The sequence below is a fragment of the Glycine max genome, chromosome 3 (genome assembly GCF_000004515.6).
Source record: "Glycine max cultivar Williams 82 chromosome 3, Glycine_max_v4.0, whole genome shotgun sequence".
Taxonomy (NCBI): Eukaryota; Viridiplantae; Streptophyta; class Magnoliopsida; order Fabales; family Fabaceae; genus Glycine; species Glycine max.
This window is the reverse complement of record NC_016090.4, coordinates 36,655,308-36,797,505: the sequence shown is the minus strand read 5'-3', so window position 1 is coordinate 36,797,505 and position 142,198 is coordinate 36,655,308. Positions and strand designations below refer to the sequence as shown.

At 31.2% G+C, this 142,198-nt stretch overlaps 12 protein-coding genes and 1 long non-coding RNA gene across 27 annotated transcripts; 7 read left to right on the top strand and 6 right to left on the bottom strand.

Annotated features, from left to right (window-relative positions):
* Nucleotides 1–6,073: 6,073 nt before the first annotated feature.
* On the bottom strand, nucleotides 6,074–9,102 carry LOC100813583 (zinc finger protein WIP2). The gene is made up of 2 exons (XM_003521144.5): nucleotides 8,285–9,102; nucleotides 6,074–6,781 (listed from the first exon to the last, which is right to left on the bottom strand). Exons 1-2 carry the CDS (start codon nucleotides 8,918–8,920, stop codon nucleotides 6,341–6,343), a joined length of 1,077 nt encoding a protein of 358 aa, XP_003521192.1. The 5' UTR covers nucleotides 8,921–9,102; the 3' UTR covers nucleotides 6,074–6,340.
* A 19,902-nt stretch (nucleotides 9,103–29,004) lies between these two features.
* Nucleotides 29,005–36,090, bottom strand: LOC100812696 (1-acyl-sn-glycerol-3-phosphate acyltransferase 2). Its single transcript, XM_003521142.5, has 11 exons — nucleotides 35,816–36,090; nucleotides 35,330–35,452; nucleotides 33,571–33,610; nucleotides 33,333–33,406; nucleotides 32,963–33,022; nucleotides 32,425–32,502; nucleotides 32,062–32,220; nucleotides 31,109–31,234; nucleotides 29,922–30,014; nucleotides 29,594–29,680; nucleotides 29,005–29,437 (listed from the first exon to the last, which is right to left on the bottom strand). Exons 1-11 carry the CDS (start codon nucleotides 35,894–35,896, stop codon nucleotides 29,225–29,227), a joined length of 1,134 nt encoding a protein of 377 aa, XP_003521190.1. The 5' UTR covers nucleotides 35,897–36,090; the 3' UTR covers nucleotides 29,005–29,224.
* Nucleotides 36,091–37,967: 1,877 nt separating this feature from the next.
* LOC113001242 (heat shock 22 kDa protein, mitochondrial) lies at nucleotides 37,968–38,953 on the top strand. The gene is made up of 3 exons (XM_026128050.2): nucleotides 37,968–38,205; nucleotides 38,534–38,627; nucleotides 38,660–38,953. Exons 1-3 carry the CDS (start codon nucleotides 37,995–37,997, stop codon nucleotides 38,775–38,777), a joined length of 423 nt encoding a protein of 140 aa, XP_025983835.1. The 5' UTR covers nucleotides 37,968–37,994; the 3' UTR covers nucleotides 38,778–38,953.
* Nucleotides 38,954–39,322: 369 nt separating this feature from the next.
* On the top strand, nucleotides 39,323–41,078 carry LOC100812148 (uncharacterized). Its single transcript, XM_003521141.5, has 4 exons — nucleotides 39,323–39,783; nucleotides 39,868–39,929; nucleotides 40,046–40,107; nucleotides 40,431–41,078. Exons 1-4 carry the CDS (start codon nucleotides 39,636–39,638, stop codon nucleotides 40,894–40,896), a joined length of 738 nt encoding a protein of 245 aa, XP_003521189.1. The 5' UTR covers nucleotides 39,323–39,635; the 3' UTR covers nucleotides 40,897–41,078.
* Nucleotides 41,079–49,528: 8,450 nt separating this feature from the next.
* Nucleotides 49,529–60,970, top strand: LOC100775594 (uncharacterized). 4 transcript variants are annotated; one of them, XM_041014046.1, is made up of 15 exons: nucleotides 49,529–49,836; nucleotides 53,253–53,630; nucleotides 53,985–54,078; nucleotides 56,086–56,272; nucleotides 56,380–56,635; nucleotides 56,853–57,068; nucleotides 57,178–57,264; nucleotides 57,361–57,498; nucleotides 58,178–58,291; nucleotides 58,414–58,661; nucleotides 58,750–58,827; nucleotides 59,566–59,797; nucleotides 59,912–60,010; nucleotides 60,331–60,536; nucleotides 60,643–60,970. In XM_041014046.1, exons 2-14 carry the CDS (start codon nucleotides 53,313–53,315, stop codon nucleotides 60,496–60,498), a joined length of 2,235 nt encoding a protein of 744 aa, XP_040869980.1. In that variant the 5' UTR covers nucleotides 49,529–49,836; nucleotides 53,253–53,312; the 3' UTR covers nucleotides 60,499–60,536; nucleotides 60,643–60,970. The 4 variants fall into 4 exon arrangements, with proteins under 4 accessions (XP_040869980.1, XP_040869979.1, XP_040869978.1 ...); XM_041014045.1 differs by having other exon boundaries at nucleotides 49,531–49,836; nucleotides 53,293–53,630; nucleotides 60,351–60,536; XM_041014044.1 differs by having other exon boundaries at nucleotides 49,531–49,836; nucleotides 60,351–60,536.
* On the bottom strand, nucleotides 49,831–52,172 carry LOC121174598 (uncharacterized). Of its 2 annotated transcripts, none has more exons than XR_005890753.1 (3): nucleotides 51,572–52,172; nucleotides 50,037–50,137; nucleotides 49,831–49,966 (listed from the first exon to the last, which is right to left on the bottom strand). It is a non-coding gene; the product is annotated as an uncharacterized lncRNA (long non-coding RNA). The 2 variants fall into 2 exon arrangements; XR_005890754.1 differs by having other exon boundaries at nucleotides 51,609–52,172.
* Nucleotides 60,971–69,996: 9,026 nt separating the features above from the next.
* LOC100811618 (adenylosuccinate synthetase 2, chloroplastic) lies at nucleotides 69,997–74,749 on the top strand. Its single transcript, XM_003521140.5, has 4 exons — nucleotides 69,997–70,427; nucleotides 71,182–71,874; nucleotides 73,703–74,014; nucleotides 74,218–74,749. Exons 1-4 carry the CDS (start codon nucleotides 70,143–70,145, stop codon nucleotides 74,386–74,388), a joined length of 1,461 nt encoding a protein of 486 aa, XP_003521188.1. The 5' UTR covers nucleotides 69,997–70,142; the 3' UTR covers nucleotides 74,389–74,749.
* Nucleotides 74,750–75,915: 1,166 nt separating this feature from the next.
* Nucleotides 75,916–80,338, top strand: LOC100820498 (oligopeptide transporter 5). Its single transcript, XM_003520477.5, has 2 exons — nucleotides 75,916–77,228; nucleotides 77,574–80,338. Exons 1-2 carry the CDS (start codon nucleotides 77,139–77,141, stop codon nucleotides 79,818–79,820), a joined length of 2,337 nt encoding a protein of 778 aa, XP_003520525.1. The 5' UTR covers nucleotides 75,916–77,138; the 3' UTR covers nucleotides 79,821–80,338.
* Nucleotides 80,339–82,154: 1,816 nt separating this feature from the next.
* Nucleotides 82,155–88,925, top strand: LOC100810545 (DNA-binding protein SMUBP-2). 2 transcript variants are annotated; one of them, XM_014773766.3, is made up of 16 exons: nucleotides 82,155–82,172; nucleotides 82,335–82,509; nucleotides 82,639–82,743; nucleotides 83,060–83,128; nucleotides 83,396–83,485; nucleotides 83,604–83,687; nucleotides 84,089–84,253; nucleotides 85,102–85,289; nucleotides 85,620–85,749; nucleotides 85,985–86,038; nucleotides 86,247–86,504; nucleotides 87,156–87,362; nucleotides 87,530–87,633; nucleotides 87,982–88,126; nucleotides 88,239–88,373; nucleotides 88,465–88,925. In XM_014773766.3, the coding sequence occupies exons 2-16, from the start codon at nucleotides 82,417–82,419 to the stop codon at nucleotides 88,639–88,641; spliced, it is 2,004 nt and encodes a 667-aa protein (XP_014629252.1). In that variant the 5' UTR covers nucleotides 82,155–82,172; nucleotides 82,335–82,416; the 3' UTR covers nucleotides 88,642–88,925. The 2 variants fall into 2 exon arrangements, with proteins under 2 accessions (XP_014629252.1, XP_006576834.1); XM_006576771.4 differs by lacking the exon at nucleotides 82,155–82,172 and having other exon boundaries at nucleotides 82,307–82,509; nucleotides 85,677–85,749.
* Nucleotides 88,926–89,887: 962 nt separating this feature from the next.
* Nucleotides 89,888–99,224, bottom strand: LOC113001170 (dehydration-responsive element-binding protein 2F). 2 transcript variants are annotated; one of them, XM_041014043.1, is made up of 3 exons: nucleotides 98,910–99,224; nucleotides 96,885–98,135; nucleotides 89,888–92,936 (listed from the first exon to the last, which is right to left on the bottom strand). In XM_041014043.1, exon 3 carries the CDS (start codon nucleotides 91,139–91,141, stop codon nucleotides 90,287–90,289), a length of 855 nt encoding a protein of 284 aa, XP_040869977.1. In that variant the 5' UTR covers nucleotides 91,142–92,936; nucleotides 96,885–98,135; nucleotides 98,910–99,224; the 3' UTR covers nucleotides 89,888–90,286. The 2 variants fall into 2 exon arrangements, 1 of the variants encoding a protein (XP_040869977.1); XR_005890752.1 differs by lacking the exon at nucleotides 89,888–92,936 and adding an exon at nucleotides 93,578–94,492.
* A 1,667-nt stretch (nucleotides 99,225–100,891) lies between these two features.
* On the bottom strand, nucleotides 100,892–103,963 carry LOC100810012 (zinc finger CCCH domain-containing protein 30). Of its 5 annotated transcripts, none has more exons than XM_006576770.4 (2): nucleotides 103,944–103,963; nucleotides 100,892–103,561 (listed from the first exon to the last, which is right to left on the bottom strand). In XM_006576770.4, exon 2 carries the CDS (start codon nucleotides 103,535–103,537, stop codon nucleotides 101,495–101,497), a length of 2,043 nt encoding a protein of 680 aa, XP_006576833.1. In that variant the 5' UTR covers nucleotides 103,538–103,561; nucleotides 103,944–103,963; the 3' UTR covers nucleotides 100,892–101,494. The 5 variants fall into 5 exon arrangements, with proteins under 5 accessions (XP_006576833.1, XP_006576830.1, XP_006576831.1 ...); XM_006576767.4 differs by lacking the exon at nucleotides 103,944–103,963 and adding an exon at nucleotides 103,773–103,916 and having other exon boundaries at nucleotides 100,892–103,564; XM_006576768.4 differs by lacking the exon at nucleotides 103,944–103,963 and adding an exon at nucleotides 103,773–103,916.
* A 16,075-nt stretch (nucleotides 103,964–120,038) lies between these two features.
* On the top strand, nucleotides 120,039–123,748 carry LOC100809478 (G-type lectin S-receptor-like serine/threonine-protein kinase SD3-1). 2 transcript variants are annotated; one of them, XM_014773765.3, is made up of 3 exons: nucleotides 120,039–120,433; nucleotides 120,895–121,033; nucleotides 121,214–123,748. In XM_014773765.3, the coding sequence occupies exon 3, from the start codon at nucleotides 121,320–121,322 to the stop codon at nucleotides 123,591–123,593; it is 2,274 nt and encodes a 757-aa protein (XP_014629251.1). In that variant the 5' UTR covers nucleotides 120,039–120,433; nucleotides 120,895–121,033; nucleotides 121,214–121,319; the 3' UTR covers nucleotides 123,594–123,748. The 2 variants fall into 2 exon arrangements, with proteins under 2 accessions (XP_014629251.1, XP_040869976.1); XM_041014042.1 differs by having other exon boundaries at nucleotides 120,039–121,033.
* A 12,661-nt stretch (nucleotides 123,749–136,409) lies between these two features.
* LOC100808931 (guanylate kinase 1) lies at nucleotides 136,410–140,156 on the bottom strand. 4 transcript variants are annotated; one of them, XM_041014041.1, is made up of 11 exons: nucleotides 140,134–140,156; nucleotides 139,302–139,343; nucleotides 139,076–139,183; nucleotides 138,877–138,950; nucleotides 138,676–138,802; nucleotides 138,163–138,525; nucleotides 137,877–137,998; nucleotides 137,657–137,792; nucleotides 137,522–137,567; nucleotides 137,325–137,427; nucleotides 136,410–137,228 (listed from the first exon to the last, which is right to left on the bottom strand). In XM_041014041.1, exons 2-11 carry the CDS (start codon nucleotides 139,302–139,304, stop codon nucleotides 137,111–137,113), a joined length of 1,200 nt encoding a protein of 399 aa, XP_040869975.1. In that variant the 5' UTR covers nucleotides 139,305–139,343; nucleotides 140,134–140,156; the 3' UTR covers nucleotides 136,410–137,110. The 4 variants fall into 4 exon arrangements, with proteins under 4 accessions (XP_040869975.1, XP_006576829.1, XP_003521183.1 ...); XM_006576766.3 differs by having other exon boundaries at nucleotides 139,884–140,151; XM_003521135.4 differs by having other exon boundaries at nucleotides 139,921–140,135.
* Nucleotides 140,157–142,198: the final 2,042 nt, after the last annotated feature.

Genomic DNA, 142,198 nt, shown 5'->3' with positions numbered 1-142,198 from the left:
CCTTTTCCCTTTCCCTTTATGATGGGCCTCACTACAAAGTGTCTCATCTACTTGAGGAGGATTAAAAGTACCTCAAATAGCCTTCTTAGAGTGGTCCATTTATTTAAAGGATCATATATTTTGTTCCTACCCGAAGGCATGGTAATCATTTCATTTTAAAACAAATATAATTCACAAAACATGCAGATATAATTTTTGTGGATTATGACGTCCATGCATTGCCTTTTGATCTCATTCTAATTGGTTGCATATCTAAAGGAATCAATAAGGTAAAGTTACTTAAATAGTCTTTTTTTAAATAAAAAAAGAAGAAGAAGAGTTCATTGATGTACGTAATACGCATTTTGCAGTAAGTTAACCCGGAGTTTTTCCATCCTATTGTCATATCTAATTTAGGAAGCGTTTCTAATAGTTTTTTTTACAAGTGATTTTGAAATTATTTTAATAAATAAATTTATTGATAAAATTCATTATACAAATTCTCGTATAGTAAATATTTAGTTAAACTTTTTATCCCATCCGCCTTTATACGCGTCATTGATATTTTTTTATGAGCAAAATTTTATCATTAATAAGTAGTACAAGGAATATATACTCTAACTCTTCTACATACCACTAACAAGAGCCATCATTAAGAACAATGTTGTATATAAATAAGAAGATTGATCAATTCATCATTATGAAAAAGAAAGCTAATTCCTTTAATCCCTTCTATCTCTCTAGCTAGAAAACTAACTGCATGCCAAATAATATATAGAACCCGCGATATTTCTGACCCAAAATCAAGCTCCCATCTTAAAAATAATGATCACTAGTTCACAACCATAAACTGGAAGAACTGTAGAAGTTCTAAACCTAACATCTCTCTCTCCCTCTCTCTTAATATGTATAAAGAGATTTATTAATTGTCTATAACATTCTTGAACTTATGAAAACATTCATTAAATATGTTTGTTCTAACATGTTGATTGGAGCGGAAAAATTCAAACTCCTCAAGTAGGAACGGACCTACAGAAGTAGAGTTTTATTGTCTACACTATTCAAACAAAATTACCTCTTGTGAAAGTATACCAGCAGTATTAAAAAAGGTCAAAGATACTTGCTAGTTATATATGCACGATAAAGTTCATTTGTTGTTTTGATTCCTTCTTTTGGATCTGTATGTTTCCTATCCTGAAATTATGTTTAGATTTTTTGAGGGGAATTTAAATTATGATTAGATTCATAAAAAAAAAAGAGCGGAAGGAATGAAATAGAAATATACCAAGATCAATTATTTAAGTAGTTTTAAAACATATAAAAGGGTGCAGTACCCAATGAAATACATTTTATTTCATTTTATCTAATCATCTTTTTTCCCCTTCCCTTCCAACGTGGAACGGAGTATTTAAATATTAGCGTAGTATTGTTCCTTTCCATTTTACTCTCAAGCATTTTGTTCCATCGCATTCTATTTTATTGACCTTAGTATTATATTATTGCATATGAAAATATTATTGCAAAGGTATCAGCTTTAATTGACACCTAACCATATTGTGAGATATTAATATCATCTTTATCAGCTGAAAAGATTGTGAGAAGCTAAAAAAAAATGTGAGCAGCAAATACTTTGTTTTTCCTTGGATGCAAAATCTATCTAATTCGACAAACTAGGGTTCCGTATGTATATACATGCACCTAAAAATCTGAAAACACTGTCCTTCAAGAATAAAAGGCGGTATATAGTTATCTTTTAATTTTTTCATTAATTGGGACGTGATATATATATATATATATATATATAATAATAATAATAATAATAATAATAATAATAATAATAATAATAATAATAATAATAATAATAGATCGTTCATTTAGAAAATATTTTCTTTCTAGTGTAAGTGCAGAATCCAAAAGGAATGATGTTAATTAATAAAACCTCATTGTTAGATTTACTATTTTATTTTTTTCAGCGCCAAATGCTTCTTTCTAAGCTTTAATTACTCACTTATATGCATACAATGCATATATACAAGAACCAACTGTCGCTCTTCTAAGAGGGGGATTTTTTTTATGCTCTTATGAAAAGGAAAATTCCGCGTCTCCATTATAATTTGAGCAACTAAATAATAATAATAATAATAATAATAATAATAATAATAATAATAAAAGAGCTAGTTATTCGAGCCAAGGGAGACAAAGATGTCCCTACTGTATTGGAATATGAATGCAAATGGAGAATACACCATATAACATATTCTTGCGTGTTGGGTTGTTTGGTCTCCTTTACATGGTCATGGCATGGTATATCATGGAGCTGCGAAACTAGCTCCCAACACTGTTCATATTAAATCAATTTTTTATTTTAATATTTTACTGTTAGAAGAGTTGTGATGAACAATTTGAATATTTTCATACTTTTTTCTCATTCTTTTTTCATTTTTATTAATCTTTCGTCCCCTCTTTATCTTTCCTATCAGTTTATCATATATATATATATATATAATCACTCTTGGCTTTTATTAATTACTTCTCTTTATTCCCTTCCGCTATATATCCCTCTTATTCAACTAGGTGTATAATATATACCTCAAATTGGTGTAAGAAAATCATTTTCCCTAATTATTTCATATTTTTATTGTTTATGCTAATATGCACGCCAGTTAAAAGTATTTAATCAATGTAAAATATTATCACCATTTAACTAAAATGTCCTTATTAATGAATTAATTAGTGGTAGTAAAGAGAAAAATATTAATAAAATAAATCATAACTGAAAAAGAGAGGTGATCCGAGACACATAATCATTGAAAATATGGTTTGCATGATTTTTTATACTAAATTTTAATTTTCTAAAAGTAGAAGTTTTTGTTTTAAAAAATAAATAAAAGAAAGTCTGAAGGAACACTGATTTTGAATAGAAAGAGTAACAAAAGAAAAAGTATTATAGATATATAGGTACAGTACTAGTGCATGTAAATTGATGACATATTAATAAGGTCCAATAGTTGTTGATTGCTTTTATCTAAAATATTAAATGATGCATGTACATGCATGGATTTGTACATACGTTACGTACTACTTATTATCTATTTCAGCTCTTTAGTGTTAACATTTTATTCTACGTTCTTTTAAAAAATAAATAGAAGTCATGATTATTGTCGATCGCTCGTTTGTGACCTTGTTTCGTAATCACACTGCTGGGCATATTGGGGGTATGGGTGGTTTTAGGATAGGGACTTCCCATAAAAGCACAAATGCCACACAAAAAAGATGATGGTGAGAGACACACACCACACTCTAGAGAGAGAGATATATCATCTGATGGAGCTAGGAGAGTCTCAACAGGTCAATATAGTGGTAGGGTTGGTCTCCACAACAAAAGGGTAGGAAATTGATGGTCAATAAATGCTTTAATTACAGTTTGCTATTGAGTTCATCTTTTGCCTGCATTTCTTACCCCCTCACAAAAGAGTTAGTAACACCACATGCTTGTCGTCTAACATGGGATAGTGGGTTAGTTTTGAGAAATAATTCTTCAATATTATACTCAAAATATATATTATTCACACACAAAAAAAAAAATCTAGTCTAATATAGATGTTAATCTCATAAATATATACGTCAATTTATAATTACAATAAATGAAATAAATTAATATATATTAGACAAACTTTAGTTCAATAACATTTTTACTCGTATTAAAACAACATTTAATCTCAATAATTGCTACTGCATGTACAGACTTTATTTACAAAACAGATTATATATTTTGATTAAGACAAGTTAATTTTGTCCTACTTAAGAATCGAAACATGTTTATATTTTTAATAAAAAAAATGAGGAATGCCTTGCATAAAAGTACATTTCGGATAGTACAGTAAATAGTTTTATACCACCAAATGTAAGAATTAACTATCATGAAATTATTTCATAGAGAGAATACATGTGTCCTCTTAAAAAATAAATAATTTTGTTAGAAAGAGAAAGCCAAAACAATTAATATCATCTTAATTAACCGTACGACCTAATAATTATATATACTTTTCTTCTCTAACATAACCGTGTTCTGTTTCTCAAGCAAAGAGAGGAGCAGCATCGAACGAAATTAATTAAGGCCGTTCGTTGCTGTGAAGACAGAAGGTATATACATAATTCGATCAATCAGGTAATGAAAGAAGCAACCATGCAGCGCAGAAGAGATGTTTCATTTCATTTCACATTGCTGCTGTGAATGAATTGTACATCACGGTATACATACATGTACGTAGCATATGGATTGAAGACTGCACCTCAGTTAGAGCAGAGAAAAAAGAAGTCAAAAATTGCTGAAAGGTCGTTTCAGTGCACAGTTTGTTAATTTATCCATCAGATGGAAGAGAGGTGTGTGTCTATGCACTGTAGGGGGCATCACTGCATCAGTATATGTTGCCATTCAGCCCAACCAACACAACTTGGGCTCACACCATTGCAGTTTTTATCTCTCTTTTTTGCTTCGAGTAATAACACCGTGTTATTTTAAACATTTCATTTGATATTTTTTTTATCTCTCTTCTTATTATATAAAAAATCTTAATTGTTTTACACTTATAAATATAAAACACTTAATTGATATTTTTATTATTCTATTTTTTTCTACTTATAAAAAAATATCATCTATTATTCTATTGATGGAGTGTTAAAAAATCTTTTTTCTACATAATTTTTTTTATCATACATATATTTTTTATTCTCTTTTCTAAGTGTTGTATAGAGGTTTGGAGTATCATTAAACTTTTTTCTTCTCTCTCTGACCAAAGCTGCAAGTGAGATCCACTTCATTTCATAGCTGTACTATTACCCTCATACTACTACCTTGCAAACTTCACACTGGGACCATTATGATATCACCGATCCTACCTATATATCTTTTGATATCCTCCCTTTATAATATATAAGTATTTCCTCAAAAAAAGCTAATCATTTGCTTTGAATTTTCCAAGCAAGCTAGCTAGGGTGAATCTGAAATGGTATATCAGTATATGTTCTATCTATCAACAAACATGTACACATATATCTTCTCCACTACCTAAAGCAAAAAAAAAAAAAGAAAAAAAAATCATATTATTATGCACCACCCCAACAAAAAGCTGACGTATATTTAAGTTTCACAGCGTGAAAAGGCTATCTAATCGCCTAATACAACTAACCATAAATATATTCTCTCCCATCGCTTCCTCTCGTGACAAATAGAGCTTAAACCCTCACCCTTTTATTTACTTTCCACTCATAAGCTACCTTCACTTTATCTCTCTTTTTCCCGCAGACAAATTTTGGAGTAATTAACTAATTATGTTTGTGAATAAGTACCAAGACTATCTTGAGAGAAGAAAGCAAAGACTATCTTGAGAGAAGAAAGCAAGTTATCGATGCCATAATATCTGTGAAATGCCCCACAGGTATATTTTGTTCATGCACATGCATCATGTCCCCCAAAGTTTAATTTGAAGGGGCTTATATATAGTTTTGTATTTGAGAAAGAGAGCGAAAAAGGGAAGGCTTTTCTTCATCTTGACCACTTTCCCAATGGATTACGGTTATGGTCATGGTTGGATTATGATTACTATAAATGCAAAAAAAATAAAATTGCAAGTAAATATTACCAATGCAGCCGCAATTATAATTGTGATATGATTTTAGAGATTCAGAAAACTGTAAATAGATCATAATTTTAAACAATAGATGAATAATAAATTGATAGAAAAATATAGTGTACAAAAGTGCACCTTGCATACCTACAGAATATATAAAACAATATATACGACTACGATATAAATTTGAAGCATGGTTACATTACATATATGATAAAATACACATAAATATCTGGTGACTCTAGCTGTTGATAGCTCGGCAAAATGAACCCACACTGTATTTATAAAGAAAAACATGGAATAAATTAATTTAAACAGAGCTTTAGAGGCGCTACTTTATCATTAGGCACTAATCAATTATGAGCTTAGGCTATGCTTTTGCTAAAGATAGAAATCAAATAAGAATATTACTAAGCATCTTAATTACCAAGAGAAGAGAAAGATGTCTTATACACGAGAACAAATTCAAAGAAGTTGGATATATATATCTAGCTTTACCAGCTATGTGTTCAGTATCCAGTCTCTCCTAGTCCTAGCTAACATTGCCAACAGAAGAAAGATAATTTTTTTTTTAAAAAAAAAGATTGGCTTTCCATTTAAACTTGGTGCTTATATATAGTGCTGAAATAGCTAGGAAGCCAAATTAAGCTTTATATATATTCATCCCCAATCATTTCACAAAATAACTAGGATAATTCACATATATTAACCCATGCATTAATTCTCATTAATCACTGGGTGGAATCATCATTATCTTGCTCTACTTCAGATGCAGGCTCATCTTCTTCTTCGAATCCATCGATGCCATAAGCTGCATGGCCACTCCCGAATGCTTTAATATGGTCTTTAAGGGACCTCTTGTGCTTGAAATCGGAGCCACAAATACAGTACCAAAGCTTGCCACAGTTCTTCTCATGAGTTCTCCAATCTCCCCTCACAGCAAAAGCCTTGCCACATTTCCTGCACATGAAGGGCTTGATCCCATGCTTCCTCTTGTAATGCGTTTGGAGTGTTCTAAAGTCTTTGAGAGGCTTCGCTCTTGGGTGGTCAATGTTGTTTCTGCACCCTGGGGCACAACAATAGCAAGGAAGCCTCAACATTCCTGTTGGTTGGGTTCCCCTCAGAGATTCAGGTCCTTTTCTGTACTGTGATCCATGCCCCCACATGTGCATCTGAAACCCCCAACCCAAAAAAAATTAAATAAAATTATGGACACCCCAAAAAATTAAAGGTTACATTAAGCAAACAAATTAAGCTATCATACACGGAGATTAATAAGATTAGTTTGATGATAAAAGAATAAAAAATCACACGAGATTGTGGGTTTAAACTTTAAATCTTCTCCCTAACAAAAAAATTAATAAACTGAATACTAAAATTTGCATATAAATAAAATATTAAACACAAACTTGAAAAAGATATCAGTTAGCTTCACTTAATTAATTTCAAGGACTTGTATCATACTGATCAATTTGTAGCCTAATTAATAATAAGATATAACATTAAGGTGCTAAGCTTTAATTTGGAGAATAGGATTTTATTTTTCAAATTAAAGAAGACTACATATTTATGAATCATGAAGAATTATTTATACTGGAGCGGGCATTTATATACTTAGATAGCACGACCTTCTAAGGAACACAAAAAGGCTATCTTCGTAAAGAGCAAATTTAATAAAATTTAGAGGAGTAGGGGTTGTTTTATAGTTTTGTTTGCAATGGAAAAATAAGGAGGACAAACGAAAAAGGGAGAAAGAGAAGGGTACAAGTAGGTTAGCTATGTCCCATATTGGGGCTTAATTTCAGGACCAAAGAAAGGACCACAAAGAGAAAACGAAATTGGTGTAATTATCTGAGCGATCTGGAAGAAACACTGCAAGATTTTCAGTTTCTACCAAAATATATAAGGAGCACAGACTTCAATGTACTGAAGACACAAGGAACATAGCTTGAGTTGTTTAATCAACGAAAAGGAAAGGTGGTAAGGTACTGATCCCAGTCTCAGTCTGAATCAGGAAACCAGTTGTTCATTATTTAACCAAAATTATATGTATCAACCCTCCTCACCATGCAAAAAACAACCCCAAATTAAACACACTTTCAAAAATTCAAATAAAATTGTAGCTGGAGGAGGAGAATATCGTAGTTTATAACCCTTGGAAAAAGGGGGGTAAAATAAATTATAAATAGAAAAAAAAAAACACAAAAGAAAGAAAAGGAAAGGAAAAGAAAAGCATATATAAGACCAGAAGTAGCATAGATTATTACTAGCCAAGCTTTTCCTCTTTCCATCGAAGCATCAAGGAACCGTTAGCGGTTCAAATCAAGGAAAGAAAGTTATAGACAGAAAGGGAGAAGCAGAAGCAAAGGAAAAATTCTTTTATTTTTTCCTTTTGGGACCTTGAATTAGAAAGGAAGTAGTGGAAGAAGAGCGTATGAAGAAAAAAGTAGTGGAAAAAGAAAAGGATACAAGAATTATTAAGGGTGGTGATGGTGTGTCAAGATTTTAAAAAAAAAGTCTCCATTCGCAATTTCAACCGCAACATCAAAAATTTTCGGTGATCATAACTAAGGTTGCATCAGTCGTATCTGTCTGCAACTTCTCGTAATATAAAAAAAATGTGACAAAACTGTAGCTGCCGCAATTTAAAACTTTTGTGTGATGTATATATATACCTGCATGTTGTTGTATCTGTTGAAAGTTTTGCAGCAAACAGGGCAAGAGAACTGGGTAGGGCCAATGAGAATCTGGGAAGGGGTAGGGATCCAGTACTGGCCCTTGTTGAGTCTGAAGCCAGCAGAAGAAGAATCCTCAGCAGCACCATGATCTCCATGTTGGTCTTTGTCAGTGATCTCATGAGAGGAAGAAGAGAGGACAGAAGCCATCTCAGCAGCACTAGGGCTTGGCAACCCTATGTGGAGTGCAACAGTGACACTAGTACTTCCATCTTCATCATCTTCTAATTCCTCTTTAAGGTGGATCCTCTCTTCCACGTCCATGGCTCCACCAGTGCAATTAGACACCAAGTCCTCTACTTCCTCCTCATCTTGCTTTGTTGGACTCAGCTTCAAGAGGGGTAGTTCTTCTCTCAAAGGAGGTGAGGGTGGAAAAGAAGAAAAAGCAGTAGTAGTTTGGTGTTGGTGGTAGTGGAAAAAGGCGGTGGTGGTGGTGGTGTCGTTGGTTTTTGTGTGGTTGATGAAGTTGTGGTTGTGGTGTTGTGGAGAAGGGTTTGAAGAAGGGAAATATTGGTTGTGGTTGAAACGGAACAAGGGTGAAGAGGAAGAGAAGAAATTGGAGTAGGGGTCAGCCATGGGTGGAAAGGAAAAAGAAAGGTGTTGAGGAGAGAGTGGGAACAGTTTATGGCTAGTTGCGTTTGCTTTTATAGAGAGATAGAGAGAGTACAAGATGGCTGAAGGGAGTGGACGGTGGAGAGAGAGAGAGAGAGAATGCGAAAGAGATTGCGGTATCAGACATGAGGAAAGTGGGAGGGAGAGCAAAATAAATGATAGTAATAGTTTATGAAAGAAAAAGAACACTGTGTCGCTTTTAATTAAACTTTGAATTTCATAGAATAAAAAAAGGATTTAATCAGGTAAAAGTATGCATGTAGAAATCTAATGGCATTTTCACAAAAAAATAAAAAAAAATACAGAATACGTAAATTTCTGTAGAACGCGGTTTACGGTTAAAGGCTAACATACTAATACTATATGTTAGTATCCAATTAAAATTTGCATTAATTCGTTTCATTGCTAGAAGTCAGCGATCTCCCTCACGACTGGCCATTCACTTCGAATTACGTATCCAATAAAAATAGAAGTGCTTATTAGTAGGGTTTTTGTAGATGCTTAGAGTCTGTCTAACAAATATTTTAAGAAGTTTCATAAAAAAAAATTATTAGCCGAAAAGCTTTGAGACTAATATTTTTTAGAACGTTAATTTTTAGTGTTTGTTTTTTATATTTACTGTTTTTTTTCCTTGAATATTTATTAATTTGTTAGATTTTTTTAATCTTTTCTATTTAAGATAAAAACATTACATAAATATGTTTATTTATGTAATTTTTTTTATTTTTCATTCATTTTAATAAATAATTTTACCAAATACTTATTATTTAATAATATATTTTCTAGTTTTTGTTAAACATAGATTTATTTCTGGGTTAAAAATTAGTTTTTTTTATATATATTTTGTTAAAATTATTCTAAGTTGCCTTTTTCTTCTTTTTTTAACAATATATCTCACCAAATAAGTAAAGGAATTAATCTTTTGGAATAACATTAAAGCACGCCAAAATAATTTTTTTAATAATATTTTTTATACACATCAATTTTGAAATGAAATTTAGGATTATATATACATCCGACCATAAAACAACAACGGTACTGTAGATAAAAGTTGAAATTATAAAAAGAATCTAAATCTATAGAAGTGGTACTTAATTAGTCGTAAAAAAAATTAAATGACAAAATATATGTTTTAAACAACTTTAACTTTGAGTAAGGAAATTAAAAAATTAAAGTTGGATATTAAGTTAAATGATTGAATTTGTCTACTTAATACAAAAAGTTTAGCCCATTATTATATACAGCTTCACGAGCTAGCCAAATATATGACTTTTGTCTAGCCACTACTTTTTTTTCGGCCATCGCATAGTTCAATGAAAATACAGTATATACACACTTATATAGCTCAAAGCATTAATTCAATCAAAGCACTTGTTTCATTCAATAGTGATTAATTGTAGAGAAAGTAAATTATAACTTCAAAACGATTTTATCTATAAATTTAAGTATTTGCATTTAGGACCCGAACTTTAACGAGAATTATATCTATCAATCTGTGTCGCTCTTACATTAAGAATTAATTATTATTCACAACTTAATTTTAAAAAAATCAATTTTTTATATTAAAATTTCTTTTTACCCCTAAAATCTCATTTTTAATTAATTTTAATTTCTTTTATGCATTAAGTTTTTCTTCTTCTGCCAAATTTTAGTTACTCATTATGAAGTTTTTTTTTCATTTTTAACTTTATATTCTCCTAAATTTAAACTATTTATATTTTTACTTATATATAAATAAAATAAGCATATATTAAATACACCTTTTTGGTATACAAGCAATATTAATCAAATCCTTTAAGTTAATTATCCTTAATTGTATAATCTTATATATTCACAATTTCTATATCCTTCTCTTTTTCGATATATATTTATTTCATTCATATTTTTCTCGTGTTAAAAGTCTAACAAAAATCACTTGTTAATTCTCATTTTTTTACTGACATATCACATTTTGAATCATTGATCTTTGAGAATATATACTTGAGTAATGTGAAAAATAAAAATTAATTATAAATATAAAATATTAAATCATATTTAAATGATTAAAATAAAAAAAATACAATTTTTTTAAATAGTCACATGACTCCAACAACAAGAGATAAAGAAAGTTGTCTTGACACAATATAAATGTGTGAGCATGGCTTATTAATTATTATTATAGAATCTCAATATATTTATTTCAAACCAGAACTGAAATGAGATATGATATTCAACAAGGATTTATCCAGTAATGAAATGCACATCCTCTTCATAAGAAAAGCAGTTTGTTTCATAATCAATTACACCGCTCCAAACAGGTTGTTTGATTTAAACAGATGAAACACAAGTGGGACACGATATAGCTAGCTTAATAATAATACTAATAATAATGAGTAATGACAAGATTGCTATAACCATAGAAAATTGACACGATTGTTTACCTAATGTCCACACTTCGGAACATAAATGCTTCTTGTTCTAACTCAATTTTACATCTTCACTCTCCTCCCCATGCGGCAGAAAAAGTACAAACAAAAGAAATTACAGATTATTCATTCTCTGCTCCAATATATTAGGTTTTTATTTTTTTTCTCTTTCAACTTTCATCATAATTATGCATTTATGGATTGAGAGATAGCTGCAACAAATAACAATGTTATATCTCTCCTGGCCCTCAACCTTTCCTTTTCCCTCTGATGCAATTTGTTACTGGCAATAGTATTTCTCGTTCTCGTTCAATTATGAATGTTAACTTCACCTATTGGCCCACTCCTAAATGCAGTAGTTGGAGATTTAAAGCACTCTACTTAGTTATAATTTGGAACCGAAAATTAATAATAGGCCAATGCAAGAGTTTTCTTTTCACTTGCCTCATTTTTTTGGGTATTCAAGGATATTTTTCAATTAAGAGCCAAAAATTAATCTCTCAAAGTATGGAAATCTATTTAAAAGGCTGATCACATGATTAAGAAGTATGATCATGGACCAGCATTCCCTCCAGTTAAAAAGCAATGGGTCCTACATTTATCATCCAAAGATATAGAATTTTTTAGTTATATACTTGTATTATTCTTATTCTTCTTCTTCTTCTTATTATTATTATTATTAATGGGTAGAATTTCATGCAGACCTTCTATGACTTGATCTATACTCCATGCAACCATACTACAACACCATGTTAAATTTTTCCCATGCCTATTGCAGCTACATTAATATGTCTTTTGTCCTTGAGAATAGAATATTGCCACGCAAGTTCTATGATAAAAATATTCTGTACATAGCACAGTGTTTAATGAAAATACCTTTCTTGCACTCATTTGGCCACCACAAGAATTGGAATTTTATTAAAGGTTGTCACCAACCAAACGTAGCATGTAAAATAATAGTAGCAGACTAGCTCGATCTTATATATATGTACTCAAGTGGATCTTTATTATAGCTATTATATATATATATATACTTGAGGTCTCGTACGTCATGTGAAGCATGGTGGATTTGAGATTAATGAAATTGAATTTTATCTTTAAAGAAAAAAACGTGGTTTGGTCATTAGTTATTGATTAATTTAAAGAGATTGCACGCATCCCATTCAAACCCAACACCAGAGCATAAAACTAGAATCGGTTTCTAAAGAGATGACAGAAACCAGAGCACATGATACAATCGTGTGAATTTGTAAGGACAAGAAACAAACCAGTTCCAATATGCGCCCAACATTTCCATTGGTGTGCGCACACTGGTCGGCTAAGATACCTGTAAATTCATATCCCTGGCCTAATTATAATAATATTATGAATTTTTTAATGGACTAATAAGTAGTGTTGTTAGTGCATTGTTTAAAAAAATTAAAATAAGAAAATATTTAATGTAAAAATTATAGAAAATCATAAAAAATATTATAGACAACATAATTTTACTTATTCTAATAAAAATATTTATTATTTTAGTTTCTTTATAAATATCACACTTGTTAACATTTGTCATAAATAATTTAAGAAGAGAAATTAAGAAACTAAAGTTAAAAAATAAATAAATTATTCAATTCATTAAAAATTTAAAATATTTTGTTTTTATTTAATATTGTTTATTTTTTAACATTATTATTCCTAGGATAGTCAATAAATTTATAATAAAATAATGCAAACCCCTCTAGTAAATTGGTTTTTAAAGTAAAGGTATATTTATTCTTAAATTTTAATGGGTTAAGATCTCCACATATTTTAAATTAAATCAAATGTAAATATCCTTTTACTTAGTCGCTTTAAAAGAGTTTTATTTAATAGTAAATTTTAATTTTAAATGAAACTAAAGAATAAAATTATTTAATTGTTCGTGTGTATATTTGTGTGTGAGCCAGCTCGTGTAATAACAGAATAATAAATTGAAAAGATAAATATGAACAAGTATTTAAAGGCATTTGGATTACATATTGTTAATTTAGTGAGGGGTTGGGGGGGGTGGAATTTCATCTGATTGTAAATAAATTGACATGAATTTAATAAGAGCGGGGATATACACACACGTACACTAAACCTTTTGTACGTGTATAACTAAGTTATTGAATGTTGTCATCACAGTTTAATAGTCTCATAGCTAGATGTTTGCTGTAAACATGTGTGGAAGAGTAAAAGCATATCTGCTTGTGAAAGAGAATGGTTATTATTTGATTGCAGCTAAGGATATATTGTGTGACATTATATATTGGTACGCTTCTGAGTCTTAGCTGGGTCTATATATATTGACATGGAGTGGTTGGAACTTGGAAAGGAAGGGTAAGAAGGCATGCATATAAGAAGGGGTTAGGGTGTAACGTTTATCTTAATGGTACTTTTTTTTAAAGGCATCAATGGTACTTTTTCATATAATTTTCTTTGCAATATTTTTACATTACATCTTTGAGGAATGTGTATATTTCTCAATACATTTCACTCTAATTAATTACTTGGTGATCTGAATATAGCATGGGGACTAGTTGGTTACAATATTACTCCAAAAATCTAGGCTTTAATTTACTCATATTCATCTCCCTGTTCACATCCTATGCAACATTGGATATCAGGACCACAATTGATCTTCTTCCTCTTTCTATTTTTTTGTTTTCATCTTTCTTTCAAAATTTATCTTCGTAACTATGTGCACAATTTAAAGATGTTTAATTAAGTCACACACACACACACATACCTTATCACTAGGCCAATCCTAATAAAGATGCTTAAGCTGGGATTATATTATGTTTTCTTCTATTCAACACTTCCAAAATATCAATTAATAATACTTAACAAAATATAACAATTCGACAAAAAAAGACTTAATTGTATTTTTTGTCACTCATTTTTTATATTTTTGTAATTTTCACTACTAAACCATGGAATTTTCATATTTTATATTTTTGTAATTTTCACTACTAAACTATGAAATTTGCATATTATCACCCAAATTAATTTTTAAATTTTTCATATTTTGTCATCAAACATTTTTTTCCACATTTTGTCACATAATTTTTAAAACAAAAATGCTTAACTATAAAATATGGGGGCAAAATGTGTAAAATTTAAAAAAAAAATGATGACAAAATGTGCAAAAATTTAGAAGTTAAGTGATTAAATATGTAAAATTATAATTTGGTGGTAAAAATCACAAAAACATAAAAGATGAGTGTTAACTCATTGGTAAGTACATCAAATTGTCTCAAGTGGTAAAGTAAAACGAAAGTCTGAATGTCGAATCACATGAACTTTGTTTGTATTTCGATTGGTGTATATATAATTTTTAAGCAATTAGTGAATTGATTTAAAGATTTGTGAAAATGACAGTAAAATAAATTGATATAAATTAAACTAATTATTTAAGGTATGCAAGGGAAGAAAAACAAACTCTTGAACCATAGTTTGATTCAGAATATGGATATGTTGGGGGCCTAGCTTACTAAAACTATTTTCGATGTAATGTTAATGATTTCTCTCTATTTAATATTATTCCAATTATCACCTACATCTACTCATATACTCTAACCATGATCCCTTAAGTGAAAGAGTTTAATTTACCTAATCCTTCTCCTAACCCCTTAAGAGAATAAACTAGTTAAATTGCATTATAAATAGAGATGTATCAGATAGGCTAAACAATATCATTCTATCCCTAGATATGAATTATTTAGATGCCCTTTCACATTTCTTAGAAGATAAACATTTTTCAATGCTTAAATCCTAAAACACATACATGAATATGGGTGATCAGACCATAATAGGTGAAATTAAGAACAAAAAAGAGACAATAAAAATTAAAATAACATTAAATAGATAGTAGGAAAGAAATTACACCATGAGTGTTTGGTTGTTATGCTCCCAATAATGGGGGATTTAGTCTCTCATTGTCATGAGAGGTTTTACAATTGCAAGGGATTGATGAGGAGAGAAGATGAATGGAGATAGGGGGAGGAATGACTCTTAATGGTTTATTCCCCTTATTCCTACACAAATTCTAGCATTTGCTCTCTATGGGAAGCTCTAATCTCGTGGTTATTCTTTGTGTAATTGTGTGTCTTTTTCCTTTGCTTTCTCCTCTTTTTACAGGTGAAGTCTGCTTAAAATTTATGCAACTTCATGCTAAGTGCGACTGTCGTGCTTAGCGAGTTAGTCAGTGGTCATGTGCTTAGTACACGACTCGCGTTAAGCGCGCCTTCATGTGATATTTGGCATCTCCATGTGGTTTCTTTGCGCTGGGTGAGAGTCTTCAGATCTTCAACATCTCTTTCAAGCTTTACTTTGTGTTTTTGCAGCCCATATAACATCAAAGCACTATAATTTCATCAATTTAAACATCTGTTGGATAAAGATTTAAATGATATTAAAATTCTAATTATTCTCATAAAGAGAAGCAATACAAGCGGGGAAATTCAACAATTTTTATATGACTTAGTCACAAATTATACTTATACACAACAGTTATCAATGAGCGATAAAAAGTGCAACAAAGAAAAAAAATTACCACAACAAAATTATTTCTTTCATTATGACACTATAACTGAATTATATGTAGTACACACTTATGTTGTAGGAAAGGATAAAATTATCTTATATATCTTTAAGTTTGCCCAACAATAAAAGATTATAGTTAATGACATGTGTATGTTTTTAACATTAACTTGTGACACTCCAAACCTACGTTTGAATTTATATATAGCCATGCCAAGCGTACGTCCACAGCATATAAAAATGATTTTTTCCGGAAAAAAAAATATATTCAATTATTTTCAATCAAAAATGATTTCTAGATCTAAAATTAAATTTCTAAAAACATGTTTGACTAAGACAAAGAGTGCTAAAATATTATTGCTCATTAATTATGTGGCAGCTAGCTGTACTAATATATAGCAACAGTCCACCATTAATAACTCTCATGGGTACTAGCTAGTAATCTTTGTACGTGCATGCATGTAGTAATATACTTATTCTTACCAAACAAAAATACATAATCAACTACAATCAATTCATTGACATACAACACCGGAGTATAATTGTACAATCTCCAGAGAAAGCTCTGTAGCATCTACGGTGCCTATGGTTCTACGTAGTTACCAAATATGCTATCTTCACATTTTCTATTCCTAAATATTATATATATATATATATATATATATATATATATATATATATATATATATATATATATATATATATATATATATATAAAACATTGATGTAATTTGATAATTATTACATCATTTTTATAACTTGAAATAAAATGTGATTTTTATTGATCTAATCCAAAAAAATTGAATATCTATGTCTTACCAAGATCGAAAGTTAGTCAAATAACAATATTTAGTTAGTTACCTATTAAGGGAGTTAGTTGAGTTAGTTACTCCTAACCAATGTATGTTACATGCTATATGCAAGGTTCATAATATTGTATACATAGAATTATGAAGTTTGCTATCAAATATAGTTTTTCATTCATTTAATTGTGTGTTTTACTTTTGAATGCATTTGAGTGAGTTTAACAAGGTATTAGAGCTGTGAGATCCTACACCTATGAGGAATGTTAGTCAGAGAGCCTTGATTGTTTTTAACAAAGTGTGTCTTCTTCCTGAGAGATTTTTTCTATTTTCTTGCAAGTTTTGTGTATTAAGTCTTCTTCTCCACCATTTTTTTCGTGAAGTGCGATGGTTGAGTAAGAGTTCTTGGTTAGAAGAACAATTGAGGAAGAACCAATTGTGTACTTGCATTGTAATTGAAGAAAGGAGCAGGGTGTAGACATGGCTAGCCCCAATAGTATTGTTCAAGGGTCTCTTCCGGTCTTTGATGGCAAGTTATTTGATAACCGGCGGATCAAAATGTTTGCGATTTTTGGCTTCCAAGATGTGGCAGAAGTAGTGACAATTGGTTTTACATAACCAAACAAGAACGCCATTGAGGAGCAAAAATTGACCTTCAAACAACATCATAAACTTGATAGCAAGGCACGTTTTCTCATCTATCAATGTGTGAATTCAAAGATATTCAATAAAATCTCTAAAGCCACCACGTCAAAGGAAGCATGGGATATTCTAGAGAAAACATATGAAGATGGAGAACAGAATAAGAAGATTAAGCTACAGACACTAAGAAGGAAATATGAACTTCTCACCATGGAGGACAAAGAATCCGTAGCAGATTACTTTGACAGAATTCAAGAATTGGTCAACGCAATGAGGGCCTGCAAGGAGATAATCTCATATCAACAAGTGGTAGACAAAATATTGAGAACTTTTCCACCACGATTTCATCATGTAGTTGTTGCAATTGAGGAATCAAAGGACTTAGACATAATGCAGATTGAAGAATTGCAACACTCTCTTGAGGCGCATAAGATGAGGATTGATAACTGCGAAATCTAAGTTAATTTGATAGTCAATTTTGGCTAATAATGATTGCAATTTCTTCACTTTACTATTTTTTTAATGAAATAATGAAGAGATTAACATCTTTGTAATTTTTTATTAGCAGAAGTCAAAAGAAGAAGAATTGAAGTGCTTTAGAGGGAAATTGATGCAAAAACTGGAAGAAAAAAAAAACCTTGAAGAAAAGTTGAAAGAATTAGACAGCTTGCTTAGCGCATAATCCAAGTTTAGCGCAAAAGCCCGCACTAAGCGCGAAGTCAACGTGAAAAGTAAGCTACCTTAGGTCTATAAAAGGAGTAGGAAGCAGAAGGGAAAGACACATCGAGTCTCAGAGCTCTCTAGTGAATAAATCCAAAACATGAGCACTTCTAATAAGGGAAATCCTACTTCTTAGCCATTCCCCCCTTTCTTTCTTCTAGTCATCTAGCCTCTTTCTTCCATCCATATTAGCTCCTGAAGTGTAAAGTCTCTCATGGCTATGAAAGGATAAACCCCCATTGTTAGGAGCCTGGCAGACCAAACTCTTGTTATGTAACTCTTTTCCATTATCTATTTAATGCAATTCTCTTCTATTATTCTTCTTTGTACTTTTATGTTATTATGACATGATTATTCATATAATGTTTAGAGGGTAATGCATTGAAAAATAGTTATTTTCTAAAGAACTAGGGAAGGATATTTAAATAAATTCATTGTTAGAAATAGATTGATATTTGTTTTGCCCAATTTTTGCATCTCTAATCTTAATGTGGTTTATTATTTTTATCTTTGCAAAGAAATTTGGAAGAAAAGAATAAATAAATTAGGCTCTTCGTGCGAGAAACCAAAGATAAAGTATCTTAGTAGAAGTGGGTGAAAATAGGGATTTCATTAGATAGAAAAAATTATTAACATTGCATTACAAGTAGTTTTGACATGCTAGGTCCCAACATTATCACATTCTGATTTCATCTTTCTGCATTTTAATCATTGTTTATTTTTATTGTTGTCTCTTTCTTTTTCCTTTACTCAAATTTTCACACTTACAATTCTCTATCTTTTCTTTCTCTCTTAATTGCTTAATAATTAGGTTTGCATCACTTAAGTACAACCAAAGTCCATGTGGATTCGACACTCAGACTTCTGAGTTTTATACTACTTAAAACGAATTGGTACACTTGCCAATGAGTTAACAAGGATCAATGAGTGTAGATCCCATCAAGAACAGACACTTCATGCACGATCCAATTACAAAGGGAAAGGGAAAGGACCATGGAAGGGATACAAGTCAAACACCACCACCAAGAACCGGGAATAAGTGACAGCTTAAGGCAATGAATCCTCCAAAGGAAAAACAACATGTCAAACTTCTCAGAAATCAAACTCCAACAACAAAAAGGTGTGGAAGTTCAACAAAAGAAAGGTGAAATGCTACAACTGTCAGAAACTTGGTCATTATAATGCAAAAGAATGTTGGCAAGGAAAAGGTGCCAAGAACAAACCAAGTAATCATGTAAATCTGGTTCAAGATGAAGGCTCAGATTTTGAACCTGTATTGCTTATGGCTACCACTAGCAGTGAATCATCAAGTGACTCCTCATGGTACTTAGATTTTGGTTGCTACACCCATATGACAGAGAAGAGGGATTAATTCATCAATCTAAATGAATCATCCAAGAGCAAAGTTCGCTTTGCAGATGATAGTACATTGACTGTTGAAGATATTGGAAGAGTAGCATTCAAGGGGAAGGATGGAAAAGACGTTGTCATTGAGGAGGTGTTGTTTTGTACCTGGCATGTAGACTAATATATTAAGCTTAGGCCAACTACTTGAAAAGGGTTTTGTCATGAGGATTGAGGATAATTGCCTCAAAGTGTTTGATAAAGATCATAAACTTGTGATTAAGGCAAACCTGTCTCAAAAAAAGACCTTTAGAATTAGGATGAATATTCTGAAGCATGAGTATCTTGCAACCTCAGAAAACAAGATGGAGTGGGTATGGCATCATAGATTTGGTCATCTCAACTTCAAGGACCCACACCTTCTTACCAGACACAATGGTTGAAGGACTACCTCAGGTCTCTGTCCCAAAAGAGGTGTGCAAGAAGTGCATTGAATGCAAGCAAGCCAAAAGCAGCTTCAACAAGTATCTTCCTACAAAAGCAATTGAGAAACTTGGCATCATACACTATGATGTTTGTGGCCCTATGCAAGTGGAGACTCTTGGAGGCAATAGGTACTTTATCTCTTTCATTTATGATTTAACTAGGAAAGTTTGAATCTACCTAGTTAAGAGGAAACATGAAGTACTAGAAGTCTTTAGAAGATTTAAATGTCTAGTAGAGAAGCAAACTGGAAAAGTAATCAAGATCCTAAGGACAGATGGTGAGGGCGAATATGTGTCAAATTATTTCAAAATAGTTCTGTGAAAGTGAAAGGCTAATTCATGAAGTAACACCACCTTACACACCTAAACACAATGGTACAGCTGAGAGAAAGAACAGAACAATAATGAATATAGTGAGGTGTATGCTAAAAAGTAAAAACCTACCAAGCTACTTATGGGGAGAAGCTGTATCAACAACAACTTATATTCTAAATCGATCTCCTACTAAGAGACTTGAAGGTATGACACCAGAAGAAGCTCGGACTGGATTAAAACCAGATGTGGCACACTTAAGGGTATTTGGTTCAATTTGCTACAAACATGCTCCTGATCAACTAAGAAGAAAGCTAGATGACAAAGGAACTCAACACATTTTGTTAGGCTATCACTCAATTGGTGGCTACAAATTGTATAATCCAAAGAATGGTCAAGTTACTATAAGCAGGTCTTAACTCGTTGGCAAGTGTATCAATTTGTCTCAAGTAGTAAAGTACTCGGAAGTCCGAGTATCGAATTCACAGAGACTTTGTTTGTATTTAGATTAATGCAAACTCGATTTACAAGCAAAAGATAAGTAAAAGAGATAAGAAATTTAAATGTAAAATTTAAAGAAGGTAAGAGATAAGAAGGATAAGAAATTAAAATAGAAGATTAGGAGATAATATATAAATTCAAAGAGATAAGAGATAAAACGTAGGAGATAAAAGATTTTAAAGTAAAAGATAAGAAATGTAGAAGATAAAGATAATGATGCTCAAAGATAAATTTAGAATATGATAATATTGGGACCTAGCATGCCTTATTTGCTTAAGATATATTATTTTAGATTTTTCTCTATCAATTAGGTTATTTTTTCCTACCCACATCTATTAGAATACTTGCCCCTGATGTCTCACGATGACAAGTCTATCTTACCTATCTATCTCCCAAATGTCTTTGCAAAGACTCAATAGATAAAATGCATGAAGTTCTAATTCTAGATGTTTGTTTTGATGCATGAGCATAATGCAATCACTCTATGTCTAGAAATGGTTTTATAAAGATACTCCTTCCTTTGAGTTCTATTAAAAATTACCCTCTGTCAAGCGACTAATCTCTAAAACTGATGCATATAAGACCTTGCTTTTATTTCTACTAAGGATTATCCTTTGTCGAGCACCTAACTCCTAAAGATAATGCAAAGATGAATGATGCATGAAGTTAAAATAAGAAAGGATAATAGGAAAGAAAACAATTGTTTGCATTGATAGATATGAAGCACACAATACATCTTTTGGCTTTTTAGGCTTGTCAAGCCCTAACTAAAGGGGTTTAGCCTATCATTGTCATGAGAGACTTTACACTTTAGGGACTGATATGGATAGAAGAAGAGGGATGGATAGAGGAGGAAAAGGGGATAATGGACATAGAAAGAGGATTTCCCCTATTAGAGATACTCAGGCTTAAGATGTATTCATTACAGAGCTCTGAGTCTCCGGGGTGGTGTCTTTTCCTTCTGCTTCCTACTCCCTTTATAGGCCTAAGGTAGCTTACTTTTCACGCTGATTTCGTGCAGAGCGCGAGCTTTCGCGCTAAGTGTGCCTTTGGACTTCCTCGTGGGCCTTCTTCACGCTAAGCCTGAGTTTTCCAGCTTAGCGAGGATGGGCGCTAAAAGCCTAAATTGCACGTTAAGCGAGCTGTCCAATTCTTCCAATTTTTCTTTAATGTTTTTCCTTCCAAGTTTTGCATCAATTTTCCTCCAAAGCACTTGAAATCTTTTTCTTTGAACTTTTGCTAATAAAAAACTATGATGATATTAATTCCTTTATTATTTCCTTAAAAACAACAGTAAAGTAAAGAAATTGCAATCATTCTTAGCCAAAATTGACTATCAAATTAACTCAAATTTCGCAATTATCAATAAGGATGTGATATGTGATGAGAGTAGAAGCTGGAATTGGGAAACAACATCTAAAGAGACTCAGTCCAGGATACTTCTAGAAGAAGAAACCAATTGTCAGTGGAGATCAAACTATGAGAAGATTAGCAAGGATAAGTTAATTTGCCATCTCATTTGAGAGACTATGAGTTGTTTCAAGACTTAGTAGTCAACTCAGAAGGTGAACTAGTGCACTTTTCATTTATAGCAGAAGTTGAACCTGTTGAATTTGAAAAGGCAATGACAAATGAAAAATGGTTAAAAGCTACGAAAAAGGAGATCAACACTATTGAGAGGAATCAAACCTAGGAATTGGTAGATCCTCCTAAGCACAAGAAGCCTATAGCACTAAAATGGGTATACAAGGTGAAGGTTAATCCTAAGGGAGAAGTGGTGAAGTATAAGGCCAGATTGGTAGCAAAGGGTTTCTTGTGGAAGGCAGGAGTTGATTATGGTGAAGTCTATGCACTATTGGGGCAAGGATTGAAACTGTTAGATTGGTAGTAGCCACTGTAACCAATGCTAATTGGTCCATGCATCAACTTGATGTGAAGTATGCTTTCTTGAATGGTCCCTTAGAAGTAGTTTATGTGCATCAACCACAGGGATTTGAGGTCAGAGGTAAAGAAAGCAAGTTGTACAGGCTCAAGAAAGCATTTGATGGGCTTAAACAAGCTCCAAGAGCTTGGAACAGGAGAATTGATGGCTTCTTGTCTCAAATTGGTTTTGAGAAATACACCTTAGAACATGGAGTTTATGTGAAATGCTGGAAAAGCAGTGAGAAAGCAAAGAAATTGATAGTGTGTCTATATGTTGATGATCTCCTAATTACTGGCAACAGTGAGAATGCAATTAACATGTTCAAAGGTTAGATGATGAATGAATTTGAGATGAGTGACCTTGGACTCCTCACTTATTTTCTAGGAATTGAGTTCAAAGTGACTCAATATGGTACAATGATGCATCAATCTAAATATGCAAAAGGTCTATTGAAAAGGTTCAACATGCAGCAAATCAATCCAGCAGGAGCACCAGCTAAAGTTGGACTTGTCTTAAAGAATGATACATATGAAGATCTAGTTGATCCTACTTATTACAGAAAGATAGTTGGATGCTTGAGATATTTGTGCAATACAAGGCCCAATCTAAGCTTCAGTGTTGGGTTAAGCAGTAGATTCATGCAAGAGTCAAAGTAGTCTCACTTGTTAGCTGCAAAGAAGATACTAATATGTGCAAGGGACAGTGGACTTTGGAATTCTATTTCCAAAGGGAGAGGCTGATGTAGAACTAGAATTGGTTGGATATTCTGATTTGGATTGGTGTGGAGACAAGTGTGACAGGAAAAACACAATAGGTTATATCTTCTTCTTTGGAGGAGCACCAATCTCTTGGTCCTCCACAAAGGAACCTATTGTAGCACTTTCTTCTTGTGAAGCAGAGTATATTGCAGCCTCAGAAACTGCATGTCAAGCAATATGGCTAGATGTCTTGATGAAAGAATTGCAAGTGAAGAGTAAAAGCAAGGTAATGTTGTTGGTGGACAACAAATCTGCCATTGATTTGGCAAGGCATCGAGCATTTCATGGAAGAAGCAAGCATGTATAAATAAGGTTTCATTTTTTAAGAGACCAAGTCAGCAATGAGAAGCTTAAACTAGAGCACTACAAAACTGAAATTTAGTTGGCAGATATTTTTAGTAAAGCTTTGAAGTTAGAAAGGTTTAGAGAGTTAAAGGCTTCGATTGGAATTGTATGTGTAAATGCAACTTTGAATTAAGGAGGAGTGTTAGGAATAATGCAGAGATTGAAAGTTAGTTAAATAACAATATTCGATTGGTTACCTATTAAGGGAGTTAGTTGAATTAGTTACTCCTAACCAATGTTTGTTATCTGCTATATAAGCAAGGTTCATAATATTGTATATGTAGAATTCTAAAGTTTGTTATCAAATATAGTTTTTCATTCATTTAATTGTGTGTTTTACTTTTGAATGCATTCGAGTGAGTTTAACAAAATTTTGTTAAAATTGAATAACAAGAAAAAGATAATTAAATGATCCATATTTTAGTATATTTTAAAATATTTTTATTATGTTGATTTTAAGATAACAAATGATTTTAAATATATATATATATATATATGGGTAAATAGCCACTTTTGTCCCTGAATGTGTAATTCACTAACAAATGCATTCTTGCAAAATGAAAATACAAAATTTAGTCCCTGAAAGTGTAAAAAGTGTGACAAATATATTCAGCTGTTAACTTCAATCTGTCACCGTTAATAAAATAGCATACGTGACACAAATGGATGAATTTGTCACTTAAATGATTGTCAATGTGGTCATCTCTAATTGCTAACATATTTGTCATAATATTTTCTTGACTTGTCGTCTTCTCATTCTCTGAAAATATGAATGGGTAAATAACCCTTTTTTTCCTAAATTGTAATTCGCTGACAAATGTATCCCTGAAAGATAAAAATATAAAATTTAGTCCCCGAAAGTGTAAAAAGTGCGATAAATATATCCGACCATTAACTTCCGTCCGTCACCGTTAATAAAATGGTCAAGATTTGAAAAAGTGAAATATGAGATATATTTATCTTTTAGGGTAATTTGGAAAATTTTGTAATGATTGATACAGTGTTACAATGTTTTATTTTGACAAACTGGTACAATGTTTATTTTAAATAATTTCTATTGTGACAGACAAATTATGGTTGACAATCAATATTATCGTTGTTATTATGTTTGTTTTAAAATGTATTTGTCAATATATTTTTTAAAGTGATTATTGCAATGTTATGCTTGTAACGATAAAAAATGGCGAAAATTTATCCTAAAATTATATTTTATTCTTAAATGAAACGAAATTTTGGATTCAACAAATTAGTCCAATAAAAACATATTGATATTTAGGTCTAATAAAAAAATTAGTGACATTTTCTTTCAATAATGATAACTTAATAATATTTTTGGTCCAATGGAACATACTGACATTTAAGTCTAAAAAAATTACTAGCATTTTCCTCCAATTAAAAAATATTGGCATTTTCGTTCAATAAAAAATTACTGATATTTTTGTCCAATATAGTTAGCATGGTCATGTTCACAATCATTTCAGTGACAAATTCATCCTTTTATGTTATTTTTTACACTTTTGAGAACTAAATTTTATATTTTCATCTTTCATATATACATTTGTCAGTGAATTACACATTTAACGATAAAAGTTATTATTTACCCCATATATATATATCTTCACGACACTCAACGTTCGCCCCTTGAAAATCTTTTCCAAATGTGAAATTAAACATGTACTAGCATTTTTTGAGCAAATACATCATGTGAACACAAATTCGTTTGGTTGAGAACATATATAGAGTGGGGGAAGCACTATATGCATAGGATTGTCATTCCAGCAAAAAGACAATGCAAATATTCTTAATATTGTTTGGAATATGGTTGAAGAGATTTAATGATTTATGGACTCTAGCATGGTTTTGATACATTTAACAAAAAGATAGAGGTAAAATTTGTGTGGGTAAAAAGGGAACACAATGCAAACAATTTTTGCATAAAAAGAGTATGTGTTGACCTGATCGAGATCCCATGCTTATTTCCATCCTTTATATTTCCAAGACAGCTCGAGTGAGTTTGCATTGTAAAATGAGTATAAGCAATTAACTAAACATCATTCTCTGTTTCCATGCCATGTCTTCTGAAAACTTCCAATATCTATACCCTAGCCTGCAATTCTCAATCCCTATAATCACCAAGAAGAATAAATAACTAGTACTAGTACTTCATATTTTAAAAGCTTCGTTTGAAAAAAAAATACTATTGTTAATTAATTATATATAAAAGACACACATTATTTTTACTTTGCATTTGATTTTTAAATGTTTATATAATCTGCTTTTACTATTTAATGTACTTTTTTTTAAAAAAAAAAGTATATAAATTATTAATATCATATTTTTTGTATTTATTAATAAATTAAAAAAACTCTCAAACATATCATATTATTGCATATATTAACCACAGTGACTACATAATTAATTAAAAACTTAAGATAATATTTTAATAACTTTAACATTGACTTCACCGCAGATTTTAACATTGAGGGTCGAATCGGTTATAACACTCTGTCTATGCAAAACTTTGCAAAAAATACTTACGAAACTTCCTTAAAATTAAATACTTTTACACTAATTATACTAATAATTAATATTAGCTTCACGGTTAGAGATTAATTTATCCAATGTGATTTGACTCCAATTCAAAGTATAAACTGTATTCTCCGACAAACTTCAATCGTATCTTGGATAAAGCTTAGACAAACTCCATTTATCGTGTCAATGATTCAAATTCTTGAGTTATTACTCTTGGGAGGACTTTACTTAACCACTGGTACCATGGGCTCAGTTAAGTGTTAATTTCAATGTAATGCATGTGAAGAGATACTCAGTGAAAAATAGAGATTAATTAGAATTGATATGTCCCAGTCAAATTCAATGATAATTTCTTAATATACAAAATACCAAGTTCTCAGTTGAAAAAATAATATAGATGTTGGAATTTTTACAAACCAAAAGCACGGAATATGTATTAATAACCAGAAAAGCATCAGTAATAAGATATTATAGCTCTTTAATGATTTCATTTGGATAAAATGCTCTATTTTAATTTCAAAACAAAGTCTTTTTCTTGCAATGATAGTCACTTGATCACTTCCCTTGATGTCCAATAATTTTCTATAATATATTCATCTGACTCTATGTAGTATTAATGATTAGTTTGACATAAACTATACAATATATTATGAAATGAAAGAATAAATAAAGTGAAGAATGGAACTACTCAACACTAATGTACTGGAGAGAGTCTGAAATTAGGACAGTTGGTGGCACTCTTAATCTTGGAAGAGAGACGGCAGTTAAATATATTGCAAGCATATATGATGCATGATTGAGAGTCACTGTTCGTACAAAGTTGTGACATCATTTTCTCTCTCTTTAAGTTTAATTGAGTTCACTGTACATGATGGTGAAAGATAAATCCATCAGGCATGCATCACACAACTAAATACACAGGGCCTGTTTGAAGATTGAACATCAAGCTCTGAGTTTCAGCACACAACATTATTACTTTTTTGTCCATTCATAGATGAACGGATTAACACTGAATTGATGTTTGGTCAAGTTGACAATAAAATCCAGATTAGTAGTCTCTATTAATAATGATTTCCATTCCTCCCCACAATAATAAGTCTTTATAAAAATGAATTGAAATGTACGTAAAATTCAAATTTCCAATCATAGTTATCTTTTGAAGGATTTTTTTTCTTCAGTATATCAAATTTCCAATCATAAATTCGCATATTCTGTTTTGAAGCTGAATATAGTTTACTAGTACTTAAAAAACTCGATAAAAAAAAAAAAAGTTTATGGGGGGAGGGGGAAGGAGATAACAGCAATATTCAGTCATCAATGACCCTCCGGAAAGTCCAAAAATGATGTCACTTTCATCAGTTACTTTGAGCTTTTGACAGAGACCACAAAGTATTAAGCATTCTGAGATCATAATTGAGATATTGTCACTTTGTGTTGTTGTTGTGTCCTTTAAATATATTGGCAGCTACAACATGCACATAAAGCTGAATTTAAATGTATTCACTTTCCTATGCTGCTTTGGAGATTGATAAGAATGAGTTGGATAAGGACTAAGTTGCTGGGCAGTGGGCCTATGGTCCAATAATCTTTATATGGGTTTTTCAACAAACTTTCGGAATCATCTCTTTACGGCGCAAAACAATAAGAAAGAAGCAAGAGAAGACACTGGGCAAATGCATATTCTAGTGTCTTAAGTAGTAAGTACCCATGATTAGTAGAAAATCTCTGTAAATTTTCCCATAGTCGTCACAGTATTGATTTCACTTACTTGGTTCCTTCAAAAAATTGAGCTATGTAATCATTAACGCACTATATTAATTTAACAATAAGATGATAATAACATTACATCCTTTACTCACTGCAGAATGTTGATTTTGAATAAGATTGTAAGCTGGTTGTTGATAGGTTCAATGAAGTCATTATTGGATGTTCTCAAAACTCAGAATTTGATGCCATTATTCAACAAAGCAAAGTGAAGCTCAATCTTATCCAAAACTATTAAGTTAGTTTCATTCGAAAGCAAACCAACCAAGTCGCTCATTGTTTAACAAGGAAGTCTAGATTTTGTTAGTCATGATTTTTTTTTTTATTTCAGTCGAAGTTGTATTCACACTATTATTCATTATGAAATGATTAGTTTCTTTCCTTAAAAAAAATCGAGATGGTTGTCCATTTTACATAAACAATCAGAATATATTGTACAGTCAAGACTAATTGTCATTTCTCATTTTATACATCCATGTGAGTGGGCGTGTCTTAATAGCATTGAATATTTTCTTTATTTTTGAAGACGCTACATATGCTTTTCAAGCAGTAAATTATTATTATCCATTCCTTAATCTTAAGGTGCATTTTAACAAACTCATACAACAGAAATAATACATATTACAATGATAGTTACACACTAGGGTGTCAAATTGTCATTTAACATCAGAAACCGTTGTGGTCTAGAGGCTAGCTGAGGAAAATAATGATAAGGCCACATTTCCAGCTTATGCCTTAAATTAAGGGACCATGTTACCCTCCTCAATCGAAAAACTAGACAGTTCATGTTTATTGGATAATATATAACAACCTGTGTAGGGTTTTTTTTAGTGTGTATAATGGAAACAACAAAATTAGAACCTAAGACTTAGTCAAAACACCCAAACCTCCTATCATTAAGATGACCCCTAGTGGGTATCCGTGTAGGTTATCCAGTAATAAACCTCAAGGGCATGAATGGCCAAGAGTAAAATAAAATAGGTGGTTGAATTTTTCTAGGCCATCCCCTAGACTGTCAATACAAAAGGATATCCTAATTAAATTAAAAACAATGAATCGATAAGCATTCATAATAGTACATATATAGAATAGAAGCATACTATGATAAGATGTTGAAAGCAAAATAATGAGTATTACATGAGTCACTCATCACACATAAATGCAACTTTAAGTTCGCCAAATAAATCAAGACCCCTTGTTTTTTGACTTTGCAGGCACGATCTTGGCCGGGTTTGAACGCTCTGACTGTGAGAATTGAATCAGAATTTGCATAAGTGCAGTAACAACTGCCAAACCAAAAGCTGAAAATGCAACACCCTTCCAGGAAGAGAGTAACGAAGACCATTGCAGGAACTTTACAGACCCCGCAACAACCAGACACGCCCAAGATATAACTACCTGCTCCCAACATGAAATTCATGGTTCTTTAGGAAAACATCCATGGCTTGACCGAAAAGAATAAAAAAAAATCTATACGCAAATGGGATACAAAAGAAAAGAAGATCTGATTAATAAGAATATTAAAGAATTAGACATTTTGAGAAAGTATCTCACCAGAAGAGACTTTATTGGTCGACCAGTATCCTGCAGCTCTTGATCACTAAAAGTACCCTCAGCCATATGTTTGTCTAACAAAGCATCCTAGTTTGCCAACAGGTAAAAAAAGAAAATAAAATGAGTGATATTGTTAAACAAAGCACAATGGGATATAGTGAAAATCAACTCTGCAAGTAGAACATTGTGCGCAATTTTTCAAAATCTACCATTAATCATAGTTCTACATAGAAAAAACAAACAATTATATTTATACCACATTTACCAATATGTGGACAGTGAGGGGAAAAAAACAATAGAACGGTAAAAAAGTTCTTTCAACATGCACCTTGGCCACAAATATATCTCGACACCATTGAGCAACAGCCTCATCTGTATCTGGCAGTTCCTTCATCAAATGCCTCTTGATATGAACATGCACCTGTGGAAAGAATATCACAGATCCTCTTCATGAAGTCAACAAAATTAAATCATAAAGTAAACATAATAGAGCTTGGTGGTGAAGGGAGAAGGGAGGGGGGGGAGAGGTCGTCTTGGGTTTGAATCCTCTCCACTAACAAACTAACAACTAACATTTGTCAATAAAAAAATTAAATCATTATGTTTCATTTTGTTATCTGAAGAAAGTTATCTCCTTTTTTTTTCTTTTTTCTGTCTATATTTTTTAGCATGCTTCTACTGAACTAATGAGAAAAAAAATATCATTATTCTCCCCACTTTCTATTTGGTAGCAGAGCTCTGGGGCATACCAGAGCCATGGGGGAAACAGGTGTGACAGGAGCCAATCATGGCTCAAATTCTTCTGGAGAGCCAGGGTACATCATTTCTACCACTACTCCAGCAGCTGGAGATGATGTCCTGTCATCAACAGGATCTGGTTCCATTCAATTCAGTATTCATAAATTGAATGGCAAAAATTATCTAGTAAGCACAAACTGTGAAGCTGGTAGTGGAAGAAAAAGGAAAGCTTGGGCATCTTGCTGGAGAAGTAAAAAACCCATAAAATTCTACAGCCATAAGTGAAGTCCAAGGCCAGCAATCTTCTCCTGGAGACCTTTCATTCACAAAGGAACAAATAGACACACTAGTGAAACTTCTACAGTCCTCAAATCCATCTGTAAACCTCCCTTCTTGCTCTTTAGCCCAATCAGGTAACGATCTACATGCTGCCCTTGTTAGAATCAATTTCCTGGATCTGCAAATCTGTTTGTTTTATCATTATGTTTCTGCTGTTTATCCTTAGGATCAGGATAAGATTGTATTTATCTATCATTATGTTCCAGTTTTGTTATATGATAAGTTGAGATAAGTTTGAGGAAACTTTATCACTTTTTTTTCCTCTCTCCTCTCCATCTATATTTCGTAATGTTTCTGATGAACTAATGAGAAAAAATATCATTATTCTCCCTACTTTCTATTATAATATTCAATGACACTCAAATAATATAGGCAGAGAAAAAATTGATGGAGACTTAAGATAGAGTTATTTCTAAATCTTGATTTTGATTGCTTTACCACTGAAGGTTGTCCCTTGAAGAGTCTTAGCATTGTAGGAGCAGGGGAACTCTTAGGGATGGCTACTGTTACATCATAAATGGCAGGAACAAATGAGCGCATATGACTTACTGCAGAAACAAAACCCTGAAAGAAACACAACAGTAAATATTACATGATAAATATTAGAGTAAAAATAGAATTACTTTCCTAATTCTTGTAGCATGTAGCATAAGTTAATAAATGAGAGCTAACACACAGTTTTACATATGTAGAAGACTTTGTTCTGGGGTAAGTAACAATGTGGGCCTTTTAAAAGAAGAATTTAATATTGTCACATCTATGGGTGACAATATATCCTTATATTCATTCCTTATCTGTATGGATCGAAATTCTGAAACTGTTCTCATGCCAACAGTTGTAATGCTTTCTGTTAGAAACAGTGTAAATAGGGTAGTTACGGTATGATTTTATGTTGTATATTATTATCTAATTACAGTAATTAGGGTAATTGTACAGTAAACCCTTGTATTACTATTACCACTACTATTTATTACTTAGTATAATATAAATAATATCCACCAGTCAGTAATTGACATACAAATTCCATCAGATCTCCTGGGTTCTTTTTCCCTCTCAACATTTCCTTTTTGATAGATTATAAGATAAATGAGAAATTACACTGCTCTTGTTTGTGTGAAGCAAACAAACCCTAGATGTAATTCCTAGGTCACTTCTCTAGTTCTGTTTGATTTTCTACACCACCCTAACAAGTTTTCCTCTAAACATTTTCCTTTTGACAGAATATTAAAAGATAAATGAAATTGCAAGTACTGCTAAGATTTACAAGTCTATAATAGCTCTGCTAACACATAATAATTAAGACTAATACCTAGACCAGATTAATACAGTGTAGCTTCCAATCCATGGAACGAAAAGCAAGGGAAAGAAGGCAAAAAAAAATTATATTTCACCTTAGTTCTTGGAATCAAAACATTTCTAGGAACAGGCAATCCAGTGGAAGTGGCATATTCCTGAGCAGCTAATAGTTTGGCCTGTGTAAAACGCGTTCCTTCTACAAAGAGAGCTAGCCAAAAGGGAAGAGGGAAATCACTCAGTCGCTGGATGCCTGACTGCAGATATGATAACAAAACATTCAAATGAGATTCCCAAATGAAATCAAACATCTAATACACCGAGAGAGAAAATTTATAGTCATTGAATGTATTGCTGCATAAGTAAGAAATAAGAAGACATCGATTTGACAAACATAAGCATGTATCCCTTATCTTATGAGCATAAAACATATAAATTAATTATATTTTAGCATGTCATACCTTTAATGTGCTTTCATCCTTGGCCCAACTTCTCTCCAGAAAAAGATACTCAGAAAACCACATTGACCAGCCAATGACCTGCAAATGTAGAACTTAGCCTCTATCCCAATTTGAAGGTAACTAGTTGGGATCATAAGTAGAAAAATCATGCTTGTAATGTTCTACTCAGGATAAGACATTCAAAAAAAGAACTGAATATCTTTCTGTTTTAGGGTTTAGGCAGCGGCCATGACGGACTTAGCCTCTATCCAATACTAACAAATATCCGGCAAGATTTTATTCTACTTACAAGAATAACTGAATAAGTATAAGCCAAAATTATTCCTAAGAGGGAGATTAAAAAAACGAGTATGAATTTATACTAGAAAGTTTACAATTGATGTTATGAAAACATGAGAGAAAGTGGAATATATAAAAGAGAATTAGGTGTTACTGTTTCCCCAAATTAAGATCCTCTACAGTGCAGGGAGCACTTTAGGTGATTTATTCATAATGACTGAATAAATTCATTTTGAAACTACAAGTCAGAAGCATATACCGGCAGAAACTTTGAAGATTTCTTCATCACAGCTAGAGTGCTGCCAAGACAACCTGAACGCTGTTGAATGAAATTGAATAACCAATCAGCAGTTCAAGCAGAAACCAAACAAATATGTCACAAAAATAGAAGATAGCAAATCAAAGAGTAGCATATTTTATTATATAATAATAAAACATGCATAAGTAACCCTCAAATGTGTCGTTTTGTCCTTAAATTTTTTTTTTGATCGGCCTTTCTGTCCTTACATAATATCAAACATTCCAAACTTATGAATAAAATAAATTACTTGTATTAATACACAGTTGAATCTGTATTAATTTGCTTTCATTGAACATGTGGAAAAGATCAGATCAAATAAGACAATCACCTGAGCTGAAACCCATCCAACAAGCCAATCAATATCACTTCTGTGATTGCTTATCACAAGTGCATGCTCTTTACCTGATAATACAAAACAGAATCAAATTATTATATGGAAGCAAATGTTGTCCCAAGAACCTCCCCCTTTTCCTTTCTAGAAGATAAGAATGCATACACAACACATGGAGAAAGAATGGAGGGAGTAAATTGCTTAGTGCTAAATCATAGGCTAACAAAAGGCTTACCCATTAAACGAAAGGTTTCATGATCTGTGAATATTTGGACCTAGAGCCAGAAAGTTCCAAATGTAAGAATAAATTATACAAAAATGCAACAGAACAAACTATTAAATTGCAGTTCATAAATTATGATTTTCAAATAACCAATTTTCTTTCTTTGATAACATCATGCTTCTGAAACTACGAGACAACTGACCTCAAGAGAATATATTTCTCATATTCCATGTGTCGTGGTAGCAATTAACCAACCACCTAACTCATTAGCATCCTTTTAAAAGGAACTGATTTCAAAAGGAGCTCTTTGAGCTCAGGCCAGACTAGGCTGTTTTAGAAAATAAACCAGGCCAAGGCTTTTATCAAAGCCTATCTAGTTAAAAAGGTCAGGCTCTAGGCTATTTAAAAAGCCTTTTAAATGTAACAGGTCAACCTATTTAAATAGACAAATAAATATTTGTTGGTATTATTATTATTATTATTATTATTATTATTATTATTATTATTATATTAAATATTAAAAAATTTATACTGTATTAAAATCTTACATTTAATTATCCTTTTAAATGTTAAGCATGTTGACTTACATAAATAATCAAACTTAATCTTATAAGTTTATTGAAAGATAAATTTATGTCTTATTTAGAGGTCTTACTGCAAAATATGTTTTCAAATCATGAACAGGGGAAGGGGGGAGGGGGTGGGGGGATATAGGAATCGTAATAAGGACTATAATAAATCCTCCAAGTCCTCACCAATCGTATTGATTATAGAGCTATATAGTACCATGTCACCATAGGATCTTCCCTCTACTTTTACAGCCAAAATTTTAAAGATCCTAGAGTTTCAATTCACAGAACCACTGATGATTAAATGAACTTAGCATCCTATACCAATCATTCCAAGCCCAAGAGAAACCTAAGAATTAACCAAATAGGCAATTATATAAAAAAAACTCCAAAATTTCTAGCTTTGTCTGCTGCTGCTGAAAGAATCAATGGAAAGTGGCAATTCCCTTTGCTTAATTATATTGCTTGTAAAAATAAAAAACCTGCTAGAGTAGCTTGATTGAGTTGGAAGTCTACTCAAGTCAAACATTTTTTGTTTAAGCTTGACTCTAAGATATGCTTTTTTTAGAACCTTTCCCTTCAGAAGCTACTATTTTCAGCTTTGGCTTTTAGGCTTTTAGTACTGCAAAGTAAAAACAATGAATGCAGTTTTATTTCCCACTGAAATATTTGGGACTAATTATGCAACATTGTAAAGCCCATAACATATCGTTCCTTGTAAGTCACACATACACAAGGTAGCCAGATTGCCTTGGTTTGATTTTACAACACCACCCATCCAAGGAGAGGGAAGAAATGATTACACCAAACAGCTATTTAATCCTTACAGGTTTGTAGGGGAAAAAATGCAGTATGAGAATAATGTAAAAACCCAATTTCATATCTTCAAGAATACCACCACATAGAGCAAGCACTGTTGGATGACTAACTAAATTTGAAGACAACAATAGTGCCCAAAAAAATTAATCTTCTCAATAAGCACTTATACGAAGAAAAAAAAATAATAAGGTAAAATGAATTAAACCTCTCCCATAAGTAGAAATTAGCCTACACAGACGTTAAAATCAATTAAGTAGAAGATAAAGTAGATTAGGTTATGCATAAGGTAATTTTAACTTACGTTAAAATCAATTAAGTAGAAGTTTATCCAAACAGAACCAAAAAGAAAATTATTAGAGAAAAGTTGGATCCGAGTGAAGCACCTTAACTCCTGCCCACCAATCAATAAGCCATACAAGCTCCAGCCACAAGAGCTCTGCTACTACCCGGTTGATCCTTCTGTACAAACTTTTCGACACCGGCCTTACGACGACATAGCATATTGCCTGAGACGACAAATCAAGAGATTAACTTGTTTGGATACAAGCCATAAGTGCTTTTGAGAGCTTCTCTACTGAAAATATAGTTCTGAAAAGAACTTCTAGCTTAGTATCCAAACAGATTCTAAATGCTTAGTAATGAAAGCTAGCTACTCAAGATCTTTCTTAGTTTCTTTTATCATTTTGCAGTCATGATTTGGAAATACTTGTTCAGTGCATCAGTAGGAAACTGAAGTCTAGTTGTTATATGATGAGTAAGTGAACGCAGAATGAAGAAAGAGTTCCCATTTGCATGTTGTCATGTTGATGTGAAGTTATAAATGATTGTCCATGCATCTGAGAGAGAAAGGAGAAAGGGAAGGAAGAAACCTGAATGAGATTAACAAGGAGGCCGGAGGCGAAGAAGAGCAGGCCCAATGGTACCACCACGGCCGCTGCTGCAATAGCCATGCCCAGCCCAGCCCAGCCCAGCCCAGCCCAGGCCCAAAGGAGCAGAGCAGAGCACAACGCAACGAAACACCGTGAGTTTCCCTCTTTGGATTTCCGAGGTCAGGTCAGCAAACGGAACCACACACTCTGGCTTTCCGGTTGCCACTTGCCACCAATTTATTACACCTCTGCACTGCTTCTCTTTTTCTTTTTCCTCTATAAATAAATACCTTCCTAAACAAAGTAATACTGATATAATTTCCCTTTGTACCACAGAAAAATTATAAAAAAAAACTACTTATCTACCAGTGTCGAACTTAAAATAACGTTGGTTTATTTTATATTGAAAATACTAATGATTAAAAAAAAGAAAAAGAATAAATTTACAAACAATTACTAAAAAAAGATATAAGTATTAGTGATAAAAAAAATTTAAAAAAATTATAAATTTAAAACAAATTTATTACTAATCACTTTCATTAATCGTTGCTAATTGAATCTTATAAACACAAAAATAGGATGTAATAATTATGATGGTTTTAATTAGTGTGTTAAACTTATTAGTTAAAAAATTAATAAATATACATTTTTATTAGATAGGATAAAGATGTGTTGAAAATATAATGAAAAAAATAGTATGCAATAATGTAAAAGACGTGTATATTTTCATCCGATTATAAATTATAAATTATTTAGATAAGTTGATTGATTTTTATTATAATTATTTTAAATATAATATCTATCATAATTTTTATCGGTTAAAAATTATAAAAAAACCTATTAAATTAAAATATAATACAGTTGTATTTTTCATAAAAAAATGTTTATTTTAATTTCTTAATGAATCAGTTCTATTCGAATTTCTTATGAGTAACAAATTTATTGTCTTGATTTAATCCATTGGATAGGTCAAATTTATCCTTTATTAATATAATATATCAATTTTAATATTTTATATAGTTAAATTATACATAAGTGTATGTGAATGTGAGATAAAGAGACCTAAATGAATATATATTTTACTATATATATGCATTTTAAAATAGAAATACAATATCCTGTTAAAACAAAAGATAAAAAGAAATAGCATAGTGTCAATTTTTGTTTTTGTGTGTAGACAATGAAACATATTTACAAATTACAAGTAATTATACAAAATTAAATAACTTTTTAAAATTCTATTTCCAAACTAAACCAAACACACTAGTAGGTAATTATAGGTAGCATATAGTGTCATTTTAAATGCTCTTGCATAAATGAAAAGGGAGTATTCAATTTGGTTGGCCAACTAATTGTTTTTTGTTTTAAAAAATTACTTGCTGGTGAGCGTTCGGAAAGTCTGTCAATCAAGCATATCAAGTAAATGCCAACACCCACCGACCCTTTCATTTATGCATTGATGGATGGAACGAACCTCCATAGACTTACGAATTTTCTTTGACCAGAAACAATAATGGTGCTATTTGGGATGAAGCTCCTTAACACTGATGCCAATCCTAGTTAATTATTGATATTGCCGCACAAGAGTCCAAAAAGAAAACAAAAAATGTTCTTCGTTGTTTTCTACGTATTACAAGATAATAATCACATTCTAGTAAAGGCGTTCCATTATAATGTTTTTCATCTAAAACAAATATTATTTTAATCTTTATAATTTAAGTTTTTTGTTTTTTTTTAATTCTTGTAAAATCATTTTGATTATTTTAATTTTATTATTTTTATCTTTATCCCGTCATTAAAGGTATTCCATTAAAAGATGGTGTAATAAACAAAATTATACATTATCATCATCATATCATGTATCGCTCTCACACATAGATGTGTTATGTCATCGCGTCATATGTTGTCTAGTAGTATGTATTGAATTTAACATGACAAAAAATAATTTTATGGTATTGAAAACAAAATATCTAATTCTAAGAAGGTAAAATTGTAAATTTGGTTTCCAATTGTTAGTCTCTCGTGCTACAATTAGACGTTGACCGTTAGCAAGTAGTATTGACTGACACATGTCAACGTCTGAGAGACACGTCAAACGGTTCACGATTTTTAACCCACTATGATAAAAAAAAAATTATAGTGAAAGAAGAACCAACCTACCTTTTGCAATCTCAATTCAATGGCGTCCTCTCTCATTGCGAAGCGCTTCCTCTCCTCTTCCCTCCTCTCCAGGTCCCTCCTTCGCCTCGCTGCTTTCGCTTCCCACTGCTCTTTCAACACCAACACCATGCGCCAGTATGACAACCACACCGATGACCACAGCATCGACATCGGTTGTCGCTCCGAACGCTCTTTCCCTAGCACTGCGCGTCGTGACGATATCTTCTCAGGTAGTTGTAGCCGCTCTCTCCCTAACCTCGCACTAATCGATTCTCTTAATTCTTCTATTATTTACGTAGTTTAGTTTATTCAATCTTGGTTTTAAATTGCATTGTCGCAATTGTCCAAATCTATAAAGATTTTTTGGCTCACCAAAAGTGCAATCGCAATTTAACACCATGAATTCAATAAATATCATTACTTAAACGTTTTGTTTTATTTGATTTTAGCTAACCTTGCACTAAACGGATCTCTTCAATTATTTCTTTTCATGGTTTTGGTGATTCTGTTAAATCTCGTTACTGAACTTTATGTTTTGTTCGATTCTTGCTATTCGCAGATGTGTTGATCCATTTTTTTCAACTCGAAGTTTGAGTCAGGTTCTGAACATGATGAACCAGGTCATTAACAATCTGTTCCTCTTTGTGTCGCGCGAGATCGAAGCTAGCGCTGGAGTGCATTGCACGGGATCGAAGCTAGCACTGGAGTGCGTCGCGGATGGGACGCGAGGGAGACAGAGGATGCTCTGCTTCATTCCACGAAATCCCTGACCTCAAAAAACCTCATTCCACGTAATCCCTAACCCTTTTAGGGTTAGGGTAAAAACCTCAATGGGTTAAAAATTGTGAACTGTTTGGTGTGCCTCTCAAACATTGACACGTGTCAATCAACGTCACTTGCTAACGGTCAATGTCCAATTATCGCCTGAGGGACCAACATTGCATAATTTGAGTAAATACAAGAATAAAATTTGTGAATTAATTTACCGAGGGACAAAATTCAAAATTAGAGACAAAATGAAAGATCAAATTTATAATTTTGCCTTCTAAGAATTAAAATGACCAAAATAATTTTATGGGAACTAAAACAATCAAATACTTAAATCAAGAAAAAAAATTATAGAAACTAAAATGTTCAAAATGTTTATTTTTTATGGAGAATAGGACAAAAAAATATTTTTTAAAATTTAAGTATTAAAAAATAAATGTAAATTTAAAATAGAATTCAAAATTTAAATATGAAAAACATATTTAATGTTATTAATTTATAATAAAATTATTATTATTATCATACACGCGATTTATTTGAGAGAGAGAGTAAAGAAGAAGAAGAAAAAGATGTCAAAGTGCCCAACGGTCGAAAATGTTTAAAACATCCTATTCCAACACAAACGTAAATGTGATGCTCCAAATTCCAAACGTTACAGAATCCTCACTCCTAGTTAACTAGTACACTATACCACTATACCTATACAAGGCCACACCTTCTTTTTGCTTATTCCAACTCTTCTTCTAAGCTTTTCCTTCCTTCAAATTCCTCCTGCGACCTCCACATTTGCAACAATTTCCCACCCTCTTTTCTCTTTTTTATTTTTGCAATTCCAATTCATCTCTCCAACTCTTCATTTTGGCTTTTAAATTTTGCAGATTCTTCGCCGGAGATGGAACCCGACAACATTGACTGGGACAACATCGATTCTACGTTCTCTCAAGATGACACCTACGAGAACTTCGGCGCGCCTATGTGGGTTGATCTCTCTGCTTTTGATGAGTCTCTTGTTGATGATGAAGCCTGGTTTTGCACTCACGGTGAGAATCTCTACAATGGTATATATGAAATTTCCTTTCTTGCTTTTTTATTGTTGCTGAGGTTCTCTGTTTTTCCTCTCGCAGATTGCAAGCATCCAAAAACTGCTGAAGATTTTCTTAAACCCACCACCACTCGCAAATCCAAGGTTGCACCCTCAATTCTTATCTCTTGCATTCTCATAAATAGTTAATTTCTTACTTTGTAGATTTTTTCCAAAAAAATTATTAAATTGTTTTTTTTTCATCTTGTTTTGTCATGCAGGCGAAGCTGTTAAGATTTGCAACCATTTCTGAAATTCTCCCCTTTAGGGACCGAGATCTAAGGTACCAAATCCTATGAAAAAACAAAAGAAAAAGAGTAAAATGTATTTTAATTTTCTTTCATTGTTTTAAAAATGACATTTTTGGTACTTGTATATTTTGAATTGTGCTGGATTTGGTTTCTGATCAAAAGTCATAATTAAGAATAGGATGATAAACCAAATCTCCATCGTAAGAGGACCAAAATTACTGTTTTTAAAATGCAGAAATTAAAATCAAATTTGATCAAATCTTTAGGACTTAAAACATATTTTATCCAACAAAGAAAAATAAAAAAAGGGAAATTTATGGTTAGCCTGATTTTTGTTTTAATGTTTGTGTGTCAGGGAAAATTCTTCAATTTTGGAAAGTTCTTATGCCAAGTCTAGCGAGAGATCCAGAAGACCCAGTTGTTCAGGAAGCTTTTATGAAGATAGTGAGAATAGAAATCCGAACTTTTCAGCTCCACTTCCCAATGGTAGGACCAACAAGCTGAAGAAGCCACTGATAAAGACAAACAAGGCCAATTCAAAACAGATGAATAATGGTCCAGTGGAGTGTCCCGTGAAAAGCAGCAATAAAAAACCTCAGCTGAAGAGTACTTTCTCCGCACAAAATTTGTTGGGTGGCAGAGAGATTCTGAGTCAGATCAGCGGGTTCTGCTCTGAATTGAAGAGGCTAGCAACAAGAGGGAGGAAAGGGACAAGTCTTCAAAGTGGGGTGTCAGAAGAGGTGAAGGAATGTGTGGTACACAGGGAAAGGGTACCTCTTCTTGTGGTCAAGGATTCAAGGAAGGGACAAACTCTTGAATGATGGAAGGGACACACTCTTTAATAATGGAACATGATCAAGTAATTGAGTGTATTTGAATTTTGATTTTCCGTTATACAGGATTTTGACAGTGAAATGGTGCTATAATCATGCATTTCAAATTGGATTTTCAGAGTTAGTGTAATAAAAAAATGTTCTGGCTCGGTCCAGAAGAGTTTGGACTAGTCTTTCTTCTTGTTGGGGGCTGAAGGAAAGTAAAAGTTCATGATTAATCATAAGAAAATATAATTTGTTCATTTTTATCCTCTAACTTGTGCTCCCTGGTTTGGTTTGTGAGGGATTTTGTCGGAGGATTGTGTTTGATACTCCCATTTTCAACTATTTGAATGGATGGTTCTTCTCAGGTTTTCAATTAGTATATATTTCTTTGGAATAGGTACAATTGGGCATTAAAGCCCTCATTGATAGGTGGGAAATAGAATGAATAAAAATAAGAAAAATAAATAGAAACTAATTAGTGGCTCTCACATTTTTTTAAATAGTAATTTTTGTTCTTAAATGTGTAATTCGCTGATAATTGTGTTCATGAAAGATGAAAATACAAAATTTAATCTCTATAATGTAAAAGGTGTGGCTCCTAAATATAGCACATTCCATTGGACCAAAAAATTTAGTCCAATAAAAAATTACTAACATTTTCGTCCAATAATGATAATTTATTAATATTTTTGGTTCAGTGGAACATTTAAGTAAGAAAATTACTCATACTTTCTTCCAATAAAAAAAATATTGACATTTTCATCCAATAAAAAATTACTGACATTTACATTTAAAAATAATATCTTATTAACATTTTTGTCCAATATAATCAACATGGTCACGTTGTCAATTATTTTGGTGACAAATTTGTCTTACCGTGTCATGTAAGCTATTTTATTAATGGTAATGGATAAAAGTTAACGGATATATATATTTGTCGCACTTTTTACAACTTCAGAAACTTTTTTATTGACTTAATTATCAATTTGATCCTCAAATTATTTTAAATTGTTCAATATCATCATCAAATTTTTAAAAGATTCAATTAAGTCCTCAAATTCTTAAAAATTAATTAATTTGTTCTTCATATTTTTAAGAATTCCAGGATCAAATTGATCTACTTTTTAAAATTTGAGGACCAAATTGATTTATTTTTAAAAACTTAAAGACCAACTTGAACTTTTTAAAAATTTAGAAACCAAATTTAACAATTTAAAATAATTTGGAGTCCAAATTGATAATTAAGCTTTTTTATTTATCTTTTTTCTTATTTTTTTTTCTCTACAAAATACACTCACATATTTTTATTCTTCTTCTTTTTGTGTCTCATTTCTCCTTCACCTCAAAAAAGCTAAACATGGACATCTACCACTATGAATTCAAACCTTGATTTTGTAATGTTGTAAAAGATTAATCTTTTCTATTAGAACAAACCCATATTAGAACTTTGACGTATATAGACCTACAAAGTTTTTTTTTAAATAAGTGTTAGTGAAAATTATTAAAATTAACATAATATAAGTTTTTCACAATTGGACTTAATAATTAACAAGGTTTTTATTCAGAATTTATCTAAATATTATTTTGGCACATTTAGTTTTTATATTTTTCTGATTTCGTTCTTTATGTCTTAAAACCCTCAAATTAGTTATTTATGTTAATGAACCTAAAAAGTGTCTAAGTGTTAATTAGGAATCAAATCTTAAATTATTGGTTAAAAATTATAAATCATTATCACTTATATCAATATTATTATTATTGTTGATGTACATATGCTTATATAATTATATGCATATGTGAGTACATAAATAAATTAAAGAATCTAAACTGATTTTTAAAGTAAAAATATAAATATATTTTTTTTATTTAAAATCTATTGTGATGTAAACTTATTAAAACTTGAAGATAAATATTTATTTGTTTGTTGTCGGTTGATTTATCGTTCCTATAATCTCAAATTAGTCTTTAGGCAAAAATTTATTTCTCGTTTTTTAAATTATAATTTTAAATGAGAAATCAAGTTTGAAATTATTTAATATAGCTTATCAAATGAAAATATTTTTAAATTTAGAGCATGAACTTGTGTTGTTATGAATTTTATTTGCTATATTGGTATTAAGTATTTTATCATGGCAATATGGTTTAAAATTTAGAGTATAGATTGATCAAAATTATGTTTGCTAACGCATATTTTATTTTTAACTTGCATTTCGAACCGTTAATACAATTCACGCTCTTCAATAGAAAGCTGGACAAAATAAATGTCTCTGGTCAGGTGACAACCCTACCTTCAATTTAGTCATCAAAATCTACACACACAAAAAAAACAATAAGCAAGCAATATCATATAAAAAAATCTACAACAAAATATAAAAAAATAACATTTAAATACGATTAGTTACTAACATTAAAATAAAGTACCAAAATTTAAATTCAATTTTTTTGTGCATATAGTTAATACGATTTCGTCGTGTTTGTATATTGATATCACGAACAAATATGATCGATGCGATTTCAATTACCATTGCAAACAGTTAAGAAAAATCTTCAAATTAAAAAAAAAAAATCTTAATGTTAATTGGGTCGCACACAGTTTTTTAAAACCATAAGGTCTAATTATTTATATTGTGTTTGTTTCACTTCAGTTGGGGACATGAACGAGTTGATCTCTTGGACAATGAGAGGGATTACTTGTTCTCTTGGTTTCTCTGGTCAACCTAACTCTGACCCGAGGATATTGGCCACCAATGTCGTCGCTTTCTATCGTATGCACTTCGGTAAATCCTAAACAAATTGTCAATTTTTAAATACATCTTTAAACTATACTTCTCTTTAATTAGATCCCAAAATTAAAAAAGTAATCTCTTGAGGTTACCTTTCCAACCAAAAAAGAATCACACTTTTTTTCCAGTTGTTGAAACAACCAACAACCATCGCAAAATTAGTAACTTAAATCTCTTGAGGAAGACATAATTACGTGATTCGGTAATATGTCTATATTCACCAGAAAGTGTAGCTTCTTATCATTATATTGATTATGAAATTATAAGTTTAATATAAGTAACAGTAAGTAACTTTGATCTCTCAAAATTACCTAGCTCACTACCTCCTTAATGAACTCTCTGAAACCTCCAAAAACTCTCTTTGCTTTATATGATTAAAAGTATATATACATTTTAAAAACTAATCCTAAAAACAAAGGCTATATTTTAGTGCCAAAATCAATTCAGTTATAATGATTAAAAACAGTTATGATAACACCACTTTCAAACCTTCTCACTTGTGTTATTTATGATTCTGAGTCACAGGCCACTTCTCATCCTCCTGCAAAACTTCATCATTCACGAAGCTACATACTTTACAATCTTCAACCATAGAAAACCATAGAAATGAGAGATTATTTATTCTTCGATATTTACTTTCAATTGTACTGTTCCAAAACAGTTGGATTTTCATGAAGAAATTTGATAAGCCATGTGTGAGAGCAACAATTACTGCTTCTTTAAAGCCATTTTGCTAGATGAAAATAACATGTATAATAGAGATATAAAAAAAACCAAGAAACATTCTTTTACTTTTAAAAAAGGAGAGATATTCAATAAATAAATTAGTTACATTTAACTTTAACAGCAACTCAGAGTTTTATAACAAATTAGCACATTACTTTTACTTGACCAAGCTTTGCAACTTCTTCTACTACTATTTCACCAGCTGTCATATTTGTTCATGAACAGTTCTGATAACAGTCTCAGGATAAAGCACAATGTTAATTTGTGTCGAACACAACTCTAATGAGGATTCTAAATTATTCTAAAAATTTAAATTGCAAAAGTTGATTCAAAAGACAAACTGGAATCAAGGGATGAAACAGCTATCATTATTGTATCATGAATCTCCTATTGCATTTTAAAAAGTCTATCCAAAACGTAAATTTACATTCTCCAATATATTTTCTGTTACAATGAGAGATACAAGATATAATAGTGGGAGACCACAAAATAAATGTCAAACATTAAACATGGAAGACCAAGGGGAACGCACTACATCCACGTTCATTTAAACTAAGATTATGCCTGAGAATAATTTCAATTAATTTTTAATTTTTTTATTAGTAGAAATATTTTTTTAACAAATAAATTTAAACAAAAAAATCTCATTAATATATATTTGGCCCAACTTTTACTTATATGAAAAATTAATACTTACTATGTTTATTATATATTTACATATTTACGTCTCAATTTTTTTTTGATAACGGTCTTAATTTCTACACTTATGAATTTGACTATATATTATATTTAATAATATAGTATTCAATGTTACTAAACAGTTAATTTTATTTATAGTATATTAATTATAATATTTAGTAAATATCATGTATTTATTAAATGAAAATTTCTTTTAATGTATTAAACCGTTATTATTTTGCTATTTTTAAATTAACTAGGTGATAAAAAAATGATGTAAAATATAATATATATATATATATATATATATATATATATATATATATATATATATATATATGTTAAAGTAATATTAACCATTTTATAAATATATGCACGTACTATTTTACTTCTTAATTTTATACTTAATAATTTGACTACATATTATATTGATAAATATAGTATTTAATGCTATTAGGCCATCAATTTTACTATAATATATTAAAAAGGTATATACTAAACATAGTATATTTAATAAATTTAAATAAAAATATTATTAAAAACTAATACCTATATATATATATATATATATATATATATATATATATACACACACACAAATTTATTGGAATATACATTAAAAATTTATAGGGAACATTTATTTCACGAATTATTTAGTTATTCTTGAAAATACTAAGATCGGAAAAATGTATCTCATGTTTGTTATTAGGTCATAAAAAATAATCAATAGATATATTTTATTCCTACGAAAGACATAATCGCATGTTCTATTAATATTTAGTTCCAATAGAAGAGATTGGGAAAATTATTCCCATCGGACATGAATACATCTTCACTAGTAAAAGTTTATATATATCCTCTTACTAACCACTCATCCACTACTCTCTCATTATTCCTTCATGATACCTGCTTAAATTTTTTTCAATCTCGCAAATTTCATGCCTTCCCAATTAATGTTCTCATAATTTCCCTATTAGTTTTTCATTCCTAAATTTTATGATATTTTTTCTTTTTCCTCCAATGTTCCTTTCTAATAGGTAATTCTTGTTTCTCTTTCAATTATCATAATCATCAAACATATGTTCTAATCATTCATATGAATATAAAAAGTAATCTCAACCAATTTTACCAGTTGACCAAATACATTTTTTAATAATATTCGGGAATAACATTCTCATATTATATTCCCAGGAAAAAATATTTTTGAAAATTATCCGTGAAACAAGTACTTCTTAGAAAATTTTCAAAATTATCTTTTGTTGATGAACATTAAATATAGAGAAAACAAATACTATTAACTTTAAATTTAACATTAAATATTTAAAAACAAATATATTTGCAGGATAGCGAATTAAAAAAATTAGAATATATTTTTTGAATTCTTAAAATCTTTTATTTAAATAATTAATAAAAAAATTAAAATAGTGAAGTAGTCTATAGCAAATTGCACTGGTACAAATTAAAGATAAAGGGATAATTTAGTTTTTAGGTAAATAATACAATTAATTGCAATTAATAAATTTAATGAAATAAACTTAGCTCTTAATTACTAATTTTTTATGGTAGTTCTTGATTATTGATTAAGTGGAAATTACTTGTTAGTTCTAATATGTAATTTACTAAATTATTATCACAGTGAATTTTTTAATAATGTATATTAATGAAATTAAATTATGAATTTACAAGTATGAAAAAGTATATATTTAAAAAGTATTTGAAAATTAAGTGATTTAATTTGTGTGTGTTTTTATTTTCTAATCAGATTAACTTTGGTAACTTTTTTTATTAAGTAATTGTTGAATGATTTTGTTTTTAAAGCATGTATGTGATATCTATGAGTATTTATAAATTAATAATGAATAATTAAATATAAATTAATATATAAAATATCCCATCATTCAAAACTTTTATCCTCCAAAATTTTAAAAATCATCATAACTAATTAAATAATTAATATATTTTATTTGAATAATTATTCATTTAAAAATTAAAATAAAAGAAAGATAGTCTGCAACAAACTTTGTAAATCCAATTAGAGGTAATCCAACTATTTCACTCCTTAGAAATTAAGTGTATAATTAATCAGTTTAATTAAACAAAAATACTTCCTAATTTGTATTTGAATCGTCATTAATTTCTATATTTGATTTATAATTTTCCAATTAACTATTCTGATTATCAATATGAATAATAATGTTTAATAATATATATTAGTAAAAAAATATTTTTTTTATTCACAGAAAGTAAACAACAAGAAATCTAGCAATACTTACATACTAATCAACCAATTGAACTAAATTCCTTTAGTTAGTAAATAAATTATGTTTACAAGTATTTGCAAATACATATCAAATGTGAGAAAAATATGTATATATTTTTTTTGTACATGAGAATTAGAAAGAAAACAAAACAGACAAACAAATAAAACTAAACTCTAATATGAACAACTCTCATTTTAGAATCATTCTTGTTAAGCCAATTTGCGCTTATGTATATTTGATAGGATTTTCAACTAATGTTTCTGTTATTGTACTGGCAATTAGTTGTGCTGATTATGCTAACAATGTAAAAGTTATTTTCATATCAAAATTAAAAATAAGAAACTTAAATTAACGAATAAATTTATTTCATAATTTTACAATTTATTTAATTCAGTAGATGTAGTAATGAAGTTTTAAACCTTATTGATATAATTTTAAATCTTAGAATATGAAATAAAACTCTTAAAATTAATATATCTATGAAATTATTGAAAGGATTTCTATATTTCATAATTTTTTTCTAAAATTCTATTTAAGATTTTAATTTTCTATATACATTATCCGTATATATTAATTTATGAAATTAATTATTTAAATTTCTAGAGTAGCTTTATTTTTGCTATACCATTTATTAGTGTTTAATCATTACTATAAATAAATTTGTGAATCCAATATCAAATGAAATAACTAATTTTTATAATCCAAATATTACATTATTTCTTCCTTATTTTTTTTATAAATTAATAGTAAAAAAATAATAAATAGAAACAAATTTTTCTCATAATAATAATAATTAAGTGCCGAATTAATTTTTTTAATAATAATAAATGATAAACATATTATTGCTATAAATATTAAATAATTTCCAAATACATTTTTTTTTATTTTCCTCAAGACTATAATGCTTTAGAATCTCATTCCCAGTAAATTAGTTTAATTGAGAATGAAACATATTCAAGCATTGAACGTCATTTTTTATACATAATTTTTTTATGAGTACGATTTTTATGCTTAATTAGGGATTCGTGAAATGTTTTAATTCTTTATGGAAAAAATGAACAGTTTCAATTTTTGTTTTTTTCATTTAAAAATAATTGTCATAAATAATTGATGTATATTTTCATCCGGCCACTTGAACTCACATCGCCTTATTATCATCCCTAATAGCAATTTAATATAAATAATATCAAATCATATTTATAAAAATCATTAATATTTTATACAATATACACATTTAAAATTATCATATGATATATATATATATATATATATATATATATATATATATATATATATATATATATATATATATATCTCTACAATATGAAAAATCAAATTTTTTAAAAAAGTCATACTTAATGTTACCAATATTATTAAAATTTTTAATCCTTTTATTATAATAAATATTAAAATAAATACATTAAAAATTTACACATTAATAAAACATATATTTTCTTAAAAAATTAATATTACATATCAATTAAAATAATAATATATTTATACTACTTTCTAGTGCATTGCACATTTGCACTTATCTACGTACTAATAAGTTCAAAAAATAAATTAATTTCGTATTCCACTTGGACCTCATTCACTCACCGCAACAAAATAAATCTAATCAATTTTGTTTTAAAATTTAAATTTACATATTGTAGATTTTAAATTTATATTTTATATTTCAAAAAATTTATGTATATTAAATGTATAATTTAATTTTTGAAATTAATTTAAATCTCGTGCATTTTTTTTCTTGACAGTGAGATTCAAATCAATCATGTTATTATTTTGTTTTGATTTCTAATTAATGTCGGTTACAGAACACTCAGGGTCAAATCAATCATGAAACTAGGGTAAATACATATAATTTAATGCATATATATTTGTGATTGACAATGCTGATAGTGGCTTTGATTGGGGAATGGGGAGATGGGTAGGAGAAGATTAAGAAATTAAAGTAAAAATACATTGATCTTTCATGATAATAAATGCCCAAATTACCTGTTACACGGCTGGCATAGTCATTTACAAAATGGGGAAAAAGGATGAAATTAACATCCAATGGGAAAAAAAAAAAAAAAAAGAGGACTAACTTTTAGAAGGATTTTCATGGGCATGGCAAAGGATTAGCCAATATATAATAATTACGATCCGTTAAGTTAAGACTACATTATTATATTATAATTAACCTTTTGAGGATGGCAGCAGTTACTCTGCAATCTTCATACCACAAGTAAAAGCAAGGAGTTTTAAGGTTGGAGTCATTTTCTTTAGTTTTCCTTCCTCAAATTAATCGCCACATTCAAATAACAAATGAGCTGAAATGTAGTGATTGGTTTCTTATTTCATTATAGTATAATAGACACACACAAAAACTAACTTCCTCAACGAAATTAAGCACTTTGACTTTGATCAGAAGGATCTTATTATGCCAAATACCAAGACTGATTCAACCATCACGATGAATCGAACAACTTCTAAGCATTCTTCATAGTCAGGTGACGATTGAATCTTTATTCTTCACTATGTTTATGGGGTATCAGTTTAGCCTTTTTTCTTTATTTGTCCTCAATTTCTATAAGCTCACTTTCCTCTATATAATTTGAATCTTCTTCCTCTTATTGCAGCCTGAAAAAATAGACCAGCACAAATAAAATTACATTTCATAATTGTGATTTCAAAGTCCATTAAAGTTTACCTTAATAATCTTCTTTTCTTTTTGGGTAAATTTGTTGCTTTGTTAGTTGGAGATCCCGTCCTAGAAGTTTTAACATTCTCTGAATTTTCTTCTTCTTTGACCTGTAATTTATTAAATTATACAAATAAGTATGTGTTAGCAACTTTATTATTTTTTAATAATATAAATTGTTTTCAAAGTCACTACGTTAACCACGGTCTTTACAATTTTATTTTGCTTGTGAAACTTTGTCTTCCACTACTTTCAAAGTAAGTTCTCATTTTTACTTAAAAGATATGAGTAGATCCTATGATTTTTGAAAGTTGTGGAGGTAGAGTGCAATCATCTTTATTTTCCTATATATATAAAAAATCAATTAAAACTATATATATGTATATATATATATATATATATATATATATATATATATATATATATATATATATATATATATATATATATATTTTGAGAAATCTCACATTTTTTACTTAGTTTACGGAATCGTCTCAAAAGTATTTTTCTATCATAAAAGTGATTATAATATTGTAACTTATGTTATCTCATTCAATGGTTATAAGAAATGATAACACTAAATACTTTTCTTTCAATAAAGTGATTTTGTTTCACAATCTATATTCTCACACACTCTCTTCATGTGTGTTTTCTCCATTAATTTTCTTTCCTACCTATTTATAGGAAATAAGTTTTATCGAATAAAATACAATCTTTCACTTTACATTTAAATCACCTAAACCTCACTAATATGTATTTGTTTAGAAAATAAGGTAAGTTCACTCATATTTACTTGTGCTAATTGTTCAACAACATCAAACAAAACAAATATGGTTGATTAATTTGTAGAATCTCTTACAGCAACTTCAGAAAGTTTTTTAATTTCCTTTAAAAATATGCAATTTTGTTTAATTAAAATAACTCACCAACCCAATTATTTTCATAAAAAAAGAAAAAGATGAATAAGAAAACACAGAAAACGAAAAAGGAAAACAAACAGTAAAAAGAACTCATCACAATTCTCTCAAACTATCAAAGTCACTCATAATCACAATCACCATTTTTGCTCCATATACACCCATGATATAAAGGCTACAACCTTTGAAAAAATATCACCAACAATAAAAGAGATCGAAGAGGTCAATTTTAAAATTATTGAATTTATTTTTTGATAATGCTGTTATCTTATTAGAAAAACTTTTTATTTTATATGATAAAATAAATAATTAGAGAAAAATGATTGATCATAATGGTAACTATTAGATAAAAATATATAAATTTCATTCAAAGAAATTTGAAAAAAAAAAAACTAAATTTTATCTTAGAGAGTGAATGAAAAAATTGGTAAATTTGTGTTTTTGACTTGTATTTATTCCCTCGTAGAATCTGAATAAATAAAATAAAATACCCGTGTGAGCAATTCATTGTATTAGAAGAAAAAAACGAAAAAAAAAAACATGTATATATATATATATATATATATATATATATATATATATATATATGTAACATTGAAAATAAATTAAAAAGAAAAAAAAATGTACCTTACAATAAAAATATCAATGAATTTGTGTTTCTTACTTATTTATCCATCCATAGAAACTGATTAAATAGGATAAAAGAAAAGGTTATTCTCTCCTCAAGATGGAAAAAGAAGTATGAAATATTGCCATATGGTTGGCAATGAGGACGAAGAAGAGAAGGAAGAAGCTTAAAAAGGGAAGAGAGAGAAAGATAGAGTATGGTGTAAAATTTCATTTGAAATCTGAATGTATAGAAATAATGAAAAAAGAGTACAGAAGAACTAATTGAAAAGTACATAAAAATTGATTACCTCAAAATTGTAAAAATCTTAATTGAATAAGTTTTGTGATATTGAATTAACACTTTTAATTTTTTTTTTAAAAAGTAGAATAAAATATAATGATATTCAATTATGTTTTTTTATAATTTAAAAAATTCTTTTGACATTAAAAAATATATGAATGTTGATGAATTTTGATAGATTTCAACTTTTTAGTATAAAATATCTATCAAATAATTTAATTCAAAAAAGAGTTTTTTTAAACTCTTTTTTTTAATATTGATTATCATATTTTTTTCTCCATCACACATACCATCTTCTTTATTCAATACCCAACACAAACATGAAATCTACTTAATTGAAAGAAATATTGAACAACTGCAAAAAAAATAATATTTTTTAAGATGTGTATGTTATATATGTTTCTCTTATTCTTTTGGAACAAAAAATGTTAAATATATTCATCCTCTTTATATGTTTCTGTTTGTTTTTTAAATCAAATTAATGTTTATCTCATGTGCCAAGGCTAATCATGTTTTTCTTTTTAGTGACCATGCTTATCACTTTCTTGATGTAATATTTTTGTGATTGTCACTCTTAATTTTGTCATTCCCATAATTCGATAACTCTCCTATAAATTTTTCACCCTCATCACTCCCTTCTAGTAAATGCTTATTATTGAATCTCATTTAAACATGTTTTTAGATTTATCATGAAATAATTATAGTGATTAAAAAAAATCAAATAACCAATATATAATTTTAAATTTGTTGTTCATATCCAAAAATGAGAATGAAAATATGCAATTTCAAGAAGAATTAGTATAGAAGGGCCTAAAGCTAAAATCAAAATTAATTGTTAGATCAAAATTAAGTGTCACAAAATTTATTATCTAAATTTACATGAGCATTAAATATACATTAAAAATTTTATTGTTATATATAGCAACATAAATTACTTTATAACATAATTGACCTATTAGTTTATTTGGTTAGAGGATCATTCTAAGTCTTTGATTCATGCATCGGCTAGTAATTTTAAATATTAATTCATGAAACATATTTTTGAATTCTTTTTTTTAAAATCATTTGGGTCTGTGGCCAATTTCGTAAGCTTAATATGAATTGACCAATCCATATTAACTTTACTAAAGGATAAAAATATAATTTTGTTATTTTGTGTGAGCCGTCATATTTATCTTAGAATTCATACAAAAATATATTTGAAATCAGCCACCGAAAAATCAAACATGCTCTAACTTGGGCCTTTTGATAAAAAAATACAATCCTTTAAGAAAAACACAACCTTCCATATTTTTCATAAATTATATATATATATATATATATATATATATATATATATATATATATACACTTCATTTATTAAGTTTGGAAATCTCTCACATTTTTTTATTATTTCAGGCTAAGACGGACTGGTGAATAAAAAAAGCTTGTTTTGTAGTATTGCAGTTTATAACTAACATGGGAAGAAACTTGTTGGATTTGTTGTCCATCAAAAAATGGAGGTGCTCTTGGCATCTGGCGCCAACAATGGCTTCTGTTCTGGCATTAATTTTGATTGTGAATCTATTCTTCACATCTTTCATTTATTTTAATCATCTAGCTCAGAAATCTTGCGACCGTGTCATTGGAGAACCCACAATTGATTCGAAGCATCAGTTTTCACCTGACTTGCATTTGCATGGGGTCGTTGTTCATCGTGGTGCACCATGGAAAGCAGAGATTGGTCAATGGCTTGCGAGTTGTGATGTTGTTACCAAGGAAGTCAACATTACTGAGGTGGCAAACCATACCTTTTCCTTTATATATATATATATATATATATATATATATATATATATATATATATATTCTTGTTGTCTGTTTGAGTTGTTGATTTTAATTAATGCTTATTTCTTTTTTTTTTTTGAACTTGTTGGTTTTGCACCAGATATTTGTTTGACATTGACTAATGTGAGCAACTCATTGATCTTAATCATTGATGAGAAAATCAATAACTCTCAATAACAAATTATGAATAGGCTGAAATATCAAAAATATTTTTTTTTTCGTCAACTATCTAAATTATTTACTTCATTTTTACTCACTTTAGAAAGGCTAAATCCTAATTTATATGGCATATCTTATAAACAGATATTAGGTGGCAATAGCTGCAAAAATGAGTGCAGTGGCCAGGGCGTTTGCAATCGAGAATTGGGACAGTGTCGCTGTTTCCATGGCTATGCTGGTCAGTTTAGTTGCTCTTCTTTTATTCCGTGCGGATTATGGATCAATTTTTTTAAACAGTCCATAATTAGGTCATATTTTTGGGCCCGCTTCGCCTAACTTGCATTCTATGCGGGTTTGGCCAGCGGGTTGCTAATTAGGTTTGATTTTCTCTTTTTTTACTTTAAACTTTTCTTTCAAAATAACAGATAAAGAAATATATTAGATAAGATAAAGATTTAAAGATAAAAATAAAATATTTAAATTAAAAGATGATAAAGATAAAAAAAGATAAGATAAGATAAATAAAAGATAATAGAAATAAAAGATTAAGATAAAAAAGATAAGTGATAACATGCTAAAAAAATTTCTTTTGATATTTTTTCGATCTTTTTCTCTTTTAATCTATCATTTACATATGTCATAAATAACAAAAATATCAATTCTTATCCTTTATGCCAAAAATAATTGTTAAATAAATATTTTTAAAGATATTTTAATATATTTTTATTATAGAAAATAACTCATATGGAGAAGGCTCAAGCTACTTCAAATATGAAATCATTTGTTGTTGGAGATGTTTAAATTTCATATTTTAGATTTATTGCTTGAATTTTCTTTTATTAAGACATTATTTATTTTATTGATGTAATTGACTAATTATTGAGATTTTATTTACATTTGTATTGAACTTAATTTCATTGTATTGTATGTTTATTAAAATTGAAATTCTTTTAAAATTAGATCCGCGGACCAGTCCGTTTGACCCGTGGGGTCCGGGGGGCGGGGACCGACCAATTTATTTGGTCCGTGTAAGAAGCGGGGCGGACTGACCCGGTCCGTTGCTAATGCGGGCTTATGCGAGCGGACCTTACGCGGGGTGGGCCGGCCCGCTTACCCACGTTGTAGTTGAACTACTACAAAATTCTTAATGCTTAGTTAAAGTAGAATATAAATTTTTAACGGTTATAGCTTTCTCACATTCCTAATTAACTTTCTTAATATATATATAGTGATTGTTGTTATTCTTGAGCTTACTGTCTTTCTTAATTTGGTGACTGGTAAATCTAACAAAATCAGCAGCTGAAGGATCAAGTCATTGTTCTTAAATGGTGTAGAATTGTTGATTGTCAGATTCAAAGTTTTTACAAACTGTTTTGGAAGCTGAACACTTAAGTCAAATATATGTCCCTCCAGCAATGATTCTACCCCCGAATGGCTGAGACATCTACTTACTCCATGAAAGATTTTTTTTTTTTTTTAACTTGTTCCACTTAGTAAGTTTTTATAGACATATTGAATTTCATTAATCTAACAGTAATCATTTGATATTTTATCGATCAATTTTATTTTAAGGTATAATATACACTTTTCAAAATAAAATTAAATGTTGACTATAAAATTATAAAGTTACATTTTATCTAAAATTATATGTGTATTATCATTCACAATTACATTTGTGAATTTTGATCACCGAATACGTGGATTAGCAGGCGCGGGTTGTTACCGTTTAAAGGGAAGGTTTTGTTGCCTATATGAGTATTTCTACCCTACGATGGTTCTACTTAACTTGAGTATGATTGGTTATAGTAGAGATAACTGTGTTCTATAAGAAAAATAAAAGATATATGAATTTTGTATTTTATAAAAACTAATGAAGGGAGTAAGTTTCTAAAACTTACATTACATTGGAAGTGTCTGTCTTCAACCTGGTGTAATGGATTGCTTATTACAATACCATTTAATGGTCTCAGGTTTGAGACAAGATAGTCTCTTCACAACCAAAACATTAATTGGAAGTTATTGTTCATTTAAATAATTTCACTGCTCAAATGTCAAGTTTATCTCAGTTCTCCACAATCTTATTGAAGACTTAAGAAAATCATCCAACATATTAACTCTTATTTTTGCCAGTCAGTGTCTTCCTCATTTTGATGATTGCACCAAAGAATATTTATTTTATTATCTGGAATGCAAAAGCATAATAATAATAATAATAATTTTGGGGAAATAATTACTGATGTAACAGGAGATGGATGCACTGAGCAATTACAATTGGAATGCAACTATCAAGGTTCCCCAGAAGCTCCATTTGGGAAATGGGTTCCCTCCATATGCCCTGCCACTTGTGACAAAACAAGAGCCATGTGCTTCTGTGGAGAAGGCACAAAATATCCAAATCGACCATTGCCAATGTCATGTGGCTTTCAACTTAAGTAAGTAGGATTCAAACTCCTACCATTGACTTTAATTTACAAATCTTCTCTCTATGTACCAATACCCTTTATGTCATATAATTCTTTGCAATGCTCATCTGTTTCAGTGCATCTTCTGAGCCTGATGGTCCCATGGAGGTGGATTGGACAAAATTAGACCAAGATGTGTTCACAACCAATGGTAACAAATCAGGTTGGTGCAATGTGGACCCTGATGAAGCATATACTGGCAAGGTGCAATTCAAAGGCGTATGTGAATGCCAGTATGATGGTCTAGGGGGTTGGTTTTGTGAAGTGTCTGTGCAATCTACTTGCATTAATCAGTGCTCTGGACATGGCCATTGTCGTGGTGGATTTTGTCAGGTGATTCTTTTGTTTATTAAATTATTTACACGGCAGCTACCTTTGGTGTCTACATTTTCACTTTGTCAACCACTTATTATTTTCAAGTTTCTCATCATTAACAGAGAGTATTATAAATGAGATCACTCTCATTGTCTCACATTTTGTGCCATATACATTCTATTTGCTTACATCCAATTTAAGTAAATAAACAAACTGAATCTGATGTCTTTTTCAGTGTGACAATGGCTGGTATGGAGTAGATTGTAGCACTCCTTCTGTCATGTCTTCTGTATGGGAATGGCCTAATTGGCTTCGCCCTGCTCAGATTGATGTTGCTGACAATCAGCATTTTGATGAAAAAGTTATTAATGCTAAGGCTGTGGTGGCTAAGAAAAGGCCTCTTATATATGTTTATGATTTGCCTCCAGTGTTTAACAGCCTGCTCCTTGAGGTAAGGATGATCATGATATGAAAGTCACTCTTGGTTATATCCTAAAAGCAATCTGGAGATTTTTTTTCCGTTTTAATTCTCTTTTTCCTTTTCTTTTTGGCTGTTATAGGGGCGCCATTTTAAGCAAAACTGTGTAAATAGATTATATGATGTCTATAATGCAACAATATGGACAGATGAACTTTATGGTGCCCAGGTACTTCGTGAATTTGAGATAAAAACATAATATTTCAGTTGATCAAATTTAAAATGGTTGGCGATGATATATTTGTCCTCCGGTGTTGCTTGTCAGCAGATAGCACTTTATGAGAGTATCTTAGCTAGTCCTCATCGAACTCTGAATGGTGACGAGGCAGATTTTTTCTTTGTTCCAGTTCTTGATTCATGTCTCATAGATCGTGCTGATCATGCTCCTCATTTGAGTACGCAGGTATATTTTCATCAACTGTCACTTCTGTTTACCAGAATCTATAGGTTATATATTACTACATCGGATTTGGATCCTGCATCCTGTAGGTTGTAAAGTACATAATGGTAATCCTAGATGAGAAATCTACCATTTGTTATAGAGGTGCTTGAATATTATACAAATTGAAACTATTAATTTTTTTCATTTATTGTTTTCAATTTCACAATTTACTTTGTAAACATTTCAGTCTACACTTTAAAGAATAATAATCCTACTGAATGTGGCATGTATGTATAAGCCAAACTGCATAAGTGTTCATTCATGGCTATGCAAGTTTTCATGTTGGTCGGGCTTTTAGAGCTTTCAAAATCTGAGCATCTGTGCTTATTTGGATCATAGTATAGTCTCTATTCCATCATCAATGTTAAGATGTGGATGAATTTGGTTCAGACTGATGTACAAGATTAGTAATACTAAAATGAAATATACATGTATGTAATCTTTGTTTTCCTCTATTAGGAGCTTCATCTTATACTCTAAAGGATGGAAGAAAAATAAAAGTACCTTCAGTTATGGTTCACTAATTCTTACTATCAGCAATGCTTAATTATACTTTGTTATGGGTTGATATATTTGTTATGCTTATAATTTCCATTATTTACCACTACTTTTTTTTATATTTTCTTGCGTTAACATTCAGAACCATGAGGGTTTGAGGAGCTTTTTGACTCTGGACTTTTATAAGAATGCTTATAATCACATCGTTGAGCAATATCCTTATTGGAACTGCTCATCAGGAAGGGACCACATCTGGGTATGTGTAACAGTTTGTTTTCCCCAAATTGCATTTAGTTTAAGGAAGTAAAGCTAAACAGTATTTAGTGGTGAGAAGCATGTGCTAATGATGTGACTTTTGTATGTGAATTGTGAAGGCAGTTTTTTTCATGGGATGAAGGTGCTTGCTATGCCCCTAAGGAGATATGGAGCAGCATGATGTTAGTTCACTGGGGAAACACAAACACAAAGCATTACCATTCAACTACAGCCTATTGTCCTGACAACTGGGATGGTATTCCTTCTGATAGAAGAGGTTTTCATCCATGTTTTGACCCTGAAAAAGATCTTGTGATTCCTGCTTGGAAAGTGACTCATGTTCATGTGTTATCGTCAAAACTTTGGGCTTGGTAAAATTTGCTAAGAAAAAAAAGAAGACTTATTACTAGTTAAGTTTATGAAATTAAACAATGCAAACATGTTATTATTTGTTGTCAGGCCCCTTGAGAAGCGGAAGACGCTGTTCTACTTCAATGGGAATTTAGGACCAGCTTACCCTTATGGAAGAAATGAATGGTAAGTGTACAATTCAACTGTTTTAGGATTTTTTAGAAGATAGCTAAGCTATTTAGTAAACGAACTAATTTAGACCTTGAAATTGTTTTGGTATCACTTTAGGGAGTGTTTAAATATGCGTTGTATGCAGTTGGTACACGTTCCAAAGCATTGTTTTGTGAGAAACAAGAATTTCTTGCTTTTGGTTGAACGTTGGTTTGAGGAGTCCAGAATGGAAAAACAAACATGCTATTAGCCCTTAGATTTAACAAAATTAAAAACAAAATCCTGAAACTGTAATCCATTCATCTAGTTCCTTAAATTTAGTCACTTACTATCATTTTGATCCTTGAATATTTGTTAATATTATTACTTAAGTCACACGTTGTACGTGACTTTGAACTAAAATAAGTGATAGATAACAGTTTTGGGGGCTTTTTTGAATTTTGTTGATTCTAGGGACTGACTAAAGTCATAGCAATAGTAACAATTTCGGGTACTAAATTGAACATTTACTCGGTAGCTATTAGTATTGTATGGTGCAAATTGTGTGATCACAGCATGTTCATGTTGCCTATACTTGGTAAACTTGACATCTTGTTGTTTTGTCTGAAATTTAATTTCTCATCTCACTTTTGATTTTAACAAACATGGTTAAATAGATTGTTTTTGTTGGTAAGCATTACCTGCTTCTAGCTAGGACCTATTTGTAATTTTGTGGAAGACCAAGTTTGAAGATATTGGAAATGATGCATGCAGGTATAGCATGGGTATCAGACAGAAGCTTGCAGAAGAGTTTGGATCAAAGCCAAACAAGGAAGGAAAACTTGGGAAACAGCGTGCCAAAGACGTCGTTGTGACCGCAGAGCGTTCTGAAAACTATGAAGTGGAACTAGCAAGTTCTGTTTTCTGCGGAGTTTTGCCTGGAGATGGTTGGAGTGGACGCATGGAAGACAGTGTTTTGCAAGGATGCATTCCTGTGATCATTCAGGTAGTAAATTAATTATGATCTTCTATTTTCAAATGAATCACTTAAAAATTAATCATGTCAAGCTTGTCATTAATTTCAACTTGCTTTTCTCCATTTTATTTTCGTGTTTTGTAGGATGGGATTTTCCTACCATACGAAAATGTACTCAACTATGACAGCTTTGCTGTTAGAATACCTGAAGATGAAATTCCAAACTTGATAAAGATTCTTCGGGTACTTGTTTTCTACATAACGTTTTTTTGGTATATGTTAGTGTCAATAGTTATTTGGAAATTTTCAAGTAGGTTTTTAAACTTTTTTTTTGTCCTTAATCATGCAATTTTTTATTGAGTCCCTAAGATTTTTAAAATCACCATAAATTGTCATTTTTTAGCATTTTTAAGCCAGACTTACTTTTTTAGTTTAGGAGCCAGCTGCTTGAAAATTCTAAAATAGTTTAGGGACCATCTGATTAATTTAATCTTAATACAAATTAAATTAAGATATTTCACATGTAATTGTTATCCTAGACAAGATTGGTTGAGTGTGGTTAGTGGTTTGCTGCTTCCTTTAGGGAATCAATGATACAGAAATCAAATTCAAGCTCGCAAATGTTCAGAAAATCTGGCAAAGATTTTTGTATCGTGATTCAGTTTTGCTTGAAGCTGAAAGACAAAAAACTGCTTTTGGACATGTTAACGATTGGGCTGTTGAATTCTTAAAATTGATTGAGGATGATGTCTTCACCACTTTTATACAGGTTCTTTTACTTTCTTTGTCACAACTATAATATATTTAGCGCAATATATTGTTGTATATTAATATGTGTTTTACCTTTTGATCCTTTTATTATTTCATTAAATAAGGTTTTGCATTACAAGTTGCATAATGACCCTTGGAGGAGGCACCAAGTTGGCCTTAAGAAAAAGTTTGGATTACCTGATCAGTGTCTGCTAAGTAGTTCCAAATGATGAGCTTGATTACTGTGAAGATTATTGTTTGGAGGAAAACATGGCCAGAAGCTCCCCTTTCTTTCATGTGTAGAACTTGGTGCACAAATGATTCTTTATTCAATATATATATATATATATATATATGCATACGAAGTGCGTTAACAAACAAATTATTAAGCGATTTAGGATTATTATGATCCTTACTTACGTTTACATGATATATATAATTAAATATTATTAATATTTTCTCATAAATTGTTAGATTTAAATGTGTTATATAAATATTAGTTGCGACCATGAATAGATGGTAATCCAAATGTTAAAAGAAATTTAGTTCATTTGATTGAACAAAATGTATAAATTATTATTTGTAAACTTTCTCATCTTTGATTTCAGGAATAAAAAAATAATAGTTGAAAACTATCTAATCGCTTCCAATATTTTCCAGGCTATTGTACCAAAGAAATTAAAAGATTTAGTTTGTTTTATTTTAATAGAGAAAATCATAAACTTCTTTTCCCTTGTTCACCTTTTTGTTTCCTTGATACCATTGGAATTCTGGATATTTGATAGAAAATTAATATAGATTATAAATTCATAGTCATTTAATGAATAATTATCATATATGATAAATTATATTAAAAAAATAATTGATAGTGTATATAATTATTAAATTTTTTAATTTTTAATGCGAAAGTAAAGAGGAAAATTTGTAACCTGTCAAAATTTCAAATTATGTTATATTTGATAGATTTAGCTGAAAAATTAATTGGAAGTTGAAAAGTTAGAAAAAAATTAGTTGATAACTAATAGATAAAAGTTTTATGTTAACTTATTAAATCATAAGTATTCGATAAAATTAGTTGTTAAAATAATTAAAAAATATAAAATAACATAAATGACATATTTAAAAAGGATAACAAGAAAATTGAATAAATATTTTAAGAATAAAAAAAGAATAATATATATAAAAAAAATTAAAAATTAAAAATTAGTGATTTAAAAAACACCACTTAAAGTAACCTTTTAAAAGAAGGTTAGAAGTTAAAAAGCTTATTTATTGAATAATTAAATAAACTTTTCCACCAGTAAAAAAGTTAACAACTAGTTAAGATGACTTGTCAAAGATAACCTTAGATGGATATATAATGACTTTTTTTTCTTATAATGCAAAACATTCAATAAAATCTTGTGTAATTTCTCGCAACCTGACTTGTCAAAAAGATAACCTTAGATGAATATATAATGACTTGTGTAATTTCTCGCAACCTGACTTGTCAAAAAGATAACCTTAGATGAATATATAATGACTTTTTTCTTATAATGCAAAACATTCAATAAAATCTTGTGTAATTTCTCGCAACCTAATGCATGAGTGTTAATACATATTGGTGTTCCCCTTTTATCATCTAGATTAAATGTATGTCATTATGCTCCTTTGCTTTCTAAGATTACTGGCCTGATTCAGGGATGAAGCAAGAAGTCTTTATCTTATGCAGGTAAGTTAGAGTTGATCAGAGCAGTTATTCAAGGAATTGTGAATTTTTGGATGGAGATTTTTCCTTTGCCGCAATTTGTTCTGGACCAGATCAACGCTTCGTGCCGTAATTTTTTGTGGGGCAAAGCGAATATTGGCAAAAACAAGCCCTTGGTTGCTTGATCAGTAGTTTGTTCTCCGAAAAAAGAAGGGGGTTTATGCATTTTTAATCTCAAGGACTGGAACCTTGCACTTCTTTCCCGTATCTTGTGAGACTTTCATTGTAAGAAAGATTCTCTATGGGTTCGGTGTGTTCACCATTACTATTTCAGAGGGAGGGATGTGTGGAATTACAATATTTCTTCATCAGATTCAGTTTTGATAAAGAAAATTATTCAAATAAGGGACTTTATTATCTCCAAAGAGCTAAGTACAGAAGAGGCCAAAAAGAGGATTCAATCTTGGAGCACCAATGAACAATTGCTTGTTGGCAAAGTCTATGAATACATTAGAGGTGTCAAGCCTACTCTTAGTTGGTGTTCTATTATATGGAACCCAGCAATCTTCCCTAAGATGTCTTTCATTTTGTGGCATGCTAAAAGGAACCGACTGCTTACTCTTGACAAAGTTAATTTTTTGAACAAGGGTTCTCTCTGTCCTTTGTGTTCAAAAGAGGCTGAGTCAAATGCTCATTTATTCTTTTATTTCAGGAAATCTTTCCAAGTTTAGGCTCACATTCGTGATTTGGCTCCTTTCTGCAAGCGTTTCACTTCTTTATAGCACATTACTGACTCTTTAATTAGGGACATATCCACATCAGGTGTTCAAGGAAAATTACGTTGTCTGGCTATAATAATTACAGTCTACTGCATCTGGCTGTTTAGGAACAAGCTGATTTTTAAAGATTATCAATTTTCTGTAATAGAGGTTATTAGCAAGATTAAGTTTCTTATGTATAGACAAGTGCACCTGTTGCATTTGTTTTAGCATCTTGATATAGGTCTTCTTGTATTATGGAGACTTTTGATTTTCTTTAACTGCGGGGTATGCCCCGTTTATTATTGTATCATTTTGGGTTTAATATAATTTACATTTTTTCCAAAAAAAAAATACATATTTGATAATTGTCATTATCTCTGACTCCTTCTTTTGTCGCTTTATGTTTCAAATAAAATGTATTAAAAAAATAAATTCAATATATTTTTTTAGAAGAAATAAATTCAATACGAATAGGAGCGATTTCATAAATAAATATTTAATATAAACTACTCCTCTGATGATAATTTTTCCTTACTTCAACCTTTTACCATTGGTGAATTAAAAAATGTTTTTTATTTCATATGGACACTAATAAAATCACCTAAACCCGATGGCCTCAACCCTGCATTTTTCAACAACAAAAAATCTGGGATTTGTGTGGTCATGAAATTGTTTTGGCAGTAACTACAAGGGTTCAAAATGATGTTTTCCCCCCTCAAATAAACCAAACAACTATTGACCTAATTCCCAAAATCAGTAACCCCAAAACTATGAAAGATGTTAGACCTATTTTCCTCTGCAATGTCCTTTACAAGATTGTTTCAAAAACCCTAGCCGACCGTCTTAAACCACTCCTTCAAAAATGCATCTCGCTGGAACAATCAGTCTTTGTTAAGGATAGATCCATTTTGGATAATGTCCTTATTGCATTAGAACTCATTCACCATATGAAGTGCAAAAGGAAATGAAAGATTGGGGAAATGGCCTTAAAAGTTGACATTAGTAAAGCTTTTGATAGAGTCCAATGGAGTTATTGAGGGTGATGTCTAAAATGATATTTCATGATAAATGGATAGGATGAATGAAAATGTGTCTGCAAACAGTGAATTATTTTATAAGGATTAACATCTCTTGGGAGAGAACTTAGATAGGATGACTCACTGTCACCTTACTTGTTCATTCTTTATTGAGGGACTTATTTCTTTATTAAAATATGCTGAGAGAAAAGTAGAGATTCATGGTGTTAAGGTGTGTTCAGGGGTTCCTATCCTCTCACACCTATTATTTGCTAACGAATGTTTTTCATTTTGCAAGATAGTACACAAGGAAACAAATTGTCTTAACACCATCTTAGACAAATATGGACGAGCATCTAGTCAAGTAATCAACTTGGACAAATCAGAGGTCTTTTTTAGTACCAACACCAATCAATCTTTGAGACAGTGGACCATGATCTCTCTGGGTGTATCATCAACAATTGGAACATGCAACTAGGTCGAGCTCCCATCTATCATTGGAAGGAAGAAGAAATAAGTCTTTGGCTTCCTAAAAGACAGAATTTGGAAGTGCATCAACCACTGGTTAGACAAGCATTTATCCAGGGCTGAGAAGGAGATATTAATCAAATCTTGTGCATAATTTATCCCCTCCTATTGTATTAGTGTCCACCTTTTGCCCTCATCATTGGAAGATGACATCCAAAAAATGATGAATTCTTTCTGGTGGGGATCAAAAGGCACCTCTTCAAGGGGATAAACTGGCTTAGCTGGGAGAAACTGACAATGAGGAAGGAGCAAGGTGATTGGTCCCTCATCTAGGATTTACGAGTTCCACCAAAGATAAAGCATTTCATTTGGCGAATTCTGCGAAATTGTCTTTCTACTAGACAAAGATTGCAAACCAAAGGTGTGTCTTGTCCTAGCTTATGTGTTTTTGTTCTGATAATCTCGAAAATGCATGGCATCTTTTATTTGGTTGTGCACAAGCAAAAGCCATGTGGGAAGTAGCTGGACTTTGGACTATGATAGAACCTCATTTCCAGTATGTTGAGTGTACTAATGAACTAATTTTTTGAATTCTTGGTTCTGCAACTATGGAGATAAAACCTTTTTTGCTATGACTCTATGGAGCATTTGGAGGTGCAAGAATGATAAGCTTTGGGAAGGGATTGAAACACAACCTCAAATATCTTTCTCCTTGACCATGCAATATCTCAATGACTGGACTCATGCGCGGCCTTCGAAGAACCAACACCATAACCATCCACAACTGCAACATATCCATCGACGCGGCTTTGTTTCAACAACAAAACTGTCATGGAATGGGTGCTTGTATCTGGGACCATCATGGCAGATTTATCACATGCAGCAATGACAAGGTATATATTCAACTGGAATCTCGAGTCCTAGGGAAGCTGAAGCTGAAGGTTTAGTTCAGGCGCTCCAATGGGTTCAACGTTTACATTTGAGTAACATAAACTTTGAAGTGGACTGCAAAAATGTGGTAGACTTTGTACTCAACAGAAAAAGGCAGCTCTAAATTTCATTTTCTTATCTCCAAATGCAAGAATCTTATAAGTTTCATTCCAAACTTAAAGGTAAGTTTTGTACGGAGGCAAGCAAATCAAGTCACTCACTCTTTGTTAAAGACTTCTAGGTTGTATGTTAAGATTCATGAATTTGAGCAAATTCCTAATTATATTGTGGTTCTCTTATGAAATGAAATAATAAGTTTGCTTTGTTCAAAAAGAAAAAGATGATGTGCACTGCACGTGTATTTAAAATTTAGGCAAATTAAATAAAATGCAAAGTAAAAAAATATTTGAAATTAATTTTGTATTTTTAATTATTTTTATAGATATCGGAAAACATTTTTCACTTCAAATGATTTAGATATTTAATATGACATTTTTTTAATTATTAAATAATGAACAACAAAAACATTCATGAATGTTAAAAGATTAGTTCGATCAAAATAAAAAATGCTATTAGAAAAACAAATTAATAGAATTTTTACTATCGAATTTGACAACGGAAAATTTTAAAATCGATCCACACACTTTTTATTATAATTTTTCTCACTTCTTTTCGATAAACTTTAATTTATATTATTAATCTATTTAAACTTTTATTCAGTGTATTTTGATGAATTAGTCTAGTTTTTAATTGATGTAATTTGATCAAATTAAAATAATAGGAGTGAAATGTCTATTAAAAATATTAGGAGTGAAATAAATTGCAATCTATTTATATATTATTATCTTCTCAAATTTAAGTATTAAGTACATAAATTAGTAAACAACAATGGTGATTATAATAATGGTAATGATTATGGTGATGATGTTGACATAATTTTTTTTTATAAAAACATAAATTAAATTTCTGAGATATTGATTTTTTGTTTGATAATTTTTTAGAGATTTTATAATTAAATAAATTTTTAATTTAAATATAAAATATCTTAATCTAACTGTTATTGATTATTCTCATTTTTATATGAGATAGTTATTTTCATGTGATACACCCTATCTTTCTCTCTCTATAATAATAATAATAATAAAAGGGTAAATATAAAAATTATAGGTAAATTAAAAACATTTAATGTTATTAATGTATTTTCAATAAAATCTTCTATTCATTAATTTTTTATCCAATTCTTTTAAGACACTCATTTGAAAGATCCTTTTTTTAATTAATTATATATTTCAATTGATAAAATACCATTTTCTCAACTATCACTATTTATCTTCTAAAAAAAATCATAATTGAATTAGAAAATATCTTCAATAACATCGACAAAATTTTCTTATATCTTTATATACGTAAGATTATGAATTTTGAATTTAGTGAGTTGACTTATACTATTTTAACCAGCCATGGATATTAAATTAGTATACTTTTTCCTTGGTTCGTAGGTTATTTTTCATTTTAGTTTTTTTTTTATAATAATCTCACCTAGGTTAAAAGTGACAAAAAGATCTACAATCACAACTCATTTATTTTATTTAACCAATTAAATTAGATCTCATGAATATGTTATTTTAGTGTTATTTATTTTTATTTAGTTTAATACTACCTAAGAAATAACATGTTTCATTTTTATTTTTTAAATGTTAAAGTAAATATTTTAAAATAATATACTTAATAATTTAGAATATTTTATTTTAGATGTTTTAATATATTTTTATATTTTATTATCCATCATTAATATTATTAGAGATATAAATGAAATACTTTCTATTAAAAAACTAAAATAATAATTATTTTAATTTTTTTTCTTACACTATAATTATTATGAAATGGAGATAATACTTTATTAAAAAAACCATCAATCCTTTATAAATGGTGTCTTATATTAAAGACCAGATGAAATAATTTTGCAAAATTAACTTTCTCATTGTTAAGTCATTTATAATTTCTAGTGTCGTCATTATTATTATGGGTATTAAACAAAAAATAATTAATACTACATTAAAAAGTTAAATTATCACTTACTATTTTTATTGGGCTTGAATATGTTAGTATTTTTTGTTATATACCTGAATTTCATTTTTGATTTCTAATAATTTTTTTTGTTTTTGTTGTATATTTAAAAATTTTGTTTTTTTTTATCCCTATTAGTAAGATGTCTCCATTAATCGGTGATGTGGTCATTAACTTTTTTAAAATTGTAATTTCTAGTGCCTAAAAAATGGTTTAATTGAAATGTATTATTTAGAATTCAAAATGAATACTCATTATTTTAATAACACTATCGTTCACCTCATGTCGTTGTGTTCCTTTTCTACATTAATTTCTTGCCTTCCTTTTTCTTTAGGCAACTCACGTACTGTTCAAATCAACCCACAACAACGTACGTCGACAAACATGCGATTCACATGATGTTGATTAATCCAAGTGATTGTTTTGTATACGATCAACACATTGCACATCTCCCATTTTAAGTATTATTGGTTTTTATAGGTTTCTTCTCAAATTCATATAAATCTACGACACCTTTGACTTCGTTTTATTTAATTTTTTAATATCAGTTTATTTTTGGTTGCCTTTATATATTCAATTTCTATTGCTTTATGTATTTTATTTCGAGGTTATTTCATTTGTTGTTTTGATCATTTTAGATAATAAATATGTTTAAAAATTTTAGTATTCAGAACACATATGGTTGACTTTTATTTTTTTTCTCCCTCATTTTTTCCTATGTTCCTCCATCGGGATTTAGAGACAAGCAAGTGTAGTCCTCTTTGTATAGTGTGCTTCCACATGAAGCATTTAAATCAAATTGGATCCAAGAAGTCATGAGAGCATAAAGTTCAACAAATCATCTTTTATTGAAGATAAAAAAAAGTTGAAACACAAAAATACAACTTTATCTCTCCAACTTATATTTCTTGATATCCTATTTTTATAATTTATTTGGAAATTCTTTTTTATTATTAGTTCATTTTATATTGTTTACTTATTGACAACATTCCTTTATCAATAATAGATACAAACAAATTGTCTATTGCCTAGCTACGTGATTTGTGCAAAGTGCTTTGAGAGTTTATCTCAATTATCGTTTTTAAAACATTCTAAGATTAGTAAAAAAATTGATATGATTTTGCATGCTGAAATGTTTGAGTAGATATTCTTAAAGTTATCATAAATATATGTATGTATGAAATAAAACATTAGTGTCTTCCTTGCTCTCACTTTTATTTATGTGTTTCTTCTTCATCATTTATTTTTTTTTATTGTATTTATCTTCTTCTTCATCTATTATATTTGTTATTTTTTTTTTCTTTATCTACTCTTTTATCTTAGGAATTTTTCAATTCCTTTTTTTAATGTCACTTAGAATTCAATTTAGTTATTTTTAATCAGCACCTAGAATTTAGGTATATAGAAATCAATGTTGTTTTCTAATTTAGACTTAAATATATTTTTCGTTCTTATAATCTAGTATTTTTTTATTTTTGTTCTTGTAATTTTTTTCTTTAATTTTTATAAAATGTGTTTATTTTATTTTTTATTCTTAAAATACTTTAAAGAGTAAAAAAATATTATTTATAGTGTTTTAAGAATAAAAAAATAAAATAAACACATTTTACAAGGAATAAAATAAAAAAATTTACAAAAAAAAAAAATAAAAAAAATTAATTTGCAGAGATGTTGTTGTTTATTTATCAATTAATTTTCAATATCAAATTAACTTTTTCATATATCATACACAAAAATAAAATAAAGAATTCCCAAATTCAAATATTAATATAGAATAAACTTTTTTCCCTGATATCTACAAACAAATCCTGCACACTCTACCTTTTTTCGATATCAATTGAATAAATTTCGAATAACAAGAATTATTTCATACATTTGAAATTATTTATACTAACACACAGGTAACCCACAAATATTTATATTTATTATTTTATTTATAAGAACAAGTTTATTGTGATTTAAATAAAAATGTTCAAATAATACTTTTAAATGTAATAATAATATACTCAATGTCTACACAAATTAGTATTAAAAATATTACGACTTATTTGTGTATGTCCATTTTGTGTATATATTTAATATTTTAAGTAAAAAATAATTAATTAAAATATATATGCCTCAAAATCATAAATTAATTTGTGTATGTAACACTGGCTCAATTAAAAATATAAACAATCAACTTCTTTATTTTTAATGTAATTATATTTAATATACTTTTGATTATTGACTTTTTGCAAAAATAATACATTTAAATATGAAAAATATATAATTTAATCAAAATCAATAAATCACATGAAATTTTTATAATTTTTTAAGTTATAAAAATTTTAAAAATTGTAATTAAATATTACAAGACTTATTTATATAATTTTAAGTAAATGTCTCAATATTTTTTTAAAATCTTTGAAAATCCAATCCGATGCATCCCATTCCCAGTTATTTTTACTATATGACTTAATTTTTCTTGTTATACGAAATTTATTACTATAATAAGATTGAAGGGAATCATATCTTACTTATTGCTCGTCGTAAAATCTAAGACTTTGAAGTATCCTTGTCAAAAAAAATAAAAAAAAGTTGGCCTGATTGAAGTATAAAATACACAACACAACGCAGCCTTTGTGCCCTTGTTGTGTTTGTGTTTTTCACTCTCTTGTCTCTGTTTATCGTGCGTGTGTTTAACATTCACATTTACAATGAACACCATCTCATCACTGACCCTTGATTCTCACGCAATATGCAACCCTCAGCGCAGCATCTCCCTCCGCCAAGTTCGCCCCACCACTCGAAACGTCGTCGTGTGCTCCGCGAAGCCCGTCGCGCCTCCCCCCACCAAGCTCGCCGCCGCCGACACCTCCGGCTGCCGCATCGGCGAACTGAGCCAGGTCTCCGGCGTGCTTGGCTGCCAGTGGGGCGACGAGGGCAAAGGGAAGCTCGTTGACATATTGGCCCAACACTTCGAAATCGTTGCTCGCTGCCAGGTTCTGCCAAAGTTCTCTTCTTTTTCACTCTTCGCGTCTTTTCCCTTTTTTCAAATCGTGGGTCGTTCGGAAAGCCGATTGAATTAGTGTGTGTGTGTGTTTTGGTGGCAGTGTTGCTGTTAGGGTTGATTGCTCTGTGGTTTAACTGAATCAGTGTATTTTTATTAAGGTTTTTGATATTTTAATTTATTGTGAGAAGTACAATAAATTGAACCTGGAATTGGGAGGCCTGTCAATTTTATCCCTGAAATTACAGAGATGTCATTTTTTGTCTTTGTCATTATCAAATAAATGTTTATTTTAGCTCTTCCATGTTACCAAAGGGTGGTGGTTTGACACTTTGACTTTTGAGTTCATGATGTTACAAAAATAATGTTTAAAATGAGAGAAATGTTAGCAATACTCTCTTAACACATTCTTTTGAACACACTTTTTACTCTTGGTTGGAATTTATTTATTGGAAATCATGAAATTTTTGGGTCTGGCTTCTTATTTAATGAGTACTACACATGATTTTATAGTTTCGAATGAATTTTGACGGAGTCCATTAGAGAGTGTTTTCTCTTAAAAAGGATTGACCCTTGGTAATTTCAAGGGCTATAACGGCATTTTTGTAATTTCAGATAGCGATGCTATTTATTTTAGGAATTATTTTTGGTGTATTGAGATTGGCTTTGCTTGGTGTTTGTGGATATGTTTGGTTTTTCAAATTGTTATTTTGCACTGATAATTTGTGATTATTATGTGTTCTCAGGGTGGAGCTAATGCTGGGCATACTATTTACAACGCAGAAGGGAAAAAGTTTGCTCTTCATCTTGTTCCTTCTGGTATTCTCAATGAGGATACTCTGTGTGTTATTGGGAATGGAGTTGTAGTGCACCTGCCGGGGTTGTTTAAGGAGATTGACGGTCTTGAATCGAACGGGGTCTCTTGCAAGGGAAGGATATTGATATCTGATCGTGCTCACCTGTTGTTTGATTTCCACCAAGTGGTGGATGGGCTAAGAGAAGCGGAGCTTGCTAAATCCTTCATTGGCACCACAAAGAGAGGCATTGGACCCTGCTACTCCAGCAAGGTTAACCGTAATGGCCTCCGAGTGGGTGATTTGAGGCACATGGATACTTTCCCTCAGAAGCTTGATCTTATATTGTCAGATGCAGCATTGAGGTTCAAAGATTTTAACTATGGCCCATATATGCTCAGGGAAGAAGTTGAAAAATACAAGAGGTATGCCGAGAGGTTGGAGCCCTTTATTGCTGATACTGTGCTTGTCATGAATGACGCCATAGAACAAAAGAAGAAGATTTTGGTTGAAGGAGGACAAGCTACCATGTTGGACATTGATTTTGGAACTTATCCCTTTGTTACTTCTTCTAGCCCATCAGCTGGTGGGATATGCACTGGTCTTGGTATTGCTCCAAGGGTACTTGGTGATTTAATAGGAGTGGTACGTGGATATTTATCTTTTTTTTTTTTTAATTTTTTATTGGAGTTGTTGGTAATCTTTTGTATTTTGTCTCAACTGTCTGACCCAAAAAGAAGTCTGTGTTTCTGATAGAACTGGACCAAAAACAGAGGAAGAGAATGTGTATTATTATTATTATGATGCCTCCAACACCTAAGACAGAATACAGATGAGTTTTGAGGTCTCACCACCCTCCATTTCCTAATCCCCCATTCTAACTTCCCTCTAATTGACTATTTATAGTTTCTTAACTAACTAACAGTTAGTTATCCCAGCTATCCTAACTAACTGACAGCTAACATACACCTTTCCCCCATCTATCAATACTCCCCTTCAAGATGGACCTTGTCCTCAAGGTCAAGTTGAGGAAAATAGCCTGCATTTCATAAGCAAGGGTCTCCTTCATCCTCTTCTTCCATAATCATTAATCTGAACTGTTTATTCTTACACACATGAGCAGGATTATACTTTTCTTCACAAGTGAAACATTCTTCTTTCCTCATTTTCTCATTTACTTCCATGGTGACAAATTATGGATGATACTTCTACCTTGCCATCCACTGGATCCTGTTTTAGCAACATTAGTAGGATCAGCTACCTTACTATTTGCTCGTTGCCAATCCCTTACAAATTTCTGACCCGAATAATTGGGTTTCTGCAGATTATACCCCTGGCTATTACTCAAGAGTAACTTCCCTAAAACTCTGTTCTTATCCTCCACTCTTTGATCCTTAACCATAGCTTCCATCAAATTCTTTGGTTCATGAAGCCTTACCTCAGTGCTAATTTCTTCCTTTAACCCCTTGAGGAACACTTCCACCAGAAATGGCTCCTCCAACCTCTTCACCATTCCGACGCACTTCTCAAATTGGCCTATGAATCCTTGCACTGTCTCTTCTTGTTCCAATGCCATCAACACTTGAAAAGGATTTCCCAGGCTAGGAGCTTGAAACCTTTGGGTGACAGCAATCTTGAATCCATCCCAAGAGTGGTTTGGATTCCAAGATTCCCACCATTGGAACCAACCCAGAGCTTCCCCGTCCATCGCAACCATTACAGCCTCTAGCTTGCCTCTTCCCTTACGGCGCACAACCGGAAATATCTTTCGATCTTTGTCAACCAGTCCATAGGATCCTCACCATCGAATATGGGCATTTCCAAATTCCTCCATCGATTGTCGTCATGCGCCGCAATGCCCTCATTTCCTCCGCTCATGTCAGCTGTGTGAACGTTTGTAGTAGGAGATTTTTTCTCCCATGCTGCTGCCAACCTTTGTATCATCCCTTCGATCGAACTCAAACGCGATTCCACTGCTTCGCGATTCTCTTATATCACTTTCTCCATGGCTTCCATGCATATCTCCATTCTCGTGTTTGCCTTCGTCACCATTAATGATTCTACGTTCCAAGATCGGAGCTCTAATACGAGTTGATAGAACTGGACCAAAAACAGAGGAAGAGAATGTGTATTATTATTATTATGCCTCCAACACCTAAGACAAAATACAGACGAGTTTCGAGGTCTCACCACCCTCCACTTCCTAATCCCCCATTCTAACTTCCCTCTAATTGACTATTTATAGTTTCTTAACTAACTAACAGTTAGTTATCCTAGCTATCCTAACTAACTGACAACTAACATACACCTTTCCCCCATCTATCAGTTTCTTATCAATAATTGTTCCTTACTGCCAAACTCTTAGCTCAGGAACTTCAAGTTGTTTCTGTTTTTTTGTATTTAAATAATGTCAACAAATTAAGCATAATTAACTCATGAAGAATGGTTTATGGATTTTATTTTGGCTGTGCAGGTGAAGGCATACACTACAAGAGTTGGTTCTGGTCCTTTTCCAACTGAAATTTTGGGTTCAGGAGGTGACCTCCTCAGATTTGCTGGGCAGGAGTTTGGCACAACTACTGGCCGCCCTCGACGGTGTGGCTGGCTCGATTTAGTTGCACTGAAATACTCTTGTCAGATCAACGGTTTCTCATCGTTGAATCTTACCAAGCTAGATGTTTTATCAGATCTTGAAGAAATACAGTTAGGTGTCTATTACAAACTTGCTGATGGCACCCCAATCAAATCATTCCCTTCAGATCTTCGTCTTCTTGAGCAACTGAAGGTAACTTCTCTATCTTTCCCATCCACATCATTATTCCCCCACCTTCACTCTAATTCTGGATCACATAACCAAATGCTTCTATTTGATATATGACTAATATAAACAAAAATGTGAAGTAACAGGTTTTTCAAGGAAGGTAAAGGTCCTTAATTTTTGGGAATTTGCATTGCATTCTCTTATGGTTATTTGTCTTCATGTTTTAGGTGGAATATGAAGTACTTCCTGGATGGAAATCTGATATATCTTCCATAAGAAACTATTCTGACCTTCCAAAGGCTGCAAGGCTGTATGTGGAAAGGATAGAAGAACTTGTGGGGGTCCCTATTCACTACATTGGTATTGGGCCTGGACGTGATGCTCTCATATACAAATGAGTTCACATTGGAGGATCTGGATGCCTCTATAGGTAAGTTGAGGCTTTTTGCGGTAGAGGTGTCTATTCCCGTTAACTCAGTTTTTTTGGGATATGAACACATTTGTAGTGACTAGTGAGGATCAGCTACATGATGTATTATGTTGTTAGCCGACATCATTGGCATTTTTTGGGGTTTTTTTTTTTTTATATATAAATTTGATACAAGGTGTTCACAGTCTAGTTATGCAATACTTGTCGGAATGATGAGTATGAATTAGATGTATGATGATAACATCTGCCCTTGTTGCGGTAGTATTCATGTAGCGGGAAAATAATGATGTACTTGTAGCCACCACCCAAATGCTTTTAGCTTTCAACTATCTACAAAGTTGCATCATGGTTTTGCTGCTCTGTGCAATCTTTATTCTCACTTATCATTTGTTTGGTTGAGAAATGGTAAGTTATTTTTGGCTTTTTTTAAAGACATCATGACTTGATAAGGGTTAGTTTGGTAGAGTGAAAAGGAAGGAAAGGAAATGGAAAAAAGAAATATATAAACTAAAGTAGTATGACAAAGGGGTAGGACTCACTAATTTTTAAAACTTTCTTTCTTTCTACTTCATTTCTTCTTTACCAAAGTCTAAGTGATTGGTGAACGTGACAAAGGCTGGAGGCTAAGAATCTAGTATCAAGTGTCCCAAGGATTTTGTTTTTTTCAACAAAAGGTGCCCAAATACTAATTTAGCTCTTTTTTTTTAATATCACTGGTCATGATTTATGATGGGGATAATGTTAAAGCAGCGGGGGGTCCAACGAGAAGGAATTCCATCACAATTATTGCGATTCATCTCGTTAACTTAAGGTATAATATAATCCAATTATATTATTGAATTATAAAATCTCAAACAAATCAAATGAATATCTTGACATGATAATATTTTAAAGAAATAATTGAAAATAAGAAAATTTTAAATTATAAAAAATATAATACTTCTAAACAACACAATTATGAAAAAAGATTCCTAATAATGTGGTTTTCCCACCGTGCTTCAGTTTTATAATTTTCAGAAAAATCAATCAAAACCCGTGATTAGGTGGTACTGTTTTTTATAAAAAAGAGAGGTGGTGCACTGGTGAGTAAACTTTATTTAATCATTTTAATTAAGAATTTTTAAAGTTGCGATGATCCATCTTCTCCTTTTAAGAAAAGAAGCCCAAAAATGTTTATCACGAAAATATGAATTAAGGAGAAGGAAGAGATAATGGGTTACAATCTTCCACTAATAAAAATTAACAAATTAATCAATAATATTTGCCGAAAATGAACTAAGTTGAAGAATGAATTTTGCTGTCAATTATGATATTAGGGCCGGCGTGATAAAGTATTTTGAAAGAGATTACAGATATGCCGGGGCTTGAAGTCACAAACCAATCATGTAATAAAATCTCCAAGCCCATACATACACCATGAACAGATATTTTGTTATCCATGTTGTTGTTAAATAAAGATTTGAATGAATCTCACAACAAAAAGCTCAAAATGAAATGAGCATAACATAACCATTCCAACATGTAAAGGCATGCTGTATTTTACTACAAAGTTTCAATTTTCTCTATTTGTTCTGCAACTGCATAGTAGCAACAATGGAGAGAGGGCCCAATAATAACTCTTTGGCAGCAATTCATTTCTGTTACCAGTTCGCTTCTTGATTTGAAAAAACGTATCTACTTCCATTCTCCCTCTCTCCTCTATAGTCTTATAATGATAACACTTGATTTTCATGTTGAATTAGAAGAGTGATAGGTTGGAAAGAGTGGTTAGGAAGCTGAGGAGGTATCAAGCACAGGAGTGTCTCAAGAGAGGGTCAGAGAGGTTGATGAATTCAAAGTCAATGACTTTCCCATAGAGCAACTAAGGTTGATGATCTTACTCAGCCAGCACTAACATTCCGGACATGGATTCTGGGGTTGGCATAATGTGTAAACCAATTCTTTGCCTACAGAACGAACCCTTTGAAAATCTCATGGCTGCAACTCTTTCCACCAAACATTCTCTTTCAAGGAACATGTGCTGATCACCATCTTTGCTACCTCTGGATCTAGTGGTGTTTTTGCAATTAACATCATCACAATTGTTGTGGAGGAATAAAAAAGAAAGACAAGGAAAAATAAGAAAAAAGAAAAATCGAAAAAAAAAAGATCATCCATAGATCTAAAACTAAAATAATCTAACCGTGAAAATTTACTTTCCCAGTGAGAAAGTTTGTTACTTTCCCACCGCAGAATTCGGTCCCACATTAATCCATCTTTCCCCTTTTCATTACCTACTTTTCTTGCCACACTAAGCTGATTAGCGGTGGTAATTTTTTTCCCCATTCATTTCGTCACAAATACTACGAATTAAGTTGAAGAATGAAGATCTGCTGTCAATTTTGATCTTGCGGCGTGATAAAGTATTGATAGAGATATATGCTGGGGCTGGAGTAGTATTTATAATAGTTAGTTAGTTGGTTAAGCACGTTGTTCATGAATACCAGAATTTCGTCCAGGTTCATGCAGCAATCTCCAACTCCATACACTATTCACAGATATTTATTAATTATTATCCATCTTAAATAAAGATTTGAATTGTGTCTCACAACAAAGGGTTCGAAATGAAATGAGCATATCCTTTCCAATCCAACAAGTACACGCTTGCTGTTTTGTACTAAAAAAGTTTCAAGTTTCTCTATCTGTTCTGTAACTGCAATCCTTACATAGCAGCCAGCAATGGAGAGAGGAGCCAATAATAAGAAATTATCACCTCTCTCTTCGGAGCAATTCATTTCTCTTACCACCCCGCTTGTTGATTTGGAAAAGGTATCTACTTTCACTCTCCCTCTCCCTCTCTCATCTATAGTCTTATAATGATAACACTTAGTACTTTTCATGTTCGTTACTGTCTAGTGCCACTTGGGTTGCAATTAATCATCTTAGCTTACTTGAATCCATTTCTTTCTTTTTTTTGTCCTTTTTATGTAAATATAGTGGAACATCTCCCAGACATGGTATGTAAATAACAAATTTAGAAGTTTTATGCCATCTAATTGCAAGTGGTGAAGGGGTTAAATTAGCAGATTAGAAGGCGTGATAAAGGTCATAGTTTTGATAGGCTGGTTTATGGGATTTGTTGTTCTCCTTTGTTTTGTTTTGTTTTTGGGTTAGGAAGCTGAGGCATCAAGCACAGGAGTGTCTCAAGAGAGGGTCATAGAGGATGCTGAGAAAGATGAATTTCAAGTTGATGACTGTCCCATAGAGCAAGTGAGGCTAACAGTTCCAATCACTGATGATCCTACTCAGCCAGCACTGACATTCCGGACATGGGTTCTGGGGTTGGCATCATGTGTATTTCTTGCCTTTGTAAACCAATTCTTTGGCTACAGAACCAACCCTTTAAAAATCTCTTCGGTCTCAGCGCAGATTATTACCCTCCCACTTGGGAAACTCATGGCTGCAACTCTTTCCACTAAACCAATCCGAGTGCCATTCACAAAATGGTCTTTTTCATTGAATCCGGGCCCATTCTCTTTGAAGGAACATGTGCTGATCACCATCTTTGCTACATCTGGATCTAGTGGTGTTTATGCAATTAGCATCATCACAATTGTTAAGGCTTTCTATCATAGGAACATCCATCCAGTAGCGGCTTATTTATTAGCACTATCAACCCAAATGCTTGGGTATGGATGGGCTGGGATTTTTAGAAGATTTCTTGTTAACTCCCCTTATATGTGGTGGCCTGCAAACCTTGTGCAGGTGTCTCTATTCAGGGCATTTCATGAAAAAGAAAAAAGGCCTAAAGGAGGAAACACTAGGCTCCAATTCTTTTTTCTAGTTTTTGTAGTGAGCTTTGCCTATTACACTATACCAGGGTACTTATTCCAAGCAATATCAACTATCTCCTTTGTTTGCTTGATTTGGAAAGATTCTATCACTGCTCAACAGATTGGTTCAGGCATGAATGGCCTTGGCATCGGCTCGTTTGGCCTCGATTGGAACACCGTTGCAGGCTTTTTAGGCAGCCCTTTAGCTATACCTGGCTTTGCCATCATCAACATGTTGATTGGATTTGTGCTGGATATCTATGTTTTGATTCCCCTTGCTTATTGGAGCAATTTATATGATGCTAAAAAGTTTCCCCTCATTAGTTCTCACACATTTGACTCAACAGGTGCAACATATAATGTTAGTAGGATTCTAAATCCCAAAACTTTTGACATTGATTTGAATAGTTATAACAATTACAGCAAGATCTATCTTAGTATCACTTTTGCATTTGAGTATGGATTTAGCTTTGCAACTCTGACTGCCACTATTTCACACGTTGCCCTCTTCCATGGAGAGATGATTCTTCAGATGTGGAGGAAGACAACTAGAGCACTAAAAGAACAACTTGGAGATGTCCATACAAGAATTATGAAGAGAAACTATGAACAAGTCCCTGAATGGTGGTTTGTCACCATTTTGATTCTCATGGTTGTTATTGCCTTGGTTGCTTGTGAAGGCTTTGGCAAACAACTCCAACTTCCATGGTGGGGAATTTTACTTTCTTTAACAATTGCATTAGTCTTCACCTTGCCAATTGGGGTTATTCAAGCCACAACAAACATACAGACAGGACTCAACGTGATTGCGGAGTTGATAATTGGATTCATTTACCCAGGAAAGCCACTTGCTAACGTGGCCTTCAAGACTTATGGACATGTCAGCATGGTACAGGCACTTGGGTTTCTTGGTGACTTCAAATTAGGCCACTATATGAAAATTCCTCCTAAATCTATGTTCATAGTGCAGCTGGTAGGCACAGTTGTTGCTTCATCTGTCTACTTTGCCACAGCTTGGTGGCTTCTCACATCTATTGAGAACATTTGTGATGAAGAATTGTTGCCGAAGGGTAGTCCATGGACATGCCCTGGTGATGATGTGTTCTATAATGCTTCAATAATATGGGGAGTAGTAGGACCAAAGAGAATGTTTACCAAGGATGGTGTTTATCCAGGGATGAATTGGTTTTTCCTCATTGGTCTACTTGCACCCCTTCCTGTGTGGTTGCTTTCTAAAAAATTCCCCAACCACAAGTGGATTCAACTCATCAACTTTCCCATCATCATTGCAGGTGCATCCAATATCCCACCATTCAGATCTGTTAATTATATTACATGGGGAATTGTTGGAATCTTCTTTAATTTCTATGTTTATAGAAAGTTCAAGGCATGGTGGGCTAGGCATACTTATATCCTTTCAGCTGCTTTAGATGCCGGAGTTGCTTTCATGGGTGTAGCCCTCTATTTTGCTCTCCAATCCAATGGTATTTTTGGTCCAACCTGGTGGGGTCTTGATGCTGATCACTGCCATTTGGCCAAATGCCCCACAGCTCCAGATGTACATGCCAAAGGATGCCCTCTTCTCTGATTTCCATATTTGCATTCATCTCCCATATTGCGAAGTGAATATGATATATATATATTTTTGGTTAGCCCCGGGTATCTTTGGCCAAGAGCCAGAGACAAATCTCTCAAGCTACGAAGTTCCATTTAGGGGGTTAACCTCTCCCGAAGTCTCAATATATACTCCTCTGTACACATGTAAATATGATATTTGGCCATTAAATGTACCTGAAGTCTAAGTATGCACTTTCTGTCTCTGCTGACTGTAAAGTCTAATGGAATATTGAATAAGATATACAGGTTGAGAGCAGAACAAGCAAGATGTTTTAAACGAGCTAAGAATCTGTTTTACTTTGATTTCTTTGTAATTAAGCTATCACTATCAGTATATCTTATTTCCATCTTCCATGTCTCAATAGGCAAGTTGAAACTTGATGTACTGATTTCAGAGTTTTGGGATGAAAACGAATTTGTAGTGATTTCCCTGAGGAAATGGTTTGTTTGTATCTACTATTATTGCCTAAGTAAGATGAAAGTTTTAAATTGCAGTTGTGGCCACAGTTTTGGCACAATTTTAAAATTGGGCAAAATTGTAGTTATTGTTTTGTCGTGATCCTTAATTTTGTGAGAAATTATGAATAAATTGCAGTTATGGCCCCGATTGTCAATAAGTTTTAAGGTGATCTTTAACAATGACAAATTGCAGAAACATGCAACTACGATTGTGGAAATCCTTAGCATCACAGCTAAAATCACATAGCAGACTATTTTTTAAAACCTTGCTTAAGATTAAAGGGGGATGGTGGTTTTTGATTAGGATTTGGATGGTTATCAAGTTGCAAGGCCATGACAAAATGTTCGCCATGACAAAATTAATGGAATTTCTTTGTGCACACAAGTATTTTTTTTTTATACCTAATATTTTTTCATTTTTTTTTAAATTATTCCGGCAAACTTATGGATTCATAATTCGCAAGCTTATAGATTGACAATCCATATGTACATACATATTACAATTTTTTTTTAAAAGTGTTTTACAAATTAATGGTTCATATAAGATTCAAACATGTAACTTTCAGGTTATTAATATGATGTTCTAACTAACTACACTAATAAACCAATTATGCTATAAAATAATTAATGTTGTTATATATAAGATTAAAATTTCTAATTATATTTAATGCACATGTAAATTTATTTAATAAATTTTATGATAATTAATTTTGGTGCATTAATTTCTATTATATATTTAATGCACATGTAAATTTACATAATTATTTTTGTGACGATTTACATACTAAATTTACATAATGCGGATTGTCAATCCATATGTATATATAAATGAAGGATAATTTTGGAAAAAATAAAAGTGTTGGATGTACAAAAAAAAATTGCTGGGTGCACAAAGAAATTCTCCAAAATTAATTGTGCTAAGATCCGCCAGATTGTCATGAAGAATTAGAGCAACTGTGATGGAGCAACATCAACTCTTATTTAACTTGTAAAAGTCAAAAGAGAATTAATAAAATCAATGCCAAATTAAAGAAGTGTAGAAGGGAAAACAATTTTAGTTTGAGCTTTTTGCATCAAGTTATCTGAAGAGAAAAACAATCACATTTTGAATAAGATTTTACGAATTTTGATATGATTATTTATTCAATGTTTGTGTCTATTTTTCTTTTCAAATGATTTTATTATCAGAACGTCAATATGAAAAAAATCAATAGTAACTTATGTATAAGCACACTAATTACAAGTAAAACTAAAATACAAGGATTTTTTTATGTTAAATACAAGGAAGTTTCTGTTGAAGCTCATGCTGTTTTTTTTTCAAATATATTATTTGAGATTTTGATTAGTAGTATGATAAGAATTATGCCTATATAAGAAGATCCATTCATGTTGTCCAAGAGTCTAGCACAAGACCATTTGTCATATAGCACTGGTTTTGGCCAAATACATAATAATACGTTTTTTTTTGGCTAACATGTATACTATTCAAAATGAATGGAGGATGGCAGCCATTGCCTAAGTACTTGAAAATGAAAGAAGCTTGTTGGGATCACCATAGTATACTTTGGTTTAAATTAATTTTTGTGAATTTACAAATATCTTTTTTCAAATATAATATATTAATGATTCAACATTAAATATAAACATCTCTTCTATTTTGGTGTTTAGTTTTCTACATACATGTTTGTTTGGGTATGTAGTGTACTTGCGGCAGCACAAGCCCAAGACCGCTGTATCGAAGCATAATAAATGAAGTTCCTTCTTGAAACGTAAGTTTAAACAATTCTACCGGCAATCCAAACGTGTTCATTGGGAGAGATTAAATTTTTCCGCTATACTCTACTCCTCCATTCCATTGATAATAGTAATAATATATTGCTTCAAGCATTTACTAAAAGTCCATAAAACAAATAATTATTTTATTAAAATAAAGTAAAACAAACATATTTAATATTAAATTTGTCAAGTTAAAATATTTTATTAATAAGTTATTTTCATGTGTTAACTTTCCCATGTGTATTGCCAGTGCTTACAGTAACGTTGGGCGCAGCTGGTGTCTCTCTCATCTCATCGATAGATAGCACTTAACGGTGACAGTGAGTGCGAGAATGGCAACGGGAACGGGAAGTAAGAAGAAGGCATCGCCTCTCTCTTTGGAGCAATTCATCTCCATTACCGCTCCTCTTCTTGACTTGGAAAAGGTACTCTTTCTTCTTCTCTTTTCTGTTATCATCGCAATTGTTACAACCATGAAATCGATCATAACTTTCAAAAATTGGTTTGTTTTACGAGGTTTCGATTTTTTTTTTTTGTATCATGTGGCTTCTTAGGAAGCTGAGATTTCAAGCTCGATCGCCACTGGTGCGTCCAGGAATTTGGATACTGCTCAAAAGAGGGGTTCTACAATCCTCAACTTGAAGTGCGTCGATGTCCAGGTTACTTTTTATTTATTTATTCCTGCTCCTCTAATTCCTCTTTTGTTTTGAACTGCCATATAATTTGTTGGTTTGAAAATGGAGGCAAGCCGTTGTATTTCAAAAATATCAAAATATTAGATGAAGTGGAATTTTATGTTTATGTTTATCTTATTTCATTGTTGTTGAGATTTCAAGAGTATCAAAGAAATGGAGCTAGCTATGTTTACAGTTGATTTTTCTTGTTTTCCTGTGCATTTTTTAAGTAGTAAGTGGAGTGGAGCTTCAGTTCATATGGTATTCATATGTTTGTGTTCCTTTCTTTATCCTGAAATAGACAGGGCTTATGGGGAAGTCTCTGATCGAGTTCCAGTCAACAAAAGGAGATGTTCTTCCTGCACACAAGGTAAAAGATTGACTTTCTTTTATCTGTTCTCTATCAAACTGACCATACTGCTTGACCTAACTTTAAAGTTGTGCATTTTAGTCTTGTCTTGTATGAACCTAGTTTAATTGTAATTTCATGCATTTCTCTCTCTCCTCCTTCCTGTTGTTATTCAGTATAAGTACTTGCCTCAAAACCATCTTGTATTACTGATAGGACTTTTTTTTCTATTTATTCAATGCATATTGTATTACAATTCAGGAGTTAATGTGGTTTTCTTTTGGGCAGTTTGGTACTCATGATGTTGTTGTTTTAAAACTCAACAAGGCTGATTTAGGTTCTCCTGCTCTTGGACAAGGTGTTGTTTACAGGTTAAAGGTACCTACCTTATTGATTCAATTTGTGAAAAGAAAATAAAATTGCACATGCTGTTGGCTACAGATGGTTCCAGCTTGGATATAAATTTGACTTACTGGTTTGATACAATTAATAACAGGACTCATCAATAACCATTGCTTTTGATGATATACCGGAAGACGGTTTAAACAGTCCCCTAAGACTGGAAAAAGTAGCAAATGAGGTATGCTGATAAGTTCATAAATAGGTGGCTTTTTATTTCTTCTTGTATAAAGTAGTTATGCAGGTTGATTAAAAATAATTCAATGACTACTCTGAGGTTCCATGAATTTTGCTGGAATATAATTTTAGATTTGCATACAACATCCCTCCCCCATACCTTCGCATAGCGAAGAGCCTCTGGGCAATGGGGTACGAAGTTTTTTATAATTTTAGATTTGCATAAATACTGATAAGCACTGAGAGAACCCTAATATGCAGCTTTTGCTCTCCCTTTTGGTTAGTTAGCTTATTGTTTTCTGTTGTGTAAATAATAACATGTCGCTCGCTTGGCATTTTTACCTTTTTTGATCAATTTCTGGCTCCTAGGTTCTTATGTGCTGCAAATATTTGTTGCTCATGTAGGTGACTTATCGCAGGATGAAAGACGCGTTGATACAGTTGAGTAAAGGAGTGCACAAGGGTCCTGCCTCTGATCTGATTCCTGTCTTGTTTGGGGAGAGGCCACCAACAGTGTCCAAGAAGGATGTATCTTCCACTCCCTTTAATAAAAATCTTGATCACTCCCAGGTGTGTAACCTAATTTCTTGCTCAGTCACTTTATTTGTTAATTTTTTTTATGTTTTTTTCCAATTAGTTTTCTACTTTCTGTAATCTATTTTCATTCAATGTATCATTTCATTTACGGTTTCTTGTTCCTTTATAATTAGCATAAAGCTTTTTCTTTGGTACAGAAAGAATATTTCTGTATTAGTTACACTTTATGCCTATTGCTGTGAATAGGTCTTTTTCTTTAGGGAAACTAAAAGATTTGTGATTTAGGCACTCCTAGCAAAACTATTTTCAGTTTGGGAACATTTACCACTCTATTGTTAACATTCAGAAAGTGTTAAATTCTTACACTACAGAATTGGAAATATTTACTTCATTAGTCACTTGAGTGCTCAACCATGTTAGATATTTTTTCTTCAAGCATTCTAAATCCTGATTCTAAAAAATATTTCATAATAATTATTTTACATTTTGAACCATTCTCAATTTTTGAAATTTCTTATTATTTTTATGGTCTTAACTGGATTACTTTAAAATCTATGACAAATATCACAGGAATTAAAAGAATACAACTTTAGGGTTCTATTTGTTGTCTAATCATAGCTAAAAAAACTCACTATTTTGGCCTGAAGTTACATGAATTTTATTCATCACCACCGGATAAATAAGCTAGAATATTACACATTTCTAGGACATGCTCTGTATTATAGTCAAATTCGAGCGGCTTCTTGTTGTATCAATTAACCAATGCAGAATATACCTGTTATTATAAGAGTGATATTTTTACACAATTAGTTCATCTTTTTCTGCTTTGCACGTCTGCCTTGTGTTCACAAAATTATGTATTTCTGTTTTTATCTCCAAAGAAAGAAGCAGTTTCAAAAGCTCTATCATCGAAGAATGTGTTCTTGTTGCATGGACCACCTGGAACGGGAAAAACTACAACAGTTGTAGAAATTATATTACAAGAAGTGAAACGTGGATCTAAGATTCTTGCTTGTGCTGCCTCAAATATTGCTGTGGACAACATTGTTGAGCGGCTAGTTCCACATAGGTACAATATTTGATTCTGTTTGGCCCTATAATAATTGACTGGTTTTACTCAGATTGGAGTGCTGTGACTTGTAATGGTAGCTTTAACATCTGACAACATAGATAAGCAATGTCTGCTATTGTAAAACATTTGTCCACAGAACCAGTAATTTAGAAGAAAAGGAATACGTTCTTACAAAATTCACCACCTTCAGAAAGTAATGTCTTGTGAAGTTTATAATTTGGAAACCATTTTTTTTTTAATGTTTCTGTTCTTATTTACTTTTTGTTGTTTTTCCCCACTCTCTGGTGAGATGTGCTTTCTCCATTTGGTTTGGTTTGGTTTTATCAGGTGTGTAAAATCATTTGTTGATACTTTATACTCATTCATGATGACGTTTTCTGCTAGAGTTAAGCTGGTGAGAGTGGGTCATCCTGCACGTTTATTGCCTCAAGTATTGGACAGTGCGCTGGATGCTCAGGTACATAGTGGCAACTTATCTAAACACTAAATTATTTCTATCCAATATTTTTATTACCATTCCACAATAGCATCAGTAAAATGTCAAAATTTATGTCATGTTATACATATTCTTTAAACAATGTGTCAGATGATGGATTGAGTTACTTAGTATTTGGCATTCTTCAAATGCAATGTTTTATGTCACAGATCACACTATGTTTTCACCATTCCTTATTGAATTTCTCTGATATTAGGTACTACGAGGAGATAATAGTGGTCTTGCAAATGACATTCGGAAAGAAATGAAGGTAAGTTTTAGAGCAAAAGTTGCAAATCTGAATCTTAATTTTCATTGTGATTTTATTACCATTTACCAACATTGTTAATTTCATCTAGCTGATGTTTCTGGGAGTGTTACTTCAGATGCTATCATTGATGTCAGCATTAACTTCATGTTAGCTTAAATATATAATTATGCAATATTACTTTTCACCTGATATAGCCTATTTTTTTCAGGCATTGAATGGAAAGCTGCTGAAAACCAAAGACAGAAATACTAGAAAGGACATACAAAGGGAACTTAGGACTCTATCCAAAGAAGAACGTAAAAGGCAGCAGCTTGCTGTAACAGATGTACTTAAAAGTGCAGATGTAATATTAACTACTTTGATTGGGGCTTTCTCTAAAAAACTAGACAGCACTTCATTTGATTTGGTGATTATTGATGAAGCTGCTCAAGCACTTGAGATAGCATGCTGGATACCTATACTGAAGGTAGTGTGAAAAAGAATATGTCACTGTACTTGATGTTATTCATAACACTACTGCATTCAGATTTCAGACTTCTTTTTATCTTCTGATTACAAGCACATGTCATGTTTTATTGCTGTTTGAACACTTCATATTACCACCAGTGTGTGGTAGGTGGGAGAGGGAGGGAAAATGAAGAAGTGATATTGTTAGGAACCCCAACATATATTGAAATAAAAACAAGGTTGGTTTATTTAAGACAGTAAAATCGCACCAGAATTTGAAAACTAAAAATATTTTTAGTTTTATTGCATTAAGTACTACTACTGATCCTGAACTGATTTTTACTTTGATGATGATTATAAGAGAAAGTGTTTCCCGACAGTATCCTCCAGTTCTCCAATAGTCTTGTATAGTGTCCCGGATTCAACACAACAGAATGTATAAAAGATATAAATCAAATATCAAACTGAACTGAATTAAATTGAAAGTCTTATAAGGGAAGTTAAATACCAAAATGTAGTCTTTTACAAAAGAAAAGTTGCTCTAGACTGGAAAAACTAAAAGCTTGATACTACATCTGGGTTTGATTCAGCATTAAAATATATATCCTTCTAATCATTACATGGTGTTGTTTTGATTATAATGAATTAAATGAAGAGTTCATTGTTTTAGGGTTCAAGATGTATACTTGCAGGGGACCATCTTCAACTTCCTCCAACCATTCAAAGTGTTGAAGCCGAGAAGAAAGGCTTAGGAAGAACGCTCTTTGAACGACTTGCAGAAATGTATGGAGATGAAATCACATCAATGCTTACAATCCAGTATCGTATGCATGAACTTATCATGGATTGGTCTTCTAAAGAGCTTTACAACAGTAAGGTACTCCTAGTTTTTTAAGCTTGTCTCAAGATTGCATCACTGTAAAGCAATCTTTATATGCCACTACAAAGCATAATTTATCAATCCTGAACTGTAAAATTATATTATGTTGGGGGGAGGGGTGAACATTTTATTTGATCATTATGCATGGCATTTTGTGATAACAGATCAAGGCTCATCCAAGTGTTACTGCGCATATGTTATATGATCTTGAGGGTGTGAAGCGGACAAATTCTACTGAACCAACCCTCCTTCTCATAGACACAGCTGGGTATGTTGGATTATTTCCTTGTTGAAAACTCTATCTTCTCAGAACTGCTTGATTAGGAGGGACATGTGGAATTAAGGCATGCCATTCTCTTCCTAATGAAAATTGATATACCATCATTTTGTTTATAATTATTTGGTGTTTTGAATAATCTATATTCAGCAATTAGTATACTGGTTTCTTCTATCTAATCAAGAATTTTGCAATTAGCATATGACCAAACTGGTATGAGGAAGCTTAGGAGAAAGAATTCATTATATTTCATATGAATTAAATATAGATTGTTTGATATCCTTGGGAGTTTGTTTCCAAACAGAATGTGATCAAACTGCTTATATTGATGAGATTCAGATGTGACATGGAAGAAAAGAAAGATGAAGAAGATAGCACCTTTAATGAAGGTGAAGCTGAGGTTACCGTGACTCACGCAAAGAGACTAGTGCAAAGTGGGGTGCTTCCTTCTGATATTGGAATTATTACTCCGTATGCTGCACAGGTATGAAATTGTTCTATGTGAAGTGTGAATCTTTATTATAAATGTTCTGTAGGCACAGGCTTAGTATTCTAGTAGTTCTGTGAAGGATGGCAATATGGTAGATGTTTTTCAGGTTGTTTTACTCAAGATGTTGAAAAACAAGGAGGACCAGCTGAAGGATGTTGAAATCTCAACAGTTGATGGATTCCAGGGAAGGGAGAAGGAAGCCATTATTATATCAATGGTTCGATCAAATTCAAAAAAAGAGGTATTTCTAACAAGGCTGTTATATATGTGTTATGTGGCAGATTTTGGTAGCATGCTGTGAAGAATAAGAGAGATTTGGAAATATGTTTCAGGTTGGCTTTCTGAGTGATCGCCGGCGAATGAATGTGGCTGTGACACGGTCCAGAAGGCAATGCTGTCTTGTCTGTGACACAGAGACAGTCAGTGGTGACGGATTTCTAAAGCGATTGATTGAGTATTTTGAGGAGCATGGTGAATATCTAAGTGCATCTGAGTACCAGAATGAGTAGGCCAGATTCACAGGGTTAAGATTTCTATTGTCGCACTCTCATGTGATCAATTTGTTGATTTTGGTGATGTTGCTAGTAGATCTGTGTAGGTTTCTCAAATCTTTCCTGAGCTATTTGGAATGGAAAAAGGTTGATAGTTTTTATAGAACCATTTTATGTAGAAGAAAAAAATTCTTGGTATCTACTAATGTTATTACTTTGATTTTGTTAAGAAACAATATTACTTTCAGAATAATGTGGACTTGGAGTAGTCCCTTCTATTTACGTAATCTTTTTCATATGTAGTATATGATACTTGTAAATTGTAACCATGCCAGTTTTAATTTAAAATACTTCTTCTAAACTTCTATTATCAAGGGAATAGATTGCATGGTTTTTAATGTTACAGAAAAAGGAATTGAGGGGGGGACTAAGGACATTAGAAGACATTATTAAAAGGGATATCATGGTGAATATATCCTTTAAAATTTGGATTTTTTACTAAACTCAATTGTACCTAGCCAACTTTACCAAGTGGGATAAGATATTATTGGAATAATGCTAGAAGCACACTATAAAATCAAAAGAAAAAAATTAAATAAAATATGAGATCCATCAAATTTTCCGAATTTTAATAAATTTCAACCATCGTGATGAACTAAGCTATCAATTCGAGCTATGGGTCATTATATTTTTGGGTCCGGCTAATTTAATTGTGGGTCAGTATTTTTTAAGCCTGCCCTTTACTGGTTGTGGGTCAAACAAGCTGGTTTAACCATGATGGGCCATCATATTTTTGGACCTTTAATTGTTTACTAGTAATTTTTGGGCTATTTTATCTTGCACTCTCATTTAATGGGAGGTGCATGATGCAATAGTTGAAGTGCAAGAAATAAATGTCTAATTTTTTTAGTTTAACTAAGCCTTCTACGGGTTTTGGGCCGAATAAGGCTAGCCATGGTTCCATGTTTTTTTTTTTTGAAATTCTCGTTTTTGGTTTTGTGCCTTTATTTTAGTTTTTCACAGGTCGCAACTTGATGACGTTCATTAAAAAAAAGAGAGCTCAATATAATAAAAAATATTAGAAACTCATTACATAATAAAGTAAGAGTTCATGATATCGCAAAGTATAGAACATCACAAAATAAATAAATAAATAAAAGCACATTTTTTATTTTTATTTTTTAGTTTTATAATTTTTCTAATTTTGGGGTAGGGGGTTGGCTTGGCCTACCACAAGCAACTCAGTCAGGCTACCAGGTAGGGATGGGTTGTGCCAAAATGATTTTGAGCTTAAATTTTATTAGTCCAACTTGTATTTTATATTGGGTTAACAAAGCATAAGGAGGAGGTAACAAAGAAAGCTAAAAGTTAACAATTCCCTAAATTGCTAATAGTAAGTCAAGTTACAACAATACTTGCAGACTGATATTATTTTCTCCATTTTCCTGTCACAACTACTGAAATAAGCTACTTTCTCACTAGTAGTCTTCTATTCTAGCTACTTTCCTTCTCTTACACTGCTGCCAACAGATTGAAATTCTGCAGACATAAACAGGACTAGAGAGTAGTTGGATAACCAAAACCTTGTGATCTCTCCTTAGGCTTTATATGCTAAGTATCCATATCTAACCTGATTCTCTTTTTGTTAAAAAAAACAAGTTTCTTAAAAGTTCCAAATGGAAGTTGAGAAAGTAAGATCATCATTTGGGTCATATGCTTCAAGCTGAGTGACTTCTGATTCCTGAATACCTGCAATTCCATGCATATCAATCAATGCCTCCCAGTTAACACTATTGTCAGAAAACACTCCCAAATGATGATCATTGTCATCTCTCAACAGAGCTTCAGGCATTGTTGATGAACTTCCTGAGCTATCAGTTCTCTCTGACTCTCTTTCTTCTTTAAGGATTCCCATCTGTTGAAGAAACTCATGGAGGTCTATCTGGGGTTTCTCCTGAAGATCTCCAAGAACCTCCTCTGACAACATTTGATCATCTTTTGGTGGATTTTCTCCATCTTTTTTGCTGCCTACAGTCTGAGTTTCTTCCTTTGGTTCATTGGATGAATTAGGCGGCGATTGACTGACAACTGAATTTCTCTTAAGCTCCTGTAGCCTCTGGTGGATTAAATGAACACTAGGTTGAGCATTTACATTGAGTAATCCACAGGAAGGGAACATTGAAATGAAGTTCTTGGAAGGGAACCATTTGAACTTCCCTGATGATGTGATAGTAGTTGAAGTGGACCTTGGTTGAAGGTGGGGGAGATTAAGGTATGCATCTGGACCATAGAGTCTCCTTGCAGCCTCATCATAAGCCATGGCAGCTTCTTCAGCTGTGGCAAAAGAACCAAGCCAGAGCCTAGTTCTCTTCTTTGGCTCTCTTATCTCAGCAACCCATTTGCCCCAAGTTCTCTGCCGAACGCCTCGGTACTCACACGAGGCGTTCTGGGGGCCGCCTTTCCCCCTTGTTGGCCCTTTCTTCCATGGCTTCAAGGGGAACTTCTTGCAAGTATCCATATATGGTTAGTTGATATTGGGATACTTCAACTTTGAACACTTGAAAGTGGTGCTGTGAGTATTGAGTACTGAATATGAGTATCACTACTTGGTTTGGTGATACTTGGAACTGCATGTAAGGCGCGGGATATGTAGGAGCAAGGAGTGTAGGTTGGTATAAATGTTTTCACGTTGGGAGAAGTAGCATAACGCATGTGACCGTTATTCATTGTGTGTGCTACTCACTCACTGTTTCAAATCCTTATTTTTCTTTTTAATTTCTTATTGATTTTTTTTATCATGTTAATGGTTAGTTTATTAATTTTTGTTAATAGAGAAAATCAAACTCACAAACTTTCCTAATTTTTTTTTTCTTTTTTAATTACTCAACTAATCTTATATTTCCTTCGGGGTTACGGCCTTGGTAATTCGGGCACCGGTTGATGTGTATATGCATGCATGGTCTTAACACGTGGTAGTAATTACAGTATAATTTTTGTTGACTGAAAGGGGAATGTTAAGAGAACATGCATTTTGTTCTTTTAGAAACCGAAAAGGATTCAGTGGAGGGTGATGATCATCTTGATAACCCATGCAAGATAAATTTATTTGATGGTCCACTAAACCTCTACTTTGAGTTAATGCAATGCCCTTCTGATGATACTTGATAGCCCATGCAAGATAAATTTAATGCCATACTTGATAAGCTCTTAAACGTTGTCTTTCATTGATTGGGGCCATTTTATTTCACATTTCCTTTTTTATTTTTGTTTTACCGCTCACGGGTCAAACTTTATCTGGAGCTAGGTGGAGCATGAATGATCCATTGAGTACTACTTATTACTTAATTAAGACAGAGAAATAAATATACATAAATATAAATATCTACTTTTTACTATATATGAGGATAATGATTTGTGAAAATCTTTGAAGCTTAATGGGCCAATGATTCTGAATTGATTGGTTGTGGGATCAAGTTTAAGAGGATTAGGAGTTATAGCAGTACTCCTCGACGTTGACAATGCAATGTCCTTGAATGATAAAATGCAATCCTATTGCTTCCAAGGGTTTGGTACATCCGTGCCTACCCAAGTTGGCACGATTGTTACACAACAAACCTCCTATTTGGCACCACAATAACCTTATTCTATGTTTGTATATAAATATAGATTAAAGACAGTGATTCCAATTATACAAAGAAACGGGAGAGAATGAGACATAAGGTTGACGGGGTGTTGAAGAAAAGAAAAAAAATGTTATAAATTTATTTTTTCTTACTAATAAAAATTAATAATTGATATTTGTCCATAAAAAAATAAGAGAAAAAAATGTTTAATGTTATTTGAGGTGGAGACTAGAATATTTTGCAAAGACTTTTTTCCAAGTGATACAGTGATTGTCTTGAATGAACTCTGACACCCATCTTTGGATTCTATATACAACAGAGTTGAATTTGTCCTTGAGGAGGAGAAGTGTTATAAATAAGATCCACCTCAACAATATGCAATTCACGAACTATATTTCACATGTTGTCCTGCCATACACGGCCTGATTCTCGAGACTTAGGTCACCTTTATCCCATGCTTGCTCTCTAATCTCTATGTGCATGCCATCGTGAATTACCACTCATGCCCCAGAATAATGTCCATATCATATACCGAATGATAACATTAACATGGTTACATTGGGATGATTGATGACCATGCCGGTTAACTAGAAATATTCATGTGAGTGATAAATGATAATGCTTATAATATGCTTGGAAGACAACATTAATGATTATGACATGGTTATCCTTATATGGCAAAGAGACCAGCTGGCAATTAAAGGAGTGGAGAAAATATCAGATTATAAGCTTACATTGGTGACAGAAATATCATAATTAAGGAATACGTGATAAACAAATCTTACAAAAGCAACCACACCTACATATTGTACTAATCATTTGAATATTATGTTGGACGTTACTTCAGGGACATTTTTATTTCCCAACATAACGACTTGTAACGATTTTGCAAAGGTAAAACCATAATAGGATGCTACTTTTTGCAATCTAATAATAAACCTTAAGCTAAAATGAACTGAGGATACAAATCAAATAAGTTTGAGGGTATTTTGCCTCCTCCTAAAAGAAAGGATAAAAGACTGCAAATTATTCAAAACGTACATGCCATATTTTAAGCCATCATTCTTATTTCTTTTTATAAATGTTTATGAAAAAGTTTATTTCAACAAAGCCCAAGACGAATGAGATAATCTTGCATACAGCCTTTTTGAATAGGTTAAAATCAATTTTTGGTCCATCCATTTTACTCATCCTGCAATTTTAGTTATCTTAATTTAAAATAAACACATTGGTTCTTCAATTTTCAAAAAAAAAAACTTTAATTTTGATTAAATTTTTAATTTTTTCTTCATTACTTTTTTTTTTACATTTTCATTAATTAAATAATTTTTTATGGTACATTAAATAAATATAATAAAATGTATGTAAAATGAAAGATTAAATCAAATTTACTGATTTTTAAAACTAAAGGACTAAATGTTTCTATTTTAAAATAGAGAACAAAAATTGTAAATTAGACAAAATTAGCCTTTTAAATACATTGGACATACATTGATATGCTCATACAGGCTTTGTTCTTTTGCCATGGCTTATGTTGAGGTTGCAAGGAGACTCTATATAATGCAGTACTAGGCTGAAGAACCAAAGGTTATTAAGGGCCATATTGGATAAACTTCTCTAAAAGTATTTGTAGGAGAAGAAAATAAAAATAAATAAATAAATAAATTTCTCCATAAGTTAAAATTAAATTTTTATTAGCTAATCATCATTAATTAATTTGTAGATATCTTCTCATCTTTTAGAGAAACTATGAGAGAGTTTTTACAAATTATCTAATAGAAAGTTCATTTTAACTTGAGGAAGAACTTTTTTTTTTCTCTTAAAAGTGTTTTTAGAAAAATACATGGAAACATCCCTAATAATTATGCCAGAGAAATTTTTGGTATTTGGTTCTCGTGTTGAGAAGGATGATATGCATTTTATACACGCACCACAAGTCCTGAAAGATAAATTAAAAAATGTGCCTGGTCCATAGAATAGGTTCCAGATAATGTTCAATTTCATTGGTTACATTCAATGATGGATTTTAGCAAGGTTCAGCTCCAGATGTATGTTGAGGGCATTGGGTCAGCACATAGGCATTGGGCCCAAATCCTCTAGAGAGTGTCAAGAACACATTTCACACATTTATATCCCGTACTCTCAATATTGCATGACATTCCCCACTGTATTTCAGAAAATTCATTCTGAAATATAAATTTATATTGCCCACATTTCATGCTTGTATCCCATAATATGCTCATCACCTGAATCATCCCTATTCCTCTTAGAAGGTAAGAAAAATTAAAAATTAAAAATAAAAACTTCATTTAAATATTGTTTTTATGATCCAATCCTCTTCTCCAAAAGAGAAATGTGAACACTCTACTTTTTTTTTTTTATCAATAAATTTTAATTGTTTGTGTTGTTAATTTTTTTATTAGTAATGAGATTCGAATCTAAATTTGTTTCATTTCTTTTTTCTTTTCATCATTAAACCAATCTTATGTCTTCGGAAAATACTATCTTACACTCTCTTTATATATGATTGAATGAAATTGTTATATTATTTATACAATAATTTTGTATATAATTAATTATTCCAACTGCAAAATTAAACTTGTTATATTATTTTTATTTTGTAAAAAATGTAAATTGTTGAACAAAATCATTAATAACTACCCGTAAGAATTGTAATAATCATAGAAGGACGAGGGCAGAGACGAGCGGAATATTGCCACCTGCCTCCCGCTGTCACAGCAATAATGTCACTCCATCAGCAACATTAAAATACGTATTATTATTTTTGTTTACTTCTGATTAAAATAAGTATATCTTAATTTTTGGTCATGCAAAGATGTCCCATCTGCCACATTTTCCCTGTGACCCTTCTCATCACCAAATTTAGTATTCATGATGACACTGGGACACTGTAGCCAGCATAATTAGGATATGATTTAAAGTGGTTAAAGATAAAACAAATAATTTATTGATGAGATAGTCAATAAATTCATCTTAGAAAAGTCAGATTCATGATTCTAATATCCACACAAAAAAGAAAAAAAAAATTCATTATCAACAACATACTACTTGCATTTGCTACGCAATTCGTTGGTTTCCCTAAGTTTGTTGAAATAGTGGTATGTACCAACTAATAACGGTCATTCATGATTTAGAATTTAGTTCACTGGTTGAGTTTTTTTTTAATCCCAACAACTTTTAGTATCAAGTATTCAATTCAATGATTAATTTCTGCTCAAAAATTTAAGTAACCACTTTTAATGAAATTTCTTTCTTCAATCATTTTTTTTTTTATTTCAACAAGATTTTATCTAAGGATTTGCTCAAGGAATTCAAGTTAAATTCTATCCAAACCAATGACTTGTTGGTATATGGTTTGAGTTTGATCAATGATTGAAAAAAAAATGATTTTAGATAATTTAAATTTTACAGAATTAATTTTAGTTTAAATTAGTTAAATTTAAAGTGAAATGTTTTTGTATCAAAAAGTTCATATCTCATAAATAAAGTTATAATAAAACTTAAAATTAATAATGAGATTAACATCTAAGTTACATTTTTCAGTTTTAATTAAATGTGAATTTTAAGACCAAACTCGGTTTTGAATTTTGATCCAATGGAACTAACACAAAAAAATCCAAAGCCATTGTCCAACACTACTAGAAAAGACATGTAGAAAAAGACCAACCACAAATCAAAACCAGATAGTCAAAGGAAACCCCACAAGAGAAAAAGACATAGATATTCTCCCAACCAACCCATTATAATCCTAGCTGAAATGTAAAAGCTTAAAGGTCATTCTTCAAACACAAATTATACTTATATTTTCCAGTAAAAATGTATACAATACAGAGATAAAGAGAACAGAGAACATACATAAGTGCGAGATAGTTAAATTGTACTCCTCGTGATATAACTTTTTTTCGATACCTCAGAATCAGATAAGCATTGGCATTCGCATTGGGATATAAGTAGTTTATGCATGGAAACGTGTTAAAGATTTTCACTATATTATTTTTTTTTATACAACACATTTTTTTACCGAAGATAATCTTACCTCTAACATTTAATACAACTGTTTATTCAAAATTTAAACTCAAAATCAAGTTAAGATATGGAGTAACTCATCTTGAATAATCCATGTGACAGGTGGTTTTACTATATCATATAATTACAAATTATTATGTGTTCATGAAAAGCTTTTTAATTTTTATAGTAATTATCTTACAATTCAAAGATGATTTCTTATGAATTTAACTGTATTTTTTAAACAATACTGCAATTTTCCTGGTTTGCATGCTTTGCTAACAACAATCGAAAATTTTATTGGATCTCATTTAAGAAAATCCTATGAAGCGAAATTGCAATTTGGCTCAAATCACAACAATCAAACATCAAAACTATTCAGCAATATGATACTAACTCCCAAAAAAGAAGGGAAAATTCTTAAAAAAAACAGAACATTAATTAACCAAGGAAGAATGGAGAATATTATACAAGTTAATGATTTTTATTATTTATTCATCAATCAATCATGTCATGACAGCAACAAATAGTTACACATCCGAACCCTAAAGTTTGAAATTCATTTAGGATCCAATCAAAGAGAAAATAAAATAAAGAGAGGATATGATCTACCAGGTTACGTGGATGATGGAGTTGAAGATGCGAGAAATAGCTAGTCTCATGCGAAGAAAGGCGCGAAAGGAGAAGATAGAGGAATCTTGTAGAAAGATCTGTAGCGTGTGGACGAAGAGGTTGAAACTGCGTATGGGAGGAATGTATAAAGTGAGAGGCAAAGCTGAGAAGGCCACGGCAAACGCCAGTTGCAGCATTATTGGTGAGAGAGAGAGAGAGAGAGAGAGAGAGTGCGAGGAATAATGATGAATCAACTATGGATGATGAATGTATTTATATTGCTAATAAAATAATATCTACAGAGACAAAACTCAAATAATGATCCAGTGATCCTCGTCTTGTGCAAAAGTGAAGACAAGCCGTTTGTTTGTGGTCACACCAAATAAAGTCAAACTTTTATATACCCCATCAATCCTCAGAAAAATACTAACTATTTTTCTTTGACAATTTCTTGTATTTTTCATCCAAACCACACTCTTTATAAAACCTTGCTTTTCATTAAGAGAACTGTTTACAAGTTGAACTCTTGCATGATGTTTCATTTTCAAAAAGGAGCAACAGGACAATAATACATGATATAGAAGAAATAATATAATCTGTACCAAAAAAAAAAAAACAGTATGCATGTGTGCATAAGCATATATCCCTGAATTTGATATTAAACTGGTATTAACAGCTATTGTATACAACATGATCATGGGAATATATACTTCCTATGATGAATATTCAAGTATGCAATGAAGCCTATTTCAAAAACATATTATCTGCGCATACAAAAGTTAACTATGCTATGTACACTGAACAAATAAATAAAAAGGGGAGAAGAGTGATACAACAACTAAATGAGATCTTTTCTAATATACTTGAAAAAAAGTTTGTCGCAGCTCACGGAGAAGATATGCATGCTAGCAACTTGCGGCATAGCTGTTGTAACTCAGGTAAAGGATCTGACGAGGATATGGTTGAGAGCTATGAAGCACGGACACTTCAGCCCTTTGCCGTGTCCGGTGTCCGACACGCGTCCGTGTCGGTGTCGGACACCGACACGACACCCGTATTACGTTCTATATTTTGGACATTACAGGTATCCACGTGTCCGTGTCGTGTCGTGTCCGGTGTCCGTGTCGGTGTCGGTGCTTCATAGGTTGAGAGTACAGACCTTGCTTGTAATAGTCCAACTGATATGTTTTCCAAAATCATATCTTCGCTGGCCATGAGTGATGCTATTAGCTTTGCACCTACCATCCTATCCTGTTGAACATTAAAAATACGTTTACATTATACATTTTCTCACAGTTAAGAGAAATAATATGGCTACACACAAAAGAAAGCCATATCAGCTTCTATATTTGTCCACTTTTTAACCAAGCTGTTATCCATTGCCTTTCACCCAACATTTTGCTTGACTTAATCTATTGGCTACCTTCTTGTTAATTTAAAGAAATATTCTCCACGAAGTTACTACATATATAGGAATAGAATCAGAAACTTCAGATTGAAATCTAATGCAACTTCATTTGCGCATCTATCCAGCAAGGATATTTTATAAATTAGAGAGGAAAAATGACCAAAAAGAGAGTGATCACTGAGTATGATAAAATTGATATTGACTTGATTCAATATGATGTCCTCCAATTCGTTGATGAGAAATAAAGCTCAAACCCTTACTAATACTAGACCATTATCTAAATTAAATATGGAAACTTCCTAAGGGATAATCTAAATACGAGGAAAACTAATTATAAGATAAAATATTGATATTGTTTGACATTTTTTATTATTTCATATATTCGACAATCTAATAAAATTACAAGGGTGAGTAGGAGACACAATTTGTCTAAGAAGCCTGGTAATTAGTTTCATCCCACAATTCAGACACTCACCACCAATATGTTTAACACGAGGAACGCAAGATCTAGCAAGATATATAAGAGAGTTGTGTAAAATTGTTTATTCTGATAACTTTACATATATGGTATTATTAATATATGGTATTATTAATGTAGAAGAGTAAAGGTAATTTACCTTGTCTGACTCCTTCCTCAGAGCTTTTAGTGCCATTCTGAATCAGCATTCGTGATTTATGTTATCCAAATCTGCACACATAATTTAGTGTGTTTGAATCAGCATTCGTGATTTATGTTATCCTTCAAATATTTGTCCAGAGCAAGAAAACGACATAGAAGCAAACTTGAGTTGTTTCCGCTGACTGTTTAACAAACATGTTACCAAACACACGGTTAATATGCTTTGGATAAGTAATTTGCTTGCCGTTCTATAATTGAATAATCACATTTTTAAAGGGAATTGAATAATCACATATTCACATTAGATATCCTCGTTTTTTCCTACAATCCTCTCATTTTACATCTTAAAATACTCAGAACTACAGAAACTCTACGTTTTGCCTACCAAAATAAGAAACTCTACGTCTTGGTGCAATAAACATTGCGCATATTTCAATTCCTTTTTCTTCTTGAGAAAACGAAAAATATCAAGATTACCATTTTGGATTCTGGTCGGTAAATCACGTAAATATGTTTGTTCTCTCAATCTCCTCTTACCACCACGTGTGTAGACTTCCAACTCCAAAAAACAAAAAACAAAAAGTTCAACTATTTTTTTTTACTAAAAAAAAAAATTAAACTAATTAATCCATCAAATTAAGAAGAACATTAAGGCTTGAAGATATTGAATGTTAAATATTTTTTTGTGAAACCATTCATCAGTTGCCTATTTGGGCAAAGCACTAATGGCAAAAGCTATTTAATTACATTTGATATGCTCCAGAAAAGAAGAGGTTCAAAAGCAAAACCGAAAATGACATGTGTAAGATCCTTATCAACAAAAAGAATTTTCGTATCTGACAATGTTATAGCTACCGATTACTCCTCATCAGAATAAGAATAGAGGAGAATACAAATGTTCCTTAAAAGAGAAGGTCGGTTATATCATGTTTATAGAATATGAATGCGTGATTAAAGCATTATTATTCCTTCTGCAAAAAAGTGGGAAGAAAAGGCGAGAACAAATCAAGAGTATCAATACAAAAAATTGTCCATAAGGAGGTAATGCTGATATGGTGGTAAAAGCAAAACTGTTAACATTAATTCCTTTGTGAATTGTTTTATTATAGGAAATTTTATCTAACTTTAGTGATATATTCATATCGATTTGGTTATGGGGTCAATTCAATTCCAACTCAGAAAAGCATATAATGACAATTGACAACACTGGCTATCAAAAGCACCGGAGATAGTGAAAGAATAATGCCGACAGTGAAGCCATAAAAAAATATTTTATGTTCACAATTTTTTTCTATTTCTCTCAATTATATTTTTAATTGCATTAGATATTATACTAAAAAAAATCAATATTTTAACTTATCAAATAATCATGAAACTTCTAAAACATTTTTAAATCAATAAATTATTAAAGAAAAATAGACCTTAATCAAGCATGCCATACTCCTTTAGCATATGTAAAGCAAGTCCACCATAACAAGAGGTTCAATTAAATAAATATATAAACTAAAATTGACCAGAAGTGTGTTTCATTGGGTATCTAATTCCTAGTTAAGTAGGACGGCACAAAGTCCACAATTTCATTTGATGGGTCCATAAGATCGCAAAGGGGTAACTCGACCTACACATCAAATATGTAAATTGTAAAATGGTGTTTCGTCTATTGTATAAAGACTAAGAATCCATATAAATGGAATTTTAGTTTGTGCACAATCTACAGTACCTACTCCACAAACAGAATTTGATGCTCAGATAGCTCAGTTATGAATACAATGCAAATAAAAACCACAAATCCTAGACATCAAATATGTAATATTGTGTTTCCACCTATTGTAGAAAGACTAAGAATCCATTATAAATGGCATTTTAGTTCCTGCACAATCTCCATTATAAAAGACCAAGGATTTGATGATACAATTTAGTTATTTATCAATGCAAATAGAAACTACTAACGCTGCGATATTTAGAATAGAGACAAAGGTATTAGAAATAATACAGCAATAAACTTCAATTGAATGTTACATGCCCAAAGGATCAATGTTCAAATATTCCTAACTTACCAACTCCTTGGCATCGACAACTATTTATTCCATATTACAAAAGAAATACCATATCCAGCAACCAACCTGTGTTTTCATCCCCAAAATTGGACCAAAATGGAGACACAAGGAATTACTCCAATGACCCTTCTGTAACTTTGGATCCTACCCCAAAATATAAAGAAATAAAATCAAAAGATAGATCAAACTTAGGACTAAGACTTCATTGCGATACAACATTTGCTCCTCAAGGAAGGAAAAAATGACAGGAATGTGGACCTAAAATTTGAAGAGATATGCAGCCAAAAAACCCTTCAGTGGCATTAATTCTGTGAACGCCACCCAGTGGTTTTCTGACCCTTCTAAGTTACTTTTGTAACACTAAACCTGAAAATGAATTTTCCTCAATGGTTCTTTATCTTAGTACTGCATCCGTTCTTTAGTTATTGTAACCTTCTTCCATCAACAAAATTCAACAAAGAATATATATTTTTATTTACTGAGACATTTCTTTTGTTAAATACGTCAGGATCAGCAGAAACTCATTTCAGTTTTGCTGAGCCACAAGATGATCAAGCTGCATCTGTTCAAGCCATGCTCCCAGCACAGCATGATCAACAACAGACTCCATTTGTGTGCTCATGTTTGATCCCTCACTGGAGGATCCAGCTGCTGCTGCTGAAACATTTGAGACAGTGGTTGCAAATTTACCTTTAACGTCAGCTGGTGATTCCTTAACAAGTGACTGCACCCAAGATAAATCAGGCTCCTCACCATTGTTCCCAAGCTCAAATGATGATGACCTTCTTAGCTTACCTATTTCATCAGAAGCACCAACTGGCCAATCAAAATTACCATTAGGTGACCCCCATTTTGACCAAGAATTGGCAGAGGTAGTAGAGGCAGCAGAAGCAGCAGAATTGGAGCCGAGTTCCCGGAAGCTTAAGCTGCGAAATTGTTGCTTCTCACGTTGCGCTAGCATAGAAATCCTAGATCCCATTGGAGAAATAGGTTCCATGTTTCGGGGAGACATTACCAATGAGGCCTGCAACAAAGGATGCTCAACATTTTTAGAAGCAAAATTAGTATTCACCGGTGCCAACAAGCTTTGCTGGTGCTGCTGAAATTGATTGAAGACAGCTGATTTGTGAGTTGGAGAAAACACAGCTGAAGCCAATGCTGGATCAGCATATCTAGGAGAAGAACTCTCAGCTGAAAACAGATCATCAAGATTTGAAGGAGTCAAGAGTTTCATTCGACCAGAGCGGTTCATGGGATTAGAATTCATAGCATGTGGAGAGAGGCATGATAACTCATTAAGGAACTGTTGCTGCTGCTGATGCTGATCATAATCAGGTAATAACAAATCAAAATCATCCATAGAAATATCTCTAGCATTGAGTGAAGATCTCAATCTACTGGAATGAAAATTACTTCCAGGAAGATGCAATGCTGGGATGTTAGGCTGAGACCAAGCAATTGAAGGACTGGAAGGCGACATGGTCATGGCTGTAACAAAATCCATAGCAGAAGAAGGCGCGCCCGAACGAGGAGAAGGAACAGCAGAGCCAGTAGAAACATACAGAGGTCTAAGCTCTTCATTGGTGTGGGCAAAGAAGCAAACTCTTCTTGCACAATTAGTCCCATCCTTGCAAAGCCTGGTTCGATATTGTGCAGGATGCAACCAGCATTCAAAAACCCCATGAGCATACTCACACAAATCCCCTCTCCTGCAAGAACCCTTTCGAAATTCAGGACAAGGGACACAGCTATAATGAAACTTTCTCGGGTCCCTTCTTCTGGCATTCTCCCCTGGATGAACAAAGGGGCATTCAGTCCAATCGTGCGAATAAGCGCGCGAACAAGGTCGAACCTTGAACGAATACATTCGGAATTCATCGGTTGAGTATATGCTGTTCTTGATGTCCGGAAGGGACGGAGCAACTGGGTACTCTTTCTTTTCAGTGACTTCATCTGACTTCATCTTCGAATCTCGGGCAGAACAAGGAGACTCGATCTCAATCTCAATCTCAATCTCGGGTGAGGTCGATAAAGGAGGTGAACAAGCATTGCATGAGGTTGTTGTTGTGATCACCCTAAGGAGACTCCAATCATCGGTTTTTTGAAGAAGCTCTTCAAGACTGGTTTTTTTCACATGTTCAAGCTTTGTAGGGAAAACAATAACATCACCGGGTCGGTGAGCATTGACATCAACGGAATTCACATCAGCACCTGCTTCCAGAAGCAGTTTCACAGCATCAACGGCATTTTCAGACCCACCTGAAGCTGCGCAGTGAAGTGCAGTGCTTTTGTCAAGGCCACAAGAGAGGTTCACATCGGCTTCTGATAGAGAAAGAATCAGCTTCATGACATCAATGCTGCCATAGGTAGCAGCAACCATCAAAGGAGTTCTTTGCTCATTGACCATCTTCTTTGACTCTTTGTGACGGATATACCACAACCCAACCTCGTCTATGGAGGAAGGATCGCACTCGATTAGTCTTTTGAAACCCGAAACATCGTTGTTGGCTGCAAGCTCCAGCAAGCTTGACAGAGAATAATCTTCGGTGTCAAGAGATAAGTGATTCATCTCATGGCTTCAACTTCAATTCAACTGCTGAGGAAAAAAACACAAACCCATTTAAGAAAAACACTTAAACAACATAGTAGTACTGCCAGTACTACATAAATAACATTCTAATCTTTTCTCGCTGACAAAAACTAAAATCCATTAACAACAAATATTTTGTGATAAAAAAAGAGTGAAATTTACATTAAAGAAGATGCACTACAACAAACATCCAAAAGCATTTAAAAACTCATACCGTAGTCTCTTGTTGAATTTAAACACACCAGATACCAAAGCCAACTAAAGAAGACAAAGCCTAAAAAAAAAACAAATATATATATATACTCCTATAATTATATATAATTTATGTATGAAAATTAAAAACATCACTATTTTAATAAAAGAAAAAAGAAAGCAAGGAAATTACGGTTAGATTGATTATTCTTCTGCGATACCAAGGGAGCGCCTTTTTTGTTTCCCAATCACATTCCGCCTCGTCACGCAGCGGAGGACATGATGGTCGTTTTGGGAAAAGACTAGGGGTAGAATGGGGGTTTCAGTGATCTTATTCTTGGAACGAGTTACGACAAAGGCTCCTCTTTGTAATAATTTAACACTTTCCCCACTCGTTCGCTGAAATTTTCTGGAAATTCAGTCCAAATTCACCTCACATGCGAGGCTTGGGTTTGGTTTGGATAAAAGCGAGGATCTAGTGCGCACGTGGCGAGAACTTATTGGAATTGTATAAATCTTTTGACTTTTCTCTGAATCCAGTTCCAGATTTTCGTCTGCTTAACTAATCATTGGGCGACACGTGTGCCACTGATTCTTCTTTTATGTGAAAAAGTACATGGAAGGAAACCGGCTGTGGAGGTGAAAACTGAAAAGCCGGGCTGGTTTTACCGGTTCGGTAAATCTGCAGCGTGCGGTGACCGGATCAACCGGTTGCATTGAAGTGGATTGGAATGATGTGTTGGAATCCGGGTGCACCCTACGGACGCGGATTTCAGACACTAGTCAATTGTGGTTTAATGGTGGTGGAACTAGAGGAAGTCAAATCATGGAGAAATAAAAAAGAAAGAATGAAAAACAGGTTACACACTGCATGCAACACTCATGAAATAGGGATTTGTATTCATGATTCATGATATATGAGAATTAGAAAAAGGTATGCATCCATTATATTTTAAAAAAGATAAAGCAAGGGAAATACATAATTGATAAGATAAAAAGCACGGTATCTCAATCTTTCTTTATTATAGTACTTTTTAACATAATTTCCTTTATGTGATACTCCATCAATTTGGTGTTAATTATAAACAAAACAAAATTAGTTAATTTTATTAACTTGCGTTACTTTAACTAAAAATAGATCTTTTTTAAAAATTATTATTCATTAAAACTTAATATCAAATATAAAAAATGTCTTTGATCTTATTAAATTAACATTATTTTAAAGATAGACTTATTAAATATAACATAAATAATTTAAATGTGATTGCATTTGAGACCAATGAAATAAGAAGAAAATTTTATTACTTATATTAAGACCGAAGAGACGAGAGACACTAGTTTTTAGCATATTTTAGGCTTTTCAATGTTGTGTATGTCATTTTTAATTTTTTATTCTTTTTTCTTTATATTTTTTTAGTCATTTTTTGTCATTTATTTCCTGTCATCTGTCATTATTGAGATATTTGTGTTGTTTTTTTAGTTGAGTTTTTAATTTATTTTAATCATAATAAAAAAAAACTATCAAGTCAATGGATATAAATCATACATTAAAAAGTATGTGATTTCCTTGTCAATTGTACTTTTCCAAAATGCAGGCTGTTATATAGTTATAAATATAAATTAAAGAAAATTGTCCAAAAACTATTTTAGCATTTCTTCCTTCTTTTATTGGAGAATTTTTAATCTTTAATTTCCACTACTTTTTTTTTATCACACTCTTTTCCACTCTAAATTCATGGAAACAAATAAAGGGGAGGAATAGTATCTGGTTTAGCCTATTTTAAAATCTAAGTTGAACCAAGTTTATTTTTTATATATAATGATTACATTGAGATTTTAAATATGGAATCTCATGCATATTAACTCAAATCCCCTACCACTAGGCTCGACCAAGTTCCTTTTTTAACAAATTAGTTTAAGATGTCACCTAGCGTTTTTAACCTTAACATTTTAAGCATCAACAACAATAATGTTCTTATATTATATCAAAAAAATTATTAGATTTTTTGGGTTTTATTAGTTGTTCGTGAACTTATTTTTCATGCAAATTTTTATCTTTTTTATACTTTTTTTCAAAAATTAGTTAGATGTGATAACTTTCATGTTAGTCAACTTAGCAAGAAAAATTCCACGTCTTAAATTAGTAAAAACAAATAATACTTAAATTATACCTCAAAATTGAAAATAAATACTATTTTAGAAGGGTAACATTGATCCAAATTTGAGAAATATAAGATCAAAAAATAAAGTTAGAAAACAAAGAAACAAAAAAATATTTAATAAAAAAATTAAAGAATAAAAATATATTTTAATTTTTTTAATCAAATCATATTAGTTAGAAAATATTATTGAGTCCATTACTTTACTCGGCCTAGAAAGATAAACTCTGACAACCAAATTGTTCATACAATCAAATCAATATATAGAGAACAAAGGGGTTGTTTCATTGTGAAGAGAAAAAAAAGGAGAAAACAAAATAAGTGAGAAAAGAAATAGAGTGAAAAGATATATGATTTGGTTGAAGAGAAATAAAGAAAAATAGAAGAGAAATATTTAAATAAAAATTGTTTACTTGGTAAAAAATAAAAAAAAAAGAAATTGGTTTGTTGAGTAAGTTATCATTTTAACCCAATTATTAAGGTTTATTTATTATTAGAGTAAAATATCAAATTATTCTCTCACTTTTGGAGGCGCGGTTAATTTGGTCCCTCAGATTTAAAAAATATCAAAATGATCTTCCACTTTAGTAGTCTCCTAACACCATTAGTAAATGTGTGATGTGGCACGTTAAGTGCCACCTGGACGCACACGTAGTAAGCGTAATTGAAAAATAAGTAATGCCACGTCATAGGGACTAATATGACATAATTTTAAATGTTATATTAGAAAATAATCAATTTTTGTATATAGTGTCAAATTGATCCCTAATAGTTTTTAGTCTAATTAAAAACGTGATGAATTCTCTTTCACTATTTTCTCCCTCCCATGGTTGAAGGATAGCGTTCCTGTGCTAGGTCCACGTCGATCATCGCTCTCCCAGTGGTGGTGGTGGTTGTCGTTCTTCGTCACCCTTCACTGTTCATTGACGTAATCAGTGCTTTTGTGTGTTCCACGTCGATCATCATCACCCTCCAGTGTTGATTGACGCAATCGGTGCTTTCCAGTAGAGGTAAGGGTTTTGTTTTTCAGTGCATTTGGTCTTCTCGTGTTGAACCAGCATAGTTGAAGCTGATGGAAAATTGTGTTCTCTGTTTGTTGTGCCTTGGTTATACAAGATGTGGGAAATAACCTTAGTACTACACCATGGAGGTACCTTTACCAAGAATGAAGCTGATGGAAAATTGGAGTATGTTGGTGGGGAGTTAGATGTAAGGGATAAGATAGAAACTAATTATTTAAATTTCTTTCTTCTAACCAATCTGGTGAAGCATTGTAGAAAATATAACAATGTGGGTGACATTCACTGGGTTGTGGATAAGGAAGTGGATTTGGAAGAGAGTTTGCGTGTATGTTAGAGTATGAATAGGAGGAAAAATGGAATGAAAGCGTGAATGTTAAAGTAGTCGTTAGGGTTTTAACATTTTGGGAAAAAAGATGATCACCTAAATTATGTCATTTTAGTCTCTTTAATGTTAATTTAGTCCCTTCTTACATGGCAAGTAGAAGAAACTGATGTGGAAGTTCTACGTGTGCGTCCAGGTGGTACTTAACGTGTCACATCACACATTTATTAACAGTGTTACGAGACTACTAACGACAGGAATTAACGTGGCAAACGAAACGTAAAGTCGGGGATCATTTTAACATTTTTTAAATCTCAGGGACTAAATTGATAACACCTCAAAAAATGAGAAACTAATTTGATACTTTAGGGGTGTATTGGATTAAGATTTCAAAGGATTTTAAAAGACTTTTTTATGATTAAAAAGTCTTGTGGTATTCAATCAAGACTTTTATAAAATATAAACAAATCTTGTGGTATTCAATTAAGACAATAAAGATTTTTTTTTCAGGGCAACAAAATCTGTTGGTATTCAATTGAGATTTCTTACCACTTTTAAAATGTCTTTTGGTATTCAAAAGTAAATAGATTTTGATGGATTCTTTTGTGGAATGGATTTTGAGAGACTTTTTAGTTAGAAATACACATAAAATACTCCTCCAACAATCTCACCCAAACCCTTGAGACTTTTCATAATCTTCCAAAGACTTTTTCTTCTCCTGCCAAACAAGACACAAACCACTACCAGGTTCATTCTCTTACAACTTTTCAATCAATTTTACCTATTTTTTTAATGGCAATCGATAGTCAATATTGTTCATACTATATGTATATTACGCAAATCAAAAGAAAAGGGTGTTGTATATGCTTCAAGAGAATGGCATCAAAAGAAGCATCGATAGTCAATATTGCTTTCATCGTGATAATACTGCTTGGCAATCGATAGTCAATATTGTTCATACTATATATTGTTCATACTATTCGTATTCATATTGTTTTCAACGTCCAGGCAATGAATATGCATCAAAAGAATGGCAATTGATATGCATCAAGATTCCATATTGCTTTTTTTTTAGTACTGTATATGCAAATCAAAATAAAAAACTTTTTTTTTTTTCTGTTTCTTCAACTTGTTTTTTTACAACGTCCATTATTATTATTATTATGCTCGAGGGTATTATTTGGGATGTTATAAAAGAAATTCCAAATTTGGATGACATAACGCGTTTCAAGACAGCTGAATTGTTAAATACTAAAGCAAAAAAGGATTTTTTCTTGAAGATGTCACCGGAAGAACGCTCATCTTGGATAAACTTTAAGTTAGGGAATAATTAATATTTTGATCATCTATTATTAACATATTATTTTAAACATCGTGAGTTTGTTGAACTATATCTTTTGGGTCTCTATTTTGGTTGAAGTATTTGGTTTGTTTTTTGGTCGAACTATTATGGTTGTATTTTGGTTGAAATATTTGGTTTGTTTTTTGGTCGAACTATTATGGTTGAAGTATTTAGGTTATATATTTTGTGAAATTGTTGTGGTTAAACTTTAGTTATATTTATTTTTATATATGAATTTGTATTAACTTTGATATTGACTTATAACCATGACCATGACATAAAGAACGAAGAAATGGATGGAGATATATATAATGAAGATACAAATGATGAAGATATAGATGACGAGGAAACAAATGAAGAATTTTATGAAGCCACATACACATATGTGATGGCAATTTATGCTTTAATAGATATATTAAATCAGTTTTTGAATATGATGCGTGGTGAACATATTGAACGTCCATTAACTCGACGACAAATTACTAGTCGGGGATATGACTATATACACAAAGCATTAAACGATGATCCTGCAATCTTTCGACAAGTATATAGGATGTATCCTGATGTATTTCGAAAGTTGTGCACGATTATAAGAGAAAAAACACCTTTTGAGGATACAAGATTTATTTGTGTTGAAGAAATGCTTGCATCATTCCTACAGATTGTCGGCCAGAACACTCGATATTGTGTAATCCGCAATACATTTGGCCGATCACAATTTGCTACAAGTGAAAATTTTCACAAGATTTTGAAAGCTCTAAACTCATTAGCACCTGATTTAATGGTTAGACCAGGCTCAACTGTGCCTGCAAAAATAAGGGAAAGCACAAGGTTTTATCCTTATTTTAAGGTATGTGATCATTATCTAATTATAACAAAATTATAATTATAATTGTGATTATTATAATAATATTTATGATTATTGATACACACACTTTAGGATTGCATTGGAGCTATTGATGGTACACATATTCCCGCATCAGTAAAAGGACGAGATGTAAGCAGTTATCGTGATCGTCATGGAAATATATCACAAAATGTATTAGCTGCTTGTAACTTTGATTTGGAATTCATGTACGTTCTTAGCGGGTGGGAGGGTTCAACACATGATTCCAAGGTGTTAAGTGATGCTTTGGCAAAGAAGAATGGACTTAAAGTGCCCCAAGGTAAGTATTATCTGGTGGATTGTGGATTTCCTAATCGATGCAAATTTTTAGTCCCATATCGAGGTGTACAATATCATCTACAAGATTTTGCAGGTCATGGTAATGACCCTGAAAATGAAAAGGAATTATTTAATCTTCGGCATGCATCCTTAAGGAATGTGATTGAGAGGATATTTGGTATTTTTAAATCGCGGTTCACAATTTTTAAGTCAGCACCTCCATTTCTATTTAAAACACAAGCAGAGCTTGTGTTGGCATGTGCAGCACTTCATAATTTTTTTCGCAAAGAATGTCGTTCTGATGAATTTCCAGTGGAACCTACTGACGAGTCTTCATCTTCATCTTCAATGTTACCAAATTACGAAGACAATGATCATGAACCCATTGTTCAAACACAAGAGCAGGAACGAGAAGATGCTAATATATGGAGGACTAATATAGGTTCAGATATGTGGAGAAATGCTAATAATTAGGCGAACATGAAGTGAGAATCACTTTGTTATTATTTTTTTAGGCAATAATGACTTTGTTATTAAAAGGTTTAAAATTTCTATCGTTTTTATTTTCTTTATTCAAACATTATAATTTATTTATCATCTTTTTCATTCACTTTTGTAACTTCCGTTATTTTTTTGTTTAAAATGTATTAATCTTTCAAAATCTTAAAAATCCATAAAGTACTTTGAAATCTTAAAAATCTGTGTTAGAAATCTATTAAAATCTTGGGTTAAGAATCTTGATTGTAAAAAGTCTTTTAAAAAAAATCTTTTAAAATCCCACAAAATCAATACAATCCCACATAATCTTTTAAAATCTTCAAGATTGTTTTTGTCAAAATATTCTCTCAAAATCTCAATCCAATACACCTTAGTCTTTAATATTTTTTAGGGAAGATAGACGAAGCAAATAGAGAAAAGAAGGTTAAGAAAAAAGATACAAAATTTTAATTTGTGAGTTATGTTTCATGACTTTGATCACGAAAATGACATTCGTGACGACCAGATCAAAAGATCAAAATTCCAATAAACCTCTCTGGCAGTACCAATCCACTTTCAGGATTTCAAATACTCCAATGGTCACACACCCTCATTCCATCATTCATTGATGTCCCTCAAATCCAACAAATAATAAACACATGAGAACCTCTCGCATCATCTTCACCTATCACAATCATCATTGCAATCCCCAGCTACGACATAGAGCGTTGCCAAAAGCCCCGACAAAACCGCCATTACCAGTGATAGCAAGACGTTCAAAGACCTTAGGCTGGCAGAATGGGCAGCAAAGATATGCCGAGAGCTCGAAATGTTGAATGAATGAACTCTTCTCTCTCCTCCAGTACCAATTGCTTTTTGTGTGTGTATAATCCCACAAGTTCCACGAGGCAAGTAAAGGACATGATAGTAAAAACATTTGCACATTGAAAATACCCACAATTAGACATGCAAGTTATTTGTAACACTTAAAAATACCGGTAAATACCTTATTCTAAATCTCATTAGCTAGTCCATTTATGATACATATCCCATTTCACATCAGACTTTGATTCTTTTCACTTGTGTTCAACTTTTTTTTTTACTTCACTTCATACTTATAATTCAATAAATTTATTACGAGATTTTCAACCACAATTCAAACACACACTAAATTAATCATGCAAAATTCCTTGCATTTTTTTTCCTCGTTATATTTTGACTCATGCATAGTAGCTAATGTTATTTGTAATGTGCTTTGTTCTCACAAGATTATCCATTTTATAAATAATTAATATCGCACTAAAAAACAAAAGTGTTATCATTTGTCACCGAATATATATATTATTCTTTGCACACAGTACTTACTTATTCCACGCGGTTGAATTTGATTCTTTAATAATTACTTTAGAAAATTTGTTTATCAACTAGTATTTTAGGTTGTATATTATATAAGATAAATGATTATTTTTTATAATTAAATTTTATAATAAATATATATTTTTAATATACAAATTATATTTAAATTTACAATAAATGATTTCGATTGTAATAAAAAAATATTTTTAACTATTGCCAATTTCAATAAAATAACAGTCGAAATTTAATTTTAAAATTAAATATAAAATATAATAAATTAAATGGGATAGGTGTAGTTAAGAAGAACTTTTTTGGCTAGTCATAAAAAAATACTCAATTGATCTTTATAATTACAACAAAATATTTTTTTATTAGTCCTTATAATTGAAAAAAAAATCCTATTTTTAATACATACACAAAAAAATTAATTTACTTTAGTCTCAACACATATCATTTTAATCTCTATGACAAAGACTAAAAGAAATTAAAATAGTATGTATATTAACTAAGAATGAATGTTTTCAAGTATAGAGATGAAAAAAAAATCATGAAGGAAAAATATATATTTTTTAATTATAGAGATTAAATGAGTAATTATAGTTACTGTACATTTCAAATAAATAAATTTAAAAATAAAATTGTATTTGGAAAATTAAACTCTCAAACCAAGCCCTGTTTTTGTTTTTGAGTTTTCCTCTCTCTCTCTCTTGCTCTCATTTTCAAAGGTGGAGACGGCATATAAAGATCGATAGGAGTCCGCACAAGTGCTGTATGTGCAAAACTGCAAATGCATTCATGTACTTGCATGTATTACAAATTAAGGAAAAGGAGAATAAGGGCCCAATAAATAAAACTTTATAATTGGTGGATCAAATGGAAGGCTAAGATATGCCCCTTTTTCTTTTAAAATTGGGCAAGTGATGCAAAAATGGGGAAGTAAGTAGGAAGCATATAAAAGCATAATATATATAAATCCCTATCTGTCTCAAGTCTCAACCAAGAAAGTAACCTTTCTCACTTTGATTTTGGGGTGGGGACAAGGGTGATGAATAGAGACACTTTACCTTTGATGTTGGATTGTGACATGGAAATTTGGCCGGCTACCATGGCTCCCTATCATGGAGACCAAATGCCACCTGCCTCGTTGCTTAGCGGACACTTGTCCTACTCTCAGTGCATTGACGGCTTCTATGACCACCCTCAAGTTCCATGCTTCATTCTCAAAAATCTCAACTTGCTCCAAAAGAATTGTTTTTTTATATAATAACAAATTATCGTTTTCTTTAACTTGCGCGTTGTGCATGGCGAAACCAAAACTGAATTTATGTTAACGTTGTTGCATTTGGTTCATTTGAGGATTTATGTTGACTGTAAGGGGTAAGGAGTTAATCCTGACCATACAATCTTCACACAAGCTGTAATGTGCAACTACTCTTCGTTATAAGCTGTTTAAGATTAAAAAATGCCCACAAATTCACGTAATCAACAGCATCCATTATAGGTGACAAGAAATAAACGGTCCATCCTTAAAACGATCGAAGTGAATAAACCACCACCTCATCATATCCATTTACTGTTATGAAAGGCTGTTAGAGTATACAAGAAAAATATTGGACTATTAACATGATAATCTCTACATCTTTTGGAGCAGTTTAAATTCAAGTTTAGCAATTAATTTATTGTAATATAAATTTAAGTTATATATAATTTAGTGGATCACATGTACATATGATTTTGTTATTCCTTCCTCGGTACTCTCTTTGTGTATAAAGAGATGAAGAATATTATGAGAAGGAAAATGCTAAAAGTTACCAAATCAAGTTTCGTAAAAAAACGCAGGAATGGGGATTTTCATGAAATTCTTTTTTATTTTTATAATTATTTTCACCAAGATCAGTTTTAAAACAAATTAGCACCGTAGATGTTGTTATTCATGCAATTCGTACAATAGTATTTTCGTGCTAAGTAGAAGACCTAGATTATGTGAAAATGACTAATTTAAATTATTAGATTAAAATAGAAAACCTATATTAAAAAGATTTTAAAATCTCATGTAACTATAAAATCTAGATTTATCCAACAACAAATCAAATATATATAATCTTTAAATATATCACAAATTTATCATCATTGTTATCATACCATCATTACCACCACCAACATGACTGTCATTATGCCTTTGTCACCACATGGGGATTTAATTTTGTAAAGTAATTTTTAAATCAATTTCTAAATTAAATTTGTAAATAAGGATTTAAATACATTTTGAAGTGAAAATTTTAAAAGTAATGGAGAAAGGGATAGTGTGAATGCTGAAAAAGAGTGATATGAAAAAAATTGTGCTTTGAGGGGCTCACGTTAGTCCAAAATCCTACCCAAGAAGTTGGACCCAAAAAGATAAAGATAGTTATGCTATGCTGGGCCTGGGCTTAAGGATACATAAAACCAAAAGGAAGCATACAAAAACTGCCAATCGAGTCAGACAAAAATAACAGCGACATATCAGAAACTTTACCTAAGCCAATAGGATATGATCAAGGGAATTTTCTTCATAAACTTTGTAGTTTGTAAGGTTACCAGCATGTTTCTCAAAATTAATAATCTCACAAAATAAATGGGAGAGGTTTATTTGATATTATTCCAAATTGCCCACCTTTCATTTGTTTTTCCAAAATTCTCCATTTTCCATTTCACAGTTAGGAACTCAGTTACTTTCAAACTAAACTTACTTGAAAAAAAATCAAACTGACTTCTCAATTAATTTCTTTTAGAATAGTTGTTGAGAATTATTTGATTATTTTTAAACCAGTTTTTTAGGACCATTACATTTTAAGTTGTTGATGATTTTTTTTTTAATTTGTAATAATTGAATACATGTATCATGAGTTTAAAATAACTAATTCACTTACCTTGCTCAAGCTTTCAATTAGACTTCCTTAATAGTCGTTGATGATTTATAAAGGTGATTAGGGGTGATTATTTTCCTTAAATATTTCATATTCAAAATTCAGTTGATTTTAACTTTGACTCGAGCCAGATAAATTTATTTTAAAAAACACAACTTCTCATAAATTTATGAATTCAACTATTTTTCACCTAACATTTATTTGAGATTTTTAATTTATGAGAAATAATTCATAACTCATAAGATTCAATTATGTGTCATATGAAGGCTGACCACAACCATAATGAACTTGTACTATATATCTTGCTCAAGATGGTGCAACATTTTGCATATATGGTGACTGATTATTGGAGCAGACGATGGCTCGTTGTATGTGGTGGTTTTGATCCAAATTTGACAACACATGATCCAACATTCCAACTTGTCTCCATGGTGCTGTAGAGAGGAAGAGTGATTGTGTGAAGAAAGAGAACTGGATTAAAAGATACAAGAGAATGTGAAGCAGCTCTACAATATATATTAATGAAATAGAAAAAAAAAAAAAAACCATGTACTCTCTTTTCCCATTTTCTTTGCAAAAGAGGCTAGGCAAACCCAACATTGAAGATTATCTTATACAGTAATCATTCTCTTTCTCTTTAAACTTTTCTTTCCCTTTTTTACATATATTGAATAGAGTATTAGGGAATGATGTGAAAGGCATTACTGACAGAAATAGAAGATAGGACTATATACTTGCTCTCACACTACCAGCTAGCATGTCAATCAATAACCTAAAAGTGTCGTCTAATAGGACTAATTTGAAAAACACAATAATTATCAACGGGACCAATTATATAAATAAACTCATGGACCCGTCTTTTAAATTATCACAACTCATATAATAGGTCCTTTTCAAAATGTCCAAGTCCAACTGCCAATGCTGCAATTCACCTCTAACCAATGTTGTTATGAACTGTGTGGATTTTACTCCTTTTTTCTAAAGGGAAAAAGATAAAAGGTAAATTTAAATCATTATTGGAAAACTATTAATGTGATATATATAATAAGTTAGTAAGTTTCTGAAAATTTATTTCATATTTTGTATTAACAATTTACAATTGAGATATTTTTTCTAATAGTGAACTTCACCCTGTTAAAAAAGTTAAAACACAACCATGCGATAATTAATAACTTCAATCATGTGGGCCAAACAAAATGTTGAATAGAAAAGAAAAACAATGTGGGTATTATAAATTAGTCCTACAAATAATTTAATAATAAATTAATACTTAAATTTTATAAAAAAAATATAATTTATTATTAAATTATTTTTTTAATATTGTAATATACTGATAAAATAATCTATGATCTTATAAATTTAACGATAAAATTAATTTATCACATGTGTTTTATTTATTTAGAAACTAAATTTTTATTATTAATTTTTCAATGACCAATTTATTAGTGTATAACACTTTTAAGGATAAATTTAACCGTAGAAATATTGAAAAAGTTGAAGACTAGGATAACTTGAAACTATCTTATATAAAACATAAGCTACTCCATTGACTTGCTTCCCTAAAAAACAACTTTATAAGTTTGATTACAAGATAAAATAGATTGGAATTGGGAGACGATGAACCCACAGTCTGAGATATCTGCACTTGAGTGAGCTTATCCATTATCCCTTTACAGTCCATTTCGAAGTCTATATTCTAAAAATCAATTGAAGTAGCAAACTTGAGAGAACTGATCGATCAAAGATAAAACTTCATCTTCCATTACTGATAGACAAGGATGAATACAGGTAGTGCGAGCAACAATCATTTTTCCAGCATGGTCACGGATACAACAAGCAAGAACAATACAATCCATGTTCTTGAAAAAAGCAGCATCAAGATTACATTTGAGTTTACCATAAACTGGCGGGCTAATTACTATTATTTTCATATTAGTTTATAGTTATGCATATACCTAGATATGCTACATATAAGTAAATATGGTGCTTATAGAGAGATAAAAATTACACCAATGATCTTCATATATATGGTTAATTTTAAGTCTCTTAAGTAAATACTTTATAAGGAGATATAAAATTTACACTAGTCACCTTCATATTTTAAAGAAGAGTTATTTTAATTAAAAAATAATGGTAACAACACTTAAAAAACATTCTTTAAGTTTTGCTGGAAAAAAATACTTTTGAAGCATAATCAATAGTTATAGTTATATAAAATATATTTACTTTTGGTAAGTATATAGATTAATTATTAATAAAATTGGTAAGTACTCGAGAAAAAAAATTTAGAACAAAAATAATTCTATTCAAATAACTGATCGATATGAAGTTGGAAAAATTATTTTTTAATTATTTTGTGAGTTTAAATAATACCTTAAAATATATAAAATTTTCAATTTGATAGCAATCACCTACTGAGGCATCTTTCTCACACAATGAATGAACAAAATTTCAAAGGTTATTTTTATTTTTTTTACAGAAAAAGCAAAATTTCAAAGGTTGGGCTTTTTTTTTTTGTTTTTTTTACATAAAAAGCAAAATTTCAAAGGTTAATTAACAAACAAAAAAAAAGTAATTAAGATCGATGTTGTCATCATATCTTATGTAGTAAATGTACTTCACGGTATTGTATGGTAATAAAGCAAAACACGCACACGTTGTCAACTATAACAAAATTTGTCTATGCCGATCTTGACAGGACAAAACTTTTAATTAATTAAATGTATTTCCCCTTCTTTATACATTCTCCAATTTGAGGAAATTATTTCTTCAGTAGAAAATTCGATGCAATTGCTTGCAAAACAATAAATTAGTAAAGGAACATGTGAAAAATTATAGAATTGAAGAGTACAGGAAAATTAAAAACTTTTCACCAATAAGTATATATCATATCCCATTTGCATTTTTACATTATAAATTTGAGCATTTAAAAAAAATAAGATTTGTTTTATTTTTCATTAAGTCACGCATACATTAAGTATATTTATTACTTTTTATTTATTTTAAATATATATTATTGCTTAAATTTAATTAATCTCGATTTAAATGTGATTTTTAAAAAAAATCTGGACACTCCATATATAGCAAGTTCAATAAGTAGTTTGTAAGATAAATCATAAAAAAATTCACCTATTCATAAAAATTCTATTAAAACCATATATAAGAATCTTTAATTAATTCCCAGTGAAAAGATTTCTTAAATTTTTTATAACTAAGTAGATGAATTTTAACTATTCCTAAAAATCATAATAGCCTTGTAAAAAAAATCATAATACCACAAATTCATAATTTTTTAAAAATCACGATTCCTACACATAAAAAAATTTCCCCCTCTAAAATTTCCCCTTAATTATTCTTCTCTTACATTATTTTGTTATCAAATTCTAACGTAGTATACAATGTAAAAAGTAAAATAAATTAGTTCATCGATATCCCCGTAATCGTATCTTCAGTCAATGTTTTTTTCACCAACCCTAGCCAACAAGCCAAACATCTCATCATAAACAAAATAGTCAATGTTTATTTCACCAACCCTAGCCAACAAGCCAAACACCTCATCATAAACAAAATGTATCTATCTTAAAAGCAAATTAAACTTTAAACTTAGACAATAAAACAAGAACTTGAGTCACGGGTGTAAGTTATTGAACTGCTGAAAGGGGTAATTATATATGCTATGCCCCATTTCCTAGTGCCCCCCACGTTATATTCCAGGGAAGGATCACTTCAACACAAGATTTGGAACTATTATTATGTCACTTAAGATACCACGTCAAACTTTATTATTTATTTTCATACAAAAATGTGAACAGGTCCATTTTATAATGAGTATTCGAGGAAGGGAAAGGGCCACTTTTATTATTACATTGCATTCAGTTTGTACCCAACCAGTGCTTTTCACTACTCATATGTTATTTAAAATTTCTGTATGCTTTTGATAAAAGATGGAGTGGAGTGGAGAGATCAAAAGAGAATCTCCCTTCTTTTCATTGCTTTTGTATCACCAAAAGATTATATATATCATTGTTTGTTTTACACCCAAAATTATCTTTTTCTCCTTTTGATCATTTAAAGGGTGACTTCTTACCCTTGTCTGAGAGCAAACTAGGGTTTCTCTAGCCAATTCCGTAGGCTTAATTAATTTGTTTCATACGGTTTTGGAATTGGAACAAAACCATAAGATTCTTTTTAGTGATAAAGAAGACTGCATGTGACAAAATAAAACCTGCAGCAGGGCTGTGTGTAAATTTTTTGGAGAACAGCAAAATATTTAAATAGACTTAAATGAAATATTCATCAAGTATGAAAAAAGGGTGCAAAAGTATACAAAAAATGAACTATTAATAATTAATCTTTATATTATTTTTTTTAATATTTTTTAGCTGCAAAATCATTTATTAATATTTAATAATTAAGTAATTCTAACATTTTACTTTATATAAAAGAGAAATTTTAAGAGAAAAGAATGTGATAACAAAGATAATTTGAAATAGAAATATTAAATTTTATAACATATATAGAAAGAAAATAAAATAACTATTTTATTCTCAATTAACAACTAGTTATTGTTCATCTCTTTAACATGTAGTGTCAATTGTTACTTGATATTTATAGACTTTCAAAATTAACAATTACTTCTAGTTAGCAAACATGTAGTTCAAACTTTTATTAGTAATGTGAATCAAACATGTGACTCAGGCTTTTTTGTAGTTATTAATTCATATAGATAGTCCATAGCCTCAGTCCTCAACGGTACATTGATATTAAACACTTTTTTGTTAATATATAGGTCTAAGAAAAGAGCCTTGATGACTTGAAATATACACGACCTTAAATATATCATACTAACAAAGTGTATTTCACCCTAGTTAATTATTAGCCCATAGTTAAATATATTTTTTTTCATTAAAAAAATCAGATTTTACATTTTATTTCTAATAAAAAAATAATTTTTTGATCTCTTAAAAAAATTCATTTTGTCTCTAACTCTCCGTCATTATGTTGGCTTTGTTAAGGTTTTTTTTTTTTAAATTTTGTTTTATCACAATCGCCAATATATTTTCCATTAGATAGTTAATAAAGTCAATGTAAGAATAGGAAGGAAACATAAAATAAAAATAAATCAGAACCAAAAGATAATTTTATTAAAAATCAAATACAAAATTTTAAAAAATAGAGATGAAAAACATACTAAGACAATAATTTACATTGAACAATCAAATACAAAATTAATTTTGGTTGTCTGTTGTGTATTTTTTTTTACATATGAACGGTTAAGTATTTATCTTGTTTTTATTATTAGGCTTAAATATATTTTTGTTATTTAAAATTTATTATTTTTTTAATTTTGTTTGTGTAATTTTTTTTATTTTTTTCTTTGCAATTTTTTTTGTTTTTTTAAGTATTTAGATAGTATTTTAAATAATAAAAACATTATTTAAAACATTTAAAACATATAAAATAAAATAATCAAATTTTATAAAAACTAAAATAAATTTAGAAGGATCAAAATAAAAAATATTAAATTAAAAAAAATATATATATTTAATTCTTATTATTATTAATGACTTAAAAAAAAAATACTAAAGAAGAGTAAGAAAAAATAATTAACCCGTCGTAAACTGAAAACTGGTTTCCGTTCTTCATTTCTTCTTCGTCAATCGCTCTTCACCGTACTCTCACACCCTCTCTCTGCTCAAATATCCTTTTCCCTTCTGCTCCTATTCTCACTCATACTATTCCTTTTCTGCTGCACTTCCACTTTCTTTCCGCCCACACCTTTTAGTAACTCATGCTCTTTAACTTCATATCCTTACCCAACAAGTTAACCACTTAACAACTGTGTTGTTTCTTTCTCATTGTTCAAGTCCCTCTCTTTAGCTCACTTCCTTTCCAACCAAGTTGTTGGTTTCTAAGAAAAGGAGGAAAATAAAGGTAGAAAATTTCCATCTGGGTCATGAGATTTTGTGCATTCAAGTTCTGCATTCCCCAGTTCTGAGCTCAAGCTTTTCCACTGTGTTTGATTTGTTCAGATCTCTCTCATTCTCTTTAACCCAGAAAATGCCAAGCTAACTCTTTTCAGCTATCAGCAATGTTGTGAAAATTTTCTCTTTTTCATTCTTTTGTGGGGTTGGCCTCATCTCATGGTCTTGTTATTGGAACCATTTGTGACATTCAAGGTTGCACTTCTGCAAGACCGTTCTTTTGTTTCTTAAAAGTCTGAACCTTGAAAAGTAATTGCATTCTACAAAATGGGATCTTCTTTAGTCTAATTTGGGTCCCATCTCTCCCTAAAGTTCCAATTTTTAAAACACAAACCCATCTTTTCCTGTTACTTTCCACATGAATGAAAAGGGCTTTTACCCTAAGATCTCCTATCTATCTTCCTTTTGCAGCTATTAGTCTTGCATGGTTCTCATCACTGTCCAATTTCAAGTTGGTTTGACAAGTTTATGGTGCTACATTGTCAATGATGCTCGTGGAAACAGTTTGTGTTTGCTGATTGAGTTTCTGAGCTTTGGACTATTCTTTAAGGTACCAAACGTGTACATTTTCTTCCTCTTTTTGATTCATTTTGAAAAATTCTTTCTGGCCCTTCAAACTTTGCATTGTTCACTACCTAATGTTCCTAGAAATATGTGATTTCGAGCTCTTATCATTTCACTGCTGAACAACTATTTGGCCTTGACTAAAACTTACCTAATCTCTTTATAGGTGTTTGGCCAAGTTGGAATTCAACATTTTTCACTTGTAAATGTGACTTGGGCAATTGGATTCGTTGGTATATCTCTTTATTTTGTCCCTTTCAACATATGTAAATATGCTTGAAAAGGAGTGTCTTTTTAGATCACCATTGTTGCTATGTATTTTGGTTGGCTTCTTGCTACTTCCTGTTGTGTCAGCTGTGATACCATTGGGTTCAAAACTTTCTGTGGTTGACAATAACTGTTGGGTTTCCTCCAATGGTGATTTTGCATTTGGGCTCTTTAACATTTCAGATGAACCTAATCAGTTTAGTGCTGGCATTCGTTTCAATTCAAAGTCTATACCGTATGACCAACAAACAGTGGTCTGGGTTGCTGGAGCTCATGACAAAGTGAGTAACATGTCCTATTTCCAACTCACACCTGAAGGGGAACTGATCCTGTTTGATTCCTTAAAAGGATTCATTGCATGGAGGAGTGGAACTGGCAACAGAGCTGTTGCTTCAGCTGCTCTTCGTGATAATGGCAATCTTGTTCTGATAGACACAAAACAAAACATCATTTGGCAAAGTTTTGATACTCCATCTGATACACTCCTTCCCGGACAGAGTTTATCTGTTTATGAGACACTTCGGGCTACAACCAAGAACCCCATGTCTAGTTCCTACACTCTTTACATGAATCCTTCTGGTCAATTGCAGCTTCGCTGGGATAGTCATGTCATATATTGGACAAGTGAAAGCCCTTCTTCTGCTTCAAATCTGACTGCATTTCTTACAAATGGTGGAGCTTTGCAACTTCAAGACCAAAGTTTAAAAGCTGTTTGGAGTGTGTTTGGAGAAGACCATAATGATTCTGTGAATTACCGATTTCTTAGGCTAGATGTGGATGGCAATCTCCGCTTGTATTCTTGGATTGAAGCTTCACAATCATGGAGATCAGTCTGGCAAGCTGTTGAGAATCAGTGCAAAGTCTTTGCAACATGCAGTCAGCGTGGTGTCTGTATCTTCACTGCTTCAGGTTCTACTGATTGTTGGTGCCCTTTTGAGGTAACTGAGTCTAACCAATGTTTGGTTCCATATGAACAGGAGTGTGAGTCTGGATCCAATATGCTTATGTACAAAAACACATATCTTTACGGAATTTATCCTCCTGATGATTCAGTTGTCATAAGTAGTTTGCAGCAATGTGAGCAGTTATGTCTGAATGACACGCAGTGTACGGTTGCAACATTTTCCAACAATGGTAGACCACAATGCTCCATAAAGAAAACTAAGTATGTTACTGGCTATGCAGTTCCATCTCTAAACTCGATATCTTTTGTTAAAAGGTGTTCAGGTCCATTTGCTGTAAATCCTGGTCTCACAAAGTCACCTCCACCGAAACTGCCTCGTAGGCTTTGTGTTCCTTGTCTGATGGGAGCAGCCTCAGGAACATTTTTCATCTTTGCTATCCTCCAGCTGGGAATTATTTTCATCATCTTCAGAAGAAAAAACTCCACTATGCGAAATGTTGCTATAGCTTTCACAAGCCCAAATGCAAAAGGCTTAAATGTGTTCTCCTTCTCAGAAATCAAGAGCCTCACTGGGGATCTCAAGGATCAAATTGGGCCAAACATGTTCAAGGGTGTGCTACCGAACAATCACCTGATTGCAGTTAAAGACCTGAATGCATCCATAGAAGAAAGGAAGTTCCGGAGTGCTGTTATGAAGTTGGGCAACATCCACCACAAGAACCTTGTGAAGCTGGAAGGTTATTGTTGCGAGTTTAACCATAGATTTTTGGTGTATGAATATGTCAAAATCGGTTCACTGCATAAATACATAAATGATTGTACCCTTTGCAAGAGGCTAACTTGGAGAAAGAGAATTGAAATATGCTCAAGTGTGGCAAAGGCCATTTGTTATTTGCACACTGGATGTAGGGAGTTCGTGAGCCATGGAAATTTAAAATGTGAGAATGTCATGTTGGATGAAAATTCAGTGGCCAAGGTGTGTGAATATGGGTTTGCAATAGCGGATGGTGAGGCCACATATCGTGGCTTTTCAGCTGAGAAGGATGTGGGGGATTTTGGAAAGTTAGCGTTAACGTTGTTCACAGGGTGTCTAGTTCATGAGCAACTTTATGAGTGGGCTTATACAGAATGGATGGAAGGTAGGGCAGTTAATGTTGTTGATAAAAGACTTGATGGTGTTGTCAATTCAGAGGAACTGGAGCGTGCGTTAAGAATCTCATTCTGGTGCCTTCAAATGGATGAACGTAGAAGACCTTCTATGGAGGAGGTAGTGAGAGTACTAGATGGTACATTGAACGTTGATCCACCACCGCCGCCATTTGTCTTGCACAGGCCGTTACAGGAAGATGATCCACAAGAAAATGGTTCAGATTAAGGGTTTCAGTAGTGTTTATTTATGCCAGCTGAATTTTTAGGAACTTTTTTCATTTATTTCACTTTTTCAGTCTCCTTCATATTCAACTTGTATAGTAGAATAGGACTAACATCTTAGTAAAAAGTTAGCCATGCGCTATATTTTTTGCCCCTCAACTAAACCTATATGACGATGTGAGCCAGTGACTGTAGACTTTGAAGACTAAAACTCTAAAAGCATGTTTGGGAATCCCTTTGGAGAAGGAAAATTTTTTGTCGTTGACATTGAATGGGTGTTTAGGTGTATCTGAATGGTTTTCCAAACATGCTACAAGTTGTTCATTTGAATTTGTGGCATTGGCATGAATTTAAGTCCATTTGAGCACATACTAAATGACTGAGTAGTGTCTTTTTTTTTTTTTTTTTTTATGTTTTGGTTATGTGTGAATATTAGTCATTGTGGATTTGTCACTTCAAGGACAAAATAGATTAAGATAGAAATTCAATTTCCAATTGTCTGATGGATTCCTGTTCTTTTTTTTCTTTTCTTTTGCTAACAGATGAATTCCTGTTCTAGTTGGTCTTTATTTGAAGAGTAATTAAGGAATTTTCAACAACTCACAAACAATTTATTTAACCAATAAAGTTAGATTCTTTGTTTATGTTGTAATCCATGCAAAATATTTTATTTTCTGTAATCTTTATATATATAAAAGGAGTAGGGTGGGCGTATTTTTGGGATATAAAAGGAGATAATGGGGGTAGTTTTGGAAGAAAATAAAACACAATGTGGAAGAGGCTTCAATTGTTTAATAAAATAAATGAACATTTGCTTTGGGGATAATTATGAATAATGAAATTAAACGTGCAGGCTTAAACCAAAATATTAGTGAGTAGGCAATTAAAAAACGTCTATAGCCACTTAAATGATTTTAAAAAACGTCTCACCAATTAAAAAAATTAAATATTTTCATTTCCTTTTTAATTCATGTGATTTCCGTTTACCTTCTTACTATTAATATCATTATAAATATACAACAAAATCATTTAACCCGTTATCATTATGCTTTTCTTCATCAAGGTAATTTCGAATTTGTTGTGATAAATTACAACTAACTTTGTTTATACGCGTCTCATGGTCATTAATTTGTAAGTGTTTTTTATATACTTAAGTATTTTTTATTTTTAATTACTGTGATGATATCATATTATAATATTTTTCACGTGTCTGTTCTAATTTTAGATTATTTTATATTGAAATATGTTAACTTCCTAAGTATTTTTATCAGCCATTGAAAAACGATCTTCTCAACACAGTTGTTTTCAAAGATAAGATTGGAATAAATATTGAAATTGTTTTGTTTAAATTTTTGTGCAGTGGTTATTTTATATATGATTTGAAATAATTGTTAAAGTATTATAATTTACTTAACAGTTGATGGATAAATTTAATTATGTTGGTGGAAAGTATTTCGATATCATGGTCAAAAATTTATATTTGATTGAGGTTATTTATCGAATTTCAAACACTACTATACTAAGTGTAATCACAAATAATATGATAAGTTTTTTTGTGTGATATAAATGTAATATGTATTATATTTATATTTATTTATTTGATGTTTTTATAATTTTCTTGAATTATGATTAAGAAAATTATGAATTATCAGAAAACAAATTTTGTAATCTCGTGGATGATAAATATCAAATTTTTATTTTTAGTGTTGGTTGGCAAAGGGGTGATTAAGAGGCCACACTCACTAACTAATGGACTCAATTGCGTATTGGTGTGCTGCAAATCAAAAGTAGAAGCTTCTGATTTAATATGTATATATATATATATATATATATATATATATATATCAATTGCGTATTGGTGTGCTGCAAATCAAAAGTAGAAGCTTCTGATTTAATATGTATATATATATATATATATATATATATATATATATATATATATATATATATATATATATATATATTCTTAAAATAAATATGAAATATATACTTTTTTTAGTTAATGCAAAGTATTTACATAACATTTAGGCTTTTCCCACATCATATACGTTAGATATTTTTTAACCCTCAAAATTTATTGAACTTATATATAAATATTTAAAATTTGAATCCAAGTCAAATATAAATATTAAACTGTAACATATATTTAAATAGTTTAAAATATTAATTATTTAATAAAAATAATAATTTTGAGTCCATGTATTGTAGATTATCAAAAATTAGCTATTAATCTGAATAAATATTATTCATTTATCCATATTTAAAAAAAAATCTAACATTGTGTTTTTTTTTTTGTTTTTTTCTCTTTTATGTTGTATCCTTTTAAAAAGAAATTAAAAAATATATAATTAAATTTTGAAAAATCCTACAATTCCCTTTAATATTATTATATTTTGGAAATGGCAATCAATCATGATAAAATTGATTTAATAATTTAAAAAACATTAAATCATATAACTAGTTTTCCTTTAACTAGCATTTAACTAGATTAAATTCCAATATATTTTAAAAAATAATTAATAATACAATGAATAATATTTTAATCTCTATAAAAGTTATGAAATCTGCATGAGATACGTTATGCTATATAATTTAATATGTTTTAAAATTTAATTGATTAGGAATTAGAAATTGCTGGATGAAAAAGCAAAATGACACATAATGTTGATTGACAATGTTTATAATTGAAATTTAAACATATAATTAATTGGTTTTTTAGTTTTATGGTTACATATAATTAATACAATTATTTAAAAACATTGATTGGTTAAAGATAATTTCCAAATAAATTTTAATATAGTAGCATTTTTTATATAGGTAGGAATCAAATACAATGATTTATAATATCAAGGGTGAATATTAATCAATTTCTTATAATCATACGTTACTTTCTCTCTCAAAAATCATAGGTTGCTATTATTTGAAAATGTATTAAACTCGTGATCATTGTTATGTAACGTAAATTACCATAAAACACAAATTTCAAACAAGTTTGGATTACATAATATCTAATAAAATTTAATCATTTAATTTTTATTAATCATGTTTTCATAACTGATGAAAAATTTAATGGCCATAATTAAATTAATTTCTTAGAGTCGCAACTATTTTCCTCATATAAATAAGATGGTAGAAGATGATTTACTTAATCTTTACCTTTTTTATTATTTTTATAATTCAGCGATTTAGCGATAGTTTTTTCTACTACATGGTATGCAGTGTTTTTTTAATATTTTTTTTTGTATTTTTTATAGTTTATTTGTATTTATCATCAACTCTGTGTTTTTAATATTTTTCTAGGATGGCGTATTCTTGGAAACAAAAATTCACGAATTGGTTTAAGAGTTTTACAATAAAATTAACTCCTAAAATGATATATTTATAATTTTATTACAACTGTAATTACCTTGAATTTAATATATTTTTACTCAAATTTTCATTCTTAATTTTGGAATTGATAGGACAAAATGAAAATTCCAACTACCTTTTTTTTCTTATTGGGGACTGCCTGCAACCTAGATTGCAATGGAAATGTTGTTAATTTGTATGTTTCTCCACTACATAATCATGGAAAACCCCATTTCAGATGTGGTGGTATGAAAATAGATCAATTTTATTCCTTAGAGACAAAACATGTTGTAATGCGCTATATTATAGACAATTGGTTTGATATGAAGATTTTTTACATAACTTTGGTGAAGTTATTATCCAATGTCAGTCATGAAAAATTCATCTATGTTTTTTAATAGCTTTATGATGACTATTAAAATTAGACTGAATGCTTTTGAGATATTAATTTCGTTTATAATAGACAGTTTAATTCTTTTTTCATAACATTTTCTTGCATGATACTGTGAATGTTATTACAATACTAATTGTCAGCTATATTTGCAAGACAATGTCAAACTTGGTAGTACTTTTTATTTATTTTGGAGGGAATATTTGGTTGATGGTAGTGCAAAACTTATTGACCCAAGATAATATTTTCTATGTCCATTAATCTAAAGATCCAAGTGCTATAGAAATATTTTTGGGTGGTATGTTGGAAGTGGCCAAGTTTTATAACCTAACATTAAATCACGAGGTTTGGTTGTATTTTTTTAGGAAAAAAATAATTTGAAATGAAAATTTAGATTGATTCAAGTAAAAATAAAACTCGTTATCTTATAGTTATACATGATTCTGTAAGTTTTTAAAGACTTTTAACTACTTTTTTTTTTGTCAATTTGAAGTTGAAAAATATACACTAAACTCACAGGGATTAACTTTTTAACTAAAAATTTTTGTGCAATCAAAGTTAAATGTTATTTTAGATAGTTAACACAAGGGATGGATATTTTTTTTCTTCTTATAAATGCAAGTAAAAATTTCACTTAATTCATGGGATGAACAATTTAGCTAAAGTCACATCAATATGTAAATTATTATGTTATAATTATAATTTTAATTTAAATAAATTTTTTATAGCTATCTCTTTCCTGATTTAAATATTTCATTGAATGTGTTATTTTATGAACATATAAAGTATGAAAATATATAATAGATGGAAATGAATATTTTAAAGAAAGATATCAAGAGAAACTTAAACTTAACTTACCATATCAAATGTAATACATCTGGAAATTTTTTTAAAAATAAAAATAAGTAAAAAAATACACTAAATTCATAGTTATAAACTTTTTCTAAGGCTTTTGGTCCAATCAAAGTTACAATGAATCCACAGGGATGATTTTTTTTACTAAATTTATTTTTCAAATCAAAGTTAATATTTCTTTTACATAATTAATACATATTTAATTACATAAAAAATCAAATATCAACATAATCATTATTATTTTCTTCAAACAAAATTACTGACTAAAATTGATTTTTAAGAAATCAATTATTCATTTTTTTGTTTATTATATTCTCGCTTACCTAAATAAATTTTAATTTTCTTTTATACATTTATATGTATATGTGAATATATTAAAATTAAAATTATATATAAAATATAATGCATAAGGATGAATTTATTTATTTATAAAAACAAGTAGAAATTTTTTATTTAATTCTTAGAGATTAACATTTTACATGATGTTACATTAATATCTAAATTACTATAGTAAAATTATATTTTTTATGAGACTATGAAGATAAAAATACAACACATTACATAAAATACAATGTCCAAATAAAAAATCTTAAATTGATAATCCCCTACAACGCACGGTGCAAAATCTAGTCTAATTAATAGTAAGTTAAATTTTTTGTTGTTATAAAAAAGGTTAAATTCTTCCTAAAAAAACATTACGGAAATTATTTTTGTAAGAAAAAAAAGAGTACGAATAGCACGAGAATTATTGAGCCCATTATAATAGGACCAAAAATGGTTTTGTGAATGGAAGAATAGAGGTGGCGATAGGTTTTGTTTTTCTGTTTACGAACTTCGAAAACTACAAAAGTTTATGATGACTCTAAGAACATCAAGGAGTGCAATGAGCATTTTTTTATCTTTAGTAAAGAGCATTGTTCCGAAGAGCATATAGCGACTTTCTCTAAGTTTGTCACCATTGGCGCGTGGTTATAAGCATGCAATTTTAGATAGTTCTGTGTAAATAGAAGACGAAAAAAAAAAGTCTCCACTTTGAACCGTCACAAAGATAGGTGAAGGGTGCCACAAAGTCTCAAATGGATTAATGATCCTATTGATAGAATAAACGGAAGAGAAAAAAAAATGAAGCAATTGATTATTACACCATACCTTCTTACAACTCCACAGATTCTTGTGTAATCATAATGTACACCAATTCAATAAAGGATTGTCACGGGATTATCAAAACAAAGTTATATTTGTATAGCGAAGCTTTGGAGAGAAAGTGAAAGATGATAATTTTTTAATTTTAAGTTAAAAGTTAGTATATAATTTTACAAAAACTAGTTCATTGATTACCATACTTACGAAAAATTTAATTAGAACATGTTGATAACAATATTTTTTTTATGTAATTTAATTATGAATTATTTTATAGAATAAAATTATTGATTTTTATAATAATTACTTTCAATCTCATATCTAAAATGATTTCTAACAGCGTAAACTTCTTTACTTAAACCCATTTTTAAAAGGCAAATTTAAAGTTTATTCCAAAGTTTCTCTTTAATCCTCTACTTGAAAAAGGCTCAGTTGTTTAAAAAAAATAAAGAGAGAAAATATTTTTTAAAAGCTTTATCTTTCCTTGTCTGCGGCACCTCCAACTTTTGCTTGCATTGTACCTTTCCATTAAAAGTTGTACCATTTAATGAAGTACTAATCATTTATTAACACGCTCTCGTTAACTTAATTACTCCTATAAATAATGTACTATTAAATGGGGGTTATATATACCTTATATAACCTTGAGCAAAAAGGTGGGACTCCAGTCCATAGCGTGGAATCAGATGAGCCTTTAGAGTTTTTCGTCTCAATAGTATGTAGGATTAAACGAGTTATTTATGATTTCAAATAAATATAAGTATTTTATAAAAAAATTACTTTAATATTAAAATTATTAACGTAAGTGTTTAAATTAATTTTATGAATCTTATAATGTTTAAAAAATATATTATTTATTCCTGTCAAAAAAAAGAAAAATATGTCATTTATGAAATAGTCTTATTAAGCGGTTGCTTATTCAAGTAAATCCATGTCATCTGCTTCAATAAATAAAAATTAAACAATATTGTTTAAAGTAAAACAATTCGTATGAGCACCGTACTTGAGATGCCCTTATCAGGATTTGTTAGAACATTTGCAATAAAATTAAGTTGATTAATTTCTTAGTGGTAGTAGTTTAGGATTTCATATTATATATTATGGCAGGGCAAGGAACTTTTCAACCTCTCAAATAGTTCTATGCTTTAAAAATTCCTTCATATGCTTCTCATAACAAGAATCTATATGTGCTGCTGAGTGATCACTCTATGGTTTGTCTCATTCTCTTTCTACAACACTGGGTTTTAGTTTTAGCATGAACCGAAAAATGTTAAGGGTCTTATTCCGTGTGTCTACTTTAGATATGCAAGCTCAACTTTTCCACTAACTTTTGTGCAAATGTTTAAATTTAGCGTGGACCCCTTTAAGATGGCGTCAACCTCTACTTCAAGAACTCGAATCAAGTGGCAAAAGCTTGAGGAAACAAAGCAGCAAAGATCAATGACAAGACCATGCGAGCATGCTACTAATTCCTCAAGCTCCCAAGAACGAGGTATTGGGAATGTTGAGGAAGATAGTATCAATGAAGAAGATGTTTGTTCAAGTGGTTGTGCTACACCAAAGGCTAAAAGGTTCAGAATACCAGAGGTGCTAACATGTCCACCAGCTCCTAAGAAGAGAAGGGTAATGCCCAATTACTCATCAAAAAAATCCCCAATAGCATTTTTCGCTTCACCAGATATAGAGTTCTTCTTCTTCTCATCATCACTCAGAAATGTTTCAGCTTGATGCTTCAAGTTTAGTTCCAAGAAAGTATGAAGTTCAGTAGGTGACTCTCTAAATTGCTGATCCTTGGAAGAGAGAGTTTATGACTATTTTGTAGTGTGCACTTACGTACATTGTTAGGCATGACTTTTTATATTCTTATAATGTTTTTTTTTTCTGGTTTTGGTTTTGGTTTTGATTTGGCTAGTGTGTGCTGCAATTAATGTAAATTTCTAAACCATGAAGGTTTATCTAATGTCTCTACCCTTCACAGGTTATATGGACTTCTAGAAGGGCATGTAGTTTCAATTTGTATCATATAACTTTGACGTCATTCTGGAAATTATATGTATTACCTGCAGAAGAATTTGATTGTCTTTGACTACGTCAATATTTTTTTTTATCAACAAATATTAGTTGTTAGAATGTTAGTTTTGTTAACAAAGAAAATTTAAACTCGTAATCTTTTTTTTTATTATTATTTAATCCATTTTATATCTCCGGTTACATCAATATAATTTGTATTATAAAATTCAAGTTGTTTAAATAATACTGTGTACTTGAGCATGTGTTGATACATATGATCTTTTTGAAGTTATTAAACTTGTTTAATGTTACTTTTCTTTTCCTAGTGCCATCTCCACACAATATGTATAAAAAAAAGAGGGAGAAAAAAAGTAACTTTTGAATGTGGATGTGAATGCTTTTGATTTTGAATATTGCTTCATCTGGTCCTTAAATCTCTCTTTTCATGTTTCTTTTTGTCATCTCTATGATGCTGATGAAATGCACTCCACACATAATGCAGCTATAATCTTTCTTATGGGAAGTCTAATTCTGTCCATATCCTTTGTGCACTGCTTGTACTCAGAAGCGTCCAGTCTACTTTATATGATTAAAGTTGCATATCTATTAGAAAGATTAAACATGAGCGGTAAATTAAAATGTTGCCTATCATTATCATTGCCATCCTTAGCTTTGACAGTGCTAAAAAAAGAATAGAAAATGGAAGTAAAAGTACAGCAGCAAAATGAGAATCCAAAGATGGATTGCTTCGTGATGGAATATGTTATAAAAAAGTGATATAGTGATTCAATGATGCTAGTTTTGGGTTTATTATATGATGAGTTGATGACCGGAATGCTATCCTTCTAATATGAGATAAGAAATTAATATACGAGATTTCATTAAAAGTGATTAGTAATAAAGTTGGTAGATATTCAACACTAATATTAAGATGATCCAAAAAAAATTATTAATTTAGCTGTTAATATTAAAAGATCTTGTTAATTAAGTAAATCAAGTCTTCAGATTTTTTTTAAAAAAATTAAAACTATATGATACTTCATTAAATAAATTCAATTTAGTATATAATATACTTTTTAAAAATATAAACAAATATTGAATATAAGATTATATTACTACAAATGATTGATTTGTCTAAAATTTGACATGGGCTAATATAAAATTTTCAATAGTTAGATTAATAAAATTTAATTTGTACAAGAATTATTGAAAAGAGTAATATTACTTAGAATTACTTCTATAGTAACTTAATTTCTTTTTATGATAACTTGTTCCCTCCTCATTTATGAGTGTGTATGCATGTGTGAGAAAAAGAGAAAATATTACTATCATTTGGTAGAGAGAATGAAAATAAAAGAATAATATTTAAATTAAAGTAGAATATAAATTGTGAGACCTTAATGAGGCCTAGACTACTTCTCTTCCCCTCCCCTCTATTTTCCCTACCAAAATAAATTCAAAAGTAAAGTGGTGGGGGTATATTTGTCTTTTACCAAAATTGGGGGTTTAAATAATATTCTGGGAGTGTCATAAAAATAAAAATTAAACGTTTTGGAAATTTTACGACAGTCGGGCCCAAGAACACATGAATGGGTCGGACCAAGGAGTAGAAGTGAACATGGACTAGAACAGGATTCACATGAAACGGGTTGGGCAGGACATTCTGGAGATCTCTCTAACTACACGAATTAGGCTAGCAAAAATAAAAGTGAAACCATCAAAGGCAATTACTTCCTGTTACTCCCTAATTGCTTCCTGCACCTACTTCGGAATGTAAAAAATTACGTTCCAGAATAGGTGTTTCAAAAGCTTAAAAAAGTGAAGGAAGCAATTGCCACCAACAAATTACACATGAAGATAGTCAATGAAATATTAATACAAAGTACAGTTGAATTAATTTAAATTCTCTATTTTATATCAAAAAATTATTTTCTAATATTAAAAAATTTCACAACTTAAAAATCTAAAATTTCATTGAAATTAAACTTTTTAATTTTAACAATTAATTTTCATACTTCAATGTTAATAATTTTTATTATATGCATTTTATTATCTAGTTTAAAAGGAGAGATTCCTATCATGATGTGAATGTTTTTGAATTTTGACTGACATATTCCTATCATGTAGTAAACGAAACACAAGATAGTAAAAGGCATAGAATAAAATAAAGAGAGAGATTTCAACTCCAAAACAAGTAAAACAATTAATTTATTTTTATCCATAGTTACATTCACATGAATTGTTTTGTTTTGCTGTTGTGAAGGATCCTCTTTTAGAAGTAACCCACCACCCAGCATAGAGGGGAAAAGGACAATTGTGGCGTGTGTGCCCAACTTGATCCCGTGAAGCTCTTTCAAGGTCCCCACAGGCAAAAAGTTTGGTTGAGAAATGGCAAGTTGCACCACCACCCAACTGTGGGGTGATGTTTGTTGTTGGTGTCTTCTAGTTCTACCCTAGGAACCTTCCTCATTCATTCCAACCTTTCCACCTTCGTTGAAACTTTCAAGGCCACACAAGTAAGTACACCACCCTAAAATAAAACTATGTATATTATAATCATCATAATATGTGGAAAAATAATGACCTTGAAAATACTACAACAAGAAGTTGGAATGCAATGCCATATTTTTTTTCTTAAATATATTTTAGTTTCTTGGGATTTTTTTTAGTTTCTCAAATTAAAGTTTGTCTTTTTATTCCCTCAAAATATTTATTTTAATCTTTATCTCAAGGAATATTGAATTCATAATTGGTGATGATTTTTTACCATTAAAATTTGATTTTGACAATCAAAAATCTTCACAGATTACAAATACAATATTCTTAATTTCACACACTAATCACATATATGAAAAATGACTAAAATAATATTTTATGAATTTAGAGACTAAAAAACCTACTTTTAATTTAGAAACTAAATTAAACAGAAAGACCCTTACAATTGGAGGGCAAAAATATATTTAAGTTTTTTTTTTTAATATCAAAATGCAATGCTCCTTAATTTGCTCCACCTACATGATTGGCTAATCGACCTGTGAGAGGATTTGCTAACCCAACCCAACCCTTCTTCCTTAAGCGACACATCACCTCGGCAAGACACAAGCACCCTTGTGTGTTATGTCGGTATCTCAATCCATTTATAGAGTTCTTAGCCAAACTTGTCGATGTGACACCACTTTTCCTTGTACGTTGTGGGTGGGTTCACAAATCACAGTCCTCCCAACTGAAAACTGCATTAACGGCCTTTGCCAATTGTTCTCTTCTTTCAAGTTGTAAAATGGAAAAAAAAAATAGTTTTTTCACATTTCATAGAATAGAAAAATGAAAAATAAGAGGGAAATTTAAAAAATGAATAAGTATAAAGTAAAGAAAAAAATAAAGTGCAAAATAGGAATAAACATTAGAGCATAAAAAATGTATAGTTTAATTTAGAATGTATTTGTTTTAACATTCACGAGAACATTGTTACATAACATGAAATGAATTGGAGTGAATATGCATTAGAACGTGTTTCAACTAACAAGCAAACACTCTAAGGATGTTTGTTTTTCTCTTATCTCACTTTTCAATACACCTCAACATAGCCAAAATCATGGATTGACATTCAATTAGGTTTTAAAGAGAGAAACAACACTCTTAAACATCTTGATTTGGTTTTCTCCAAAAATGTAAAAAGTGAAATGCTTTATATGGAAAAGTAAAATGTTGTGGTAGAAAAAGAAATGACTATAAAGTATAAACATAATGATATTATTGTTATGAAACAAATAACAAAGGCTCACTCCATCATGAGTCTAAATATTGAAAAATCCAGAAGGGTTGTTCTCAAATTAGGTGGAGGGCCACCCAAAGCTCTCATGAAGTCTAATATTGGAAAAATTCACATAGTGACATAGGTAAAAGTTTACTCCATAGTTGCATTTAGGTACTTCTTAACCCAAATCGAGTCTTGTAATTATCCCATCAAGTAGAGTACCAAATACATACTGTATTTGAATTACCATCCCTACTCCACTTCTAGGAATTATCAAGTCAAAATGGACCCCAAATAATTAATAGTTGGTTGCTTCACTGACGTGCATCCAAGCTATATGGATGGTAATCAAAACACAAACTTTCTACATCTCTTCCACCTTTGCTTTAGGCCAACCTGTCGCTTGTCTTTGACCTGAAGTAGTTCTAGTAGACTTTGAAAATCCTGGAAGACATGGCTTGATCTAATATATTCATAGCATAGTTTGGTTTGGGTTTTGTCATGCTCTAATCATGTGTTGAAACTTCAAAACTACATATTTCGAAAGAATTTCTGAAAGTATAATTTGCATCCCTTGTCCACTTATTCCGAAATATCTACACAGCCAGCCAAACCTTTAGGCTACTAGACACATGAAGAAAACGTTTTTTTCTTTTCCTTTTAAATGGTAGACATCATACGATTCCATAAATTGGCTACATCACAACATCCTATCTCTGTGGCGTACGACTAAGTTTTATTTGATCCTTCTTCATTAGGAATGACACTTTGGTATAATGTTATGGCTCAAAAACATCATCCTTCCTGCATAATCAAGTATTGGATCTTATTAACCAGTGTCTTAAAACATTAGTTAAAGAACTAAAAAAAAACATAAAAAAGTCATGGACAGCAGACACTGATTAACATTTACCTTAACTATTTTATACAAAATTTTCTTTTGAGAGTTCAATCCACATTAAGTATTTAGTAATTTTTTATCATCATTATTCTTAATTATTTGAGGCTGCGTCCAATTTATCATAGTAACTCTATCAGTTTTGTTCTGCCAAGACCCTTAAGCAATCAGAAACTTTAAAATAGGTTCTGGACCACCTAATGGTTGGTCTCAATGCTCAGGGATATGAATTGATTCGTGTCACAGCCATATGTGGGGCTAAGCACTTCCTACTCCTGAGCCCTTTGGAGTTTGGAGGATGTAACACTAATGGTGAGTTAAATGGGGCAAAGCCTCCATAGTGAATATGTAGTTGCCAAAAATAAAAAGTTGTTGTTAGCACAACTAACGCCATATAGCTGTTAGAATCTTATGAACATGGTCATCACATAAAGCATGTATCCAACAAATTTAATGTGTAAAACGTATGGCTTGAATCAATGAATAGCCATGCCTACTCTAACACCTAATATCTGACATACATCTTTGAATTTGAAGTATTCATTTTGTAGGCCCCCTTCATACAACAGATCTTAGGGTGGGGGAATAGAGAAACGTACACCATAGTTTGCCTTCCTTTGCACACAATAACATAATCTCATTGCCTGTGTAGGGAATAATAATGGAGCGATTGCCAACTCTCAAGTCAATTCAATAGTCATAACAATCAAAGAACGCCACGAGGGTAAAAAATAATAATAATTATACAATTGATCCTTTAATTAGAATTAAAAGTTCAATTAGGTCCCTTAATTATTAAAAAGTTCAATTAAGACTTTTAATTTTTTAAAAACACTATAATTGTAACCTTGCTGTTAGTTTACAAACACATCAATCAAACTAGTGTAACTGACAAAAAGGGTATGATTATAGTGTTTTCAAATAATTAGAGGACCTAACTTTTTAGTAATTGAGGGACCATATTAAATTTTTTAATAATTGAGACACCAAATTGAACTTTTAATTATAATTAAGGAACCAATTGTATAATTAAGCCTACAAAAAATGTTTAAGACGTGAATCCAATGCCTTATCAATGTGTCCCATTTCTTCAATACCAAGTTAGTTGGCCAAGTTCATTGAATGTTAGCTAAGTTGATCTATCCCATTCAAGCCATTTGAGAACGAGCCAATGGCTTGGAAATTTAGGCCTCTTGTCCGTCCAGGTACACCCCCTTTTAGTGAGGAAACATCCAAAATGATCCTGCCAAAGACAAATACAAAGTCAGTATGATACATAATATACCCTTTGGTGCTATTGTGCTAAATAAGTAACGACTAATGAGTTCAGAAGGCTTACAAATTCTTGGATTCCTTTTCTCCTGAGGAGATGCAGTTTATGATGATTTTGTTATCAATTTTGGACACTGAATGGTCCATTGGTAAATCAATCTCTATAGGTCCTGTTGGATTGACAGATTAAACACATCAATTTATCTTCATGGTTTTAAAATTGTTGTAAAACTACATATCAAGTTTTACTAGGAAAATTCTTACCGGATTTAGGTGGAGCAGTGATGAAACCGTCAAGTCCCAATAGTTTCTGCACCAATGGATACTTAATATCAGGATGATTAATGGTAAAAAAAACATCTCAAAGACTCTGGAGGTCTTTGCTTCAGAAACACTTACCTTAAGTCTCTCATAACACTCCTCAAGTTTTTCATTGTATAGGATGAAATCAAATACTTGAGAAGATTTCCCTTGCTCAATCTCAGCCTCAGCATTACGTAGTCGCTTAAGGATCTGTTCCTCGGTCTCTGTCCCTCTGATTTCAAAGCAACCAGTTTAGCACAAAAAATCATGGTCTGATTGAGAATTAAAAAAGCACCACTAAGTAGCAACAACTCACCGGTCACGAAGGCGCTTCTCCAGCTCCTCCATTGATGGAGGACAGATAAAGATGAATATGGCTTCAAGAGAACTGGCCCTCACAGATCTTGCACCTTGAACGTCAATATCAAGAATACATCTCTGAAGCAATTAAAAAAACAAAAAATCATTATCTCAGATAAGAGAAGTTAAAATAATATCTGTAGGACGGCAATCTTACAATGTTGAAATAATATTACACTCATAATAACAAAGCTTCCAATAAAATGACTTATAATAAGAGTTAAGCAGCAGAAGCAACTTACTTTCCCTGCATCTGCTACCAGTTCGACAGCCTCAACACTTGTTCCATACAGATTACCATGGACGGAAGCAAACTCAAGAAACTTTCCCTCTTTGATTTCTTTCTCCATTATACTCTTCTCAGTAAAATGGTAATGGACCCCGTCTTTCTCCATACCTCTTGGAGCACGGGTGGTGTGGCTCACAGAAAAACCAAACATAGATGGAAATTCCTTCATAAGCATTGATATCAGTGTTCCTTTGCCTACTCCAGAAGGACCACTAATAACAACAGGCTTCTCAGCATTGCCTATCACACCTTTACTCCATGCAACCACCTCAGACCCCAAAATTTTTTGCTGCTGCCTAACATATTGGGTGTCAATCTGTGCCAATAATGAGAAAATGAGACATTAAGCATCTATTAGACAATTATTAGAAATCTAAATTGTTACAGACTACGGAGTTTCCATGCATTAATAGTCCTTCGTTATCATATATGAATAGACTAAGGATTGTGTCTGTGAAACACCAACCTCCAGGAACCATATTTGATCATCTGGCTTAGAACCCTTCTTAAGAATCAGTATTCGGTCTTCCAAAGGCACAGCTGAGAGGCCATTGCACGACACAGGTTTGGTGCCCCGCACAGTGGGACGAACCCTGCAATTTTAAATAGATATCAGCAACAAAAGCCTGAGAGAAGCAGCTATGAAGCGGAGAAACCTTAAACTGACCATTCTCCAAGACTACGGTCAAAAATTTGAACTTCAATGGACAAAGTTCCATCATCAGCTCCACCAATGACATACTGTCAAAAAAATGGAGGCCCAGTTTTTGCTTTAGGCAGAAGATTTGACTAGGCACTAATCTAATTATGAACATACGCAGAGATTATCTTCATATTCATATTCATAGCATATTGCATAAACTCACCGCCTTATCGCCAACTGTAGCAGTTGTTTTGCAAGTTACGTTTTTCAATTCAAGGCCATTCAGAGCCCCATCCTGCACGTCATCAACAAGCAATGCTGGTGCTTCTCCCTAGTGATCACAACCAAAGAGAAATTAGACAAATTAAAGCAAAACCACTTTGACAAACATTTGATCATCATAATCAATTTGCATTTTGTAACCATTAGCAGGGAAAAGAGATGCTTACCATAGAGAAATCGGTGCCCAAAATCCTGGTTTAAGCTAAACCCTGAACCAAAAAAAAACATAAATAGAGATGAATATCATGTAAATTCCCAAGGGATCTAACAATATATGCAAACTTCCATGTAAAGAAAATAGAGTGCAGAAGCTCCATTGAAATTAGAACACATTACAGGTTGGAAGATAAAAAAAAACAACAGCAAAATATCCCAATGAAATTTAAATAGAGACAAGCCCCGATTTCATCAACTTCCAGAAAAACAGGACCCAAAGAAAAACATGACGGGAATTCACCACTCCTAGTTTTTTTGTTTTTTTTTGTTTGTTTTTAATTTATCTCTTCCTGATCCCTGACCATGAAAATTTGGACCACAAAAAAATTTAATATTTTTTAAAAGCAAAAACCGTTCAGAATTTCCAGCAGGTTTAAAAAACCGAACTTGAAAATTCAAACAAATAAAAAAACAAAAATTTAGAAGACCCAGAGAAGGAGATGAAGCAAAGCCGAAGAAGTGGATCAAACAGAACAAAAACCAGATCGCAATGCGACAAAATCCGAAATCTGGAACAGGTCGAGACCGACAACCTTAAATAAACCTCGGAAAAGGGAAGCAGTTAACAACCTTAAAAGAAAAAGAAAAAAAAGAGGTGTGTGTTGGAGGCGAGAGGGTGTTGTTGTTATCACGAAATGATGGAAACAAAGGAAGGGTGATGTAAAAAATGAGAGAAGAGGAAGATGAAGTTGGAAGAAACTGTGAGGAAGGTTTTCTCATATTTGTAGGCGGAAAAGCAAAAAGGGGCGGCTTTCGATTATTAGCCAAGCAAGCAGGACGGACCTGTTTTTCGTTTTCTTCTGCGGTGCTTATGAGAACCTTCTTCTTTTTTGTTTTCTTTATTCATTTTTGAAATTTTCATTTATTTTCTCTTTTAATTTAATTAAAATGTAAATATTTTTTTCAGGCAACCTTCTGTCGACAGAAAAAATAATAAGAGAAAAAGAGGTATCCTATTCTTCCTAAAATACCTCACAAATATTTCTAGTTACTAATCTTTATATTAATAAAAGTAAAAAAAGTCTTGGGAAAAAATTCTTGTACATTTGAGCGTGAGATTTTTAGATATTTTTTACAATTATAAATTAATTATTATCATATGCTGGTTCCTAATTTTCCTTTTGTATTAGAAGTAGAAATTTCCAGTATATTCAAATGGTAAAGGGCACGACGTGTGTGATACGAGAACCATAATTAGTAATGATGCTCATAAATTGATTAATTTAATTGAATAAAAACTACAAAAAAATAAATTAAAAAACAGTGAATTGAAAATTAAATCATATATTTGATATTACAAGAAAATAGTTTATTAGTGAAAAAAATATTGTAACAAAAATATAACTTTTGTCACTAATATTAGCATCAGTAAAAAATTTGTGACATTTTTAAACTTACATGTAAATTGCTAAAATTAATTTTTACAATTTTAATTCAAAACAAACTAAACTTATGAGGGTACATGATTTTATTTAAGCTATTAACTTCTTACACGAGACTGCGTATGAAATGGACCATTTAAAAACTTGATCATCACTGTGTAAATCTATAACTAGTAATAAAAGAAATTATTACATTTCGAGTATAAGTAATTATTGTTTGATAATTTTTTAATATGACCAGTTATTACATCGATATCTAACTAAAAAAAGACATTTAAGACATAAGCACGGAATGCCCGTTTACTTATTAGCAGAGAGATTCAGATTTTGATAACATTGCAATTTACAGCTTGTACGTATAAACATATGGATTTTGAGATTTTTGCAGAGTTGAGACGTTGAGTAGTATCACTCTTAGATTTTCTGAAGAGGCTTGATGCGGTTAATAATAAATATTTTTTCAATATGAAGATTATTTTATAATTATAAATTCATAAATATATATATATATATATTATTTTAGATTTAGAATAAACAATTTAAATTAAATACGATTGCTTTTAATTATTGATAAATTCTTTTTAAAAATAATAAAATTTAACTTAGAGCTAAAGATGAAAATTAATAAATTCTTGTTTCTTTTTTATCTATATACTTTATATTTTAATGTAAACTTTGTTTTAACCAATAGAAAAAATATTCTGGAGATCAAATTTTATTGAGATTTCTATAAATATATTCAAGATTTTAGATCACATTTCTACTCCATCACATAATCCTTATAAAAAATTTTAAATCTTAATTTCTTGAGCAATTGAGATTTAATTTTTACATTAGATCTCTAATCCCTTAGTAAACCTAATTTAGAAATTAGGTTAAGATTAAGTTAAAAATATAGGTTGGTTTAATATTATGGAATTACGATAAACAATAAACCAAAACCTATCGCTAGAATTTATATTTCTAAATAAATTTTTAAAATCTGATCAATCTCCTTATTAACCAAATAAGAAAATCGTTATATCCCCTAGTATTCATTTAGCCAAACATAATATCTAATTAAAATCCTTTCCTTGTCCCACCACCATTAAAATCCTCTTTCTTTCTCTTATTTTAACCAAATAGTCTCTTACTCTGATAGTTATAGTGGATAGAGTTGTTTTGACTTTTTAAATGGCATGTTATGCAGTCTATGACATTTTATTTTACTTTATTAGACTGATAATAAGTTAATAACAAATTTATAAAGGTTGAATCATAATCTATATTGGCAAATTTGACGTTACGCACCTTTAATATATTTAATGTAAATAATAATTAAATTCGATATTGTTTGACTGCTATTATTATTATCATTGAATGTAATTAGTCAAAGGTTTAGGCTGAGTTATCGTAATAATTTTTAAACTGAATTTACAGGTCTTCCATGCATTTCTAGCCTTTAACAATTAACACTCATCTCCTAA

What these genes read in the sequence shown, in the direction of transcription:
- LOC100813583 (XM_003521144.5), bottom strand. Translation starts at nt 8,920, where the DNA reads ATGGCTGACCCCTACTCCAATTTCTTCTCTTCCTCTTCACCCTTGTTC. An exon ending in ACAGATACAACAACATGCAG is followed by an intron (nt 6,782 to 8,284) that starts GTATATATATAC and finishes TGGGGGTTTCAG; the next exon opens with ATGCACATGTGGGGGCATGG.
- LOC100812696 (XM_003521142.5), bottom strand. Translation starts at nt 35,896, where the DNA reads ATGGCTATTGCAGCAGCGGCCGTGGTGGTACCATTGGGCCTGCTCTTC. An exon ending in TCCTTGTTAATCTCATTCAG is followed by an intron (nt 35,453 to 35,815) that starts GTTTCTTCCTTC and finishes TTGTCGTCTCAG; the next exon opens with GCAATATGCTATGTCGTCGT. An exon ending in AATCTTCAAAGTTTCTGCCG is followed by an intron (nt 32,503 to 32,962) that starts GTATATGCTTCT and finishes CTACATTTGCAG; the next exon opens with GTCATTGGCTGGTCAATGTG.
- LOC113001242 (XM_026128050.2), top strand. Translation starts at nt 37,995, where the DNA reads ATGGCGTCCTCTCTCATTGCGAAGCGCTTCCTCTCCTCTTCCCTCCTC. An exon ending in TCGTGACGATATCTTCTCAG is followed by an intron (nt 38,206 to 38,533) that starts GTAGTTGTAGCC and finishes TTGCTATTCGCA; the next exon opens with GATGTGTTGATCCATTTTTT. An exon ending in CTGTTCCTCTTTGTGTCGCG is followed by an intron (nt 38,628 to 38,659) that starts CGAGATCGAAGC and finishes GAGTGCATTGCA; the next exon opens with CGGGATCGAAGCTAGCACTG.
- LOC100812148 (XM_003521141.5), top strand. Translation starts at nt 39,636, where the DNA reads ATGGAACCCGACAACATTGACTGGGACAACATCGATTCTACGTTCTCT. An exon ending in AGCCTGGTTTTGCACTCACG is followed by an intron (nt 39,784 to 39,867) that starts GTGAGAATCTCT and finishes TTCCTCTCGCAG; the next exon opens with ATTGCAAGCATCCAAAAACT. An exon ending in TTTAGGGACCGAGATCTAAG is followed by an intron (nt 40,108 to 40,430) that starts GTACCAAATCCT and finishes TTTGTGTGTCAG; the next exon opens with GGAAAATTCTTCAATTTTGG.
- LOC100775594 (XM_041014045.1), top strand. Translation starts at nt 53,313, where the DNA reads ATGGGAAGAAACTTGTTGGATTTGTTGTCCATCAAAAAATGGAGGTGC. An exon ending in AGGAAGTCAACATTACTGAG is followed by an intron (nt 53,631 to 53,984) that starts GTGGCAAACCAT and finishes TCTTATAAACAG; the next exon opens with ATATTAGGTGGCAATAGCTG. An exon ending in GTCGTGGTGGATTTTGTCAG is followed by an intron (nt 56,636 to 56,852) that starts GTGATTCTTTTG and finishes TGTCTTTTTCAG; the next exon opens with TGTGACAATGGCTGGTATGG.
- LOC100811618 (XM_003521140.5), top strand. Translation starts at nt 70,143, where the DNA reads ATGAACACCATCTCATCACTGACCCTTGATTCTCACGCAATATGCAAC. An exon ending in AAATCGTTGCTCGCTGCCAG is followed by an intron (nt 70,428 to 71,181) that starts GTTCTGCCAAAG and finishes ATGTGTTCTCAG; the next exon opens with GGTGGAGCTAATGCTGGGCA. An exon ending in TTGGTGATTTAATAGGAGTG is followed by an intron (nt 71,875 to 73,702) that starts GTACGTGGATAT and finishes TTGGCTGTGCAG; the next exon opens with GTGAAGGCATACACTACAAG.
- LOC100820498 (XM_003520477.5), top strand. Translation starts at nt 77,139, where the DNA reads ATGGAGAGAGGAGCCAATAATAAGAAATTATCACCTCTCTCTTCGGAG. An exon ending in CGCTTGTTGATTTGGAAAAG is followed by an intron (nt 77,229 to 77,573) that starts GTATCTACTTTC and finishes TTTTTGGGTTAG; the next exon opens with GAAGCTGAGGCATCAAGCAC.
- LOC100810545 (XM_014773766.3), top strand. Translation starts at nt 82,417, where the DNA reads ATGGCAACGGGAACGGGAAGTAAGAAGAAGGCATCGCCTCTCTCTTTG. An exon ending in GAGCGGCTAGTTCCACATAG is followed by an intron (nt 85,290 to 85,619) that starts GTACAATATTTG and finishes TGGTTTTATCAG; the next exon opens with GTGTGTAAAATCATTTGTTG. An exon ending in ACATTCGGAAAGAAATGAAG is followed by an intron (nt 86,039 to 86,246) that starts GTAAGTTTTAGA and finishes TATTTTTTTCAG; the next exon opens with GCATTGAATGGAAAGCTGCT.
- LOC113001170 (XM_041014043.1), bottom strand. Translation starts at nt 91,141, where the DNA reads ATGGATACTTGCAAGAAGTTCCCCTTGAAGCCATGGAAGAAAGGGCCA.
- LOC100810012 (XM_006576770.4), bottom strand. Translation starts at nt 103,537, where the DNA reads ATGAATCACTTATCTCTTGACACCGAAGATTATTCTCTGTCAAGCTTG.
- LOC100809478 (XM_014773765.3), top strand. Translation starts at nt 121,320, where the DNA reads ATGCTTGAAAAGGAGTGTCTTTTTAGATCACCATTGTTGCTATGTATT.
- LOC100808931 (XM_041014041.1), bottom strand. An exon ending in GACCGTAGTCTTGGAGAATG is followed by an intron (nt 138,803 to 138,876) that starts GTCAGTTTAAGG and finishes TTAAAATTGCAG; the next exon opens with GGTTCGTCCCACTGTGCGGG. An exon ending in CACTGCTCCACCTAAATCCG is followed by an intron (nt 137,428 to 137,521) that starts GTAAGAATTTTC and finishes TCAATCCAACAG; the next exon opens with GACCTATAGAGATTGATTTA.